Raw genomic sequence first — 144,179 nt, 5'->3', positions numbered from 1 at the left:
GTTGCTGCTCCCATTGCACTTGGAGAAGCAGCACAGCTGTGAGGCACAGTTCCCTGCTCCTCGGCTGAGCTGTCTCTGCCTTCCATTAACAAGATAACACACTAGCATCCCTCTTCTCTTTCAGATCCTGTGTGGAGAGGGGTCCTTTAACAATCTGAGTGTCTCACCGTTCCTGTGGATCCTTTAACCCTGCCCACGCCTCTTGTAAACAGTTCATTCATTAAAGCCTCTTATATCCCATGCTCTGAATATGCTATTATTTTACGCTAAAATCCTGGCAGACATAGGGGTTTATCCTAGAGAAAGAATGAAAAATACAGATGCAGATTTATGTGCAAGGATGTTCTTTGCAGCATCATTTACAATAGCAAAAGCACTGGAAGCAAGGGTCATGTTCAAAGACAGGGGAAATACGGAATGGGATGCCACTGTGAATCCCTAACTGCAAGACTATTCTGACGTGCTGGAGGAGCACTCATCATGTGATGTTTAAATGAAAATGAGTTATAAGACAATCCTTACAGAAGGTTCCCAACGTTGTAGTTATGCACGGATGTGCTTGTGTAAGGTTCAAAGGCGGGTAAAACTGGAAAGCACAAATAGTTCAATGACTACGTATAAACTCTATTGGAAGAGGATTTGATTTGCCGATACATTTGTATTTTTCTAATTGAACATTTTGGACCATAAATATAATATCAGTTTAGAGCATTTTCTCCTTTATCTCCAGCTGGTTTCAGTATCCATACCACCTTTAACATAAAATATAAATATGTTTAAATATTAAAAGATCAGAATGCCCTTTTACTGATGGAATTAATCCTCCGTGTCACAATTCTTTTCTATATAGCTTCTTTTTAACACATGGAATCAAAGTTATCCACAAATATTTACTGAGCACCTGCCCTAAAAAACAATTGACACTCCAGGAGGAAACATAAAACAGAAAGATGCAATGTGTGGCCAGGCACAGTGGCTCACGCCTGTGATCCCAGCACTCTGTCTGGGAGGCTAGTGGCCTGCTTGACCTCACAAGTTCAAGAGCAGCCTGAGAAAGAGTGAACCCTGCCTGTACTAAAAATAGAAAAACTAGCTGGGCATTGTGGCAGGTGCCTGTAGTCCCAACTGCTTGGGAAGCTGAGGCAAGAGGATCGCTCAAGCCCAAGAGTTTGAGGTTGCTGTGAGATACACTGAGGCCATAGCACTCTATCCAGGGGACAAAGTGAGACTCTGTCTCAAAAAAAAAAAACAACAAAAAAACAGAGCAGCGCCTGTGGCTCAGTGGGTAAGGCGCCGGCACCATATACTGAGGGTGGTGGGTTTTACCCACAAACTGCAAAAAAAATAGCCAGGTGTTGTGGTGGGCACCTGTAGTCCCAGCTACTCGGGAAGTTGAGGCAAGAAAATTGCCTAAGCCCAGGAGTTGGAAGTTGCTGTGAACTGTGACGCCATGGCACTCTGCTGAGGGCAATAAAGTGAGACTCTGTCTCTAAAAAAAAATTAAAACAAAAACAAAGACGCACTGTGGATGAGGGTAAAGAAGACAACTGGGAGTGGAAGCACCAGAGCTTTAGTCTGGGCTGTGTCACAGCTACAATTAAGCAATCCATTAAACCTTTTGCAGAGAATGGAGTAGAACATAAATTATAAGGCTCGATTATGTAATCAGGGAATCATAAAAAGCTTTTTCATTAGGGTCTACATGCTCTGCGGTGCATTTAGAATGTGTTTACCAAGTTGGAATTAACATTAGTCTGTCTTTTAATTCTTCTCTGGTTCAGAACAGACATACACATTGTTCTCATTGCATAGGCACAATCACAAATGTGTTGGCATTTTGGTTACATTGAGGATGAAGATTCAAAACCAGAGCTGATGCCTAAAACAGAGGAGGCATTATTCCCAGAGGGGAAAATGAGTATTTTGTCCCTGACCTTTAATTAGGGTAGGTTTCTATAAGAAAAACTGGAAAGGCTGCGTAGGAATCTGGGAATCTTATGGAAAGTTGCAATGCAACATTGATACGAGACAGAGGGAAAATGATAAGGAAAAATTACACAACAGGCTGGGTGCTGTGGCTCACACCTATAATCCTAGCACTCTGGGAGGCCAAGGCAGGGGGTTTGCTTGAGCTCACAGGTTCGAGACCAGCCTGGGCCAGACCAAGACTCCATCTGTAAAAATAGCCGGGCATTGTGGTGGGTGCCTGTAGTCTCAGCTACTCGGGAGGCTGAGGCAAGAGAATTGCTTAAGCCCAAGAGTTTGAGGTTGCTGTGAACAGTAATTCCATGGTACTCTACTGAGGGCAATGAAGTGAGACTCTGTCTAAATAAATAAATAAATAAATACATCAGAAAGATGATGAAATAACGAACTAAGGAAAGACATCAAAGTTATATTGACTGAAGAATTCAAATAAAATTTAAATGTCAAATAAAGCCGAAACATCAGACAGAAGCATGTGAGCAGCTAAAAGGCGATGAGGGTTCCAATTCCGACACGTTCCTCTCTGATCAAGGCATCCCGACATTCTAATTATTCTGTTCTTCCACTCCTACTGAAACTATTGCTTGTACAAATAATAAATTCCAATTCTTTACTTTTCCCTGTTCTGTAGGAATATCTACATGTTGCAAGCCACCTACCTACCTACCCAGTGCAGCTCTCCGCAGGTCTCCCCGGTGCTGCACTGGCGAGCACACGAGGCCGGCCTCCAGGCCTCCAGGCAGGATGTAGCCTGTCACACAGCCCATTTGCCAGATCTCAAGCATAGAAAAACTCTACTCATGTTTTTGCTCATACTCTGAAGCTGCCACACCCAGTGGTAGAATCACAGAACTAATCTCAACTTCTGCCTACAATGGCAGTAAAGAACTCAAGGAAAATTTTCTTCCAAATTCCCTTCAAATTAATGAGGAAAACGTATTAAATGAGGAAAATCTTCTGTGAACATAAAGTATAATCATAAATATAGTCAGATCCTATAAGATACAAAATAATCCTTCTTACTGACCTGTGAAGTAGGATGGAATTGTGACAACCTTGCTTCCTGTCATTACTCATTGCCACAGTGACCAGTAACTGAAGTCTTAGAGGTCCACTTGTTCTAGTTACCGAGGTCATTTGTTATCAAGTAAGGAAGCAACAGGACGACACTTTCAGGTATTCCCAGGACTCAGAAACCAGATTGTAATTCCGAATAAATATCCTGGCTAGGCATGATGTCTAACACCTGTCATCCCATCACTGTCAGAGGTTGAGGTGGGAGGATCACTTGAGGCCAGGAATTTGCCTGAGCAACATAATGAGATAACATCTCTAAGGAAAAGAAAAAAAAATTAGGGACCGGGCATGGTGGCTCAAGCCTGTAATCCCACCACTTGGGAGGTCGAGGCTGGTGGATTGCCTGAGCTCACGAATTCAAGACCAGTCTGAGCAAGAGTGAGACCCTGTCTCTAAAAAATAGCCAGGTGTTGGTAAGCGCCCGCAGCTCAGGGGCTAGGGCACCAGCCACATACACCAGAGCTGGCGGGTTCGAATCTAGCCCAGGCCTGCCAAACAACAATGCCAACTGCAACCAAAAAAAAAAAATAGTCAAAGCAGCATTGTGCAGGTGCCTGTAGTCCTAGCTACTTGGGAGGCTGAGGCAAGAGAATCACTTAAGCCCAAGAGTTTGAGGTTGCTGTGAGCTGTGATGTCACAGCACTCTACCTGGGGCAACAGCCTAAGATTCTGTCTCAAAAAATAAAAAAATAGCCAGGTGTTGTGGCAGGTGCCTATACTTACAGTTACTTGGGAAGCTGAGGCAACAGAATCACTTAAGTCCAAGAGTTTGAGGTTGCCATGAGCTATGACACCATGGTACTCCACCGAGAGTGAAAAGTGAGAAGCTATCTCAAAAAAATAAAAATAAAAAAATATATACATATATGGCTCAGTGCCGATAGCTCAGTGGCTAGAATGCCAGCCACATACACCAGAGCTGGCGGGTTCAAACTCAGCCCGAGCCTGCCAAACAACAATGACAACTATAACCAAAAAATAGCCGGGCGTTGTGATGGGCGCCTGTAGTCCCAACTGTTAGGGAGGCTGAGGCAAGAGAATCGCTTAAGCCCAAGAGTTTAAGGTTGCTGTGAGCTGTGACGTTACAGCACTCTACCAAGTGCAACATAGTGAGACTCTGTCTCAAAAAAAAAAAAAAATTGAGGGCAGTGCCTGTGGCTCAAAGGAGTAGGGTGGTGGCCCCATATACTGGAGGTGGCAGGTTCAAACCTGGCCCCGACCAAAAACTGGAAAAAAAAAGAAAAAAGATATTAGTTGGTCACTGTGGCACATGCCTATAGTCCCACCTATTTGGGAGGCTAAGAATGGGAAGATTGGTTGAGCCCAGGCATTCAAGGCTGGAGTGAGCTATGATTATGCTTCTGCACTCAACCCTGGTTTCAGAGTGAGACCCTGTCTCATAAAAAAAAAAAAAAAAGGTCCTGGGTGGCACCTGTCACTCAGTGAGTGGGGTGCCGGCCCCATATACCAAGGGTGGCAGGTTCAAACCCGGCCCCAGCCAAACTGCAACAAAAAAAAATAGCCAAGTGTTGTGGCAGGTACCTATAGTCCCAGCTGCTTGGGAGGCTGAGGTAAGAGAATCACCTAAGCCCAGGAGTTGGAGGTTGCCATGAGCTGTGTGATGCCACAGCACTGTACAGAGGGTGACAAAGTGAGACTCTGTCTCTAAAAAAAAAAAAATCCTTGCCAGGTGCAGTGGCTCACACCTATAATCCTAACATTCTGGGAGGCCGAGGAGGGTAGACTGCTTGAGTTCTCAAGTTTAAGACCAGCCTGAGTAAGAGCGAGACCTTGTCTCTACTAAAAATAGAAAAATTGAGACATGAGGATTGCTTGAGCCCAAGAGTTGGAGGTTGCTGTGAGCTATGATGAAGCCATGGCACTCTACCCAGGGTGACAGCTTGAGACCCTGTCTCAAAAAAAGAAAAATATTCTGAAGGCTCTCTTCAGAACTTCAAGATATTAATCAAAATTTAGATTCAAGGGTTGGGCACCATGGCTCATGCCTGTAATCCCAGCACTTGGGAGGCCAAGGTGGGTGGATTGCCGGAGCTCATAGGTTCAAGAACAGCCTGAGCCAGAGAGAGACCACATCTTTAAAAATAGTTGGGTGCCTGTAGCCCCAGCTACTTGAGAAGCTGAGGCAAGAGAATCACTTAAGCCCAGGAGTTGGAGGCTGCTGTGAGCTATGACGCCACCGCACTCTGCCCAGGGCAACAAAGTGAGACTGTGTCTCAAAGAAAAAAAAAAAAAAAGGATTGGCACTTACAGCTCAGTGGCTAGGACGCCAGCACATATACCATAGTTGGCGGTTCGAATCCAGCCCAGGCCTGCCAAACTACAATAACAAGAACAACCAAAAAATAGTTGGGCGTTGTAGTGGGCACCTGTAGTCCCAGCTACTTGGGAGGCTGAGGCAAGAGAAGCACGTAAGTCCAAGAGTTTGAGGTTGCTGTGAGCTGTGATGCCACAGGACTCTATCAAGGGCGATAAAGTAAGACTCTGTCTCTAAAAAAAAAAAAAAAAAAAAAAAAAAAAATTTAGATTCCAGGAGAAAAGAAGGGACCTCAAACCTGGTCAGTGTCCGTTCTCTTTTTCCCCTCTACCCCTCTACTAAAGTCTTTCCTTGTCCCTGGGCCTCCTCTCCTTTCATGCAGACTCTCACCCCGGTTCTATGCCAGAACCTCTCATCTTTGTGGTGGTTTTCTGGGAAATGAGGCAGTGAGACCAGTCATGGGACCACCACACACCCCTGCCACGGCCCTCCTGGCATCCCCCACTGCACACTATTCCCCAGGACTCCTCCTTCTCCAGGATCTCCCATTCTACTGCCATCTCTCTCCCAAAGTCGTAGTACTAGGACTGGGGGTCAGTGTCCCAATCTCCCCAACATCTTCCCTCAGGGACACCTAAGGAACAGGGTTAGGATTCTCCGGACTTTGTCCTGTCGGCTCCAGTGGTGACAAGGGACACCTGCCCCCCTGCTGGTGAGCCTGGGCCCCATTCCTTCCCCTCACCTCATAGGCCAGGGCAGTTATCATTCCCATCCCTCCCAAGAACCACAGCCTGGGTTTAAAAGGAGACGTCACATGGAAAGGATTCCTCCGCAGCACTGCCTGGCCCCAGCATACAGGGGCTATTAGGAAAGCAACACCCAGTGGTATTTAAACATTCACTGTGACCTTCAAAATCTCCTAACTCGCAACAGCAGGTGGGCCAGGACCCGTCTTCACACTTTTTTCTTCCTTCGGGGCCATCCTTTGCTCTGCTAAACCCTTCTCAATGAACAGCCGCTGCCTCGACCTTCCAACCGTGACTCAGACTTCAACCCGCTGACCATTCCGTCCCCCACCTTATGCCTCTCCACCTCCTGGACCTTCTGCTCCCACCTGGTCCCCAACTCCTACACCCCCAAGCTCTCCACCTGACCCCTTTTTCCTTTCTCTCTTTTCTCCTCCGTACAGCCTCTTGCAAACAGCCTCCAGAAGCCATTTTACCCTTTTGAGAAGGAGCAGAGCTGAGTCCAGGTCCCCTTTAACCTAGGAGGTCCACCCAAACTGAAAAACACCATAGGTCATTTTCAAATGACCCTACCCTGTCTTCCTATATTTAACCCAGTCCTGTGACCTCCGCGACAGGACATTCACACAGCGCTTTCCTCCACCACCCCTCCTGAGGAAACACCTGTATGTGGGCTGCAGCCTCAGCCTTCACAGACGCCTTAACCATCATAAAATATGCCAGCCTAGACCCCAAATCTGAGGCGGAAGGCTGCACCGAAACTCCTACTTTCTCTCTCAATCATCCTCAGATATAAGAAAGAAATCTTCAGAAACTTGAGGACAAAACACAGGCTCCCTGGAAGGACTTACTTAGTTAAGCTGGCCTTCAAGGTCTGTAACAAGAGAGAGGGGAGGTGGGAAAGCCAGGCTAGGTCCCAGATGCTGCCTCTGCCCTTCAGGGACAGGAGACGGGTTCTCACAGAAAACCTGCACGCCCGCTCCTTCTTCACAGCCTCCAGGTCCTTGCTACAGTGTAGCAAACAGGGACACTGGGCCGGCCATTGCCTTCATCCTTGAGCACCATTCAGACTCCACCCAGTCTGTGGGGTCTAAGGTCATGGGAAGGACAAGTTTCCCTGGGCGCAGGGCCTGGAGCCACCCTTCCAAGACAGTGACTGAGCCAGGGTTTGAACCACCAGAACTCCTAGGACCAGCCACCGAGACTGAAGGGGCCCAGGCTCTCAGGCCCCCACGTTACCATCCCACTGGCAGAGCCCTGGGGCTGTCTTCTGGCTGCTGGTGAGAATATTCTTCCTTCTGACATGGGGGCCACATTCTCAGTACTGCCTGATTTTCTTTCTTTTCTTTTTTTTTTTTTTGAGACAGAGTCTCACACTGTCGCCCTGGGTAGAGTGCCACTGTGTCATAGCTCACAGCAACCTCCAACTCTTGGGCTCGATCCATCCTCTTGCCTCAGTTTTTCTTTTTTTAGTAGAGACAGGATCTCACTTTTGCTTAGGCTGGTCTTGAACTTGTGAGTTCAAGCAACCCACTCGCCTCAGCCTCCCAGAGTGCCAGGATTACAGCCGTGAGCCTTTGCACCTGGCCTGTGCTGCCTGGTTTTTCAAGGCCACATTCTCCTCTTCTGTTTCTGTAGCTGAGACCAATGGAACCCACTCTACCGCATGTAAAACTCCACCTCTAACTTGTCAGTTATAACGCCCAACATTCTCCCTTTTTTTTGAGACACAGTCTTACTGTGTCACCCTTGGTAGAGTGCCGTGGCGTCACAGCTCACAGCAACCTCAGACTCTTGGGTTTAAGTGATTCTCTTGCCTCAGCCTCCCAAGGAGCTGGGCCTACAGGCACCCACCACAACACCCAGCTATTTTTTGGTTGCAACCGTCATTGTTGTTTGGCGGGCCCAGGCTGGAGTTGAACCTGCCAGCTCAGGTGTATGTGGTTGGCGCCTTAGCTGCTTGAGTCACAGGCGCCAAGCCTACAGAGTCTTTTTTACCTTTTCAGTAACTGGCTTGAAAAACTAAACTTTAAAAAAGTTAAGGTTTAGGGGGGCGCCTGTGGCGCAAAGGAGTAGAGCGCCGGCCCCATATGCCGGAGGTGGCAGGTTCAAACCCAGCCCCGGTCAAAAACTGCAAAAACAAACAAACAAAAAAGTTAAGGCTTATACCCATATAACCTCCTGTATTGCCTTTATTTAAAATCTTTTGAAATTCAGTCTTTTTTAACCTCAAACTACCTTTTTAAATATTGAGACTGGAAGACCGGGCGAGGTAGGTCTCACCTCTAATCCCAGCACTCTGGGAGGCCAAGCAGGTGGATTGCTTGAGCTCAGAAGGTCGAGACCAGCCTGAGCCAAAGGGAGACCCCGGCTCTACTAAAAATAGAAAAACTTAGGCAAGAGGATCGCTTGAGCCCAAGAGTTGGAGGTTGCTGTGAGATATGACACCACGGCACTCTACCCAGGGAGACAGCTTGAGACTCTGTCTCAAAAAAATAAATAGATATGTGCAGGGGCTGCAAACAGCAGCCTCCTCGGTAGTGTATGCAGCCTGTTGCTTGTATAGGTTGCTCTAAGGGACCTTGGAGACATTCCTTTCCAATACATGTTCATGTGTTAGACCTTGTGCTGTCCCCAATCTAGGCTCCAGACAGGTATGCGTGGTGCCTTTGGAAAGCCCCAGGGCACTGTGGCCAGGGTTCACATTGGCTAAGTCATCACGTCCATCTGCACCAAACTACAGAACAAGGAACATGTGATTGAGGCCCTTCGCAGGGCCAAGTTCAAGTTCCCTGGCCATCAGAAGATTCACATCTCCAAGAAATGGGGTTTTACGAAGTTTAACTCAGATGAATTTGAAGACATGGTGGCTGAGAAGCGACTCATCCCAGATGGCCATGGGGTCAAATACATCCCCAGTCGGGACCCCCTGGACAAGTGGCGGGCCCTGCACTCGTGAAGACTTAACACTGTGTTGCCTATCAATTGCACCTACCAATAATAAATCCTACTTCCTGTAAAAAAAAAAAAAAAATAGATAAATACTGAGAGCACTGAAATTCTAAAAGAGACACATTAGGCTTATTTGAAATGTTAAAATTGTATAGGAAATAAGAAATATTCCTGCCTACCAACCAACTGGACAGGCACCTGACTCTTGCCCATCTGTCTCCTAATATAAACATGATCCCTCCGGATCAACCTCTGCCTGTTTCTGTAAAACACTTCTCAGGCCCCAAACAGCTCACATCATAATCTCAGTCCTCACTGCCCTGGGGAGCTACAGGGATCAGGACAGGACTTGGAGGCAGGGCGTCTTCCCTACATTTTTTAACTACAAGTTGATTCCTTAGCATCCGTGACCCTCCAAATAGATGTGGTTTAGACCCTCTCACTGCAGAAAAGGGAGGCTTGTGTTTGTTCCTAGGTGAAGATGCTGCTAATGTGTCAACAATCTTAACTCGTCAGAAATGCCGCCGAGAAATGAGCTGGCTGAGCTGCCAACCCCTGAAGACAAAGAGGAAATGGCTGGAAATCTCGGTTTGACTCACAAAACCGGCTCTCAGGGGTCTGACCACTACACCTCCTTTCATTACCTTGTGTCTTCCTAGGTCCACTCCTTATACAAACTGCGATCTAGTTCATGCAGAACACCGTTCTCAGCTTACCCCAACAAGACGGCACCCAGGTCCTTCTTCTGAAAGAGGCTCACCAAGACAACACCAAAACCTTCCTAACCCAAATAATCCCCCAATACCCCTAAAAGAGGCAGCGCCCTCATCCACCAAGAAGCAGTTTTGAAAGATTTCTATGCCCCACATTCCTTAAAATAAAAAGTGGGGAGTTGTGGGAAAGGAATTCTCACAACAGGCTGACAGGAGTGCGGCCTTTTTAGAAAATCGGGGTAGAGGATCAGCGCCCGTGGCTCAAGCAGCTAAGGCGTCAGCCACATACACCTGAGCTGGAGGGTTCGAATCTAGTCTAGGCCCACCAAACAACAATCACAGCTGCAACCAAAAAAAATAGCCAGGAGTTGTGGCAGGTGCCTATAGTCCCAGCTACTTGGGAGGCAGAGGCAGAAGAATCGCTTGAGCCCATGAGTTTGAGGTTGCTGTGAGCTGCGATGCCACAGCACTCTACCCAGGGTGACAGCTTGAGGCTCTGTCTCAAAAAAAAAGAAAGAAAATCAGGGTGGAAACCAGCAATCCCCTCCCAGACACCTGGAATGCCTCACGGCCTGAGTTCGAGGAAACACCCTACCCACATCCTGGCCGGTAGTTAAGGATACACCCACAATCGCCACCCCCACCAGAGAAGAGCCCCAGGCAGCCCTCCTGGGAATCACTGCCCCATTCCAGCTGTACTGATAAGGCTAATAAAGACTTTTGCAACAGTGGGAGCTGAGCTGACACCTGGCTGTCTCCATTCTGCTTTCCCCTTTATTACAGTGTGTCCTTGTCCCTGGAAAAACAGAAATGTAGGCCAGGGGAGGTGGCTTACTCCTGTGATCCCAGCACCCTGGGAGGCTGAGGCGGGAAGATCCCTTGAGCTCAGGAGTTAGAGACCAGCCTGAGCATGAGCAAGGCCTCCCCACCCCACCCCAATCTCTACTAAATAGAAAAACTAGCCAGGTGTCTAGTGCAGCGCCTGTAGTCTGAGCGCCTCTGGAGGCTGAGGCGGGAGGATTGCTTAAAACCAGGAGTTTGAGGTTGCTGTGAGCTAGGCTGACACCATGGTACTCTACCCAGAGTGACAGAGTGAGACTGTGTCTTAACAACAAAAAATGTTGCAGCTGACTGGAATGGGGTGATCAATAAGACAAGTTAAATATGTAAACTGAACTTATACAAATAGTCTATAAATTTGAAATAAAGTTACTTGGAACATATAATTTATACTGTTTAATACAAACTATGATTCAGTTTATGACTACTTTTTTTTTTTGAGACATAGCCTCAAGCTGTAGCCCTGGGTAGAGTGCCGTGGCATCACATCTCACAGCAACCTCCAACTCCTGGGCTCAAGTGATTCTCCTGCCTCCGCCTCCCAAGTAGCTGGGACTACAGGTGCCTGCCACAATGCCCGGCTATTTTTTTGATTGCAGCTGTGATTGTTGTTTGGCAGGCCTGGGCTGGATTCGAACCTGCCAGCTCAGGTGTATATGGCTGGCGCCTTAGCCGCTTGAGTCACAGGCGCCGAGCCTATGACAACATTTTAAATGAAAAAGAAAAATGAAAACCAAAACCCAGGAGAGAAAGGACAAACTTTACCAGAAGAAGCCAAAGCCTCAGGTAGCACATCTATCATTAAGGGGAATAAAGTTCTTAGCTTGCTCCTGATTTTAATAATTAGATGGAGGCTGGGCACAGTGGCTCACGCCTGTCTCAAAAGAAAAAAAAAAGATTATTTGCAAATATGAACCAGATCTAGAAGGGAAATGTAATTCAAATCTGTAAGCATCAAATAGAAAAAAAGATTGTCTCGGTGTAGGTTAATAGCATGATCCACAGAAAGACACAGCGGGGCCGATGTAACTGCCTGAGAGCGTCTTCAGGGAACTTTTATGTTTCCATTCCACCATCCTCAGCCTGGGACTCTCATCTTTTGGTTACTAGATGGAAGCTCTAGCTTCAGGCTTCACTTCTGTGTTCCAGGCAGGAAAAAGAAGGGAGAACAGAAGCAGAAGGGATGGTGTCTGAACAAAGACAGAAGAACTTTCTAGGAATCTCTGGTACAACTGCACACAGTCATGTCTGGTTGCAAAGGAGCCCAACAATTTATAATCAGGGCACAATGACACCCCAAAATTATAATTATGTTACCCAAAAAAGGGGGGAAATGGAAATTAACTAAGGCAGCTGTAGTGACTGGCACGCCTGGGAACGGACGCAGACCGGCTGCTTTCACGTTCTCTATAAGCCTCTGTTTTTTAGGGGAAAGATTTTTCCTGAACATCCAAAGCAGAGCGATGTCTCTGCTCAGGAGGTTAGGAGAGAAACAGGCACACGAAGTTCACGCCTCTTCTCTCTGCAGGACACACACATTTTGTTCTGCTACCAAAAGGAGGCTGGCATTTGCAGGTGTGTTGTGAGGACGCCTCCGTCTTCCTGATTTGCCTGTACACTGGATGGGTGAGCATGCCTAGTTCTAGGTTTCAGGATGCCATACACACAAGCCGCTTCCTCCAGCCCAGCCTTTATCAATAATTAGCAGGATATTAAAAATTAGCTTGCCGGCTTGGCGCCTGTGGCTCAAGCAGCTAAGGTGCCAGCCACATACACCTGAGCTGGCAGGTTTGAATCCAGCCAGGACCTGCCAAACAACAATGACAGCTGCAACCAAAAAATAGCCAGGCATTGTGGCGGGTGCCTATAGTCCCAGCTACTTGGGAGATGGAGGCAGGAGAATTGCTTGAGCCCAGGAGTGGGAGGTTGCTGTGAGCTGTGACGCCGTGGCACTCTACCCAGGGCGATAGCTTGAGGCTCTGTCTCAAAATGAATAAATAAATAAATAAAATAAAAATTAGCTTGCCAAGTCGTATAGAGAAACGTTAGCATTTAGGGTTTTTGAGATGGGGTCTTGCTATGTAGTTCTGGTTAGATTCGAACTCCTGACCTCAAGCAATCCTCCTGCCTCAGCCTCTGGAGTAGCTGAGACTACAATCATACATTACCATGCCCAGCTTGAGGAATGTTAGGATTTTTATTGATTGCTCTGGTAAACCTTTGTTTAATTTGTTGAAGAACTGCCAAGTGGTTTCCCACAATGAAAACACAACTTTCTGGCTCATGCCTGTAGCACAGTAGTTACAGCATCAGCCACATACACCGAGGATGGCGGGTTTGAACCCAGCCTGGGCCAGCTAAACAACAATGACAATTGCAACAAAAAATAGCAGGGCATTGTGGCAGGTGCCTGTTCTCCCAACTACTTGGGAGGCTGAGGCCAGAGAATCTCTTAAACCCAAAAGTTAGAGGTTGCTGTGAGTTTTGATGCCCTGCACTCTATGCAGGGTGACAAAGTAAGACTCTGTCTCAAAAAAAAAAAAAGAAAAAGAAAATACTATTTTCCACTTCCATAAATGATGTATGTTTGTACATATGTGTGTATACACAATGTATACATATATGTGTATGTATGTACATATATTCTTTTTTATTTTCTGAGACAGTGTCTCACTTTATTGCCCTGGGTACAGTGCCGTGGTGTCACAGCTCACAGCAACCTCAAGGTCTTGGGCTTAAGCGATTCTATTGCCTCAGCCTCCCAAGTAGCTAGGACTACAGGTGCCAGCCACAACGCCAGCTATTTTTTGGTTGCAGTTGTCATTGTTGCTTGGTAGGCCTGGGCCAGGTTTGAACCCACCAGCTTGGGTGTATGTGGCTGACGCCCTAGCCACTGAGCTACAGGCCCTGAGCCTGTACATATATTCTGATTAGATACATAATTTGCAAATATTTTTTTCTCATCTTGTGAGTTGTCTTTTCACTTTCTTTCTTTTTTTTGAGACAGAGCCTCAAGCTGTCACCCTGGGTAGAGTGCCATGGCATTACAGCTCACAGCAACCTCCAACTCCTGGGCTCAAGTGATTCTCCTGCCTCCGCCTCCCAAGTAGCTGGGAGTACAGGTGCTATCTTTTGTTGTTGTTGTTGTTGTTGTTATTGTTGCAGCAGCCGTCATTGTTGTTTGGCGGGCCCTGGGCTGGATTTGAACCTGCCAGCTCAGCTGTATGTGGCTGGCGTCTTAGCTGCTTGAGCCACAGGCGCAGAGCCCATTTTCTTTTTTTCTACAGATTTTGGCTGGGTCTGGGTTTGAACCTGCCACCTCCGATATACGGGGCCGGGGTCCTACTCCTTTGAGCCACAGGCACCGCCCGTCTTTTCACTTTCTTGACAATATCCTTCAAAGAACAAATCTTCATTTTATATTGAGTTTCAGCTATTAATATTGTTTCTCTCTGTGCTTTTGATGTAATGTGCAAGAACACACATGTGTAATGAGGTCATGAAGATTTCACCATGGTTTCTTATAAGATTTTTTTATAGTCTTAGCTCTTACATTTAGGATTTTCTTTTCTTTTTTTTTTTTTTGAGACAAAGCCTCACTTTGTCACCCTATGTAGAGTGCTCTGGCATCACACAGCTCACAGCAACCTCAAACTGTTGGGCTCAAGTGATCCTCCTGCCTCAGCCTCCTAAGAAGCTGGGGACTACAGGCATGCATCCCCATGCCTGGCCTTTGCATTTAGATCTTTGATCCATTTGGAGTTAATTTTTTTTTTTTTTGAATATATTCTTAAATAGAGATCCAAATTCATTCTCTTGCACAAGGATATCCAGTTGTTCCAGCTCCGTTTGTTGAAGAGATCAATTTTTTCTCCCTTGAATAATCTAGCCCCTGAGTCTATCCTTACGCCAGGACCACGGTCTTGATTACTGTGCCTTTGTAGTGAGCTTTGAAACTGGGAAGCGTGGGTCCTCCAGTTTGTTCTATATTTTCAATAAACTTTCGCCTGTTCTGAGTCCCTTGCATTTCCACGTAAACTTTAGGATCAGCTTGTCAATTTCTGCAAAAAATTGCAAATCCTTGTCAAAATCCCAGCAGTATTTTGCAAAAATTGACAAGCTGATTGTAAAGTTCACGTGGAAATGCGAGAGACTCAGACAAGAGAATTTGTTATTTTATTTCTGGAAATGTTTTTTTACATTGTGTATTAATAATAAATTAGTCACAATTATAACTTTCAAATATTTTTATTGTAACAATCAGTTGCATAAAAACTGTTTGGCATGATGCCTGGTCCACACTAACCACTCAGCAGTGTCGCAGTGATGAGGAGGAGGAGGATTATCAACCTGCACCAAGCCTCCTCTCTCTCTACAAGATCTCGCCTTTACTTTCTTTCTTTTTTTTTTTTTTTGTATACAGTAGCTTTATTTTAAAAATCAAAAATTAGTTTTTATTTCAATAAACATACAGATCTTAGTGAACAACTTGATGAGTTCTAATATATATACAACTAACCCCCAGACCACGATAGAGAACATAGTTCTGTCACCTCAGAGAAGTCTCTCCCGTTATCTCCAGTCGCCCTACCTGACTAAAGGGATAATCATGCTTTTTATTTTCTTTTTTTTCTAAGTAATAAAGTATTTTTTTTTTTTATTGTTGGGGATTCATTGAGGGTACAATAAGCCAGTTACACTGATTGCAATTGTTAGGTAAAGTCCCTCTTGAAATCATGTCTTGCCCCCATAAAGTGTGACACACACCAAGGCCCCACCCACCTCCCTCCGTCCCTCTTTCTGTTCCCCCCCATAACCATAATTGTCATTAATTGTCCTCATATCAAAATTGAGTACATAGGATTCATGCTTCTCCATTCTTGTGATGCTTTACTAAGAATAATGTCTTCCACATCCATCCAGGTTAATACGAAGGATGTAAAGTCTCCATTTTTTTTAATGGCTGAATAGTATTCCATGGTATACATATACCACAGCTTGTTAATCCATTCCTGGGTTGGTGAGCATTTACGCTGTTTCCACATTTTGGCGATTGTAAATTGAGCTGCAATAAACAGTCTAGTACAAGTGTCCCTATGATAAAAGGATTTCTTTCCTTCTGGGTAGATGCCCAGTAATGGGATTGCAGGATCAAATGGGAGGTCTAGGTTGAGTGCTTTGAGGTTTCTCCATACTTCCTTCCAGAAAGGCTGTACTAGTTTGCAGTCCCACCAGCAGTGTAAAAGTGTTCCCTTCTCTCCACATCCACGCCAGCATCTGCAGTTTTGAGATTTTGTGATGTGGGCCATTCTCACTGGGGTTAGATGATATCTCAGGGTTGTTTTGATTTGCATTTCTCTAATATATAGAGATGATGAACATTTTTTCATGTATTTGTTAGCCATTCGTCTGTCGTCTTTAGAGCAAGTTCTATTCATGTCTCTTGCCCATTGATATAAGGGATTGTTGGCTTTTTTCATGTGGATTAATTTGAGTTCTCTATAGATCCTAGTTATCAAGCTTTTATCTGATTGAAAATATGCAAATATCCTTTCCCATTGTGTAGGTTGTCTCTTTGCTTTGGTTATTGTCTCCTTAGCTGTACAGAAGCTTTTCAGTTTAATGAAGTCCCATTTGTTTATTTTTGTTGTTGTTGCAATTGCCATGGCAGTCTTCTTCATGAAGTCTTTCCCCAGGCCAATATCTTCCAGTGTTTTTCCTATGCTTTCTTGGAGGATTTTTATTGTTTCATGCCTTAAGTTTAAGTCCTTTATCCATCTTGAATCAATTTTTGTGAGTGGGGAAAGGTGTGGGTCCAGTTTCAGTCTTTTACATGTAGACATCCAGTTCTCCCAACACCATTTATTGAATAGGGAGTCTTTCCCCCAAGGTATGTTCTTGTTTGGTTTATCAAAGATTAGGTAGTTGTAAAATGTTAGTTTCATTTCTTGGTTTTCAATTCGATTCCAAGTGTCTATGTCTCTGTTTTTGTGCCAGTACCATGCTGTCTTGACCACTATGGCTTTGTAGTACAGACTAAAATCTGGTATGCTGATGCCCCCAGCTTTATTTTTGTTACAGAGAACTGCCTTAGCTATACGGGTTTTTTTCCAGTTCCATACAAAACGCAGAATCATGTTTTCCAAATCTTGAAAGTACGATGTTGGTATTTTGATAGGAATGGCATTGAATAGGTAGATTGCTTTGGGAAGTATAGACATTTTAACAATGTTGATTCTTCCCATCCATGAGCATGGTATGTTCTGCCATTTGTTAATATCCTCTGCTATTTCCTTTCTGAGGATTTCATAGTTTTCTTTATAGAGGTCCTTCACCTCCTTCGTTAGGTATATTCCTAGGTATTTCATTTTCTTTGAGACTATGGTGAAGGGAGTTGTGTCCTTAATTAGCTTCTCATCTTGACTGTTATTGGTGTATACAAAGGCTACTGACTTGTGGACATTGATTTTATATCCTGAAACATTACTGTATTTTTTGATGACTTCTAGGAGTCTTGTGGTTGAGTCTTTGGGGTTCTCTAAGTATAAGATCATGTCATCAGCAAAGAGGGAGAGTTTGACCTCCTCTGCTCCCATTTGGATTCCCTTTATTTCCTTGTCTTGCCTAATTGTATTGGCTAGAACTTCCAGCACTATGTTGAATAGTACAGGTGACAGAGGACAACCTTGTCTGGTTCCAATTCTAAGAGGAAAAGCTTTCAGTTTTACTCCATTCAGTAAAATATTGGCTGTGGGTTTGTCATAGAGAGCTTCAATCAGATTTAGAAATGTGCCATCTATGCCTATACTCTTCAGTGTTCTAATTAGAAAAGGATGCTGGATTTTATCAAAAGCTTTTTCTGCATCTATTGAGAGGATCATGTGATCTTTATTTTTGCCTCTGTTAATATGGTGGATAACATTTATGGACTTGCGTATGTTAAACCAGCCTTGCATCCCTGGGATGAAGCCTACTTGATCATGATGAATGACTTTTTTGATGATAAGCTGTAATCTATTGGCTAGGATTTTGTTGAGAATTTTTGCGTCTATATTCATGAGTGAGATTGGTCTGAAATTCTCCTTTTTGTTTGGGTCTTTTCCTGGTTTTGGTATCAGGGTGATGTTTGCTTCATAGAATGTGTTGGGGAAGATTCCTTCTTCCTCAGTTTTTTGGAATAATTTCTGCAGTACAGGAATAAGCTCTTCCTTGAAGGTTTGATAGAATTCTGGAGTGAAGCCATCTGGACCAGGGCATTTTTTAGTTGGAAGCTTTTTTATTGTTTCTTTGATCTCAGTGCTTGAAATTGGTCTGTTCAGGAGCTCTATTTCTTCCTGGCTAAGTCTAGGGAGAGGGTGTGATTCCAAATATTGATCCATTTCCTTCACATTGTCAAATTTCTGGGCATAGAGTTTCTGGTAGTATTCAGAGATGATCTCTTGTATCTCTGTGGGATCAGTTGTTATTTCCCCTTTATCATTTCTGATTGAGGTTACTAGAGATTTTACTTTTCTATTCCTCGTTAGTCTGGCCAATGGTTTATCTATTTTATTTAGTTTTTCAAAAAACCAACTCCTTGTTTCATTAATTTTCTGTATGATTCTTTTGTTTTCAATTTCATTGATCTCTGATTTGATTTTGGAGATTTCTTTTCTTCTACTGAGTTTAGGCTTAGATTGTTCTTCTTTTTCCAATTCCATAAGATCTCTTGTGAGATTGTTGATGTGCTGTCTTTCTGTTTTTCGAATGTAGGCATCTAAAGTGATGAATTTTCCTCTCAAAACTGCTTTTGCAGTATCCCACAGGTTTTGGTAGCTTGTATCTTCATTGTTGTTATGCTCAAGGAAGTTAATGATTTCCTGTTTTATTTCTTCCTTCACCCATCTGTTATTCAACAGAAGATTGTTTAGTTTCCATGCCTTTGGGTGGGGTCGAGCATTTTTGTTAGAGTTGAGTTCCACCTTTAGTGCCTTATGGTCTGAGAAGATACAAGGTAAAATTTCAATTCTTTTGATTCTGTTGATATTTGTTTTGTGTCCCAGGATATGATCAATTTTGGAGAATGTTCCATGCAGTGATGAGAAGAATGTATATTCTTTATCTTTGGGATGGAGTGTTCTATATGCGTCTATCAAGCACAGTTGTTCTAGGGTCTCATTTAAGTCTCTTATATCCTTGTTTAATTTCTGTTTAGAGGATCTGTCCAGCTCTGTAAGAGGAGTGTGAAGGTCCCCTGTTATTATGGTATTATCAGATATCATATTGCTCAGACTGAGTAAGGTCTGTTTCAAGAATCTGGGAGCATTTAAATTGGGTGCATACATATTTAGAATTGAAATGTCTTCTTGTTGTATTTTTCCCTTGACCAATGTAAAGTGACCATCTTTGTCTTTTTTGACTTTAGTTGCTTTAAATCCACATGTATCTCAAAATAAGATTGCAACTCCTCTTTTCTTCTGAATTCCATTTGCCTGAAAAATTGTCTTCCAACCCTTGACTCGGAGCTTTAATTTGTCTTTTGAAGCCAGGTGTGTTTCTTGCAGACAGCAAATGGATGGCTTGTGTTTTTTAATCCAGTCAGCCAATCTATGTCTCTTCAGTGGGGAATTCAAGCCATTAACATTTATTGAGATAATTGATAAGTGTGGTAGTATTCTATTCGTCTTATTTTGTGAGAGGCCATTGCTTAGTTTTATCTTTTGCATCAGTGTGGAGGTTTGGTTCTGTCCTTTGATTTCTGAGTTCTTACTTTGCTGCTGATCCATTGTGGTGGTCAGTGTGCAGAACAGGTTGAAGTATTTCCTGTAGAGCTGGTCTTGTTGTGGCGAATTTCCTCAATGTTTGTATATCCGTAAATGATTTGATTTCTCCGTCAATTTTGAAGCTTGGCTTAGCAGGGTACAGAATTGTGGGCTGGAAATTGTTCTGTTTAAGTAGATTAAAGGTAGATGACCATTGTCTTCTTGCTTGAAAAGTTTCATTAGAGAAGTCTGCGGTCAATCTGATGGATTTGCCCCTGTAGGTCAACTGGTGCTTACTCCTGGCAGCTTGCAGAATCTTTTCTTTTGTCTTGACTTTGGACAGGTTCATCACAATGTGTCTTGGAGAAGCTCGGTTAGAGTTGAGGCGACCTGGGGTCCGATATCCCTCTGAAAGCAGTGTGTCAGAATCTTTGGTGATATTTGGGAAATTTTCTTTTATAATATTCTCTAGTATGGCTTCCATTCCTCTGGGGCATTCTTCTTCCCCTTCTGGAATTCCTATACTCATATGTTGGAACGCTTCATAAAGTCCCATAATTCTGACAGTGAACGTTCTGCTTTCTCTCTCTTCTTTTCTGCCTCTTTTACTATCTGAGTTATCTCAAGAACTTTGTCTTCTACCTCTGAAATTCTTTCTTCTGCATGGTCTAACCTGTTGCTGATACTTTCCATTGCATCTTTAAGTTCCCTGATTGACTGTTTCATTTCCTTCAGCTCTGCTATATCCTTTTTATATTCTTCATATCGTTCATCTCTGATTTGATTCTGTTTTTGGATTTCCTTTTGGTTATTTTCCACTTTATTAGCAGTTTCCTTCATTGTTTCCATCATTTCTTTCATTGTTTTCAACATGTGTATTCTAAATTCCTGTTCTGTCATTCCTAACATTTCTGTATAGGTGGACTCCTCTGCAGTAGCTACCTCATGGTCCCTTGGCGGGGTTGTTCTGGACTGGTTCTTCATGTTGCCTGGAGTTTTCTGCTGATTCTTCCTCATGGGTGATTTCTTTTATCTGTTTCCTTGCCCTAATTTTCCTTTCACTTCCTCTTGCTCTTTAAGTTCTCGTGCCTGTGGACTAAGGGTTACAGGACCAGATGAGTGAGAAGGTTTAAGAGCAAAAAAGGGATGAAAGAAAGGAGGACCGAGTGATAAGGAAAAAAAAAGAAAAATAGAGAAAGGAGAGGGGGTGGGTAAAAGGAATATTGACAAAAAGAAGAGAGGCACAGAAAGAGGGAGACAGAGCAATATAGGTGTACAGTAGGGTACTTTGATACAACCTTAAAAAAAAAACCACCTTCTGGGGGTGCCCAGTTGGGTGGTTCCCTTGAGGTCAGCAGCTCTTTGCTAACCTGATCAGACACAGTACCCCACCTCCACCAAGTAGAGAGGAAAGACAAAAATGCTATAAATCAAACCAAAACAAGCAAACAGAAAACTTTACGGGATAAAATTGGCTGGAAAAACCAAATAATAGTGGTAGAAATACTAACAAAAATGAAGTTCTAATTATTGAAATAGGCAGCAATGGGAAATTATAATTAAACTAGAAAAATTGAGAAAGAAAAAGGATCTGTATGGAAAAGGTTGAACTTAAAAAACAAAACAACAATCCACAACATCAAAATAAACAAAAAAAACAACCAAACCAAAAAAAAAACCACAACCAAAAACAAAGCAGTATGTATATGTTATTGAATATTGTCTGGGCAACACGTGGTCTTCTGGGGTATGAGATGTTAATCACAGTTCTGATACGACTGGAGGCTGCTAGTTTCTCAAACCCCAGCAGGTAGACACCCTAAATCTCTCTTCAGCCCACTTAAAAGGCACTTTGAACTTGTTCACTTACTGAGCAGAAGCTTTCTCAGGGAAGTGCTTGTCGCTGGAATCACTGCTGAAGTGGCTATCCACTTACCCTGTGTGCCAAAACTGGTCTCACTCTGCCCCTGAGTGTTAGGGCTGCAAGGCTGCTCAGACCCCGCCCTTAGGCTACTTGGTTGCTGGGTTATCAGCTCCCACCCAATTCCAGCTCTGTGACCCTGAGGGTGGAGCTTGCCGGGGCAGATCGCTCACAATGTCTGCCTGTGACCCAGAGCCAAACACTATTAGCTCCGTCTGGCTCAGCGGCTCAGACTGGGGCCCTAGACAAAGGCCAAAGTTCTCCGCACTCCTGCTCAGGCTCTCCCCAAGGCAGTTCAGCTGAGTGCCAAGTCCAAAGACACCAAAACAGTTCACAGGTAAGGCCTTTCTGGTTTGTAGTCTCGCTGCTACTGAACTTACAGTTGCGGGCGGGTTTAGACGGATTGAACACACGCGACCACTTGCCGGTTTTCCACTGTTTTAGTCCTCCTCTTGGGGTCCAGAAGTCTCTCGCTGACTCCCTGTATCCTCTCAGGGGTGATGATAGGCAGATCCCACCAGCCAGAGATGCCTGGAGTCCTATATCCCCAGACTCACGGTGCCCAGATGCAAGGAAGCTGTTACTCGGCTGCCATCTTTCTCCGCCGATCCTCTCCTTTACTTTCACTACTGCCTGGATGGTCGCCAGACCTGTATCACCTGTCTGGACACTGCTCCTAGCCTCGACACAATCAAATGGGACTATCTTCCCACTTTCCAATTTCTGTTAATGGAACAAGCATTCTCCTCTTTTCCTGATCTGGAAACGTTAGAGACGTCTTTCCTGCCCCTCCTAACTTGTCCTCAGCATGACAGTCAAGCCCAGTGCAGGAGGCGCAGAGGCGCTCAGTTAATGTTTGCTTCCTCCCCTTCTTCTTTAATTTTAATATATTGCAAAGTCACGTGAAGACTTTTAAAACGGGCTGCTTCTGTTCACCGTCCTCTTTTGACTGCCTCCTTTCAATGTATTATTATTATTATTTTTTTTATTAAATCATAGCTGTGTACATTAGTATGATCATGGGGCTCCATACACTTGGTTCATAGACCGTTTGACACATTTTCATCACACTAGTTAACATAGCTTTCGTGGCATTTTCTTAGTTATTTTGCTAAGACCTTTACATTCCACTTTTACTAGGATTCACATATACCCTTGTAAGATGCACCGCAGGTGTAATCCCATTAATCCTCCTCCCTCCACCTACCTCCCCCCTCCCTCCCCTCCCTTTCCCCCTTCTCCCTGTTCTTAGGTTGTAACTGGGTTATAGCTTTCATGTGGAGGTCCTACATTAGTTTCATAATAAGGGTGAGTACATTGGGTACTTTTTCTTCCATTCTTGAGACACTTTAATAAGAAGAATATGTTCCAGCTCCATCCATGTAAACATGTAAGAGGTAAAGTCTCCATCTTTTTTAAGGCTGCATAATATTCCATGGTATACATATACCACAATTTATTAATCCATTCGTGGATTGATGGGCACTTGGGCTTTTTCCATGACTTAGCAATTATGAATAGGGCTGCAATAAATATTCTGATACAAATATCTTTGTTATGATGTGATTTTTGGTCTTCTGGGTATATGCCCAGTAGAGGGATTACAGGATTGAATGGCAGATCTATTTTTAGATCTCTAAGTGTTCTCCATATCTCTTTCCAAAAGGAATGTATTAATTTGCATTCCCACCAGCAGTGCAAAAGTGTTAATGTATTATTTTTATCTAACATTGAATTAGACTCAGCTTCCCTCCTTATTTTCTGTTTCCTTCTCCCTTCTGCTATCCTTGTAGGTTAATTCTCCTCAATCATAGTGCCACTCACATATGTGTCATATTCTACATCACAGGCTCATTGCTTTGAATAGAAGCCCAGTGCCCTCAGCCTGCCCTCCAGGCTCCCCACTGACATGGACCCAGCCTGCATCACCAATCTCCCTTTATGGGCATTACGGACTAGTTACAATGGGACACTGGGTCCTCCCTGAAAAATTTTTCCTGAAGTCCTTTGATGTTTGTGCCAAGCTGTCTCATGAATCCCCCAGTATACGATGTTCTTTGTGGAGACTCATGTCCTCTCCCATTATCCTGCACACCTAACCCTGATCACATCACTTTCTGTACAATCATTTCATTATTATATCAGTCTAACTCTATTCCCATAATTCTAACTTCCCTAATGTTCACCACATACACACCACATCTGATTCGTCTCTTCCTTAATTCACTGTAGCATTTTTTTTTTTTTTTTGCATTTTTTGGCTAGGGCTGGGCTTGAACCCACCACCTCCGGCATATGGGGCCGGTGCCCCACTCCTTTGAGCCACAGGCGCTGCCCACACTATAGCATTTTGTATATCTCTTACAGAAATGAAATTATTTTTGCTTTACAATTACATATTTTCAGGGTTTATTAATCTTTTTCAAGATTATCAGATTTTTTTTTTTTTGAGACAGAGTCTCACTTCGTCACCTTTGGTAAGTGCCCTTGTATCACAGCTCACAGTAACTTCAAACTCTTGGGCTCAAGCAATTCTCCCACCTCATCCTCCCAAGTAGCTGGGACTATAGGAGCCCACCACAGTGCCTTGGTCTTTTTAGAGATGGAGGCTCACTCTTGCTTAGGCTGGTCTTGAACTCCTGAGCTCAAGCAACCCACCCATCTTGGCCTCCCAGAGTGGTAGGATTATAGACATGAGCCACCATGCCAGGCCCAAAATAATAAGATTTTTAAAAAGCTTTGCCCTGGGCGGCACCTGTGGCTCAGCGAGTAGGGCGCTGGCCCCACATACTGAGGGTGGCAGGTTCAAACCCGGCCCTGACCAAACTGCAAAAAACAAACAAAAAAAAATAGCCATGCATTGTGGCAGGGGGGCCTGTAGTCCCAGTTCCTGGGGAGGCTGAGGCAAGAAAATCACCTAAGCCCAAGAGCTGGAGGTTGCTGTGAGCTATGCCGCCACAGCACTCTACCCAGGGCGACAAAGTGAGACTCTGTCTCTAAAAAAAAAAGCTTTGCCCTATTCATATTTTAATTTTCTGTAGACCCACCATAGTATTGTATATTTCACAAAGTTAACACTCAGGGCTGGACATGGGAGCTCACACCTGTAATCAGTCCTAGCGCTCTGGGAGGCCAAGGCAAGTGGGTTGCCTGAGCTTAGGAATTCAAGACCAGCCTGAATAAGCTCAGCAGTTTGAGACCAGACTGAATAAGAAGACTCAGACTCTTAAAAAAAATAATAGGCCGGGCAAGGTGGCTCAGGCTTGTAATTCTAACACTTTGGGAGGCTGAGGCAGGTGGATTGCTTGAGCTCAGGAGTTCAAGATCAGCTTGAGCAAAAGCGGGACTCTGTCTCTACCAAAAATAGAAAAACTGGGGCGGGCGGCGCCTGTGGCTCAGTCGGTAGGGCGCCGGCCCCATATACCGAGGGTCTCGCGTTCAAACCCGGCCCCGGCCAAACTGCAACCAAAAAATAGCCGGGCGTTGTGGCGGGCGCCTGTAGTCCCAGCTACTCGGGAGGCTGAGGCAGGAGAATCGCTTAAGCCCAGGAGTTGAAGGTTGCTGTGAGCTGGGTGAGGCCACGGCACTCTACCGAGGGCCACAAAGTGAGACTCTGCCTCTACAAAAAAAAAAAAAAAAAATAGAAAAACTGAGGCAAAAAGATCACTTGAGCCCAAGAGTTGGAGGTTGCTGTGAGCTATCATGACACCATGGCACTCTACCCAGGGTGACAGCTTGAGACTCTGTCCCAAAAAAGAAAAAAAAAAAGGAAGGAAATCCTGCTATTTATTTATTTTTTTTTTGAGACAGAGTCTTACTATGTTGCCCTTGGTGGAATACCATGACATCACCGCTGACAGCAACCTCAAACTCTGGGCTTAAGTGATTCTCTTGCCTCAGCTTCCCAAGTAGCTGGGACTACAGGCGCCCACCACAACACCTAGCTAGTGTTTTTTTTTGTTGTCGTTATTGTTCAGCAGGCCTGGGTTGGGCTCAAACCCGCCAGCCCCATGCATGTGGCCAGCACCCTAACAACTGGGCTACGGGTGCCGAGCCTAAAATTCTGCTATTTTAGACAACATAGATAAATCTAGAGGACATTGTGCTAAGTGAAATAAGCCAGCCGCAGAAAGACCAATACCGCACGATCTAGCAGACATGTGAAATATTAAAAAATTAGATTGATTAAAGAGTGGTTACCAGGGATTGGAGAGTGGAAAAATGGGGCGATGTTGGTCAAAGGGTACAAACTTTCAGTTATGTAAGATAAATAAGTTTACAGGTCTTATGTGACCCGAGAAGTTTGCTAAGAGGGTAGGACTTAAGTGTTCTCAACCCACAGGGAAAAAAGGAAAAGAAAATGGTAACTGTGGGAGGTAATGAAAACATTAATTTGCTTGATCGTAGTGAGCATTTCACAATGTGTGTACCTCTATCTAGATAGCAAACATCAAGTTGTATACCTTAAATATATACAATTTTTTCTGGTCAGTCATACCTTGATGAATCTGAAAAAGAGATGATTGTGAAAGAATAAGGCTTGAAACAGACTATGTAAAATAAAGACTCGTTTAAGTACAGAAGAGCTATTTTCTATAAATGAATCTTTGGAGAATAGACTAGCTAAATATGCCTCTGCATAACACAAGAGCAGGCTCACGTCATTTTTTGTGGTGGTAGAGCCAAAGGAAACATGTACTTTGCAAGGAAACCAGACCACAGAAGTAGCTGTGGCATATGAATAGAAGTCTTTCTCAGTATTTGAGGAAGTGCCAGAAGTTGCCTGTTGCATACAGTTATTTAGAAAACTCGGATGTCTGTGTTGCCTTTGTAGATATAGAGATAATAATACTAACAACAGCTTTCCACCACCACACTACTTTCTGAGTCGATACAGGAAAATAACGGAATATAGGCCTAGGCCTCCACTTCGGCAGCTCCACTTCGGCAGCTTGAATCTTGTACAGTACTGGCTCCCTTCTCTCTCCTCATCAAAGTTCTAGGAACTAGTCTGGGCTCCTCCTTTGCTCTGACATCATGCTCACTTACAGACCGATGCCAAGCCCTTCCTAACAGTCCCTGCATCCACATCCCCCTCCTTTCCGTTACGTCTGCCACTTCAGTTCATTTGACCTCTTCTGACTTGATTATAACTAGATCAGCTGAGTCCTCACTTCTAGGTTCTCTTTCCAATCCATCCTTCTCCCAGCTGCGAAGTGTGTCTCTAGGATGGTGCTCATAGGATCAAAAATAACAAACAAAAAATTTATAATGGGCTTCTTACTGTAATCCCAAACTGTAATACGAGAGCGAGAGACCCTGGAGAAGCTGGACAGGTGATTCCCTTTATTCCTGTGGAAACAGGTTTTCTTCTTACTTCTTTCATCGTTCCTTGTTAATGTCACTTTCCCTTCCTTCATTTGCTCCAATGGAAGTTAGTACTTCAGGCTCCGCACCGTAGCTCATTGAGTAGGGCGCCAGCTACATTCACTGAGGCTGGAGGGTTCAAGCCCAGCCTGGGCCAGCTAAACAACGATGACAATTGCAACCAAAAAATAGCCAGGCGTTGTGGTGGGCACCTGTAGTCCCAGCTACTCAGGCAGCTGAGGCAAGACAATCGCTTAAACCCAAGAGTTAGAGGTTGCTGTTAGCTGTGACGCCAAGACACTCTACTGCCCACAGCACCCTACCCAGGGCAACAGACTCTGTCTCAAAATAAAAATGTTAGTACTTCAGACAATTTACTACTATCTAGGCAATGAAAGCCAATTAGGTACCTCTTTTTGCATAGCAAATGGAAGAATATTTTTAAAGGATTAATCTTCTCAGTGTTATAGGTATAACAAAAGATAAGGTTACATGAGTAACCATATTCTCCATGAGTGGAGAATGACCGGTCTTTCCCCCTGAGACATTTATTGAATGGTTTTTTGTTTGTTTTGTTTTGTTTTGAGACAGAGTCTAACTATGTTGCCTTCAGTAGAGTGCTATGGCATCACAGCTCACAGCAACCTCAAACTCTTGGGCGTAAGTGATTCTCTTGCCTCAGCCCCCAAGTAGCTGGGACTACAGGCACCTGCCACAATGCCTGGCTATTTTTTTGTTGCAGTTGTCATTGTTGTTTAGCTGGCCCAGGCTGGGTTCGAACCCACCAGCCTCAGGGTATGTGGCCAGCACTGTAACCACTATGCTACAGGTGCCAAGCCCCCCCGCCCCCACCGAGACATTTTAAACAAAAACAGAGGATATGGTTACATGCTCCTTCGAGGAGTATAAATTGGGAATTAGTTCCATGATGACAGGCACATGTACCATATATAGTTTGCATTTTTTTTTTGTAGAGACAGAGTATCACTTTATTGCCCTGGGTAGAGTGCTGTGGCGTCACAGCTCACAGCAACCTCCAACTCCTGGGCTTAGGCGATTCTCTTGCCTCAAGTCTCCCAAGTAGCTGGGACTATAGGCGCCCACCACAACACCTGGCTATTTTTGTTGTTGCAGTTTGGCCGGGGCCGGGTTTGAACCCACCACCCTCTGTATATGGGGCCGGCACCCTACTCACTGAGCCACAGGCGCCACCCCTATAGTTTGCATTTTTACAGTTTAATTTAACTTCATTAGGGTATAATTTCCTTGATCAAATATATCCACTGAAGTGTACCCTTAGGTGATTTTTGACAAATGTATACCTTATGTAACCACTCCCCCAATCAAGACAAAATTTTCTTTTCTTTTTTTTATTGTTGGGGATTCATTGAGGGCACAAAGAACCAGGTACCCTGATTGTACTTGTTAGGTAACTTCCCTCTCATAACTGTGTCCCACCCCTAAGAGTTGTGTCACACACCGTGATCCCCCAACTCCAGAAAAGAACATTCTCATCTCCTCGAAAGTTCACCTGTGCCCTGTCGTCAATTCTTCTCTGTCCTTCACCAAAGGTGCACATTATTCTGCCTTTGTCACAATGGATTTTTCCTTTTTCAAAATTGTACATAAATAGGATCATTTAATGGTGTGAACTCTTTTGTGTCCGCTTCCTTAACAAACAAGAAAAAGTTTTTGGGATGTATCCAAACTGGTGTGTGTCAGCAGCTCGCTCGTTATTATTACTCAGTAGTTCAAATGTGGGTCCGATTTTAGCAGTACCACTAAAATTGTTGATCCTGTTGATAGACACTGTTTCCGATGTTTGCCTATAGTGAATAAAATTGTATTAACATTCCTGTGTAAGTCTTCGTGTGGGTATATAGCTTCATTTCTCTTGGACACATACTCAGGAGTAGAATTGCTAGGTGGTATGGTAAGTGTACGTTTAACTTTAAAGGAACTTCCAAACATTATTCAAAGTGGATATACCGTTTTGCATCGTCCCCAGCAATACACGAGAGTACTGAGTGTTACACACCCTTGCTAACACTTGATGGGGTCACTTCTTCTCCTTCTCCTTTTTTTTTTTTTTTTGAAACAGAGTCTCACTGTGTCCCCTTCAGTAAAGTGCTGTGATGTCACAACTCACAACAACCTCCAACTCTTAGACTTAAGCAATTCTCTTGCCTCAGCCTCCCATGTAGCTGGGACTACAGGCACTGGCTACAATGCCCAGCTATTTTTTAGAGACAGAGTCTCGCTCTTGCTCAGGCTGGTCTTGAGCTCCTGTGCTCAGGCAGTCCACCCACCTCAGCCTCCCAAGTGCTGGGATTACAGATGTGAGCCACCTCACCCGGACTTCAGTGCAAATGTCTTTATGGTAAAATTATGATTTTGTCTTCTAGGTACGTGCCTAGTAATGGGATTATGTGATCAAATGGAAGGTCTACGTTTAGTTCTTTGAGGATTCTTTATACTTCTTTCCAAAGAGGCTGTATTAGTTTGCAGATGGGCATCTTATTAATACTATTAACAGGTCTTCCAATTCATGAACATGATATACTCTCCATTTAATTAGATCCTCTTTCAATTCTCTCAACAATGTTTTATAGTTTTCAGTGTAAAGGTATTACACGTTTTCTTAAATATATCCCTAAGTATTTCACTTTTTTAAAATGCTACTGTAAACAGCATTTTAAAAATTTGAATTTCCAGCTGGGTTCAGTGGCTTACTCCTGTAATCCCAGCACTCTGGGAGGCCAAGGCAGGCAGATGGCTGAGCTCACTGGTTCCAGACAAGCCTGAGCAAGGGCAAGATCTTGTCTCTAAAAATAGCCGGGCGTTGTGGTGACCTGTAGTCATCTACTTGGGAGGCTGAGGCAAGAGGATTGCTTGAGCCCAAGAGTTTGAGGTTGTTGTGAGCTATGACACCACGGCACTCTACTGAAAGTGACATAGTGAGACTCTGTCTCAACAACAAAAAAAAAAGAATTTGAATTTCCAATTGTTCATTGCCCATATCAAAATAACCAATTGAATATTTTATCTTGGCCTTATATCACCTTGCTATATTTACTTTCTTTTTTTTTAGACCAAGTCTCAAGCTGTCTGCCTGGGTAGAGAGCTACGTGATACTGTGGCATCACAGCTCACAGAAACCTCCAACTCAGTCTCTTGCCTCGGTTTTTCTATTTTTATTTTTATTTTATGACTAATTTTTGTGAGATAGAGTCTCACTATGTTACCCTTGGTAGAGTGCTGTGGCGTCACAGCTCACAACAACCTCAAACACTTGGGCTTAAGCAACTCTCTTGCCTCAGCCTCCCAAGTAGCTGGGACTACAGGCACCCCGCCATAACACCGAGCTATTTTTTGATTGTAGTTTGTCATTGTTGTTTGGCAGGCCTGGGCTGGTTTCAAACCTGCCAGCTCTGGTGTATTTGACTGGTACCCTAGCCACTGAGCTACAAGTGCCAAGCCAGTTTTTCTATTTTTAGTAGAGATGGGGAGTCTTGATTTTGCTCAGACTGGTCTAGAACTTGTGAGCTCAAGAAATCCACCTGGTTGGCCTCCCAGAGTGCGAAGATTACAGGTGTGAACTACTGTGCCTGGCTACTGTATTTACTTTTAAGAAAGTATTTATTGGGTGGCGCCTGTGGCTCAGTGAGTAGGGCACTGGCCCCATATACTGAGGGCGGTGGGTTCGAACCCAGCCTCGGCTGAACCGCAACAAAAAAATAGCTGGGTAAGGTGGCAGGCGCCTGCAGTCCCAGCTACTCGGGAGGCTGAGGCAAGAGAATCGCCTAAGCTGAAGAGTTGGAGGTTGCTGTGAGCTGTAATGCCATGGCACTCTACCCAGGGCGATAAAGTGAGACTCTGTCTCTACAAAAAAAGAAAGTATTTATTGCTCTTCTGGGGACGCTGTCTGGAAGCATGCAAAATGGTGCAGCGTTTGACATACCGTCATAGGCTTTCCTGCAGTACCACCTCTAACAAAACCAGGCTGTCCTGAACCCCTGGTAATAGAACTGTTTACCTTTATACCAAGAAGGTTGGGAAAGCACCAAAGTCTGCATGTGGCACGTGCCCAGGCAGACTTCGAAGGGTTCGTGCTGTGAGACCTAAAGTTCTTATGAGGTTGTCTAAAACACAAAAACGTCAGCAGGGCCTGGGGTGGTTCCACAAGTGCTAAATGTGTTCGTGACAGGATCAAGCGTGCTTTCCTTATCGAGGAGCAGACAATCGTTGTGAAAGTGTTGAGGTACAAGCACAGAGTCAGAAAGCTAAATAAGAAAATGAAGCATTTTTTGGTAACAAAAATTAAGACTGAAAAGAAGAAAGAATTTATTTACTTTTTTTTTTTTTTTTGAGTCTCACTATGTCATCCTGGGTAGAATGCTATGGCGTCACAGCTCACAGCAACCGCCAACTCTTGGGCTTAAGCGATTCTCTTGCCTCAGCCTCCCAAGTAGCTGCAACCACAGGTGCCCACCACAACGCCGGCTATTTTTTTGTGTTATAGTTGTCATTGTTGTTTGGCAGACCCAGGCCGGGTTCAAATCCCCAGCTCCAGTGTACGTAGCTGGCTCCCTAGCTGCTGAGCTACAGGTGCTAAGCCCAACCTCAAACTTTTGGGCTTAAGGGATCCTCTTGCCTCAGCCTCCCAAGTAGCTGGGACTACAGGCACCTGCCACAATGCCCAGCTGTTTTTCATTGCAGTTGTCATTGTTGTTTAGCTGGCCCAGGCCAGGTTCAAAGCTTCCAGTCTCGGTGTATGAGGCTGGCACTGTAACCACTGTGCTATGGGTGCCGAGCCTATTTACTTTTTTTTTTTTTCAAACAGAGTCTCAAGCTGTCGCCCTGGGTAGACTGCTGTGGTGTCACAGCTCACAGCAACCTCAAACACTTGGGCTTAAGCCATTCTCTTGTCTCAGCCTCCCAAGTAGCTGGGACTACAGGCACATGCCACAACATCTGGCTATTTTTCTTGGTTGCAGTTGTTATTGTTGTTTAGCAGGCACGAGTCAGGTTCGAACCTGCCAGCCTCGGTATATGTGGCCGGTGCCCTATCAACTGAGCTATGGGCATCGGCACCTATTTACTTATGATTTTTTTTTTTTTTTTTGTAGAGACAGAGTTTCACTTTATTGCCCTTGGTAGAGTGCCATGGCATCACACAGCTCACAGCAACCTCCAACTCCTGGCTAAGGCTATTCTCTTGCCTCAGCCTCCTGAGTAGCTGGGACTATAGGCGTCCGCCACAACAACTGTCTATTTTTTGTTGCAGTTTGGCTGGGGCCGGGTTTGAATCTGCCACCCTCAGTATATGGGGCCCACACCCTACCCACTGAGCCACTGGCGCTGCCCCTATTTACTTATTTTTAAAGATAGAGTCTTACTCTGTCACCCAGGGTAGAGTCCAGTGGAATGGTCATAGTTCACTGCAACCTTAAATTCCTGGGCTCAAGCCATCATCCTACCTCAGCCTCCTGAGTAGCTGGGAGTATAAGCTTATGCCTTCATGCCTGGCTAATTTTCTTTTCTTTTTTAAATTTTTGTAGAGACAGAGGTCTCACTGTTACCCTGGCTGGTCTCAAACTCCTGACTCGAGCCATCCTTACACCTGAGCCTCCCAAAATTCTGGGATTACAGGTGTGAGCCAACATGCCCAGGCAGCTAAATTTACTTAATAGTCTCTTTTGTTTGTTTGTTTTTTTAAAGATTCTTGATAGGGCTCAGCACCCATAGCTCAGTGGTTACGGTGCTGGCCACACGCACTGAGGCTGGCGGGTTTGAACCTGGCCCAGGCCTGCTAAACAACAATGACAACTACAACAAACAAATAGCCAGGAGTTTTGGCAAATGCCTGTAGTTCCAGCTACTTGGGAGGCTGAGGGAAGAGAATCACTTAAACCCAAGAGTTTGAGGGTGCTGTGAGCTGTGATGTGACGGCACTCCACCGAGGGCAACATAGTGAGACTGTTTCCAAAAAAAAGAATCTTGATAATATTCCATATATAAAATTATGTTACTTCTTTTCTGACTGTATGCCTTTTATTTATTTTTCTTGCTATAGCACACTGGCTAGGATTTACAGTGCGAAGACGATGTGTGAGATGTGACATGTGACTTTGATTCCCACTTTGTTCTGGTCCGAGTTTCTGTTCCGAAGTAGATGAAAAGCTGAACACTAAATTTCCCAGACCTCCTTGCAACCGGAGTTTCACATTTTATTTTATTTTATTTTATTTGTTTTTATTGTTAAGTCATAGCTGTGAACATTAGTGCAATCAAGGGGTACAATGTGCGGGTTTCATATACAATCTGAAATATTCTCATCAAACTGTTCAACGTAGCCTTCATGGCATTTTCTTAGTTATTGTATGTAGGCATTTGTATTCTGCCTTTAGTAGGTTTCGCCTGTACCCATTCTAAGATGCACTGTAGGTGTGGCCCCACCCATTACCCTCCTTCCACCAAAACCTCCCCCCTCCCTTCCCCTTCCTTGGCCCTTTCCCCATAGTCTTGTGCCATAGTTGGGTTATAGCCTTCATGTGAAAAGTATAATTTAGCTTCATAGTAGAGCTGAGTACATTGGATACTTTTTCTTCCACTCCTGAGATACTTTGCTAAGAAGAATATGTTCCAGCTCCATCCATGTAAACATGAAAGAGGTAAAGTCTCCATCTTTCTTTAAGGCTGCATAATATTCCACGGTATACATGTACCACAATTTGCTAGTCCATTCGTGGGTCAATAGACACTTGGGCTTCTTCCATGACTTCGCGATTATGAATTGGGCTGCAATAAACATTCTGGTACAGATATCTTTGTTATATTGTGAGTTTTGGTCTTCTGGGTATAAACCTAGTAAAGGAATTATAGGATCAAATGGCAGGTCTATTTTTAGGTCTCTAAGTATTCTCCAAACATCCTTCCAGAAGGAATGTATTAGTGTGCATTCCCACCAGCAGTGTAGAAGTGTGCCCTTTTCTCCACATCCACGCCAACATCTCTGGTTTTGGGATTTTGTTATGTGGGCTACTCTTACTGGGGTTAGGTGATATCTCAAAGTAGTTTTTTTTTTTAGAAAACAAAAATGGAACATTTATTCGTAACTCAAAAAAAAAAAAAAAGAAAAAAAAACTACTAAGCAGGTAGGGTAAGAGATTAAATAGAAACACAGCCAGTTCCATCCCAGCCTTATTTCTCTAAGGTTGCATGGTCAAATGGAATCTTATAGAGATCAAAGTAGTTTTGATTTGTATTTCTCTGATGATTAAGGATGATGAGCTTTATTCATGTGTTTGTAGATCATGCGTCTGTCTTCTTTAGAGAAGTTTCTCTTCAAGTCCCTTTCCCACACTGAGATGGGATCACGTGTTCTTTTCTTGCTAATATGTTTGAGTTCTCTGTGGATTCTGGTTATTAGACCTTTATCGGAGGTATAACCTGCAAATATTTTCTCCCATTCTGAGGGCTGTCTGCTTGCTTTACTTACTATGTTCTTGGCCGTGCAGAAGCTTTTTAGTTTGATCAGGTCCCAGTAGTGTATTTTTGATACTGCTTCAATTGCCTGGGGAGTCCTCCTCATAAAATATTCACCCAGGCCGATACCTTCAGGGGTTTCACATTTTATTAGATCCCACCAATTAGAGGCCTCTGCACACCTTTGGGAAGGTGGTGCTGAACTGGAGGACACTTACCTGCTTTTAACTGTTTGCTGATGGCAGAGGTGGCCAGAGAAACGCGGAGCTGTCTGCAGTGTCTAGTCTCTGGCTCCCTGGCTACCAGGAGGCAGTGGCAGTGACAGCAGTGTTGGCTTTCTGACTTCTAAATTGCAGCTGCAGGGGGTTCTCTTAGTTTTTCACATTAATACTGGCAGTGGCACCTTCGTGAGTCCTGCCTTCCAGTTGGTGGCAGAGGAGGCATCTCCCCTGAGAGGTCCGTTTCATGGTGTTCAGAGACTCATTCCTGGATCTTAGCTCAAAACCCACTTTTGGCCCTTCCAGCGATTTTATATACATATTACATACATGTACATATATGTAGGTATATATGTATGTGTGTGTATATTTATATATTTATATATATTGTGTGTATTTATATATTTATATATTTAGAGACAGATTTACACTCTGTCACCCTGGTAGAGTGCTGTGGCTTCACAGCTCACAGCAACCTCAAATTCTTGGGCTCAAGCAATCCTCTTGCCTCAGCTTCCCCAGTAGCTGGGACTACAGGCACCTATCACAATGCCCAGCTATTTTTAGATTCGGCTCCCATTCTTGCTCAGGCTGGTCTCAAACTCCTGAGCTTAGGCAATCCACCCTCCTCAGCCTCCCAGAGTGCTGGGATGACAGGCAAGAGCCACGAGTCCGGCCTCCTTGGATGGTTTTTGTTTAAAATACTTCAAAGCGTTTATCCTTCTGACATTGAACCCAGCCTGATATACATGGTCGGGACAGACATTCAACCAAGGCCTAAGTAGCCAGTAACCAACAGAGATAAACAGTTCAGGAATAAGAAGGTAAATCCTTGGGAAACAGGAGGGCCAGAGTCTCTGTTACAAGGAAAGAAGGTGCTATCCTAGTTCTCGGGGAAGCAGAACGTCAACCTGCCGTGAGTTGACTTGCGGAGCCTCTCTCTGCCCTGTGCTCTTGGGACTCCTCTTGTTCCTCTTGTTGGGAACAACTTTGCTCCCACAGCACAGGACAAGATTATACCTTTCACTGAGGGCGAAGTCACTGCAGCAATGTCAATTAGAAGGATTAGGGCCAGGGAAATAATCAGGGGAGCTTAAAGTTTAAAAGAATAATTTGAAGGCAAATTGTGGGCAGTGCCTGTGGCTCAGTGGGTAGGGCACCGGCCCCATATACGGAGGGTGGTGGGTTCAAACCCGGCCCCTGACAAACTGCAATAAAAAAATAGCCAGGAGCTGTGGTGGGCGCCTGTAGTCCCAGCTACTCAGGAGGCTGAGGCAAAAGAATAGCCTAAGCCTAGGAGTTGGAGGTTGCTGTGAGCTATGATGCCACAGCACTCTACCAAGGGTGATAAAGTAAGACTCTGTCTCCACAAAAAAAAAAAAAAGCAAAATTGCTTTGTTAAGTACATATCTAGTACCCATTACCCCAAGATGTGAAACAGATACTTATCTTTAAATGTACATTTCTTCATATATGTATATGTGTGTGTGTGTCTATATATATATATGTAGCCAGACAAGTCACCTGGCCCATTTGTCGTCCAATTTAGAAATCCCCTCAATATCATTTATTAATGGCTATCTAACTCTTGCTTGAACAGCTACAATGACAAGGAGTTTGTTATTACGCAAATTCAGTAATTCCATTTCTCTGATCATCAGAAAATTATTTTTTGATAAATATCAATTTATTTCTCTGCAATTTTCTTTTTTTGAGACGGTCTCACTATGTCACCCTGGGTAGAGTGCTGTGGTGTCACAGCTCACAGCACCCTCAAACTCTTGGGCTTAAGTGATTCTCTTCCCTCAGCCTCCCAAGTAGCTGGGACTATGGGCACCCGCCACAATGACCAGCTATTTTTTGTTGTTGTTGCAGTTGTCATTGTTGTTTTAATTGGCCAGGGCCGGGCTCCAACCCGCCAGCCTTGGTGTATGTGGCCGGCGCTGTAACTGTACTATGGACCCCGCCTCTCTTTCTCTGCAAGTTTTTGCATCTGAGGATAAGCATGCAATCTCTCGCTACTTATCTCTGCTTCAAAGTATCTCTGACAAGTATTCCCATTCACAAAATGTCCCAGTTTCCTTCTAGAAAATTACAGCACCATCATGTAAGGGGTTTCAGAGGAAACCCGTATGGCTGCCTCCCACAAGGAAGCAAAGAGCAAAATCCTTCCTTTTGCTGCCCTCACAAAACCAGGCACAGGTGCATGACCTAGCTTTGGCCAGTTGTACATTTCTCTCAAGGTTTTTAATCAGCGTGGCACAAATAGAAAGGATAGTTGACTATCCTATCCTGTGGCTTAGTGGGTAGGGCGCAGTCCCCATATACCAAGGGTGGCGGGTTCAAACTGGCCCCAGACAAACTGCAACAAAAAAAAAAGCCAGGCATTGTGGGGGGCGCCTGTAGTCCCAGCTACTCGGGAGGCTGAGGCAGGAGAATCGCCTAAGATGTGCTCACTTTGGCAGCACATCTGCTACAATTGGAACGAGAATCACCTAAGCCCAGGCGTTGGAGGTTGCTGTGAGCTGTGACACCGCAGCACTCTGCCGGGGGTAATAAAGTGAGACTCTGTCTCTGAAAAAAACAAGAAAAGAAAGAAAGGCTAGTTGTAGGTCTCTCAGCACAGAGGTCATGTGCAAACTACACATTCCGGACATGAGAGAGTGGCTGTACTTTCTGCTTCCGAATCAATCTATGTTACCTTGATTACTGCCTATATCATGAACCTAGTCCCCTACTCTCAATTCTAATTGCCCCAAATAGTCTTCCCAGGGTGTAAGCATCTTAGAGTTTGCTGCTGTTTCTTGTGATCCAAACCTCGAACCAAAACATTATTTATAAATGAGTGGGTAGCTATTTTTCTTTCTTTCTTTTTTTTTTTTCCAAGACAGAGTCTCATTATGTCACCCTCAGTAGAGTGCCATGGAGTCACAGCTCACAGCAACCTCAAACTCTTGGGCTTAAGCAATTCTCTTGCCTCAGCCTCCAAAGTAGCTGGGACTATAGATGCCCACCACAACGCCTGGCTAAAAGAAAAAAATTTGCTGTCTGATCAAGTGGTAGATTGTCTGGCTTTGGGGCAGGGTATTCAGTTTCGGGAAATAAACTAGGGAACAAGGAGGGACACGTTAATTGTATATCATATGTCTCACCTGGAGAACCAGGTCAGGCAGATCAAGGTAGACGGTAAAGGTGGGTGTACTGGCAAGGTAACCCATTGGTGCAGTATGTTCTTGAAGGGTAAATGTTCCCTGTAAGGACAAACAATATGAAAAATTGTAAGCTTGGAATTAATAATTATTCTCTTTTAAGAATCACTCATAAGGGTGGCACCTGTGGCTCAAAGGAGTAGGGCGCTGGCCCCATATACCGGAGGTGACAGGTTCAAACCCAGCCCTGGCCAAAAACTGCAAAAAATAAAAAAATTTAAAAAATCACTCATAATTTCCCTATTCACCAAGAATAATGTTTCTCAGCTGACGGAATCTGTTTGCAGGTGGTCATACTGATGTTTCCTACCAGCTGTCACTCCCAGAGCCACTTTCCTCAGTGGCTTTCTGTGCCCTTCCAGTGGGGTAGAGTACCGTGACATCACAGCTCACTGCTGGGCTCAAGAGATTCTCCTGCCTCCCCCTCCCAAGTAGCTGGGACTATAGGCACCTGCCACAACGCCCAGGTAGTTTTTGGTTGCAGCCGTCATTGTTGTTTGGCGGGCCTGGGTTGGATTCAAACCCGCCAGCTCAGGTGTATGTGGCTGGCGCCTTAGCTGCTTGAGCCACAGGCACTGAGCCACCCAAACACCATGTTTATAAGAGGAAGGGCTTTATTCCAGCTGGGGGAGCACACAGCATAGAAGAATTCAAACTGGCCACACTCCCCAGCTGGCTCGGTCTGCTCCTTTTTGTCCCCAGTCAAAAAGTTCCAGCCCACAGGTACTTTTCTTATTGGTCAGTTTGAATCAAGCTGGAGAAGCGGGCTCCAGCTATTACAGAATCTTGGACTTTCACTGAAGCAGAAGCAAGCATCAGCCTCTAAGTCCCCAGGACATTAAGTTTTTACAAATTTCTAAGAGCTGAGTCACCATGGGAAGGACCTCACAGCTGTACTCTTGGGGTCTCCTTGAGAAGACTTCTGTTCTCCTAGACCTTGCCCTTCCCAGGTATCCTCCTTCCTTCCTTTCTTTTTTTTCTTTTGTGACAGAGTCTCACTCAGTCACCCTGGGTAGAGTGCTATGGTGTCGTAGCTCACAGCAACCTCAAACTCCTGGGCTCAATACATCCTCTTGCCTCAGCCTCCCAAGTGGCTGAGACTATAGACAGCTACCACAATGCCTGGCTAGTTTTTACATCTATCTATTTATTTATTTTTATTTTTATTTTTTGAGACAGAGTCTTACTTTGTCACCCTGGGTAGAGTGCCGTAGCATCATAGCTCCCAGCAACCTTATACTCTTGGGCTCAAGCGATTCTCTTGCCTCAGCTTCCCAAGTATCTGGGACTACAGGAACCCATCACAATGCCTGGCTGTTTTTAGAGATGGAGTCTTGCTCTTGCTGAGGCTGGTCTCAAACTCCTGAGCTCAAACAATCCACCCACCTCAGCCTCCCAGAGTGCTGGGATTATAGATGTGAGCTACCACGACTGGCCTGATTTTTCTTTTTCTCTTTCTTTCTGTTTTTTTTTCCTATTGTGACAGAGTCTCACTTTGTCAGCCTCGGTAGAGTGCTATGGCATCACAGCTCACAGCAACCTCTAACTCTTGGGCGCAAGCAATTTTCTTGCCTCAGTCTCCCAAGTAGATGGGACTATAGGAGCCCACCACAATGCCCAGCTATTTTTGTTTGTTTTTTTAGCAGGCCCTGGCCCAGATGGAACCCACCAGCCCTGGAGAATGCGGCCAGCACCCTAACTACCAAGCTATGGGTGACCAATCCTGGCCTCGTTTTTCTATTAATTACTTCTCTTTTTTTTGTTTTGAGACAGAGTTTCACTTTGTCCCCCACAGTAGAGTGCTGTGGTGTCACAGCTCACAGCAACCTCAAACTCCTGGGCTCAAATGATTCTCTGGTTTCAGCCTCCCAAGTAGCTGGGACTACAGGTGCTTGTCACAATGCCCGGCTATTTTTTTTTTTTTTTTTTTTTTGCAGTTTTTGGCCGGGGCTGGGTTTGAACCCACCACCTCCGGCATATGGGGCTGGCGCCCTACCCCTTTGAGCCACAGGCGCCGCCCCGCCCGCCTATTTTAAGAGACAGGGTCTTGCTCTTGCTCAGGCTCATCTCCGACTCTTGAGCTCAAGCAATCCGCCCATCTCAGCCTCCCACAGTGCTGGGATTACAGGCTGAGCCACTGCACCTGGCTTCCTATTAATTACTTCTATTATGTTTCATAGCTGTTAAATGAAAAAAAATCATTATAAAATGAACGGCCATGTCCAGTAGTGGTGATCTTGCAAGTAACTTTGGAACAATAATTCTAAGTCCTCAAGAAGGGCTGTTAGTCCCTGTTTTCCTTTGCTACTTAGTAAAAATTTGTTGTTTTCACACTACTGTAGGAAAAAACATGCCCAGTGGTTAGGGCACCAACCACATACACCAAGGCAGGCAGGTTCAAACACAGCCCGGGCCTGCTAAACAACAATGACCACTGCAACAACAAAAATAAATAGCCGGGCATTGTGGTGGGTTCCTGTAGTCCCAGCTACTTGGGAAGCTGAGGTAAGAGATTCACTTAAGCCTAAGAGTTTGAGGTTGCTGTGAGCTGTGACACCATGGCACTCTACCCAGGGCAACAGCTTGAGACTCTGTCTCAAAAAAAAAAAAAAAAAAGGGCAGTGCTGATGGCTCAAAGGAGTAGGGCACTGGCCCCATATGCCAGAGGTGGCAGGTTCATATCCAGCATATCCAGCCCTGGCCAAAAACTGCAAAAAAAAAAGAAAAGAAAAGAAAAGAAAAAACAATAGCAGTTTTAGGTCTTGAAATTTATATTGCTAATATCATGAACTTTTTGAAATTCTATATTTCTGTCAGTTATGAACCTTTCCCCCTATAACACTGAGTTAAAATGTTATGATGTCAGCTCAGCACCCATAGCACAGTGGTTAGGGTGCCAGCCACATACACCGAAGGTGGTGGGTTCGAACCTGACCTGGGCCAGCTAAACAACTGCAACACAAAAATAAAAAATAAAAATAGCCAGGTGTTATGGAGGGTGCCTGTAGTCCTACTTACTTGGGAGGCTGAGGCAAAGAGAATTGCTTAAACCCAATTGTTTGAGGTTGCTGTGAGCTGTGGCAGCACAGCATCTACTGAGTACTAAGGGCGACATAGTGAGACTCCGTCTCAAAAAAAAAAAAACAGTTACGATGTCAGAGAGAGGCAATCCAGCTCTGTCCTTCCCTCATTCACAGGGTGATAACTTTCCTCTTCCCTCTGCCATTGAAAGGTGACCAACTGTGGGGTGGTGCCTGTGGCTCAGTGAGTAGGGCGCCAGCCCCATATACCAAGGGTGGTGGGTTCAAACCTGGCCCCGGCCAAACTGCAACAAAAAAATAGCCGGGCGTTGTGGCCGGCGCCTGTAGTCCCAGCAACTCCGGAGGCTGAGGCAAGAGAATCACCTAAGCCCAAGAGCTGGAGGTTGCTGTGAGCTGTGATGCCACAGGACTCTACCAAGGGTGACAAAGTGAGACTCTGTCTCTAAAAAAAAAAAAAAGAAAGGTGACCAACTGTGTCATGTTCCCATGTCCCAGGCCTATTTCCTCTCCTAGCACCATCCAGGGGTCCTGTGCTGTCCTCTGGTGCCACAGATATTTAGGTTAAGCTTAACCTATTTTTTCTATTAAGCAAGTCTGCCCTTCACTTACATGAAATATATCCCAAATTCAAACTATATCCAAAAATCCAGACATTTGCCTTTTTCTACATGGCTGTAACCTATTGCTGGCTGGATTTGTTCCCACACTTCCACCCTTCCCCTGTCCCCCATAGCCTATTCTCAGCAAAACTGCCAGAAAGATGATGCTTAGTCTGTGTATTGGAAGCAGCCCCCTTCTATCTGGAATCCTCCCCACAGACTCCAGCTCACTCCAGTACAGGCCACAGTCATTACAGTCACCTATAAGGTCCTGCCTACTCTAACATGTAGTAAACTCAACATATGTTTCTTGAGAGAATGAATAAGATTAAAGAACCATTCATTCAGCTCAGCGCCTGTGGCTCAAGTGGCTAAGGCCCCAGCCATATACACCCGAGGTGGCGGGTTCAAATCCAGCCTGCGCCCACCAAACAATGACGGCTGCAACCAAAAAATAGCCAGGCGTTGTGGTGGGTGCCTGTAGTCCCAGCTACTTGGGAGGCGGAGGCAAGAGAACCACTTGAGCCCAGGAGTCAGAGGTTGCTGAGGCTCTGTCTCAAAAAAAAACAAACAAAACCAAACCATTCATTCTCCTCATTTTAAAATTGATACTCTAAGTTCTCAAAGCATCCTCTGAGGAAACGGCTTTCAACTTCCATGCTAGTCAAAAATTTTAGTTTTGTTGTTGTCCTTACAATGTGGTGACAACATGTGAACACAGGCTCCAACTTGGTATAGCTGGTGAGATTCAGTCCACACAGCTCTGCAGCCTCAGACTGAGTTAGCTTTTCTGGCAGCTGGGTCATAATATTAGATCACGTTCCGTTTACAAAAAATCTTCACCCAGAAATTGATGTTAATTAAAATCTACTCACCCTCACTCTTGGGAAGTCAGTATTTTGAAAGTATGTAGGGACTGACCAAAAATTATCTTCTTTCATAGAATTTGATTTTTTTGAACCTGTCACCTCCAGTATATGGGGCTGGTGCCTTACTCCTTTGAGCCACAGGTGCTGCCCAGAATTTGATTATTTTTTGTTCAAAGAAATGTGCATCTATGTTTCTAATACCTCAGTTTTACTACTATGGCAATACTGTTAGCTGTTACTATTTTTTCAGCCATTACAGGTCCCATTAGCATGTCCCCTTTAAGATGATAGTTTTTTGCTGTTATTCTGTTTTTTTAGCCAAACTTCTTTTGATAGATCATTTAAAATTTCTCATAATATGACTAGTTGTGGTAAAGGAGAATACCCGGGAAAAGTAAGGTCTAAAAGAACAGAGATTTTCTCCAGGAGACCCCAAGAGTCCACCTGCCAGGTCCTCTCCATGGTGACTCAGCTTTTAGGAATTTGCAGACTTCCTAGGACATGAAAACTACCTTTTTCTTTTTTTAATTTCAAGACCGAGTCTCACTTTATTGCTCTTGGTAGAATGCCGTGGCGTCCTATTTCACACTAACCTCTAACTCTTGAGCTTAAGCAAATCTCTTGTCTCAGCCTCCCAAGTAGCTGGGACGCCCACCATGACACCTGGCTAATTTTTTGAGACAGAGCCTCAAGCTGTTGCCCTGGGTAGAGTGCTGTGGCATTATAGCTCACATAATCTCCAACCCCTGGGCTCTAGCAAGTCTCCTGCCTCTGCCTCCCAAGTAGCTGGGACTATAGGTGCCCGCCACAACACCCGACTGTGTTTTGGTTGCAGCCATCATTGTTTGGCGGGCCCTGGGCTGGATTCGAACCTGCCACCTCAGGTGTACGTGGCTGGCGCCTTAGCCACTTGAGCCACAGGCACCAAGCCAAACACTTGGCTATTTTTAGAGACATGTGTGTGTGCGTGTCGTTCTGGCTTAGGTTGTGAACTCAGGCAATCCACCCACCTCAGCCTCCCAAGTGCTGGGATTACAGATGGTAACCACTGTGCCCGGCCTGAAAACTGACTCTTGGTTCGGTTTCTGTAAAAGCCCGAGGTTCTGTAAGAGCTGGGGCCCACTTCTCCCACTTGATTCAAACTGACCAATGAGAAAGGTACCCATGGGCTGGAACTTTTTGACTAGAAGTAAAAAGGGAAAGATCAAGCCAGTCAGGGAGCAAGGCCATTTTTAATTCTTCTATGGTGTTTGCTCCACTAGCTGAATAAGAGCTCTCTTCCTGTTAAATACGGTGTTTGGATGTTCATTCTCTCCATTGGGCCTGTTTCCCCCACAACATTTCAAAGAAAAGTTAAGTAGGATTCAGAAGGCCTGTGTAGTAAGTAGCACATCTACTAGCTTTGTGATCTTGCAAAGTAAATTAAACTCTATTTCTTAATTTCATTACCTGAGAATGAGGATATCTTGCATCTACTATTCAACAGAGTTAATTTAAAGTTCACTAAGATCATGAAAGTACCAAAGATCTGATGGAAAACAAGAAAAATGTCCAGAGACTCTGAATCAAGTTACAATCAGACAGCAGGGTGTGGTGGCTCACACCTGGAATCCCAGCACTCTGGAGGCCAAGGCAGGAGGATCGCTTATGTTCAAGAGTTGGAGACCAGGCTCGCTGCCTGTAGCTCAGCGGCTAGGGCGCCAGGCACATACACTGGAGCTGGCGGGTTCGAACCCGGCTGGGCCTGCCAAATAACAATGACAACTGCAACAACAACAACAAAATAGCCGGGCGTTGTGGCGGGTGCTGCTTGAGAGGCTGAAGCAATAGAATCCCTTGAACCCAAAAGTTGGAGGTTGCTGTGAGAGTAATATGATGCCATAACACTCTCCCAAGGGTGACAAAGTGACACTCTAGCTAAAAAAAAAAAAAAAAAATCCACCTGCCTCGGCGTCCCAGACTGCTGGGATTATAGGCATGAGCCACTCGGCTGGTCCCATTCTTACTGTTTTGTAAATTTAGCTCCCACCCTAAAGATGCCAATCTTGAGTAGTTTAGATGAATTGATTTAGGAAATTAACTTTTGAATTGGAATGTTGTGGTACCTCACTGATCTTTATTTGGAATAGAGGTTGGTATGGTCTTTGCTTTGAACTTTTATGTATAAAACTGTAATTTTGGGACTCAGCACCTGTAACCCAGGCGACTAGGGTGCCAGTCACATACACCAGAGCTGGCAGGTTCAAATTCAGCCCGGGCCAAAACATAGCTGGGCATTGTGGGGGGTGCCTGTAGTGCCAGCTACTTGGGAGGCTGAGGCAAGAAAATCGCTTGGGCCCAGGAGTTTGAGGTTGCTGTGAGCTGTGACACCATAGCACTCCACCCAGGGTGACAGCTTGAGACTCTGTCTCAGAAAAAAATATATATATATACTGTAATTTTGGAAACGGAAGAAAAGAATTTTTTTTTTTTTTTGAGACAGAGTCTCACTTTGTAGCCCTTGGTAGAGTGCTGTGGTGTCATAGCTCACAGCAACCTCAAACTCTTGGGCTCAAGTGATTCTCTTGCCTCAGCCTCCCAAGTAGCTGGGAGTACAGGTACCTGCATGAAGCCTGGCTATTTTTAGAGATGGGGGTCTTGCTTTTGCTCTTGAACCTGTGAGCTCAGGTGATCCACCCAGAGTGCTGGGATTACAGGTGTGAGTCACCGCACCCAGCCTGAAAAAAATAGTCTTAGAGAGGCTGCAGTCACTGTTCTCCAGAATCCTGGCCTTCTCATAAATAAATTTTGGTGGACCTATCCTGGTCTCTACATATTGATTGATAGTAATAGGTGGCCAGACCCTCTTTATCCAGTAACATATGTAAAACTTGATATCATTCACATAAAATTTCTAAATAATTAAAATGTGTTGGCCAGGCACAGTGGCTCACACATGTAATCCCAGAATTCTGGGAGGCCAAGGTGGACAGATTGCTTGAGCTCATGTGCTCAAGACCAGCCAGAGCAAGAGGAAGACCCCATCTCTAAAACTAGTCAGGCGTGGTGGCAGGTGCCTATAGTTCAAACTACTGGGAGGCTGAGGCAGGAGGATACCTTGAGCCCAAGAGTTTGAAGTTGCTGTGAGCTATGACACTACTGAGGTTGACAGAGTGAGACTATCTAAAAAAAAAAAAAAAAACCCAAAAAAAACAAATTAAAACATGTTTTATGTACATGCTGGGCATGAGGGAGAGGCAGAGTGAGAGAAAGAGAGAGAGAACAAGGAGATGATCCATGGGGTGACTGGTTGGTACCTGAGAGGGTGGTGATGGGCAGATACTCAAGATAGTACTCTAGGGTGGCACTTGTGGGTCAGTGGGTGGGGTGCCGGCCCCATATACTGAGGGTGGTGGGTTCAAACCTGGCCCTGGCCAAACTGCAACCAAAAAAAAAAAAAAAAAGAGGGCAGTGCCTGTAGCTCAGTGAATAGGGCGCAGGCCCCATATACTGAGGGTGGCGGGTTCAAACCCAGCCCCAGCCAAACTCCAACAAAAAAAAAAAAAAAAAAAAGAGGGCAGTGCCTGTAGCTCAGTGAATAGGGTGCAGGCCCCATATACTGAGGGTGGCGGGTTCAAACCCAGCCCCAGCCAAACTGCAACAACAAAAAAATAGCTGGGTGTTGTGGCGGGCTCCTGTGGTCCCAGCTACTCAGGAGGCTGAGGCAAGAGAATCGCCTAAGCCCAAGAGGTGGAGGTTGCTGTGAGCTGTGACGCGACAGCACTCTACTAAGGGTGACAAAGTGAGACTCTATCTCTAAAAAAAAAAGATATTACTCTGATTTTTTTTTTGTTAAAATAAAAAAACATATTATGCAGACTTTACTGAAGAGGTCTTAGAGAATCAAAGGAGAGAATTTACATCTCATAATCTAACTGAATAGGGCAGTGCCTGTGGCTCAGTGGGTAGGGCGCAGGCCCCATATACCAAGGGTGGTAGGTTTGAACGTGGCCCTGGCTAAACTGCAACAAAAAATAGCTGGGTGTTGTGGTGGGCACCTGTAGTCCCAGCTACTCGGGAGGCTGACGCAAGAGAATCACTTAAGCCCAGGAAATGGAGGTTGCTGTGAGCTGTGATGGCACAACACTCTACCAAGGGCAACAGAGTGAGACTCTGTCCCAATAAAGAAAGAAAGAAAGAAAGAAAATAACTGAATAAAATTCTCATTGCATACCACTGTTTTCCTTGAAAAACCTTTTGCACTACCAAGCATCTGGCCTGTAGCTTTTTTTTTTTTTTAACTTCTTATTTGGGGAAATTTCAAACATGTAATAAAAGCAGAGAGATTATTATTTTAAACCTCCATGTACTGGGAATTTTGCTTCCTGTCAAAATGGAATAACAGGGATTGGATTCACTCTTTAACCTGAAAAGAGTTTCAAGAAGATGAGCAACAAAGAACAGTGATTCCTGAGAGGAGAGCCTGAGGCTGCCCCAGCTGAAGGCTCAGGAGAGGAGGTTGGGCTGTGCAGCAGGGAGCAGGCCTCATAGAGCATTGCTGTGCCTTGTGAACCTGTTCTCCAGGGGCCAGAGGAACAACGGAAGGACACATGACCTTCAGAAACGTTCCTTCTGGGCGGCGCCTGTGGCTCAGTGAGTAGGGCGCCGGCCCCATATGCCGAGGGTGGTGGGTTCAAACCCAGCCCCGGCCGAACTGCAACAAAAAAATAGCCGGGCATTGTGGTGGGCACCTGTAGTCCCAGCTGCTCGGGAGGCTGAGGCAAGAGAATCGCTTAAGCCCAAGAGTTAGAGGTTGATGTGAGCCGTGTGACGCCACGGCACTCTACCCGAGGGCGGTACAGTGAGACTCTGTCTCTACAAAAAAAAAAAAAAGAAAGAAAGAAACGTTCCTTCTGTGTGGAATGATAGAAATGCTCTCATTCAGGCTCGGCGCCTGTAGCTCAGTGTTTAGTGCACCGGCCACATACACCGGGGCTGGCAGGTTCAAACCCGGCCTGGGCCTGCTAAACAACAGTGACAACTACAACAAAAAAAATAGCCAGGCATTGTGGCGGGCACCCGTAGTCCCAGCTACTTGGGAGGCTGAGGCAGAAGAATCACTTAAGCCCCGGAGTTAGGGGTTGCTGTGAGCTGTGACTCCACCACACTCTACTGAGGGCAACATAGTGATGCTCTGTCTCAAAAAAAAAAAAAAAAGGGGAGGGGGATGGCTCCTGTGGCTCAATGAGTAGGGCAGTGGCCCCATATACCGAGGGTGGCGGGTTCAAACTCAGCCCCGGCCAAATTGCAACAAAAAAATAGCTGGGTATTGTGGCGGGCACCTGTAGTCCCAGCTGCTCGGGAGGCTGAGGCAAGAGAATCATCTAAGCCCAAAAGCTGGAGGCTGCTGTGAGCTGTGATGCTACAGCACTCTACCGAGGGTGACAAGGTGAGACTCTGTCTCTAAAAAAAAAAGAAAGAAAGAAAATGCTGTCATTTAGAGGCAAGCAGCAGAGGTCAGGAGCAGGTCTGGATCAGCACGATGAAAGAGGAAGCTTTCTATCCCACCAACAAAAAAAGGAGCAGTAGCCCTCCCTTCTCCCTGGCCATCCTCCCTGTCCTAAACCAATGTTCAAACATACTATAAAACTCAAACCTGGTGATTCTTGGGCAGCTCCTGTGGCTCAGTGGGTAAGGTGGCAGGTTTGAACCCGTCCCTGGGCAAACTGTAACAAAAAAATAGACAGGCGTTGTGGCAGGCACCTGTAGTCCCAGCTGCTCGGGAGGCTGAGGCAAGAGAATCACCTAAGCCCAAGAGCTGGAGGTTGCTGTGAGCTGTGACACCATAGTACTCTACCGAGGGCGATAAAGTAAGATTCTGTCTCTACAAAAAACAAACAAACAAAAACCTGGTGATTCTTTTTTTTTTTTTTTTTTTGAGACAGAGTCTCACTGGGTCACTGGCATCACAGCTCACAGCAATCTCAAAGTCCTGGGCTCAAGTGATTGTCATGCCTTAGCCTCCCAAGCAGCTGGGACTACAGGTACCCACCACAACACCAGCTATTTTCTGTTGCAGTTGTTACTGTTGGTTAGCTGGCCAGGGCTGGGCTAGAGCCTGCCAAACTTGGTGCCTGTGGCTGGTGCCACAACCACTGTGCTATGGGTGCTGAGTCTCTTTTCCTTGAGACAGAGTCTCACTATGTCACCCTGGGTAGAGTGCTGTGGTGTCACAGCTCACAGCAACCTCCAACTCTTGGGCTCAAGCGATTCTCTTGCCTCAGCCTCCCAAGTAGCTGGGACTACAGGTGTTCCCCACAATGCCGGCTATAAATCTGGTGATTCTTGAGGCCTGATTCACATTAAATTCTCTTACCATAAATAAAATGATTCTTTTTTTTTGCAGTTTTTTGGTTGGGGCTGGGTTTGAACCCACCACCTCCAGCATATGGGGCCAGTGCCCTACCCCTTTGAGCTACAGGCGCCACCCAAATAAAATGATATTTAAAGAAAGGATCTCACTGAAAAGGAAGGACAAGCATAAACTGAGGTGTTCAGACATCTTCGTTTACAGCACTGCCTATATGAGGTGGGACAGGAAAACATTAGCATTAAGTCTTTTGCTGCTTAAAGAAAGAAAACTTCTAGAAAAGTCTGAGCCACAATCCTCTTTGCATACAGATACCTTGAACTTCACTGCTCAAATTGTAGACTCATGTTTCTCTCTTATTTCTAGCTACTCCTACAGGAGGTCTACACCTAATTTATTTCTTTGTGCATCACCTCAACATCTTCCCTTTTTTTTGAGACAGAGTCTCACTATGTCGCTCTGGGTAGAGTGCTGTAGCATCACTGCTCACAGCAACCTCAAACTCTTGGGCTCAAGCAATTCTCTTGCCTCAGCCTCCCAGGTAACTGGGGCTAGAGGCACCCTCCACAATGCCCAGATATTTTCTTGTTGCAGTTGTCAGTGTTGTTCAGCAGGCCCCGGCTGAGTTCGAACCCACCAGCCTCGGTGTATGTGGCCGGCACCCTACTCTCTGAGCTATTAGCACCAAGCCCTTTTTTTTTTTTTTCTTTTTTTTTTTTATCGTTGGGGATTCATTGAGGGTACAATAAGCCAGGTTACACTGATTGCATTTGGTAGGTAAAGTCCCTCTTGCAATCATGTCTTGCCCCCATAAAGTGTGACACACACCAAGGCCCCACACCCCTCCCTCCTTCCCTCTTTCTGCTTCCCCCCCATAACCATAATTGTCATTAATTGTCCTCATATCAAAATTGAGTACATAGGATTCATGCTTCTCCATTCTTGTGATGCTTTACTAAGAATAATGTCTTCCACATCCATCCAGGTTAATACGAAGGATGTAAAGTCTCCATTTTTTTTAATGGCTGAATAGTATTCCATGGTATACATATACCACAGCTTGTTAATCCATTCCTGGGTTGGTGGGCATTTAGGCTGTTTCCACATTTTGGCGATTGTAAATTGAGCTGCAATAAACAGTCTAGTATAAGTGTCCTTATGATAAAAGGATTTTTTCCCTTCTGGGTAGATAGATGCCCAGTAATGGGATTGCAGGATCAAATGGGAGGTCTGGCTTGAGTGCTTTGAGGTTTCTCCATACTTCCTTCCAGAAAGGTTGTACTAGTTTGCAGTCCCACCAGCAGTGTAAAAGTGTTCCCTTCTCTCCACATCCACGCCAGCATCTGTAGTTTTGAGATTTTGTGATGTGGGCCATTCTCACTGGGGTTAGATGATATCTCAGGGTTGTTTTGATTTGCATTTCTCTAATATATAGAGATGATGAACATTTTTTCATGTGTTTGTTAGCCATTCATCTGTGATCTGTAGAGAAAGTTCTATTCATGTCTCTTGCCCATTGATATATGGGATTGTTGGCTTTTTTCATGTGGATTAATTTGAGTTCTCTATAGATCCTAGTTATCAAGCTTTTGTCTGATTGAAAATATGCAAATATCCTTTCCCATTGTGTAGGTTGTCTCTTTGCTTTGGTTATTGTCTCCTTAGCTGTACAGAAGCTTTTCAGTTTAATGAAGTCCCATTTGTTTATTTTTGTTGTTGTTGCAATTGCCATGGCAGTCTTCTTCATGAAGTCTTTCCCCAGGCCAATATCTTCCAGTGTTTTTCCCATGCTTTCTTGGAGGATTTTTATTGTTTCATGCCTTAAATTTAAGTCCTTTATCCATCTTGAATCAATTTTTGTGAGTGGGGAAAGGTGTGGGTCCAGTTTCAGTCTTTTACATGTAGACATCCAATTCTCCCAACACCATTTATTGAATAGGGAGTCTTTCCCCCAAGGTATGTTCTTGTTTGGTTTATCGAAGATTAGGTGGTTGTAAGATGTTAGTTTCATTTCTTGGTGTTCAATTCGATTCCAAGTGTCTATGTCTCTGTTTTTGTGCCAGTACCATGCTGCCTTGACCACTATGGCTTTGTAGTACAGACTAAAATCTGGTATGCTGATGCCCCCAGCTTTATTTTTGTTACAGAGAACTGCCTTAGCTATACGGGGTTTTTTCCGGTTCCATACAAAACGCAGAATCATGTTTTCCAAATCTTGAAAGTACGATGTTGGTATTTTGATAGGAATGGCATTGAATAGGTAGATTGCTTTGGGAAGTATAGACATTTTAACAATGTTGATTCTTCCCATCCATGAGCATGGTATGTTCTTCCATTTGTTAATATCCTCTGCTATTTCCTTTCTGAGGATTTCATAGTTTTCTTTATAGAGGTCCTTCACCTCCTTCGTTAGGTATATTCCTAGGTATTTCATTTTCTTTGAAACTATGGTGAAGGGAGTTGTGTCCTTAATTAGCTTCTCATCTTGACTGTTGTTGGTGTACACAAAGGCTACTGACTTGTGGACATTGATTTTATATCCTGAAACATTACTGTATTTTTTGATGACTTCTAGGAGTCTTGTGGTTGAGTCTTTGGGGTTTTCTAAGTATAAGATCATGTCGTCAGCAAAGAGGGAGAGTTTTACCTCCTCTGCTCCCATTTGGATTCCCTTTATTTCCTTGTCTTGCCGAATTGTATTGGCTAGAACTTCCAGCACTACGTTGAATAGTACAGGTGACAGAGGACAACCTTGTCTGGTTCCAGTTCTAAGAGGAAAAGCTTCCAGTTTTACTCCATTCAGTAAAATATTGGCTGTGGGTTTGTCATAGAGAGCTTCAATCAGTTTTAGAAATGTGCCACCTATGCCTATACTCTTCAGTGTTCTAATTAGAAAAGGATGCTGGATTTTATCAAATGCTTTTTCTGCATCTATTGAGAGGATCATGTGATCTTTATTTTTGCCTCTGTTAATATGGTGGATAACGTTTATAGACTTGCGTATGTTAAACCAGCCTTGCATCCCTGGGATGAAGCCTACTTGATCATGATGAATGACTTTTTTGATGATAAGCTGTAATCTATTGGCTAGGATTTTGTTGAGAATTTTTGCGTCTATATTCATGAGTGAGATTGGTCTGAAATTCTCCTTTTTGTTTGGGTCTTTTCCTGGTTTTGGTATCAGGGTGATGTTTGCTTCATAGAATGTGTTGGGGAGGATTCCTTCTTCCTCAATTTTTTGGAATAATTTCTGCAGTACAGGAATAAGCTGTTCCTTGAAGGTTTGATAGAATTCTGGAGTGAAGCCATCTGGACCAGGGCATTTTTTGGTTGGAAGATTTTTTATTGTTTCTTTGATCTCAGTGCTTGAAATTGGTCTGTTCAGGAGCTCTATTTCTTCCTGGCTGAGTCTAGGGAGAGGGTGTGATTCCAAATATTGATCCATTTCCTTCACATTGTCAAATTTCTGGGCATAGAGTTTCTGTAGTGTTCAGAGATAATCTCTTGTATCTCTGCGGGATCAGTTGTTATTTCCCCTTTATCATTTCTGATTGAGGTTACTAGAGATTTTACTTTTCTATTCCTCGTTAGTCTGGCCAATGGTTTATCTATTTTATTTATTTTTTCAAAAGACCAACTCCTTGTTTCATTAATTTTCTGAATGATTCTTTTGTTTTCAATTTCATTGATCTCTGATTTGATTTTGGATATTTCTTTTCTTCTACTGAGTTTAGGCTTAGATTGTTCTTCTTTTTCCAATTCCGTAAGATCTCTTGTGAGATTGTTGATGTGCTCTCTTTCTGTTTTTCAAATGTAGGCATCTAAAGTGATGAATTTTCCTCTCAAAACTGCTTTTGCAGTATCCCACAGGTTTTGGTAGCTTGTGTCTTCATTGTTGTTATGCTCAAGGAAGTTAATGATTTCCTGTTTTATTTCTTCCTGCACCCATCTGTTATTCAACAGGAGATTGTTTAATTTCCAAGCCTTTGGGTGGGGTCCAGCATTTTTGTTAGAGTTGAGTTCCACCTTTAGTGCCTTATGGTCTGAGAAGATACAAGGTAAAATTTCAATTCTTTTGATTCTGTTGATATTTGTTTTGTGTCCCAGGATATGATCAATTTTGGAGAATGTTCCATGGGGTGATGAGAAGAATGTATATTCTTTATCTTTGGGATGGAGTGTTCTATATGCGTCTATCAAGCACAGTTGTTGTAGGGTCTCATTTAAATCTCTTATATCCTTGTTTAATTTCTGTTTAGAGGATCTGTCCAGCTCTGTAAGAGGAGTGTTAACGTCCCCTGTTATTATGGTATTATCAGATATCATATTGCTCAGAGTGAGTAAGGCCTGTTTCAAGAATCTGGGAGCATTTAAATTGGGTGCATAAATATTTAGAATTGAAATGTCTTCTTGTTGTATTTTTCCCTTGACCAATATAAAGTGACCATCTTTGTCTTTTTTGACTTTAGTTGCTTTAAATCCACATGTATCTGAAAATAAGATTGCAACTCCTCTTTTCTTCTGAATTCCATTAGCCTGAAAAATTCTCTTCCAACCCTTGACTCGGAGCCTTAATTTGTCTTTTGAAGCCAGGTGTGTTTCTTGCAGACAGCAAATGGATGCCAAGCCCTTTTTTTTTGGAGATGGGGTCTTGCTCTTGCTTAGGCTGCAGGCTAGTCTCGAATTCATGAGCTCATGCCATCCTCCCCTTCCCACCTTGGCCTCCCAGAATGCTAGCTCAACATCTTCCTAGTGCCATTTTTTGATATGTGGTATCTCTTTACTATTCATTCAACATATTCGTGTGTATTGAGTACCTACTGTGTACAAAACAGTGAGGTAGAAGATTGGGGTGTGTGTGCAAATTTCAGAAAGACACAGATCCTTATCTCAAGGAACATAGCGCCTATGGAGAGAAATAAGGCAACTGTATAAACAACTACAATAAAAAGTACCGGCTGGGCATGGTGGCTCATGCCTGTAATCCCAGCATTCTGGGAGGCCGAAGTGGGTAAATTGTGAGCTCATGAATTCCAGACCAGAATGAGCCAGAGCAAGACCTTGTCTAAAAATAGCCAGGCATTGTGGCAGACGCCTGTAGTCCCAGCTACTGGGAAGCTGAGGTAAGACAACTGCTTGAGCCCAAGAGTTTGAGGTTGTGGTGAGCTAGGACATTATGACACTCTATCAAGGGTGACAAAAAAAAATATATATATATACAATAGTATGTATTATAAGAAAGTGCTCTCAGAAAGTTCTGATTTGGAAGGGAGCTTAATTGCCAGCTAGCTTTTCTTACTCATTTTAGAGTGAAACTGAAAGACAAAAGTTAAATGGCTCACTCATAGGCAGTGCAGTCTACTCATGGAGACAGTGTGGGGTGAGAAATGACAGGGAACTCAGGGTTCAATAAGCCAGGAGTGGCGGCACCTGTGGCTTAGTGAGTAGGGCGCCGGCCCCATATGCCGAGGGTGGCGGGTTCAAACCCAGCCCCGGCCAAACTGCAACAAAAAAATAGCCGGGTGTTGTGGCGGGCACCTGTGGTCCCAGATGCTTGGGAGGCTTAGGCAAGAGAATCGCGTAAGCCCAAGAGTTAGAGGTTGCTGTGAGCCGTGTGACATCATGGCACTCTACCCGAGGGCAGAACAGTGAGACTCTGTCTCTACCAAAAAAAAAAAAAAAAAAGCCAGGAGTGCCTGAATTCAAGCCTTGACTAGCTCTCACAAAGGACAAAAATAGAACCTTCTTGAACCTTAGTTTTCTTGTCCATAGAACTCAAATAATTATAGCTACCTGTCAGTGTAGGTATAAAGATCAAGTGAGATAATGAAAATGTTCTGCGGAGTATTTGGCAATATAAAATATTGCTACAATTGATTAATGGCAGACTCGAGACTAGATTCTTGTCCATCATGTTTAATGTGAAATGTTTTCCATGATTTTTAGTTTATAATTTAGGCAATTCGCTCACTGGCACAGAGTAGAATGTAATTATCGATCATGTTTACTGGAATCCTATGACTATTCCTCACCTGTTTGAATTATATATAGAAAAATAAAACAGATGCTCGCACTACAAAAGTTTCTTGGCTAATTCTTGTTGTAACACAGGATAGGAATTTTGTCCAACATTTCTCAATACGGTGTTTTGTCTTCAGCCTGTTGATTCTGGCTTGCTAGTGTGAATAGAAGTTGAGCAATTACAAAGGAAAATAAACATCAGTAACTTTGTAGATCAAAACTAGTGAACACATCCTTGAGGCACTTTAAAAGAAGTTAAAGGATAATATCAATATAATATTGTGTTACTTCTTTGATCTCCTAAAACATCAAGTGATATAATCAGTTTTATATTGCGGAGTTTTCTTTCCAGTTGCTGCATGCAGCAAAAAAGCTAAGAACAGGTTAACTCAAAGCTTTAGTCCTTTTTCTCACTCCCCTCCCCCCACAACTCCTTCCTTTTTAGGGTGGGCGGGAAAACAAGGAACTAAATTTATTTTTACACATAGTACTGTATGATTCCAGGAATATATTCAAGTATTGGTATTGTGTGATGGAAAGAACATGGAATTTAGGCTCAGAAGTCCTGGGTTTCAGTTTCTCATTTGACTACTGTGAGATTTGAGTCAAGTAATTTTTTCCAGCTCATCTATAGAAGATGATGACTAATAAAACCGACCTTTTGAGTTATCAGATGAATTATATGGTATTCCCCCAATTCAGTAGAACCTCCATAGCTGACCACTTCTCTACATTGACCAACTTTTTAAGTTGACCCAATTTTCTGTATTTTTTTTATAGAGACAGAGTCTCACTTTGTTACCCTCAGTAGAGTGCTATGGCGTCACAGCTCACAGCAACCTCCAGCTCTTGGGCTTATGTGATTGTCTTGCCTCAGCCTCCCGAGTACCTGGGACTATAGGCGCCCGCCAGAACACCTGGCTAATAATTTTCATAGACTGGACGTGCACCCCATGTACTCAACGGCTCGTCCTTATGTTGACCAGTTTGTTACAGTCCCTTAGATACTTAACTTACAGAGGTTCTACTGTAATTTAAAGCAGCTAAAAAGATGTATATCATATTCAGAAGATAACATAAGAAATGTTAAATGTTTTATTTTTTATTATTTTATTTTATTTGGAGACAGAGTCTCAAGCTATTGCCCTGGGTAGAGTGCTATGATGTCATAGTACACAGTAACCTCCAAATTGGACTCAAGCCATCCTCTTGCCTAAGTTTTTCTATTTTTAGTAGAGACAGGGTCTCGCTTTTGCTCAGGCTGGTCTCAAACTTGTGAGCTCAAGCAATCCATTCGCCTCAGCATCTCAGAGAGCTAGGATTATAGGCATATGAACATTTTCTTTTCTTTCTTTTTTTTTTGTGAGACAGAGTCTCACTATGTGGCCCTCAGTAGAGTGCTGTGGCGTCACAGTTCACAGCAACCTCAAACTCTTGGGCTTAAGCGATTCTCTTGCCTCAGCCTCCTAAGTAGCTGGGACTACAGACACCCGCCACAACACCCAGCTATTTTGTTGTTGTTGTTGCAGTTATTTTAGCTGGCCCAGGCCGGGTTTGAACCCGCCACCTTTGGTGTATGTGGCTGGCACCGTAACCACTGTGCTCTGGGGGCTGAGCCTTAACATTTGGCAGCGCCTGTGGCTCAAAGGAGTAGGGCGCCAGCCCCATATGCCAGAGGTGGTGGGTTCAAACCCAGCTCTAGCCAAAACCTGCAAAAAATAAAAATAAAAAAAATAAAAAATAAAGTGAGGTTCTGGGAGCCTAAAATTTTCCTTACATCACATAACTTGGGGATTGGAAACCTTAGATTCCTAGGTCATTCCAAACTTTGCTGCCTCCAAATAAAGGATTATGTAATGCCTTGGCCAAAGTTTGACCATTTCTATTTTTATCCGTGCAGTAGCATTTTAATGGTGTTACATGTGATTTTCAGGAGGCATGCTACCAAAATGGATGCAAACCGTGCTTAACTTTACTTTATCGACTAAAATTTATTGGGTGCACACCGTGAATTTGGTAGGGTGCTGAGCGTTATGCAGAAAAAAATCTCATTTAGGGCGGTGCCTGTGGCTCAGTGAGTAGGGCGCCGGCCCCATATGCCGAGGGTGGCGGGTTCAAACCCAGCCCCGGCCAAACTGCAACCCCCCCAAAAAAATAGCCGGGCGTTGTGGCAGGCGCCTGTAGTCCCAGCTGCTTGGGAGGCTGAGGCAAGAGAATCGCGTAAGCCCAAGAGTTAGAGGTTGCTGTGAGCTGTGTGACGCCACGGCACTCCTACCCGAGGGCGGTACAGTGAGACTCTGTCTCTACAAAAAAAAAAGAAAAATCTCATTTAATCTGTAAAACAGCCTTCTAAGGAAGGCTCATCATCCCTCTTTTATGTATTCAGAAACTAAGGCTAAAGAAGTTAGGCAACTTGCCCAAAGTCAACAGGCAAAATATGAATGGTCCAACATCCTTCCAGGAGGACATATAAATATTCATGAAAATCAAAGGCTGAACAAACAGCTCTCTCTGATTCCTACCTGAAGGGCCAGTAGGGTATGAAACAAATGTCAAACTACAAATAAAAGTGAGAGACAAGGCTGTGTCCATAGCCACTTCTGTTAACTCCAGAGCTCACAGCTTAACCACTCTGTTACACTGAGACACAAGTCTGGTAAGTTTGTAATAATCTGAGTCTCACCCAAATAATTATGGCAATAAATTTTGGGTCATCATCATCATAGACACTATAATTTACTGTGCTAAATGCTCTTATAAATCCATAATAGTCATAGGTTCAGGAACACTTGTAAATGTCAAAGTCTTTATGACAGACAAAGGGCAAGGAAATACCCTCCATGTAAAGGCTATTTTGAAGGGGATGATAAGCTTTTGCTAGAAAGAGTAAAAAATGAAAGTTACTAAGTATTATTCTGTTGTTGGAATTAGGATGTTAAAAAGCTAGTATCTATGCTTTCGACTGACGTTTTCCTGTTCAGATGTGTGTCATGTAATAGGTAAGTTAACTTACTCAGCAACATATACTATTGCAGTGTGTCAGGCACTGTACTAGCTGCTGCCCTGTGGCTTCTAGAACTGACATACCTGGGAAGTATCTGCTCTGCCAGTTTGGGGAGATGGAAGGAGAGAGAACTTTACTAAACTAGGCAGATTTCACCTCCCTGGGATTCATTTCCTAAGGGAGGGTTGGATTTCCAGGTCTTTTTTTTTTTGAGACAGTCTCAAGCTGTCACCCTGGGTAGAGTGCTGTGGCATCACAGCTCACAGCAACCTTCAACTCCTGGGGTCAAGCCATTCTCCTGCTTCCGCCTCCCAAGTAGCTGGGACCACAGGTTCCTGCCACAACACCCAGCTATTTTTTGGTTGCAGCCATCATTGTTGTTTGGTGGGCCCAGGCTGGATTTGAACCCGCCAGCTCAGGTGTATGTGGCTCATGCCTTAGCTGCTTGAACCACAGGCGCTGAACCAGATTTCCAGGTCTTTTATTTTTCAACTTTGTGTGAAGGTTTCTCTGTCTTACCTGGTACTGTTTTCACATCAAAAAACCCATCTCATACTAAGATGGCTTCGCAATTCATTAATTCATTCAACAAATGTTCACTGAGCTTCTGCTGTGTCCTGAATAATAGGCAAGGTTCCTCTGTGCATGGAGGGTACAGTTCTAAGGGATAACACAATAAAGAAAATAATTTCTAAAGTAAGTACAATTATTAATAATTAAATAACTGATTGGCAAGGCGCTAAGAAGGAAATAAATAGGATGGTGTGTTATGTCTTTCAGTCTTCAAATGTAGCAGATAATAGGCTCTTCCAACTTTTTTTTTTTTTGAGACAGTGTCACTATGTCACCCTGATGGAATGCTGTGGCGTCCCAGCTCACAGCAATCTGAAACTCTTGGGCTTAAACGATTCTCTCTCTCTCTTTTTTTTTTTTTTTGGTCGAGGCAGAGTTCTACCCTATGCCCTGAGCAGAGGGCAGTGGCATCGGAGCTCACTGCAACCTCGGACTCCGGCTGTGGGCACCCTGCTGCCTCAGCCTCTGGGGCTGCTGGGACTACAGGAGCTCGCCCGCCGCTGCGCCTGGCTGGGTTTTTCCATTTTTTTCACGAGTTGGGGTCTCACTCTCGCTCAGATAAGCCTCGAACTCCTGAGCTCAAGCAATCCTCCCGCCTCAGCCTCCCACAGTGCTGGGATTACAGGTGTGAGCCACCGCGCCCGGCTTAAACGATTCTCTTGCCTCAGCCTCCCAAGTGGCTGGGACTGCTGGTGCCTTTCACGAAGCCCGGCTAGTTTTTTTCTTGCAGTTGTTTAGCTGGCCTGGGCCGTGTTCGAACCTGCCACCCTTGGTGTATGTGGCTGGCCCTATACCACTCTGCTACGGGAGCTGAGCTAGGCTCTTCCACTTTTGGAAATGACCTGGCAAAGTCATCAGATTTCAAAAAAGGGAAAAATTAATAATGCCTTACAATCAACTGATGAATGCATAGCCACCCCTGTTGAAGAAAACTGTATCTGGACCGCGTATTCCAAATTTCCCTTTGGAAGGGGAGAGGTTTGTCAAACAGAGCGGTGAGAAAGTCACTTTGGTGGCGGGGGTGGGGTGGGGATGCTAAGTCAAGCGTAAAGACAAGCTGAAAAGACATAACCTGAAGTCACATCTAAGTCTGGCCATTAGGATGTCTTTTAGTCTCTTCTAAGCTCCCTGGGCAGCAAGAATCTGGATGGAAAGAAAACCAATGCAGTGAACTTCAAGGTAGATTTCCTTCCGATTATTACTCCTGACCAGTGGCAGGAACCTGGGAGAAAGAGGTCAAGGTGTGTTTTAATGAAAGACAGCTCCCGGGAATGGCACTGGCAAGTGCAGGACAGAGGACAGCGGGAGAAGGCGCAGGACTCAAGGTGAGCCTCCAGAAACCGTCTCGGCGGGGGCCGCGCGCAGCTCAGGTGGCCTTTCCCGCTCAGGTGAGCTCCTCCCGCGCCTCCCATTGGCCCGGCCGCCGCGGCGCGGGGGGAGGGGCGACGCAGCCCGGTCTAGTTCAGGGTCTCGGGCGGCGCGTCACTTCCGGGAGCGCGGAGCTTGTAAAACACCCTGGAGAGAAGATGGCGGCGGCGGCGGCTTCGGCGGCTCAGCAGCTCTCGGATGAGGAGCTTTTCTCTCAGCTCCGTCGCTATGGCCTGTCCCCGGGCCCGGTGACCGAGAGCACCCGCCCCGTCTACCTCAAAAAGCTGAAGAAGCTTCGAGAGGAGGAGCAGCAGCAGTACCGGCCGGGGGGCCGCGGCAGCAAGACGCGGAACAGCAATAACAATAACACGGCGGCCGCGGCGGTGGCGGCGGCGGGCACGGGGGTCCGGCCGGCCTCGGGCGACCTGCCCTGCCTGCGGGCCCCCGGGAGTCTGGGCCGGGTGTCGGCCGCGGGCCCCGAGAGCTTCCTGGGCGGGCCCGGGGCCGTCCCCGCGGCCGGCAGCAAAGTGCTGCTGGGCTTCAGCTCGGACGAGTCGGACGCCGAGGCCGGTCCCGGGGCCCAGGCCGGCGGCGGCGGAGGCGGCAGCAGGAGAGACCGGGCGCCCCTGCAGGGCCGCGGGCTCCGAGCGCCGCCGGCCGCCGGCGAGGCGCCCCCCGGCGCGGCGGCGGAGCGGAGGAAGCCGCACGCGTGGTGGGGGGCGCGGAGGCCGGCGGGCCCCGAGCCGCAGAGCCCGGCGGGGAGAGACGCGGCCGGCGGCGATGAGGACGGGCGGGCGGAGGACGGCGCGGACCGGGACCCCGAGGCCGAGGAGCCGCTGTGGGCGAGCCGCGCCGTGAACGGCAGCCGGCTGGGGGCCTACAGCTGCCGGGAGAACTACTCCGACTCTGAGGAGGAGGCGGCCGAGGACGCGGCCTCCGCCAGGCAGGTGTTGAAGGACGACCCGGTCCCGCGGCACCGGCCCAGACGGACCTACGGGAAGCCGCCTGCCCCGCTGGCCACGAAGGCTGCCGGCGGCCGGCTGGAGCCCGCGGCCCCGATGAATGACAGGGCGGCGGCCGCCGGGAGTCTAGACAGGAGCCGGAGCCTCGACGAGGCGGCGGCGGAGCAGGGAGGAGGCTGCGATCCGGGGGACTCGAGCCCGCTTCCCAGATTCCGCGCCAACGCCAAGAAACTGACCCCTGTCCTGCCCTCGCCGCTCACTGACGTGGACTCAGCCCTGGATGCTTCAGCAGGCTCCCTTCTCAAAACCAACAATCACATCGGTGGAGGGGCCTTGGCCGTGGACCCCCCCAGGATCTACTCCAACAGCCTCCCTCCCACTGCGGCCGTGGCCGCCGCCGGCTCACTCAGGATCAATCACGCCAATCACACGGGCTCCAATCACACCTACCTGAAAAACACGTACAGCAAACCCAAGCTCTCCGAACCCGAAGAGGAACTTCTCCAGCAATTTAAACGGGAAGAGGCGTCCCCAACTGGGAGTTTCAGCGCCCATTATTTGTCCATGTTTCTCTTAACTGCTGCCTGCTTGTTTTTCCTAATACTGGGACTGACTTACCTAGGAATGAGGGGGACTGGAGTGTCTGAGGATGGAGGACTAAACAGTAAGTATTAAATCCAGTGGGTGAGGTGACAAAGGGAATGCTACTAGAGGTCTGCTTTAGCTGCACTTAGGGTTCTACGTGAAGTGGCTTTTACCCGCTAGGACATGGTTTAACTGCAGAAAGCAACGGAGTGCGTGTGTCATCTTTAAGAAAGAACACCACTATGAGAACGATGTCCTACGTCTGGTGTTAAAAAGTTTCTGCGTTAGTACATAATGCTGACATAATGCTAGGGCATGGTTTAACTGCAGAAGACAACCGTGAGTGCATGTGTCATCTTTAAGAAAACACCATTATGAGAACGATGTCCCATGGCTGGTTTTACAAAGTTTGTGTACCATGTTTTGTGAAATTCAGAGCAACTTACAGAGGGACAAAATATTACCAGACTGTTAGTAAAGTGCGTTTGTTTATGTGACTTTGCTTTTAGCCTTACGTAATAATTTGTGCATGTGCCACTCAATAGTTTTGAAGTATTATGATTGTTAATGGACATCATAATGAAGTATTTTTTCAAATTGACTTGTGATTCTAAAAGGCAATGTAATAGCTCTTGAAATTTAGGTTAAATATTTTGTAGTAATATGTGTGTAGGTAGTTTTGTAAAGTTCTTCCAAATTTCTTCCAAATTGAATGTAAGAGATCAGGAAGGCACGCCTCTTAATTGATTTTTCAGCCCAAAGCAGCTCCCTGCCCAACTGTGAAAAAAGTAGTATTAGGGCATGTAGTGGAGGAGCTTGTAAGTAATTTTTGCTTGAACTGGTTTGCAGGCCCTGCTCTTTACTCAATGACTGTAGGCTGGTGTGCTCATTCATCCTTTAAAACACTATCTTCAGGCCCAGTGCAATAGTTCATGCCTGTAATCCTAGCACTCTGGGAGGCCGAGGCGGGTAGATTGCTTGAGCTCAGGAGTTTGAGACCAGCCTGAGCAAAATGTAGACCCCATCTCTACTAAAAATAGAAAAACAGAGGCAGGAAGATTGCTTGAGCCCAAGAGTTGGAGGTTGCTGTGAGCTATGACGCAATGGCACTCTACTCAGGAGGACAGCTTGAGATACTGTCGCAAAAAAAAAAAAAAAAAAAAAAAAAAAACAAAAAAAAAAAAAACAGCATCTTCCTCTATGGTGACCAACCAGGGTAGAGCAGTAATAAGTCAAAGTATCCCTACTCTTAAACACAAAAATATAAGCACAGATGATTTTGTGTTCCGAAGGAAAGAAGGATAGAGACATTGGTGTGAACTACTATTTATTTATTTATTTATTTTTTTTTTGAGACAGAGCCTCAAGCTGTTGCCCTGGGTAGAGTGCTGTGGCATCACAGCTCACAGCAACTTCTACCTCCTGGGCTTAAGCAATTCTTCTGCCTCCGCCTCCCAAGTAGCTGGGACTATAGGCACCCGCCACAATGCCTGGCTATTTTTTGGTTGCAGTCCTTGTTTTTGTTTGGTGGCCTGGGCTGGATTTGAACCCGCCAGCTCAGGTGTATGTGGCTGGTGCCTTAGCCCCTTGAGCCACAGGCGCTGAACCGGTGTGAACTACTTTTGAGTGAATAGTCAAAGGAGATAGTTCTGAAGTGAGACCTGAAGCAGAAGATGGCCTTGTGGAGAGACAGGAGAGCATTCCCCAGGCAGAGATTGTAAGAGGATTGAGGTGAGCGCTTTCCTGTAAGTTAGAGTGGTTTGAGCACCTGGAACATGGAGAAGAGAGCAAGGGTTAGAACTTCATTTTCCTAATCTATGAAGTGATGCTAATATTGACTAGAGAATGATAGCTGTGAAGTTTAAAGGAGAAAGTAAATTAATACATAATGCTGAATACACGATTTCTTAGTGTTAGATCCCTCTGTCCAGTCCCCTGGAAGACTTCCCACTTTTTTCACCCAACATTAATTTTCTGATCATGGTTTGTATTTATAAAATTGTCGTAGTATATTGGGTTTATTTCAAAATGTTGTGAAAGATAAGAGTTAGCTGACTCAGATTAAGAGTAGGAATCAAAATAGTATAAGCTTTGCTTTCAATGTAACCAGTGCCAAGATAGTTAAATAATAATTACTATTTTGCTTAATTAACAGAGGTTGGAAGAGGAGTAAAATCCAACTTTCACTTTAAGTGGATCCCTGAGAGCAAGGGTGAGGTATTGTGTTCTGCCCTAAATGTTTCGCAGAAAAAAATAAGGTTACACTGGAAGTTAAACTAGTAACTAAATTGACTAAACTCAATGACATCACCTGTCAGCAGTACCTGTTGGCATTTGTTTGTTTCCCTAACAGCTACTGTAAGACCTGGCTAGCCCTTTTCTAGAAGCTAAGGGCTTTCTACATTTACCATCCCAGCAACTCACAGACGGGGGTGGTATTATCCTCAGTTTATGAAAGAGCATGATGAGACTAAAGTAATTTAAGAACTGTATGCAGAGTTGACCAAGTTAGTGAGTGGCTGGTTTTAGAGCTGGGCATAGTGGTGCATGTCTGTAGTCCCAGCTACTGGGGAGGCTGAAGCAGAATTGCTTGAGCCCAAGAGCTTGAGGTTGCTATGAGATGTGATGACACCAGGGCACTCTACTCAGGGCAATAGAACAAGACTCAGACTCTCCAAAAAAAGAAAAAAGAAGGTTTGATTTCAGACTTTTTTTCCCAACTATAAAGTTATTTCTTTTCTTTTTTTTTTTTTTTTTTTGGTAGAGACAGAGCCTCGGTCGAGTGCTGTGGTGTCACAGCAACCTCCAGCTCTTGGGCTTAGGCGATTCTTTTGCCTCAGCCTCCCAAGTAGCTGGGATGACAGGCGCCTGCCACCAATGCCTGGCCATTTTTTTGTTGCAGTTTGGCCAGGGCCGGGTTGTAACCTGCCACCCTCGGTATATGCCCCCCCACCCCCCTTTTTTTTTTTTGAGACAGAGCCTCAAACTGTCACCCTGGCTAGAGTGTCCTGGCATCACAGCTCACAGCAACCTCCAACTCCTGGGCTCAAGAGATTCTCCTGCCTCTGCCTCCTAAGTAGCTGGGACTACAGGCACCCCCTACAACGCCCGGCTATTTTTTTTGTTGTTGTTTAGGTGGGCCCAAGCTGGATTCGAACCCACCAGTTCAGGTTATGTGACTGGTGCCTTAGCCACTTGAGCCACAGGCACCAAGCCTGGTCCTTTATTTTATGATTAAGAAAATAATTGAATATTTGGTAGCATTCAGAATTACTGATAAGCACAGTTCTCAATCAAGGTGACTTTTCTGTAGGACCTTCACATGAAAGCTATAACCCAGTTATAGCTAAGAAGAGGGAGAAGGGGGAAAGGGAAGGGAGGGAGGGAGGAGGTAGGTGGAGGGAGGGGGATTAATGGGATTACACCTGCGGTGCATCTTACAAGGGTATATGTGAATCCTAGTAAATGTGGAATGTAAAGGTCTTAGCAAAATAACTAAGAAAATACCACGAAAGCTATGTTAACTAGTGTGATGAAAATGTGTCAAACGGTCTATGAACCAAGTGTATGGTGTCTCGTGATCATACTAATGTACACAGCTATGATTTAATAAAAAATAAAAAAAAATTAAGGTGACTTTTCATCTTGGCACCTGTAGCTCAGTGAGTAGAGCGCTGGCCACATACACCGGGGCTGGTGGGTTCGAGCCAGGCTGGATCTAAACAACAATGGCAACTGCAACCAAAAACTGGCCGGGTGTTGTGCCGGGCGCCTGTTGTCCCAGCTACTCAGGAAGCTGAGGCAAGAGAATCACTTAAGCCCAAGTGTATGAGGTTGCTGTGACCTGTGATGCCAGGGAACCTACCAAAGGCAACATAGTGAGACTCTGTCTCAAAAAAAAAAAAAAAAAAGGCTTGGCTCGGTGCCTGTGGCTCAAGTGGATAAGGCCCCAGCCACATACACCTGAGCTGGTGGGTTGGAATCCAGCCCGGGCCTGCCAAACAACAATGATGGCTGCAACCAAAAAAATAGCTGGGTGTTGTGGCAGGCACCTGTGGTTCCAGCTACTCAGGAGGCTGAGACAAGAGAATCACTTGAGCCCAAGAGTTTGAGGTTGCTCTGAGCTGTGATGCTACAGCACTCTACCGAGGGGGACATGGTGAAACTCTGTCTCAAAAGAAAAAAAAGTGATTTGTCTCATCACCAGTAAGATGAATGACTAATATACTAAAATTTCAGATAGAATAGTATAGGAATGCTAGTATTTTGGTACTCTTCCTCACTTCCACTGATATGGAAGGAAATTATAAAGTGTTTTGCATTATAGTAAATAATAAATGAATTAGCCTGAGTGATAGAACAGTGGCTAAGAGGTAGAGAGAGGATCTAGGTCCTAGGATGTCTGAATGACCTTTGTCAAACTCCTTAACCTCAGAGTCTGATTGTTATGTATATGCTAGATGGGAGTAATAGTATCTACTGTTTATAGGGTTTTTGCAGTGGTCAAATGAAGTAGTTTGTTAAACAAATGTTAGGTGGTATTTATTCAGAAGTTTAGACAAAATTGGTTGTATTCTTGGTAAACTATATGTAAAGAGAAATATAGTTAAATCCTTTCCGTAAATTATATTTAGTAGTGCATTTCTTATGTATTTAACACTTAAATTGTATTAATTCCATTAGATACACATGGTAGAAATTGATAGAAAAATTTTGACTGGAATTATAATGAATCCTTAAATGTATGATATGCTTGACATCGTTCAGTTAGTCTGCACACCTAACGGTGTCACAGTTTCAAGAGTGAATAATTTTCACTCCCTATACTTATGTATTCCAAATCCTTTGTCATGTTATGATGCTTAACCATAAGGTTCATTGGTCAAATAGTATGCTTAAGGAAATAGTTTTACCTTGAGTAATAATTTCACCAGAAGATTGTAGGTTATATGTGCGAGTAAGCTTTAGTAGGCTTTTATTAGTTACTTAAATTATGTATAACATATAATATTATTTTAAATAGCTCTTCATCATTTGGTGTTTGACAATTTTTTGTCAATACTCTGTTTTTTTATTAATTACTCTTGAGTCTGTTCCTCGTCTGTAAAGTTAGGGGGACTGATCACTAAATTATTTTCAGCTCCAAGGTTTAAGATGCTCCCTTTGAACTGACCTACCCGAACAACCCAAGGATGGGCCTGCAATCAGATGACTCTCTTGTTCCACTGATTTAGATCATTACAGCCCACCAAAAGACATAGAGAAGCATAACAAATTGAGTATCTTAACTCCTGTGATCATTATATTTACACGATCACAGTTACAGAAGACATGATACTTTGGAGAAAGTTTAGATAGAGATGAAGCAAAAAAAGCCTGGTTATTGCCTAGGAGTCTCATGCTCATTCTTGGTATAAACAAGTTTAAGTATTAGATCCTTTCAGAACTTCCTTAATATTTTTCATGTCAATACATCTGTGTGTATGTCCACTCATTCAACAAGAGTGTCTCCTGTGTGCCAAGCACTATTTTATTAAACAGCTGGGATATGTGGTAAACAATACGTGGATATGTGGAAGATGAAATCTCTCCCCTCAAAGCTTACATTGTGGATAAGTAAACATAGGAATTTTAGATATGGCAGTTGGTAACACAAGGTAATGCTAGTAACTTTTGTGGGCTGAGATGAAGGCCAATGCGATGTTACAGGTCACATTCTCTGAGGAGGGACGTTTGAACTGAGAGCTGAGTGATTTGAAGGAACTAGCCGTTGACAAGGAGAAGGAGAATATTCTTAGGGAAGGAACAGCAAGTGCGAGAATAACCTCTGAAGGCTCAGCGCCTGTAGCTCAAAAGGCCAAGGCGCCGGCCATACACACCAGAGCTGGCGGGTTCGAATCCAGCCCGGGCCTGCCAAACAAGAATGACAACTACATCCAAAAGATAACCAGATGTGGTGGTGGGCGCCTGTAGTCCCAGCTACTTGGGAGGCTGAGGCAAGAGAATCGCTCAGGCCCAAGAGTTGGAGGTTGCTGTGAGCTGTGATGCCATAGCACTCTACTGAGGGGGACGTAGTGAGAATTTTGTCTCAAAAAAAAGAAAAAAAAAAGATGGGCCAGTGTTGCTGGGACATGAATGAGGGAGAGAATGGTGTATGAGGAGGTCAGAGGTAGTGGGCAAGGTTGTGAAGGACCTAGAGGCCTGAGGATCATCAAAAGGAAACCAAATTTTTATTTTATTTATTTATTTTGTTTGAGGCGGTCTTAAGCCGTCACCCTCAGTAGAGTACTATGGCATAATAGCTCACAGCAACCTCAAACTCTTGGGCTTAAGTGATTGATTCTCTTGCCTCAGCCTCCCAAGTAGCTGGGACTACAGGTGCCCGCCACAACAGGCTATTTTTTGGTTGTAGTTGTCATTGTTTGGCAGGCCCGGGCTGGATTCAAACCCACCAGCTCTGGTGTATGTGGCTGGTGCTTTAGTCTCTTCAGCTACAGGCACCGAGCCCTTCATAGCTTTTTTTTTTTTTTTTTTTTTTTTTTTTTTTTTTTTTTGAGACAGAGTCTCACTTTGTTGCCCTCAGTAGAGTACTGTGGCTGTGGCGTCATATCTCACAGCATCCTCAATCTTTGGGCTCAAGTGATTCTCTTGCCTCAGCCTCCTGAGTAGCTGGGACTACAGGCGCCTGCCACAATGCCCGGCTTTTTGTTGTTGTTGTTGTTGCAGTTGTCATTGTTTTTTCATCTGGCCTGGGCTGGGTTCGAACCCGCCAGCCCCGGTGTGTGTGGCCGGTGCCCTACCCAGTGAGCTATGGTGCCGCCCTAAATGTTTCTTTCAGTGTGTTTTCTCTTAAAGCCAAGACCAAGTTAAAGAGATGCCATAGGTGTTTTTTGTTATTTATTTATTTATTTATTTTTTTGGTGTTTTTTGGCCGGGGCTGGGTTTGAACCCACCACCTCCGGCATATGGGACCAGCGCCCCACTCTTTGAGCCACAGGCTCTTTTGTTATTTTTTTAATAAATATTTTAAATTTTAAAGTAATTGTAATTACCAAAAGGTGCAGAACTTTTTTTATCTAAAATGAGCATAGGGATAAGGATTTTGAAAAACCCGTTGTTGCTCTTGTTCTGAAACATGAAAGCTTAGTGTTACGTTTGAAGTTTTTCGAAGCTGACTAGTTGGGAGGAAAAAATAATTCCCAGTTCTCTTAAAAATATTCCTGTGAACCCCAGGGGGTATGAGTATACCAGTTTGATTTCAGAAATTAAAGTTGGCTCGGCACCTGTGGCTCAAGCGTCTAAGGCACCAGCCACATACACCTGAGCTGGCGGGTTCAAATCCAGCCTGGGCCTGCCAAACAACAATGACGGCTGCAACCAAAAAATAGCCGGGTGTTGTGGCGGGCGCCTGTAGTCCCAGCTACTTGGGAGGCAGAGACAGGAGACTTGCTTGAGCCCAGGAGTTGGAGGTTGCTGTGAGCTGTGATGCCATTGCACTCTACCCAGGGCGACAGCTTGAGGCTCTGTCTCAAGAAAAAAAGAAATTAAAGTCTACTCTATGAAAATGTCTTTCTTTTGAAAAATATCTCTAGGATAATTTAAAATTTGAAATCATCAGCCGGCAAACTTGGGAATCCCCATAAGGATTACCATTGACCTCGTTTGGGTTTGAATATTGGCCCTTCCACTTGGTTGCTTTTTTACTAAAGGCGAGTTTCTTTTTTTGTGTGTGTGTAGAGACAGAGTCTCACTGTACCGCCCTCGGGTAGAGTGCCGTGGCGTCACACGGCTCACAGCAACCTCTAACTCTTGGGCTTACACGATTCTCTTGCTTCAGCCTCCTGAGCAGCTGGGACTACAGGCGCCCGCCACAACTGACCCGGCTATTTTTTTGTTGCAGTTTGGCCGGGGCTGGGTCTGAACCTGCCACCCTCGGCATATGGGGCCAGTGCCCTACTCACTGAGCCACAGGCGTCGCCCCAAAGGCGAGTTTCTTAATCGCTAGAAACCTTTGTATCCTCCTCCGTAAAATAAGGAAGAATTAATGGAATAGTGCATGTGAAGTAAAGCTGAGTACGCGGTACACAGTAACAATTAACTGCTGTGCAGGCAGCTGGGCAGTGCGAAGGAAGTATTTGAACTCAGATTTTGGCTTTTTTTTCTTTCTTTTCTTTTCTTTTTTTTTTTTTTTTTTTTAAGACAGAGTATCACTTTGTCACCCTTGTAGGAGTGCCTGTAATCCTAGTACTCTGGGAGGCCGAGGCGGGTGGATTGCCTGAGCTTACAGGTTTGAGACCAGTCTGAGCAAGAGTGAGAACCATCATTAAAAAATAGCCAGGCATTGTGCTGGGCCCCTGTAGTCCTAGCTACTTGGTAGGCTGAGGCAAGAGAATCACCTGAGCCTAAGAGTTTGTGGTTTCTGTGAGCTATGATGCCATGGGACTCTACCCCAGAGCGACAAAGTGAGACTCTGTTGCAAAAAAAAAATAAATACCGCTTAAATTTGTATTACTAATGATATATCTTTATTCTAATCCCATATTAATTTATTACACACTAAAAATAGCTGCCATTTTATTTGGGAACACATCACAATACTAATTGTGGAAATTGTTATAAAAATATTTTGTTGGCTCAGTGCCTGTGGCTAAAGTGGCTAAGGCGCCAGCCACATACACCTGAGCTGGCGGGTTAGAATCCATCCTGGGCCCGCCAAACAACGATGGCTACAACCAAAAAATAAAAAAATCCCGGCGTTGTGGTGGGCACCTGTAGTCCCAGCTACTTGGGAGGCAGAGGCAGGAGAATCTTCCTGAATCCAGGAGTTGGATGTTGCTGTGAGCTGTGATGGCACGGCACTCTACCCAGGGCAACAGCTTGAGGCTCTGTCTCAAAAAAAAAATTTTTTTTTTTTTTTTGCTTATAACTTTAGATTTTGACTTTCATATTTAGAATTTATTTTTAACATGGATTTTAAAGTGAACCAGTTATCTTTGAGCAGTATATTATAGCGTATTTTTTATGTTTATTTTTTTAGTTTTTTTTTTTTTTTTTTTTTTAGAGACAGTCGCATTTTATTGCACTTGGTAGAATTCTGTGGCATCACAGATCACAGCAACCTTCAACTCCTGGGCTTAGGCGATTCTCTGCCTCAGCCTCCCAAGTGTCTGGGACTATTGGTGCCTGCCACAACACCCAGCTATTTTTTTGTCACCGTTTGGCCGGGGCCGGGTTTCAACCCGCCACCCTTGGTATATGGCGCCCTATCCACTGAGCCACAAGTGCTGCCCTATTATAGTGTATTATTTGAGCAGTAACCTTTGGATTTTGCTGCATAATCCAAACTTTAAACTGAATCGTAAGTGGCATTAAAAAAAAACAAACAACTTTATATATATATATATATATATATATTTTTTTTTTTTTTTTGGTAGAGACATAGTGTCACTGTACCGCCCTCGGGTAGAGTGCCGTGGCGTCACACAGCTCACAGCAACCTTTAACTCCTGGGCTTACGTGATTCTCTTGCCTCAGCCTCCCGAGCAGCTGGGACTACAGGCGCCCGCCACAACGCCCGGCTATTTTTTTGTTGCAGTTTGGCCGGGGCTGGGTTTGAACCCACCACCCTCGGCATATGGGGCCGGCGCCCTACTCACTGAGCCACAGGCACCGCCCTATTTTTTTTTTTTTTTGTAGCGACAGAGTCTCACCGTACCGCCCTCGGGTAGAGTGCCATGGCGTCACACGGCTCACAGCAACCTCTAACTCTTGGGCTTACGCGATTCTCTTGCCTCAGCCTCCCAAGCAGCTGGGACTACAGGCGCCCGCCACAATTGGCCGGGGCTGGGTTTGAACCCGCCACCCTCGGCATATGGGGCCGGTGCCCTACTCACTGAGCCACAGGCGCCGCCCAATATTTTTTATTAATAATGATGTCAAAATAATTTTTAAACAGTTGACCAAGAAGAAAATTGGTTAGGTTTTAATATTTATCTCACATTACACAGTTAAATTTTACATATTTGACATTGCTATTTTAAAAATGTATTTCTAAGGAAATTACTTGTAAAAATGAGTATGAAAAGTTATACTCAGGTAATAGTGTCTGAAAATAGAATAATACTTATATCATATGGAATTACTTTTTGTTTGTTTTAATTTTCTTTTTTTCCCTAGGGGAATAGTTTAAAATTACACCATTTCTTTGGATAGCAGACTTACTGCACTATGCTTTCTTACAGTTTTTTGCTTAAGATGTTTTTGCAGAGGGACTTCTGAATCTTTGGTTACAGCTATGTTGCTATCAAATAGCAAGCTGAAGTTTAGAAACAGGATTGGGTGCAAGTTATGCAGGAGTTTAGTTCAGTTGTGCTGAACTAATTGGCGGCTAAGTGTGCACCGGCCAGTTGCTCCCCTGCCCCACAGGTGACATGAACAGAAAACAATTCTTTAGGAGCAAATAGACATTTTAGCATATAGCAGGAAATTAATTTTGTTTTGCAGTTAGAGAGCAAGTGTGTGTGTGTGCATATACTGTATATATGGAATTTGCTGACCGTGACTAATTCCTGAAAGCACATTGTACTTAAAAAGGAAACTTTTGCTTTGCTGGAATTTACCTAGGTACAATTTTCAAAACTTGAGTGAGGAGAGGACCATTGAAATTAGGCAGGGAGAAATCTTTTTTTTTTTTTTTTATTTTGGCCAGGGCTAGGTTTGAACCTGCCATGTCTGGCATATGGGACCGGCGCCCTACTCCTTGAGCCACAGGTGCCGCGAGAAATCCTTTTTTTTTTTTAGAGACAGAGTCTCACTTTGTCACCCTTAGTAGAGTGCTCTGGCGTCATAGCTCACAGCAACCTCCAGCTCTTGGGCTTAGCCAATTTTCTTGCCTCAGCCTCCCGAGTAGCTGGGACTACAGGCGCCTGCCACAACACCGGGCTATTTTTTTGTTGCAGTTTGGCCGAGGCTGGGTTCAAACCTGCCACCCTTGGTATATGGTGCTGGCGCCCTACTCAACTGAGCCACAGGTGCTGCCCACACAGGGAGAAATCTTACAATATCTTTATCCTTTTGTGAGGGCTTGAAACCCTGGTCTGTTTTCTTCTCTTCTCTTTTCTTTTTTTTTTTTTGAGACAGTCTCATTATGTTGCCTTCAGTAGAGTGCCATGGTGTCACAGCTCATAGCAACCTCAAACTCTTGGGCTTAGGTGATTCTCTTGCCTCAGCCTCCTAAGTAGCTGGGACTACAGGCAGCCGCCATAACACCCAGCTATTTTTGTTGCAGTTGTCATTGTCGTTTAGCAGGCCTGGGCTGGGCTCGAACCCGTCACCCTTGGTGCATGTGGCTGGTGCCGTAACCACTGAGCTACGGGCGCCGAGCCAGCTTGGTCTGTTTTCTTAATGGTTTCTTAGGTTTACAAGGGTACCTCCCTTGGGATCACAGACTCTTTCTTGTTTGATTTAGTTCATTTGAGGAAATAATTAAGTTACTCCTGTTTGTTCATTCACTTGGGTATTTATTGATCACCTACTATGTACCAAGTAATGTCAGAGAATGAGTATATAGTTTTATGTAATAGATGACTTTTTTCTCCCTAAATATTTATATACCAGCTAGCCCTCAGATTTGGAATTTGGTTACTATGCAACACTGTTTCAGATTTATCTATTGTGGCTCAGGGAACATAACTTTAAGAATTAGTTTCTGCAGATTTGATTATGCCTTCTGCTAAAGCTTACCACAGTGTATATTGTGCATACACAAACGAAATAGTTGAATCATGTAAATGGTAGTGCATGTTGATTATTCCTTTCACCTTTTCTGCATTATAGTTTTCTCATTTGGAAAATTTCTCATCTTTAAAACCAAACAATTTAAATAAATATAGGTTTCATTTCTCATAGTTTTCTTTTTTTTTGAGACAGAGTCTCAAGCCGTCACCCTGGGAAGAGTTCTGTAGCATCATAGCTCACAGCAGCCTATTCTCTTGCTTCAGGTTTTTTCTATGTTTAGTAGAGATGAGGGTCTCACTTTTGCTCAGCTTGGTCTCGAAATTGTGAGCTCAAGCAATCCACTCGACTCGGCCTCCCAGAGTGCTAGGTAGGATTACAGGTGTAAGCCACCGCGCCTGGCCCATTTCTCATAGATTTATTAAAGTAATTTTTTTTATTTTCAGAGACAGTCTCACTTTGTCACCCTCGGTAGAATGCTGTGGCGTCATAGCTCACAGCAACTTCCAGCTCTTGGTGTTAGGCGATTCTCTTGCCTCAGCCTGCAGAGTAGCTGGGACTACAGGTACCCACCATAACACCTGGCTATTTTTTTTTTTTATTGTTGGGGATTCATTGAGGATACAGTAAGCCAGGTTACACTGATTGCATTTGGTAGGTAAAGTCCCTCTTGCAATCATGTCTTGCCCCCAGAAGGTGTGGCATACACCAAGGCCCCGCCCCCCTCCCGCCGTCCCTCTCTGCTTTTCCTCCCCCCCATAACCTTAATTGTCATTAATTGTCCTCATATCAAAATTGAGTACATAGGATTCCTGCTTCTCCATTCTTGTGATGCTTTACTAAGAATAATGTCTTCCACTTCCATCCAGGTTAATACGAAGGATGTAAAGTCTTCATTTTTTTTAAATAGCTGAATAGTATTCAATGTTATACATATACCACAGCTTGTTAATCCATTCCTGGGTTGGTGGGCATTTAGGCTGTTTCCACATTTTGGCGATTGTAAATTGAGCTGCAATAAACAGTCTAGTGCAAGTGTCCTTATGATAAAAGGATTTTTTTCCTTCTGGGTAGATGCCCAGTAATGGGATTGCAGGATCAAATGGGAGGTCTAGCTTGAGTGCTTTGAGGTTTCTCCATACTTCCTTCCAGAAAGGTTGTAGTAGTTTGCAGTCCCACCAGCAGTGTAAAAGTGTTCCCTTCTCTCCACATCCACGCCAGCATCTGCAGTTTTGAGATTTTGTGATGTGGGCCATTCTCACTGGGGTTAGTTGGTATCTCAGGGTTGTTTTGATTTGCATTTCTGTAATATATAGAGATGATGAACATTTTTTCATATGTTAGCCATTCGTCTGTCTTCTTTAGAGAAGGTTCTATTCATGTCTCTTGCCCGTTGATATATGGGATTGTTGGCTTTTTTCATGTGGATTAATTTAAGTTCTCTATAGATCCTAGTTATCAAGCTTTTGTCTGATTGAAAATATGCAAATATTCTTGTGTAGGTTGTCTCTTTGCTTTGGTTGTTGTCTCCTTAGCTGTACAGAAGCTTTTCAGTTTAATGAAGTCCCATTTGTTTATTTTTGTTGTTGTTGCAATTGCCATGGCAGTCTTCTTCATGAAGTCTTTCCCCAGGCCAATATCTTCCAGTGTTTTTCCTATGCTTTCTTGGAGGATTTTTATTGTTTCATGCCTTAAATTTAAGTCCTTTATCCATCTTGAATCAATTTTTGTGAGTGGGGAAAGGTGTGGGTCCAGTTTCAGCCTTTTACATGTAGATATCCAGTTCTCCCAACACCATTTATTGAATAGGGACTCTTTCCTCCAAGTTATGTTCTTGTTTGGTTTATCGAAGATTAGGTAGTTGTAAGATGTTAGTTTCATTTCTGGTTTTCTATTTGATTCCAAGTGTCTATGTCTCTATTTTTGTGCCAGTACCATGCTGTCTTGACCACTATGGCTTTGTAGTATAGACTAAAATATGGTATGCTGATGCCCCCAGATTTATTTTTATTACTAAGAACTGCCTTAGCTATATGGGTTATTTCTGGTTCCATACAAAACGCGGAATCATTTTTTCCAAATCTTGAAAGTACGATGTTGGTATTTTGATAGGAATGGCATTGAATAGATAGATTGCTTTGGGAAGTATAGACATTTTGACAATGTTGATTCTTCCCATCCATGAGCATGGTGTGTTCTTCCATTTGTTAATATCCTCTGCTATTTCCTTTCTGAGGATTTCATAGTTTTCTTTTCTTTTTTTTTTTTTTTTTTGTGGTTTTTGGCCGGGGCTGGGTTTGAACCCGCCACCTCCGGCATATGGGACCAGTGCCCTACTCCTTGAGCCACAGGCGCTGCCCATAATTTTCTTTATAGAGGTCCTTCACCTCCTTTGTTAGGTATATTCCTAGGTATTTCATTTTCTTTTTTTTTTTTTTTTTTTTTTGTAGAGACAGAGTTTCACTTTATGTAGAGTGCCATGGCATCATACAGCTCACAGCAACCTCCAACTCCTGGGCTTAAGCTATTCTCTTGCCTCAGCCTCCTGAGTAGCTGGGACTATAGGCGCCTGCCACAACGCCCAGCTATTTTTTTTGGTTGCAGTTCAGCCAGGGCTGGGTTTGAACCCACCACCCTCGGTATATGGGGCCAGCACCTTACCGACTGAGCCACAGGCGCCACCCCGGTATTTCATTTTCTTTGAAACTATGGTGAAGGAAGTTGTATCCTTAATTAGCTTCTCATCTTGACTGTTATTGGCATATACAAAGGCACTGACTTGTGGACATTGATTTTATATCCTGAAGCATTACTGTATTTTTTGATGACTTCTAGGAGTCTTGTGGTGAGTCTTTGGGATTCTCTAAGTATAGGATCATGTCGTCAGCAAAGAGGGAGAGTTTGACCTCCTCTGCTCCCATTTGGATTCCCTTTATTTCCTTGTCTTGCCGAATTGTATTGGCTAGAACTTCCAGCACTGCGTTGAATAGTAAAGGTGACAGAGGACAACCTTGTCTGGTTCCAGTTCTAAGAGGAAAAGCTTTCAGTTTTACTCCATTCAGTAAAATATTGGCTGTGGGTTTGTCATAGAGAGCTTCAATCAGTTTTAGAAATGTGCCACCTATGCCTATACTCTTCAGTGTTCTAATTAGAAAAGGATGCTGGATTTTATCAAATGCTTTTTCTGCATCTATTGAGAGGATCATGTGATCTTTATTTTTGCCTCTGTTAATATGGTGGATAATGTTTATAGACTTGCGTATTTTAAACCAGCCTTGCATCCCTGGGATGAAGCCTACTTGATCATGATGAATGACTTTTTTGATGATAAGCTGTAATCTATTGGCTAGGATTTTGTTGAGAATTTTTGCATCTATATTCATGAGTGAGATTGGTCTGAAATTCTCCTTTTTGTTTGGGTCTTTTCCTGGTTTTGGTATCAGGGTGATGTTAGCTTCATAGAATGTGTTGAGGAAGATTCCTTCTTCCTCGATTTTTTTTGGAATAATTTCTTCAGCACAGGAATAAGCTCTTCCTTGAAGGTTTGATAGAATTCTGGTGTGAAGCCATCTGGACCAGGGCATTTTTTGGTTGGAAGCTTTTTTATTGTTTCTTTAATCTCAGTGCTTGAAATTGGTCTGTTCAAGAGCTCTGTTTCTTCCTGGCTAAGTCTAGGGAGAGGGTGTGATTCCAAATATTAATCCATTTCCTTCACATTGTCAAATTTCTGGGCATAGAGTTTCTGGTAGTATTCAGAGATGATCTCTTGTATCTCTGTGGGATCAGTTGTTATTTCCCCTGTATCATTTCTGATTGAGGTTACTAGAGATTTTACTTTTCTATTTCTCATTAGTCTGGCCAATGGTTTATCTATTTTATTTATTTTTTCAAAAAGCCAACTCCTTGTTTCATTAATTTTCTGAATGATTCTTTTGTTTTCAATTTCATTGATCTCTGATTTGATTTTGGATATTTCTTTTCTTCTACTGTGTTTAGGCTTAGATTGTTCTTCTTTTTCCAATTCCATAAGATCTCTTGTGAGATTGTTGATGTGCTGTCTTTCTGTTTTTCGAATGTAGGCATCTAAAGCGATAAATTTTCCTCTAAAAACTGCTTTTGCAGTATCCTGCAGGTTTTGGTAGCTTGTGTTTTCTTTTTTTTTTTTTATTGTTGGGGATTCATTGAGGGTACAATAAGCCAGGTTACACTGATTGCAATTCTTAGGTAAAGTCCCTCTTGCAATCATGTCTTGCCCCCATAAAGTGTAACACACACCAAGGCCCCACCCACCTCCCTCCTTCCCTCTTTCTGTTCCCCCCCATAACCATAATTGTCATTAATTGCCCTCATATCAAAATTGAGTACATAGGATTCATGCTTCTCCATTCTTGTGATGCTTTACTAAGAATAATGTCTTCCACGTCCATCCAGGTAGCTTGCGTTTTCATTGTTGTTATGCTCAAGGAAGTTAATGATTTCCTGTTTTATTTCTTCCTGCACCCATCTATTATTCAACAGAAGATTGTTTAATTTCCATGCCTTTGTGTGGGGTCGAACATTTTTGTTAGAGTTGAGTTCCACCTTTAGTGCCTTATGGTCTGAGAAGATACAAGGTAAAATTTCAATTCTTTTTATTCTCTTGATAATTGTTTTGTGTCCCCGGATATGATCAATTTCGGAGAATGTTCCATGGGGTGATGAGAAGAATGTATATTCTTTATCTTTGGGGTGGAGTGTTCTATATGCGTCTATCAAGCACAGTTGTTCTAGGGTCTCATTTAAATCTCTTATATCTTTGTTTAATTTCTGTTTAGAGGATCTGTCCAGCTCTGTAAGAGGAGTGTTAAGGTCCCCTGTCGTTATGGTATTATCCGATATCATATTGCTCAGACTGAGTAAGGTCTGTTTCAAGACTGGGAGCATTTAAATTGGGTGCATAAATATTTAGAATTGAAACGTCTTCTTGTATTTTTCCCTTGACCAATATAAAGTGACCATCTTTGTCTTTTTTGACTTTAGTTGCTTTAAATCCACATGTATCTCAAAATAAGATTGCAACTCTTCTTTTCTTCTGAATTCCATTTGCCTGAAAAATTGTCTTCCAACTCTTGACTCGGAGCTTTAATTTGTCTTTTGAAGCCAGGTGTGTTTCTTGCAGACAGAAAATGGATGGCTTGTGTTTTTTAATCCAATCAGCCAATCTGTGTCTCTTCAGTGGGAAATTCAAGCCATTAACATTTATTAAGATAATTGATAAGTGTGGTAGTATTCTATTCGTCTTATTTGGTGAGAGTCCATTGCTTAGTTTTATCTTTTGCGTCAGTGTGGAGGTTAGGTTCTGTCCTTTAATTTCTGAGTTCTGACTTTGCTGCTGATCCATTGTGGTGGTCTGTGTGTAGAACAGGTTGAAGTATTTCCTGTAGAGCTGGTCTTGTTGTGGCGAATTTCTTCAATGTTTGTATATGCGTAAATGATTCGATTTCTCTGTCAATTTCAAAGCTTTGCTTAGCAGGGTACAAAATTCTGGGCTGGAAATTGTTCTGTTTAAGTAGATTAAAGGTAGATGAGCATTGTCTTCTTGCTTGGAAAATTTCATTAAAGAAGTCTGCAGTCACTCTGATGGATTTGCCCGTGTTGCTCAACTGGCACTTACTTCTGGCAGCTTGCAGAATCTTTTCTTTTGTCTTGACTTTGGACAGGTTCATCACAATGTGTCTTGGAGAAGCTCGGTTAGAGTTGAGGCGACCATGGGTCCGATATCCCTTTGAAAGCAGTGTGTCAGAATCTTTGGTGGTATTTGGGAAATTTTCTTTTATTATATTCTCTAGTATGGCTTCCATTCCTCTGGGGCATTCTTTTTTTTTTTTTTTTTGTAGAGACAGTCTCACTTTATGGCCCTTGGTAGAGTGCCGTGGCCTCACACAGCTCACAGCAACCTCCAACTCCTGGGCTTAAGTGATTCTCTTGCCTCATCCTCCCGAGTAGCTGGGACTACAGGCGCCCGCCACAGCACCCGGCTATTTTTTGGTTGCAGTTTGGCCAGCGCCGGGTTTGAACCCGCCACCCTCGGTATATGGGGCTGGCGCCCTACCCACTGAGCCACAGGCGCCGCCCCCCTCTGGGGCATTCTTCTTCCCCTTCTGGGATTCCTGTAACACGTATGTTGGAACGCTTCATAAATTCCCATAATTCTGACTGTGAACATTGTGCTTTCTCTCTGTTCTTTTCTGCCTCTTTTAGTATCTGAGTTATCTTTGTCTTCTACCTCTGAAATTCTTTCTTCTGCATGGTCTAACCTGTTGCTGATACTTTCCATTGCATCTTTAAGTTCCGTAATTGACTGCTTCAGTTCCTTCAGCTCTGCTATATCCTTTCTATATTCTTCATATTGTTCATCTCTTATTTGATTCTGTTTTTGGATTTCCTTTTGGTTATTTTCCACTTTATTAGCAGTTTCCTTCATTGTTTTCATCATGTGTATTCTAAATTCCCTTCTGTCATTCCTAACATTTCTTTATTGGTGGAATCCTCTGCAGTAGCTACCTCATGGTTCCTTGGTGGGGTTGTTCTGGACTGGTCCTTCATGTTGCCTAGAGTTTTCTGCTGATTCTTCCTCATGAGTGATTTCTTTTATCTGTTTCCTTGCCCTCATTTTCCTTTCACTTCCTCTTGTTCTTTAAGTTCCCGTGCCTGTGGACTAAGGTTTCGATGAGTCCTTTTGGAATAGGACCAGAAGGACGAGAAGGTTGAAAAGCAAGAAGGGATGAAAGAAAGAAGGGAAGAACGAAAAGAAAATAGTGAAAGGAGAGGGGGTGGGTAAAAGGAATATTGACAAAAAGAAGAGAGGCACAGAAAGAGGGAGACGGAGCAACATAGGTGTACTGTAGGGTACTTTGACACAACCTTAAAAATCCCCATCCTCTGGAGGTGCCCGGTTAGGTGGTTCCCTTGAGGTCAGCAGCTCTTTGCTAACCTGAGCAGACACAGTACCCCACCTCCACCAAGTAGAGAGGAAAGACAAAAATGCTATAAATCAAACCAAAATAAGCAAACAGAAAACTTTACAGGATATAATTGGGTGAAAAAGCAAATAATAAGGGTAGAAACACTAGCAAAAATGAAGTTCTAGTTATTGAAAAAGGCAGCAATGGGAAATCATATTTAAACTAGAAAAATTGAGAAAGAAAACATCTGTACCGAAATTGTTGAAATTAAAAAACAAAACAACATCAAAATAAACAAAAAATAAACAAAAAGAAAAAAAACAAAGCAGTATAAATATCTTTTTGAATATTGTCTGAGCAACAGGTGGTCTTCTGGGGTATGAGATGTTAATCACAGTGCTGATACGACTGGAGGCCTCCGCTGATTTCTCAAACCCCACAGGGTAGACACCCTAAATCTCTCTTCAGCCCTCTTAAAAAGCACTTTAAAATTCTAAACTTGCTAAGCAGAAGCTTTCCCAGGAAAGTGCTTGTCTCTGGAATCATTGCTGAAGTGGCTATCCACTTACCCAGTGTGCCAAAACCGGTCTCACTCTGCCCCTGAGGGTTAGGGCTGTAAGGCGGCTCAGTCCCTGCCTTTAGGCTGCTCAGTCACTAGGTTACTAGGTCCCACCCCATCCTTGCTCTGCAACCCTGAGGGCAGACCTTGCTGGGGCAGTTCTCTCACAATGGCTCCCTGTGGCCCACAGCCAAACACTGTTAGCTCCGTATGGCTCAGCGGCTCAGTCTGGGGCCCTAGACAATGCCCAGAGTTCTCTGCATTCCTGCTCAAGCTCTCCCCAAGGCAGTTCAACTGAGTGCCAAGTCCAAAAACACCAAAACAGTTCACAGGTAAGGCCCTTCCGGTTTGCAGTCTTGCTGCTACTGTACTTACAGCTGTTGGGGGGATTAGGCCGATTGAACACACGTGACCACTTGCCAGTTTTCCACTGTTTTTGTCCTTCTCTTGGGGTCCAGAAGTCTCTCGCTGACTCCCTGTATCCTCAAAGGGATGATTATAGGCAGATCCCACCCGTCAGAGATACCTGGAGTCTTATCTCCCCAGACTCACGGTGCCCAGATACAAGGAAGCTGTTAATCGGCCGCCATCTTGCTCTCTCTCCTCCTGGCTAATTTTTTTTTTTTGCAGTTTGACCAGAGCTGGGTCTGAACCCACCACCCTTTGTATATGGAGCCAGCGCCCTACTCACTGAGCCATAGGTGCTGCCCTAAAAGTTCTTTTCTTTTTAAAATGAAGGGATATGAAGAATTAATTTGCTAAAAAAGAAAATGTTAAACCTAAACTTTTATGATTATGGTTCAAGATGTTCTAGAAATATTCTTATGCTTTTGACAAAAGTCTTGTTTGTTTTTTTTTAATGTCATCTCCATAAGGCAAGGCGTGGTGGCTCATGCCTGTAGCACTTTGGGAGGCCCAAGTGGGTGGATCACCTGAGCTCATGAGTTTGAGACCAGCCTGAGCAACAGTGAGACCCCATCTGTAAAATTTAGCCAGGCGCTGTGGTCCGCACCTATAGTCCCAGCTACTTGGGAGGCTGAGGCAAGAGAATTGTTTGAGCCCAAGAGTTTGAGGTTGCTGTGAACTGTGATCCCATGGCACTCTACCAATGGCAACAAAGTGAGACTCTCTCTCTCTTAAAAAAAAAAAAAGAAATGTTTTGGTCCCTGAAATTCAGTTGCTACATTTGAGGTTAAAACAATGTATCTCATCTCTGACTTTCCTGTCAGCAAATCTACTTTCTGGTGGTTAGCAAGGATACAATCTAGTTTCAAGTTGAGCTTCATCACCTGTTTCATTAATGTAGCTGCAAAAAGAAAAACACTTTTTTTCCCCTAGAGATAAGGAAGATGCTAATTAAGTAATGTGAAAAGATAACTCTTTTTTTGTTGTTGTTTATTTTTTTTGCAGTTTTTGGCCAGGGCTGGGTTTGAACCTGCCACCTCTGGCATATGGGCCGGCACCCTACTCCTTTGAGCCACAGGTGCCACTCCCAAAGATAACTCCTTTTTATCTACTCAGACAGCTCTTGAGAGAAAGTCTTTAAACTACTGATAAGGACTACAAATTGAACCAACTCTTCTGTTACTTATTAATATCACTGATGAGACATGTCACAGTGCTGGATACGGACTGCCATCACTGCTGCAACTGAGAAACCCTAACTTGCGGTATCTAAAGTGTAGTTAGATAGCACTCCAAAATTCTCCAAAACATTTCTATTGAGATCATCACATTAGTTCCCTACAAAAATCACTGGCTGGAAGTAGCTAGTTTTATTATTACATCCTCATCTAAACGATGCAAAAACCAAGGCCAAGATGTTAGGGGTAACTTACCTGCCCAAATAAAGTTAGTAACTGAGAATAAAGCATAAAATATTGCTGCGCCCGGTGGGTTAGACTGTGAACTCTAAAGTCAGGTCTTGGGTTCAAATGCTGGCTCCAACATTTAGTAGCTGTGTTGGGACCTTGAGAAAACCACCTACAACCTTATTCCTTTCCTGTTTCAATTTTCTTACTAACATAACCTTAGTAGTCACCCACATGAAAGTTAAAGTGCTTACACAAAGAATTCTCTTATTATTTAAGGCTTTAGAATCTGAAAGAAGGGACATCTGGAGATGACATTTTAAGTTTCTTTCTTTTTTTTTTTTTTTTTGAGACAGTCTTTCTTGCCCTTGATTTAGAGTGCCACAGCAACTTCAAACTCTCAGGGGCTGGGATTATAGGCATGAGCCACTGTGCCCAGCCTCAAAACATTTCTTAAGAATGGGCGGGGGAAGATCTTACAGTAAGCTTCTGTTTATATTAACCTAAAGAACAGAGTGCATGCAAGTGGCAGAACAGTGTGGGTTGTCACACACTGTTCTTCAGCTAATTTATAAGGTATCATGAGTAGTAGTATTACCAAAGTGGGAGGTAACAATGTGTCCCTCTGAATAGGCAATAGATGTATTAAAATTATACTACTTAAAATAGATGGAATTTAAAGTGCATAAGTATCTTCAGTCTTAAAGATAATTTAGTAGATAAATCACACAAAGCATATAATGAACTTTTCACCCCATTTTGCATTTGAAACTATGCATTATATTGTTTAGAACTGTCCAATAGGATTATAACATAAGTCACATATGCAATTTTAGTTTTTCTAATAGCCATATTAAAACATAAAAAAATGAAATCTACTTTAGTAATACATTTTATTTAATGTAACTGTGATATTATTTTGATATATAATCAATATAAAAGTTATTGATGATCTAGGTTATCTTTTTTTTTTTTTTCATCTCAAAGCCTCAAAATCCAGTGTGTATTTTATACTCACAGAATATCTCTGTTCAGGCCAAATTCCAGGTGTCAGTGGCCCCGGTGGCTAGTGGTTTGGTGGAATCTAATCACTGCTGACTTTTGAATGCTTCCTAGGTGCTATGCATTGTGTTCTCTGTAATAATTTCAACTAATCTTCATAAGAGCTCCACTGTATGAGGTTTACTATCATTTTACAGATAGAGATGGTGAGGTATGAAGATGTTAAACAGGTGGTCTGTAGAGGAGCAGAAATTAAAACTAAGTCTGATCTAACGCCTTGTCTCCTTCCCTGTGTTGCCCTCCTTCAACACACTAACTGCCATGTGAGTTCTGTTTAACTCAGTGCCAGTTTTGAGCCCAGGGCATCGTGAAGCATCTATATAACTTACATGTCTCTTGACCTGTCTTGATCTAATAAGACATTGTGACCCTAAGGGGAAACATTTTTTTTTTTTTTGGCCGGGCCTGGGTTTGAACCCGCCACCTTCGGCATATGGGACCGGCGCTCTACCCCTTTGAGCCACAGGCGCCACCCAAGGGGAAACATTTTTTTTCTGGTGTGGCAGTCAGTATGTTAATGGACCTCCACATTGGGGTAGGGCGTGGCGGTCAGTGTGTTAGTGGACCTCCATGTAGGGGTAGGGCGTGGCAGTGTGTTAGTGGACCTCCATGTAGGGGTAGGGCGTGGCGGTCAGTGTGTTAGTGGACCTCCATGTAGGGGTAGGGCACGTAGGGGAGCAAGATTTAGGTCTGCCACTGGTCAGCTGGGATTTTTTTTTTTTGAGATAGAGGATCCTTTCTCAACCTTCCTAATGCTGCAGAGTACTTTCATTGTTAAAAAGGGGTTGTGACCCACAGGTTGAGAACCGTTGCGATAGTCTTACTTTGGACACCCTCACTGGAGTGCCATGGCGTCATGGCTACCTTGACCTCTGTGGGCTTAAGTGATCCTGCTGCTTTAGGTTCCTAAGTAGCTGGGACTACAGGCGTCCACCACAACACCCAGCTATGTTTACAGACAGGATCTCAGGCTGATCTGGAACTCCTGAGCTCAAACAGTCCACCTGCCTTGGCCTCCCAGAGTGCTAGGATTACAGGTGTGAGCCACCGTGCCCAGCCTTGATTCACTCCAGTGATTTACATGTTTACTACTTATTTGAAGGAAGTGAAAGTGGTACTCCTTATGTCTTCACTCATAATTTCTTATTAGGAATTCCTTCCATTTAAACTGCTTTCTGCAGCTCTTTAAATGTGTGGAAGGGACAGAAATGGCTCTTTGAGTCTGGCACATGTCTATGGCAAGAGGTAAGGGAATAATCAGCTCTCGCTGGGAAAAGTGAAAACTAATGATTAGTAGAACTCTTTTGAAGGTAAAGGAAATTTCTAGGGGTTTCTATCTCAAAAAAAAAAAAGTAGTGATGCGGGGAATTTGAAAATCATGATATAAATGAAGAAGTCCTTTTACTTAAAAAGTAGAGAATTATTGTGTAAATCATATTACAAAGACATTATATGTCAACTATACTTGTCATAGTTTAGAATTTGTTCTCAAGACATTCATTCTGAATGTCAGAGAATAAGTCACAATGTTGAAGTGACTAGCTTATCACCTGGTAAAAAGTCCTTGAAGTTTCTCAGAGGTGAATGTGTAAGATCTTTATTAACTTAATTTTTTTTTGAGACAGAGCTTTGCTTTGTCGCCCTCGGTACAGTGCTGTGGTGTCACAGCTCACAGCAACCTCAAACTCTTGGGCTCAAGTGATTCTCTTGTCTGAGCCTTCTGAGTAGCTGGGACTACAGATGCCTGCTACAACGCCTGGCTATTTTTAGAGATGGGATCTGGCTCTGGCTCAGGCTGGTCTCGATCACATGAGCTCAGGCAATCCACCCACCTCGGCCTCCCACAGTACTAGGATTACAGGCGTGAGCCACTGTCCCTGGTCTTATTAACTTAGATTCTATCTCTGATAAAATTTGGGGCAGTAAATGAAAAATTCAGGTGTTATACAGGACTCAGGCTGGAGGCTTGGAGTCTTCCCTTTCTTTTTTTTTTTTTTTTTGTAGAGACAGAGTCTCACTGTACCACCCTCAGGTAAAGTGCCGTGGCGTCACAGGGCTCACAGCAACCTCTAACTCTTGGGCTTACGCAATTCTCTTGCCTCAGCCTCCAGAGCAGCTGGGACTACAGGCGCCCGCCACAATGCCCGGCTATTTTTTTGTTGCAGTTTGGCCGGGACTGGGTTTGAACCCGCCACCCTCGGCATATGGGGCCGGTGCCCTACTCACTGAGCCACAGGCGCCGCCCCGAGTCTTCCCTTTCTCTACAAACTGTCATTTCCTTCCCTGGCTCTGTGGTAGAGATGAATGAAGGATGGTATTGCAGTGTGTTGTGTGATTTTGTAAACTGAGTGCTATTTGCTATTTTTTGTTTCATATTAGAATAGGGACAAGAAGAAAAAGCTAGGATTTATTAGTCTCCCTCCCTCCATGTTGCTGGACACAGTCACAAAACATCCCACTTTACCTGAGTAATTAGAGACCCAGATGTGGTAACTTGCCTGTGATCCTAGAGTAAGGATTCATTGCTTCAGAGATTTTTTTTTTCCATTTTGTCCTATTGATTTTAGTTGGAAGAGATACTTTTCATTCCTCTAAATGATATAACTTGAGGAGCAAGCAATGCTTAAAAGAAAATTTATGTCAGATGCTCGAGAGAGCACCATTCACCAGGGAGATTACAGAGAGGACTGTTGGGATGACAGGATAGTGTCCTCCCTTGTCCACGGGGGATGTGTTCCAAGACCCCCAGTGGGTGCCTGAAACTGCACATGGTACCAGACCCTGGATATACTGTGTCTTTTCTTGTGCATCCCTAAGTTTAATTTATAAGTAGGGAATAGTAAGAGAGCACTAACAGTAAAAAATAGAAGCATTATGACAGCGTCCTTACTACAAGTTACGTGGAGAACGTGGTCTCTCACAAAGTGTCTTATTGTACCGTAGTCACCTCCTTTTGGAGCAGCTGACCGTGGGTTGGCAACTGAAACCGCAGTGAGGGAAGGACGTCTTTTACCAGAAGACTGGCCCCTGGAGTGTGCTCTCAGCCAAGGCCCCCATGACAGAAACAAGTAAAACAAACAAAGGAAAAAAAGGTTAATGGCCAGAACAAACTAAGTTCAACTTCTGTGTCCAGAGGGTAGTTGAGAAGTTTTTTGTTTTTTTTTTAAGAATACATATTTTTTATTGTTAAATCATAGCTGTGTACATTAGTGCAATCAAGGGGTACAATGTGCTGGTTTCATATACAATCTGAAATATTCTCATCAAACTGTTCAACGTAGACTTCATGGCATTTTCTTAGTTATTGTATGTAGACATTTGTATTCTGCCTTTAGTAGGTTTCGCTTGTACCCATTCTAAGATGCACCATAGATGTGGCCCCACACATTACCCTCCCTCCACCCTAACCTCCCCCCTCCCTTCCCCTTCCTTGGCCCTTTCCCCATAGTCTTGTGCTATAGTTGGGTTATAGCCTTCATGTGAAAGCTATAATTTAGCTTCATAGTAGGGCTGAGTACATTGGATACTTTTTCTTCCATTCCTGAGATACTTTGCTAAGAAGAATATGTTCCAGCTCCATCCATGTAAACATGAAAGAGGTAAAGTCTCCATCTTTCTTTAAGGCTGCATAATATTCCATGGTATACATGTACCACAACTTGCCAGTCCATTCGTGGGTCGATGGGCACTTGGACTTCTTCCATGACTTAGCAATTATGAATTGGGCTGCAATAAACATTCTGGTACAGATGTCTTTGTTATATTGTGATTTTTGGTCTTCTGGGTATAAACCTAGTAAAGGAATTATAGGATTGAATGGCAAGTCTATTTTTAGGTCTCTAAATATTCTCCAAACATCCTTCCAGAAGGAATGTATTAGTGTGCATTCCCACTAGCAGTGTAGAAGTGTGCCCTTTTCTCCACATCCACGCCAACATCTCTGGTTTGGGGTAGTTGAGAAGTTTTATTTATTTATTTATTTTTAAACAAGAGTCTCATTATGTTGCCCTCAGTACAGTGCCAGGGCATCATAGGTCACAGCAACCTCAAACTCCTGAGTTTAAGTGATTCTCTTGTGTCACTCAGCCTCCCAAGTAGCTGGGATTACAGGTGCCTGCCACAAAGCCCGGCTATTTTTTTTTTTTTTTTTTTTTTTTTTTGAGACAGAGTCTTACTTTGTCGCCTTAGGTAGAGTGCCGTGGCGTCACAGCAACCTCCAACTCTTGGGCTTAGGTGGTTCTCTTGCCTCAGCCTCCCGAGTAGCTGGGACTACAGGCACCTGCCACAATGCCCAGCTATTTTTTGTTGCAGTTTGGCCGGGGTCGAGTTTGAACCCACCACCCTTGGTATATGGGGCCTGTGCCCTACCCACTGTGCCACAGGCACCACCTGCCTGGCTGTTTTTTGGTTGCCCTTGACCCTTACCAGGTTCAAACCCACCAGCTTCCATGTATGTGGCTGGTGCTGTAACCCCTGTGTTACTGGGTGCTGAGTCAGTTGAGAAGTTTTAGATGGGAGGTTTGTTTGCAGTTTAAGTGTCTGGCCTGAGTGGCTGTGCATCTGCAGGGGTGAGAGCTATCCAGGTCCAGGCTATTGGACCTAAGAAACAGCAGTTCACAGATAACAAAATGTCAAGGACAATGAACAAGACAAGAATCTGATATCCATGAGGATGTACAGTAGTTTTCTATTGAAACATAAATTGTTCATCTGTAGCTGCTCTAGTTTCCATCTATCAAAGATAATGACAGTAAGACTCATTTATTTGCAAAATAGGTCTGGTCTCATTAAACTTGGCCTGATTATTTACGTAAGTGCAGCAAGAATAGGGATTGACCATATAGGCTCTTTTAAAGTCTGCTTTTCTGGACCTTAAGCTTCTCCTGTGGCTCAGTGGGTAGGGCACTGGCCCCATATACCGAGGGTGGCGGGTTCAAACCCAGCCCTGGCCAAACCGCAACAAAAAAATGGCCAGGCACTGTGGCGGGTGCCTGTAGTCCCAGGTACTCGGGAGGCTGAGGCAAGAGAATCACTTAAGCCCAGGAGTTGGAGGTTGCTGTGAGCTGTGACACCACAGCACTCTACCAAGGGCGATAAAGTAAGACTCTAGCTCTAAAAAAAAATAATTTTTCTCCATCAGTTAGTTCATTGTGTCTCGTGTTACTCTTGTGTTTGATGTCAGGTTAGCAGTTCTCTGTTGGAGTTGTGGAAATTCTTACCTAGACCAATGGTATAAACTTAGTTATCAGAAACCTGTACTTGCCGGAATCTTTCCCATGAATAACTTTGAATGTGAAACACTTGAGGTTTATAGTTGTTTTCCATAGCTTTCAGGAAAATATCAGAGTAAAACAACTGTCTATATATGACAAGACTCAGAGTGGCCACAGTGAAAGGCTGATCAGAGTTTATTATTAAATGTAGTGCAGTTGACCAGAAAGTTGAATTTTTGTGACATATAATAGCTGAAATTGTGACTGCTAACATTATACCAGGACATAACAGATTTCTAGGATTATCATACAATTTCTAAAACATTCATATATCAGTAGCATAGCCATACAGATATAACTTAAGGAAGATTAAACATCATTGCCTGCTTGATACTGATTCCCATGTAAATTTAACATACTGATTTAGTCAAATTAGTTTAGCATCTCTTTTTACGAGGAGAGAACACCTCCCCTCCCCACAGATTCTCTCACTCTGTCCCCCAGGCTAGAGTGCCATGGCCTCAGTCTAGCTCACAGCAGCCTCAAACTCTTGGGTTCAAGCAATCCTCCTGCCTCAGCCTCCTGAGTAGGTAGGATTACAGTCGCTGGCCACTACACCCAGCTAATTTTTCTGTTTTTAGTGGGGACAGGGTCTCGCTTTGCTCAGGCTGGTCTTTAACTCTTGAGTTCAAGGAATCCTCTTGCCTTAGCCTCCCAGAGTGCTGGGACTGCAGATGTGAGGCACTGCCCCTTGCCTAAAACCAATCTTTTGTTTAGTGCTAACTCTGCTAAGGTGTCATCTCCTCAGTAGGTTGGGTTCAGGCATTGTCTGTGTTTCTGTGTTGTTCTTGGTGTGCTCTTGGCTGAAGACATCCCAAAGTCAGGCAAGTGTAAAACAAAGTTTATTGAGGAAGAAAAAGGTTTGCAAAGCAAGACCAAGATACAGATTTACAAAAGGCCCTCTGTGACAAAAAAATAAAAAATGGCCTTGGTTATGGTTGTGCCTGGGATTCTGCTTTACACTGTCTGGATGGGTCCACCTTGTGGTTCAGAGGTCACCTTAGAACCTCTGAGTCTTAAAAACACATGCAAGTCTCCCAGGAGACTCCGAAAGCCCAGTGGGGTTGTGAGCAGCCATGTAGATTTAAGCTAATGACACGATTTTAGCCTTAAGATTGTTCCAGGTCACCCCCAGACTGTTGTACCTGTTGCTTGACTTGTGGGCTAGAGAGTCCTCTGCATTCTTTTGCAGTTGGCAGGCTAAGCTCTGATTGGTAGATTGGTTGGCAGGCTAAGCTCTGATTGGTAGATTGGTTGGCAGGCTAAGCTCTGATGGGTAGATTGGAGTTGGTAGGGCCTTCCCTCCTCCCCAGAGGGAGGCAGCACCAAGACTTTGGTTTTGGGGCGAGCCCCCTTTGTCCTCTTCCCTAGGTGGGGCAATCGCTGGAGGCAGCACCGAGGACAAGCACCCAGTTTGTCGCTTAGGAGAGTCTCTTACTGTCTACCTAATAACTGTACTTAATTTATATAAGCATTTATTTTTCTTTAAGTCAATTAAAGAGATGTCTTTTATAAATTATCTTTGGCAATATCATCCAGAAGTAGAAAAATATCAGACGTATATAACATACATACGTAGATGTTCATAAACATATAGGTAGATGCAAACAGATCATATAGTTATTATTTTAAAATTTTAGCCATGTCCAGATACAAAATTCACTAGTTTATGGAAGAATGACTAGATTGAAATTGTGTCTCTGATAGGTGTGACTATTACCAGCCCAGATGGCTAACCTTCTTACTAATATTTGTGGAAAGACTTTTTTTTTTTTTTTTTTTTTTTTTTGAGACAGAGCATCAAGCTGTCACCCCGGGCAGAGTGCCATGGCTTCACAGCTTACAGCAACCTCCAACTCTTGGGCTCAAGCGATTCTCCTGCCTCCGCCTCCCAAGTAGCTGGGACTACAGGTGCCTGCCACAACGCCTGGCTATTTTTGGTTGCAGCCGTCTTTTTTTGTTGTTTGGTGGGCCCGGGCTGGATTCGAACCCGACAGCTCAGGTGTATGTGGCTGGCGCCTTAGCCACTTGAGCCACAGGCGCCGAGCTGACTTTTTTTTCTTTCTTTTTTTTTTTTTTTTTTGAGACAGAACCTCAAGCTGTCACCCTGGGTAGAGTGCTATGGCATCACAGCTCACAGCAACCTCCAACTCCTGGGCTCAAGTGATTCTCTTGCCTCCACCTCTCAAGTAGCTGGGACTACAGGTGCCTGGCACAGTGCCTGGCTATTTTTTTGATTGTAGCCGTCATTGTTGTTTGACGATCCCGGGCTGGATTCAAACCCTCCAGCTCAGGTGTATGTGGTTGGCGCCTTAGCCTCTTGAGCCACAGGCACCGAGCCTGTGGAAAGACTTTTAAGATTTTCCATTTACTAGTTTCCAAATAGTGCCCCTCACTTTTTTTCATCGTCTTTTGAATCACTTCTGAATTAGAATTTCTTCTTTTTTTTTGTTTGAGACAGAGTCTCATTATGTCGCCCTTGGTAGAGTGCTATGGTGTCACAGCTCACAGCAACCTCAAACTCTTGGGCTTAAGTGATTTTCTTGCCTCAGCCTCCCTATCAGGGACTATAGGTGCCTCCCAGTGCCTGGCTATGTAGCTGTTGTTTAGCTGGCCTGGGCCGGGTTCAAACTTGCCACCCTCAGTACATGTGGTCGGCGCCCTAACCACTGGGCTATGGGCGCTGAGCCCTAAGCCCTAAATTAGAATTTCTTAAGGAATAGCTCCTAGGTTAAGTTAGGCAAGGTAGAACGTTTACATCTTAAAGACATAGGGCATGGACTTAAGGCTTAAATACCTTGTTCACTGAAAGATGGAAAATAGGGTTTAGGTAAAGGCCCAGTTAAGACAGGATGGCTTAGGAAAGGCATCTTCAACAGGCCTATAACTAGCACACTGGGAGGCTGAGGTGGTTGGATTGCCTGAGCTCACAGGTTTGAGACCAGCCTGAGGAAGAAGGAGACCCTGTCTCTAAAAATAGCTGGGCATTGTAGTGGGCACCTGTAGTCCCAGCTACCTCAAGTCCCAGAGGCTTGAGGCAAGAGAATCGTTTAAGCCCAAGAGTTTGTGATTTCTGTGAGCTATGATGCCACAGCACTCTGCCAAGGGTGACAAAGTGAGAGTCTGTCTCAAAAAGAAAAGAAAAGAAAGGCATGTAAACAAAGGAAAGGCTTTTAATGCAGATTTAAGCCAAAGCCTTCTCCATTGTGAGACTTGCTAGTCATTTAGTCCTTTTCCTAGTGCAGAGAGGGAGGCAAATGGAGATTTCTTTTATAGATGTAAATTTCTTTTACAAAACAGTCTAAAAATAACTGACTGAAAATAGTCCTTAGGCCAGAATGGCATATTTTGGAGACCGATTTGGCTAGAAAGATTAAGGGTTCCTGGATCATGTGCCCCAATGAGGATTCTAAATCTGCAGCAATTTCTGGGGGCGGGGTTCTTCATTTGGGACAGGGAAACCTTTCCCTTGATCTGAGTTCAAGATTTTGACCAAGGTATGAAGGTGGTTAAAGTAGCAGACCTGGTTGATGTGAGGATGACCTTTGCAAGGCATTTGTCTAGCTTTTCTTTCATCTTTGGGGTGGGAAAGTACTGAGCTTAAAGCTTGGTTAGAAAGAACAGTGGAGAGGAGTTAAGTCAGTCAACATGTAATTTTTTAAAAATCAATTAGTTGCTTAAGCTTTTCTTTCTTTTTTTTTTTTTTTGTAGAGACAGAGTCTCACTTTAACACCTTCAGTAGAGTGCCATGATGTCACAAGACTCACAGCAACCTTTAGCTCTTGGGCTTCAGCGATTCTCTTGCCTCAGCCTCCCGAGCAGCGGGGACTACAGGCGCCCGCCACAACACCCAGCTGTTTTTTTATTGCAGTTCAGCCGGGGCTGGGTTTGAACCCGCCACCCTCGGTGGTGCCTATGGCTTAAGCTTTTCAATTGCCTTTTGTAAGGAGTCTGAGAGAGGCAGTTTTTGATTCAGGCTTTTGTGGCACTGAGGCAAGCCAAGAAAAAAAATCCTTTTGTGTCTGAGGCATCACAGCTCACAGCAACCTCAAACTCTTGGGCTTAAGGGATTCTCTTGCATCAGCTTCCCAAGTAGCTGGAACTACAGGCGCCCGTCACAGCACCCAGCATTTTGATGTTGTTGAAGTTGTCGTTGTTTAGCAGGCCCATGCCGGGCTCAAACTCGCCAGCCTTGGTGTATGTGGCCGGCGTCATAACCCCTGAACTGCGAGCGCTGAGCCAAGAAAGATATGACTTTTAAGCCCATTTCTCATAAAGCCACTGAAGGGGGTTTCTTACCTTCAGGTTTAGCCGCCGTGTTTGTCCTGTATGCACAGTGCACACAGTGCTCTTTTCCTTTTCGTCAGAACTGTGTTCCTTATCCCCGTTTGACGAATGGGATGTAAACTACTACTTAATTTTTTTTTTTTTTTTTTAGCCTTATTCACCTCTTCATTCCTCTGGAAGTTTTCTGTCTCCAGTTTTCTTATTTGCATATTGTCGTTGTGCTACACAGAACTAAACTGGTGATAATCGTTTATGATGTTAAACATGCAATTTTGAATGTTTCTACTGTACTTAATTTTTTGGAAAATTCATGTCAGGTTATTACATTTTTCTGGACATAGACTACACAGTGTGCCACAGTTCCCTTTTGGATATCTCAATACTTAGCAATCTTCTTTCAGGATCAGCTTTGTCCTAGGGTTTCACTTGTACCTTGTAATGTAAACCTTGTGAAAGTTACAGTCAGTTTTTAGTGTGTAACAGTTAAGGTTTAAAATCTTAGTGCACTGAGGTGTCACCATGTTCAGTAACTTACAGCATTTCATTAGCATAAATTACTTTGGGTACCAAGTTACTTATTGTACAGATGCTTGTTATTATTTATAGGTTCGAATCTAACCTTAATACTTTGACTTCCTTTTCTTTTTTTTTTTTTTGGTGTTTTTGGCCAGGGCTGGGTTTGAACCCGCCACCTCTGGCATATGGGACCGGCGCCCTACTCCTTGAGCCACAGGCACTGCCCCTTCCTTTTATTTTTCTATTCACTTGTAACCATGCAGTAACATAACAGTATTCTTCTGTTAAATGTACAAAAGCAGTTTTCAAGAAGAGCTCTGTTAAAAGTACTGAAAAGTAGATCACTCAAACTTTGGGACCTTGAACAGTATATTAAGATTGAGCTGCCATAATATAAGTAGACATACTGAAATTGCTTTTGTCTACATTTGAATGTGTTCCTTGTACAGTAGTCACTTGTTACCCATGGTGTATGACTCCAGGACCCTTGTGGATACCAGAATCAATCCATGGATGCTCAAGTCCCTTATATTAATATAAAATGGCATAGGGTTTGCATATAGCCTGTGTACATTTTTCCATATATTAAATCATCTCTAGATTATAATACCTAATACAGTGTAATTGCTATGTAAATAGTTATGCTATTTAAATTTTTTTTTATTTTTTATTGTTGTACTATTAGTTCATATTGGTTCATCCCCTGCTCCTCCTCCAAATATTTTTTTATATGAAATCGATTGAATCCTTGAATGTGGAACTGATGGATACAGAGGGCTGTATTTGTACTACTTTCTTCCTAACATCGGAGTACAAACATTACAAGGGTATCTGCCAAAGTTACATGGTGGCAACTGCCTAATTGTTTCCCATTGGAGTTTGTAGACACTAAGACATACCTCTTTGGTGGGTAATTCATCATTAACTGTATAGTTTACCTTCGAGTAAATTATTGATATTTAATTAAAGTTTAAAAATCTTCTTTTAGGCTCGGTGCCCATAGCTCAGTGGTTATGGGCACCGGCCACATACACCGAGGCTGGCGGGTTTGAACCCAGCCTGGGCCTGCTAAACAACAATGACAACTACAACAAAACATAGCCGAGCATTGTGGCAGGCGCCTGTAGTTCCAGCTAAGCTACTCGGGAGGCTGAGGCAAGAGAATCACTTAAGCCCAAGAGTTGGAGGTTGCTGTGAGCTGTGACATCATGGCACTCTACCGAGGGCAACATAGTAAGACTCTATCTCAAAAAAACCCAACAGGTTTGGTGCCTGTAGCTCAAACGGCTAAGGCGCCAGCCACAGACACCAGAGTTGTCTGGGTTCGAACCCAGCCTGGGCCTGCCAAACAACAATGACAACTACAACCAAAAAATAGCCAGGTGTTGTGGCGGGTGCCTGTAGTCCCAGCTACTTGAGAGGCTGAGGCAAGAGACTCTCTTAAGTCCAGGAATTGGAGGTTGCTGTGAGCTGTGATGTCACATTACTCTACCCAGGGCAACAGCTTGAGGCTCTGTTTCAAAAAAGAAAAAAAAAACCAACTAACTTCTTTTAAACTTTTTTTTTTTTTTTAAATAATGGGACCTTAAATTTTAGTTAATTGTCAGTCAGGAAATCTATTAACTATTCTTTTTTGAGTTGTTGATGCTTTAGTAAGATCAAATTCACTTTTGGAAGGAATAGGTTGTTGTTATAGTCTTAAGTGTGTAATATTTTGGTGTTTTCTTGATTCGCTAATGATTTAATATTCTATTTTAGTAGTATTTTATTTAGATAAGTGAAACTAGTCTTATGAAATCATTGGTAAATGAATCACTTCCCACTTAATAGATTAAGAATTTTATAAAATTTATGAATATTTGCAGACATTTACTTTTTAAAAATTATTAGATACAAGGCCTTATATTTTTTACTATTCTCCAATATACTTAGTTTCTGATATTGTTCTAGTAAAAAAGAACTTAAGATCTTATTTGTAATTTAAATTATATGAATTTCTTTTGTTTTTTTCCTTTCTTTCTTTCTTTTTTTTTTTTGAGACGGAATTGCAAGTTGTTGCCCTGGGTAGAGTGCTGTGCCATAGAGTAGAGTGTCATAGCTCACAGCAACCTTAAACTTGGGCTCAAGTGATGCTATTTTTTTTTTTTTTTGAGACAGAGTCTCACTCTGTCGCCCTCTGTAGAGTGCTGTAATGTCACAGCTCACAGTAACCTCCAACTCTTGGGCATAAGCAATTCTCTTGTCTCAGCCTCCCAAGTAGCTGGGACTACAGGCACCCACCACAATGCCCGGGTATTTTTTTTTTGGTTATAGTTGTCTTGTTGTTTAGCTGGCCCCAGCTGGGCTGCGCCCAAACCCACCAGCCTTAGTGTATGTGGCTGGCACTGCAACCACTGTGCTACAGGCACTGAGCCTGCCTCAGTTTTTACGTTTTTGGTAGAGACGGGGTCTCGCTTTTGCTCAGGCTGGTCCCGAACTCATGAGCTCAAGCAATCCACCTGCCTCTGCCTCCCAGACTGCTAGGACTACAGTTGTGAGCCACTGGGCTCAGCTTATATGGATTTTTAAAAGTAAGTGTCTCTCTAAAACCGAGCAAAAAAACTCCTTACGTCACAATAACTCTTCTGAGTCTTTGCAAAAGAAGAATTTTTCTTCTTTGGTTTTAATTATAAGTAATGCTGCTATAAATATCCCTGTGCAGGTTTTTGTGTGGACAAAGTTTTACCTCCTTTGGGTAAATAGTAAGGAGTGCGCGATTGCTAGGTTACGTAGCAAAGTATGTTCAGTTTTCTAAACTGTCTTCCAAACGGCTGTACTGTTTTGTGTTCCCACTAGCAGGGACTGAGGGCTTCTGTCGCTCCACTCCCTCACCGGCATGTGGTGACGCCACTGTTTTGGATTTGGACCATGCTGATAGCTGTGTAGTGGCATCTCATTATTTTAATTTGCATCTCCCTGATGGCATATGATGTGGAGTATCTTTTTGTATACCTTCTTCAGTGAAGTTCTTAGGTCCATTTTTTAATAAGGTTGTTGGTTTTCTTATTGTGAGTGTAAAGTTCCTTGTATATTTTGGATAATAGTTCTTTACCAGATGTGCCTTTTGCAAATATTTCTGATAGTCTGTGGCTTTTCTTCTTGTTCTCTCTCTCTTTTTCTTTTTTTTTTTTTTAGAGACAGAGTCTCACTTTATTGCCCTCCGTAGAGTGCTCTGGCATCACAGCTCACAGCAACCTCCAACTCCCGGGCTTAGGTGATTCCCTTGCCTCAGCCTCCCGAGTAGCTGTGACTACAGGCTCCCGCCACAACGCCTGGCTATTTTTTTGTTGCAGTTTAGCTGGGGCCGGGTTTGAACCCACCACCCTCGGTATATGGGGCCGGTGCCCTACTCACAGAGCCACAGGTGCTGCCCCCTCTTCTTATTCTCTTGACAGTATTTTTTGCTCAGTAGAAATTTTTAATTTGAATGATGTTCCATTTATTAATTCTTTCACGGACTATGCCTTTATGCTATATCTAAAAAGTCATTGACAAACTCTGGGTCATCTGGATTTTCTGTTATCTTCTACCTTTATAGTTTTGTATTTTACATTTAGACCTGTGATTCATTTTGAGTTAATTTGTATGAAGGTTGTAAGGTCTGTGTGCAGATGAAATTTTTTGTAATGGGTATTCATTCTTTGTAGCACCATTTGTTGAAAAGACTATCTTTGCCATTTTACATTCCCGTTGCTCCTTTGTCAAAGACCAGTTGACTATAGATTATATGGATCTATTTCTGGGCTCTCTGTTCTGTTCCATTGATCTCTTTGATCTTTCACCAGTTCCACACCATCTTGGTTACTGTAGCTTTAGAATCTTGAAGTTGTATACTGTCAGTCCTCCACCTTTGTTGGGATTCTGGGTCTACTGCCTTCCATGAAAACTTCATTTATGAATGAATGACAGAGTGTCACTTTGTCATCCTTGGTAGAGTGGTGTCATAGCTCACACCAACCTCAAACTCTTGGGCTTAAGTGATTCTATTGCTTCAGCCTCCCTAGTAGCTGGGCCTACAGGCGCCTGCCACAATGCCCAGCTATTTTTAGAGACAAGGTCTTGCTCTGGCTCAGGCTGGTCTCGTGAGGTCAGGCAATCCACCCGCCTCAGCCTCCCAGAGTGCTGGGATTACAGGTGTGAGCCACCCTGCCTGGCTCCCAAAACGTTATTTATTTGTTTATTTTTATTTATTTATTTTTTTTGAGACAGAGCCTCAAGCTGTTGCCCTAGAGTGCTGTGGCATCACAGCAACTTCCAACTCCTGGGCTCAAGCAATTCTCCTGCCCCCACCTCCCAAGTAGCTGGGAGTACAGGCGCCTGCCACAATGCCTGGCTATTTTTTAGTTGCAGCCATCATTGTTTGGCAGGCCTGGGCTGGATTTTAACCTGCCCAGGGTGCATGTGGCTGGTGCCTTAGCTGCTTGAGCTATAGGTGCAGAGCTCTGTGTGTGTGTATATATATTTTGCAGTCTTAATTTTCTTCTCTTTTTAATTTTAGAAGTCTCATTAAGATATCATAAAGCTCAAAGTCCTATCTACTCTACCAAGAACCCCAACTAAGGCAGTTTATTTCAGATAACAGTGTTTCTGATCTCTAGCATTTCTTTTTGGTTCTGTCTTGGAATTTCCATCTCTCTGGTTATTGTACCCGTCTGTTCTTGCATGAAGCCTTAAACATACCAATTGCAGTTGTCTTAAATTTTTAGTCCTGCCATATATAAGTCCAGTTTTGATATTTGCTTTGTCTCTTCAAAATGTTTTTTTTTTTTTTGCATTAGTGTTTCTTAAAATTTTTTCTTGATAACCAGACAAGTAAATGTTATTTTTAAGCCATTAGTGATAATGATAATGTATTTGTGTTGGGTGTGGAGAGTGTTTTCTACAAGTTCAGACAATTAAGTCCCCAAACTCATCCTAGAAGAAGTGCTGTAGACCTCATGGTTGAATATCAGTGCACTCAGCAGATGGCCCAGGGTTACTTCAGAGGTGACTGTAGCGATACTGAGCAATGAGGTAGATAGCACTTTTTCTAGGATGAGTTCACGAACTTGATTGTTGGACCTTGTAGTCCTGTAGTCAGTCTTTCAGTGAGCCAGTGAACTTCAGAGAAACTCTCGTCACCTCCCCACTCCTAATCCTACCCTTTGGTGGGATAGGATACCCAGAGGAGGCTGGAATAGGGCATTTCTCTTCCCCAGGTCAGTTAGACTCTGGTTGTGCAGTTTCTCTAAACCTCCAGCAGTTTGTTGGTTTTGGCTCAGGAGTCCCTGCCCGGCACTCGTTCCCTCAGACATAGCTGCTTGTGGGTTTCTGTTCAGGGAAGTAGTGATTCTCTTTACTTACCTGTTAATTTCTTGGTTTTGGGAGTACTAGTAATAGGCTTGTGACCTTCTGTTAATGGATCTAACAAGAGTTGTTGATTTTTCAGTTCAGTATTCTACTTGTTGGGATAGAGTGGCGACTTCTAAGTTACTCACACACCCAGTTGGAGTCTGGGCTTCTGATAGGATTTTAGTACCACCAGACATTTCTTATTTATTTTACTTTTCCTTCCCTAACCTTTTTTTTTTTTTTTTTGTAGAGACAGAGTCTCACTTTATGGCCCTCGGCGGAGTGCCGTGGCCTCGCACAGCTCACAGCAACCTCCAACTCCTGGGCTTAAGCGATTCTCTTGCCTCAGCCTCCCAAGTAGCTGGGACTACAGGCGCCCACCACAGTGCCCAGCTATTTTTTGGTTGGAGTTGTTTGGCAGGCCCAGGTTGGATTCGAACCCACCAGGTCTGGTGTATGTAACTGGTGCCGTAGCCACTTGAGCTACAGGTGCCAAGCCCCTAACCTTTTTTTAATGCAAAATTTCAAACAAGAAGCTGAAAAAAATTATCTTGTCAATACTTCTGTACCTTGCATAGATTCTACAATTGGTTTTTTCTTTTCGTTTTTCTTTTTTAGTCAGAGTTTCACTCTCTCTTGGTAGAGTGTTGTAGCGTCACAGCTCACAGCAACCTCAAACTCTTGGGCTTAAGTGATTGTTTTGCCTCAGCCTCACATGTAGCTGGGACCACAGGCACCCACCACAACACCTAGCCATTTTTTGTTGCAGTTATCGTTGTTTAGCTGGCCAGGCCTGGATTTGAACCTGCCATCCTCGGTGTCTGTGACCAACGCTGTAACCACTGTGCTACGGGCGCCCAGCCTACAATTGGCTTTTCTATATTTGCTTTATGGATGTTATCCTTCATTTGTTCTATCACCATTTTGTTCTTTTAAAAAATTATTTCAGGCTCAGTGCCTGTAGCAGGTGGTTAAGGTGCCAACCACATGCACTGAGGGTGGCAGGTTCGAACCTGGCCAGTCCAGCTAAACAACAATGACAACTGCAACCAAAAAAAAAAAAAATAGCCGGGCATTGTGGTGGGCATCTGTAATCCCAGCCACTTAGGAGGCTGAGGCAAGAGAATCACTTAAGCCCAAGAGTTTGAGGTTGCTGTGAGCTGTGACACCACAGCACTCTACCCAGGGTGACAGCTTGAGACTGTCTCAAGAAAAAAATTTATTTCAAAGTAAGTTGAAGACATTAGGTTACTTTCACTTTATGAATTTCATGTGTAATATTAACAAGAGGGTTTTTAAGGTAAAATTTGCATATAGTGTAATGTCCTGATCTTTAATGTACTCTCAGATGAGTTTTGACAAACTCACGCGGCTGTAGAACTTAAGTCCCCACGATATAGAACATCAACCTTCACCTCTGAAAGTTCCCTCATCCCTGTCAGTGTTTCATCACCGTGGTGTGCAGTTCTGCTCTCCCTGCTCAGCACACACTTGGTGCCAGGGAGCGCAGGGCCTTGGGACAGGCATGGTTTGTCCTCTTGTTGGGGGTGGGAGGACGCCACGCACTTAAATCATAGAACACAGAAGGTAGTAAAGAGACGGGCGCAAATCATTGGATTCCAACAAGAGGAAGGGGTAAGCTGCAGCAGTTGGGGTTCTTTGTGGTTACAACATAGCTGCAAACTGAACCAGGAAGGCAGAATGGAGGAGAAGAGAAATACAGGTGACCACCCAGGGGACTGCACCAAACTGGTCGCAGATGGACTAGGCCTGCGGTACAGGTACAAACATTTAGGTGAACTTGAGGTGGTGAGTGTAGGTCAGTACTTCTTAAAGAAGACCGGAAAAGATCAAAGGCTCAGAGTCTTTCTGAGGGAATGTTTCTCTGTGTTGTAATTAACAGTAATTTCAAGTCGACACAATAGAAAAATGTTCCCCAGACTGAAGCTGGCTGTGTGGATGCCGAGGAAGCTGAAGGCAGCACCCTGAGTGGACTAGTGCTTGTTTTGTTAGGTCACAAATAGCATATACTCTCATTCCCTGAGGTTTCTCCCTTAGAGTAAAATATAGATGCCCTCCACAGCCCGCCTTACCGACTGCGCAGAATCTGGCTCCGTTTGCTGCTTGCTGTCCTCTCCCCACTCTGCTCTGGCTGCGCCGGCTCTTGCCCTTCCCAGGAGGTCTCTGCCAGCCTCTCTGCCTGGCACGGCCTCTGTGCTGCCCGCTGTCCGTCCTTCTGGGAACCCCTTCCTCAGGGGTCACATGGCTTGCTCCCTCTGCTCCCTCCGCTTGCTGTGCGAATGCATCTTAGTGGTTCTTTCTCTGACCATCTGATTTAAAACTGTTTTCTCTCTCACACATCAAGTCCCATCCTGCTGCGTTCCTCCAAAGCACGTAGACCCATCGGATGTGCTGTGTGTTTTTAGGGTTTACTGTTCATTGTCTCTTCTAACCCCTCTAGAACATAAAGTCCAGGGAAGCAGAGATATTTCTTGTTTTATTCAGTGCTTAGCACAAAATACTCAGTATTTTATTTGCTCTTTATAAGAACGGCTTTGGTTACCACAGGCTTTACTTCCCTTCACTGGCCCTGCATAAACAAAATGGAGCCTTTCTATGGGAGGTCATCCGTTTATTTGGTTTTCCATAAGTATATTCTTTGAAGTTAAGCCACCTGTAGATATGTTCACAATTTTTCCCTTTTTATCTGAGAATTCATAATGGTTGATGCCTTTGATTTCAGGCTAAGGGAATAGAGAAACATTGACATTTCACTAACGGATCGGTAAAATTAGTAACATTTTTGGAATTAGGAGAATCATCATGTGTCTTATAAGTAACATGAGATAAGAGTTTTTTCTTCAATCAAAATGTGATGGGAAACAATTGAAAGATTTTGAAAGACCAAATTAAATAGTTTAGGAATTGACTTTTCTTTGGTAGGATAGCTTAAAGAGAAGTCAAGTCACATTATGGACATTTGGAAGGAAAAATTTGGCATATTGAGGTTTGAAATAATCTGAGTAAAAATATTGAAGAAGAAATGGCCAAATTAGGAGAATTTGAGAAAAAGCAGTAATGAGAAGCTGTTGGGGGGAGGGTATGAAGGATGGTAATAAGTCCTAGGTGACTTCAAGGGCTGGAAGAGTGAATTGGGAAGGACTGTCTTGAAGTTAGTTAGCTTTGCTTTGCTTTGCTTTAGGGTAAGGGGTAAGAGCGGTCATTTATTCTCAGTTCCCTTCCTGGACATTTGACTGAATAGTAAATGAAGTGGCACATTTTTTGGTGTGAAATGCTTTTGAAATAAGTATTCTCTACAACAGCCTATTGGGAAGAGGGAGTGTTGTACATAGTGTATTTTTATTAGGGGCGGTAACATTGTGTATTTCCTTTAAAGACTAGGTAATTTGGATGAAATAGAAGATATTGTTGTGTTTTTAGAAATACTGAAATGATTTGGGGAAAGGAAAGATGTTTAGAGATACTTTCAGAAGTTTGGTGACATTTAGTTTGTTAAGAGTTGTGGGTTTTGGATGGAGTGAATTGTCTTCTAAAACTTAACCTCAAGGCTAAGGGTGTATCTGTTAATTGAATGGATGACAATTATAGGCATTTGGGGAAATTTTTAAATAGGTTTGTAGGGCAGAAAGCACATCCTCTTGGATTTTTATTTTTTATTTTTATTTTATTTTATTTATTTATTTTTAGAGAGTTCTATTTTGTCACCCTAGGTAGGGTGCCATGGCTTCACAGCTCACAGCAACTTCAAACTCTCAGGCTCAAGTGATTCTCTTGCCTAGCCCCGCGAGTAGCTGGGATTACAGGTGCCCGCCACAATACTCGGCTATTTTTAGAGATAAGATCTGGAACCCATGAACACAGGCAATTCACCCGCCTTGGCCTCCCAGAATGGTAGGATTACAGGTGCTAGCCACCATGCCTGGCCTACTCTTGGCTTTTTTACTTTTATTTTTTTGAGATAGTCTCAAGCTGTTGCCCTGGGTAGAGTGCTGTGGCGTCACAGTTCATAGCAACCTCAAACTCCTGGGCTTAAGTGATTCTCTTGCCTCAGCCTCCCAAGTAGCTGGGATTACAGGCGCCTGCCACAACACCCAGATATTTTTGTTATTGTTGTTGCAATTGTCATAGTTGTTTTAGCTGGCCCTGGGCCAGGTTCGAACCCACCAGCCTCCGTGTATGTGGCCAGTGCCCTACCCACTGAGGTATGGGCACCGCGTCTCTTGGCTTTTTAATACAGTAGAACGTCCATAGTTGATTTCCCTATGCTGACCACCTCCTAAGTTGACCTAATTTTCAAGGCTGGACAAGCACCACATGTACACATCAGTACAGGAGGCCTAGTTTCTTATGTTGACCACAGTTTATTGATGGGTTTGTTACAGTCTCTTGGGTGGTCAACTTACAGAGGTTCTGCTGTATGTTAATTTCAGGTATTTTATCCCACTAGGCCAGATACGGAAACCTAGAAGGACACAAAGGGCAGAGCAGTGTTTTATCAGAATTGTTTTTATCTTCTTTAGCTTTCTCTTACCTACCCCCTGCCTTCCCAGTAGCTCACAACTGCGTATTCCTCCAGCTTCCTGCAGAATTTAACACTTTTGCTGTAGTGTTAACATACAAAGTAAAATAAAGAAGCATGCCTAGATGGCATGGCCAGCACTCTTGAGGCTGGTGTGTGTGCAGTACTGGGCTTGGCTCCAGGCACGCAGGCATGAAAGACGCATGCTCCCTATGTGAGGACCCCACGGCAGGCGGTCTGCTGGGAGGGCTCCCATGGCTCCTTGAAGAGTTCATTTTCGACTTGATAGTCTGGAGAACAAGCAAGTAATTTTTCATACATAATTACAAAAGTAATGCTCACACCTGTAATCCCAGCACTCTGGGAGACCGAGGGGGGTGGATTGCACAAACTCCGGAGTTTGAGACCAGACTGAGCAAGAGTGAGACCCTGTCTCTAAAAATAGCCGGGCGTTGTGGCAGGTGCCTACAGTCCCAGTTACTGGGGAGGCTGAGGCAAGAGCATCACTTGAGCCCAGGAGTTTGAGGTTGCTGCACTCTACTGAGGGCGACAAAGTTAGACTGTCCCAAATAAAAAATAAAGTGTTCAAATTTTTAATATGGAAATTAATGTTAATAAAAATATCTTAACTAGTCTTTGAGTTCTGATTCTTAACATTTTATTTAATCTTGAAGCCACACATTATTTCTTCTATTCCTTTTTTCAGTGCTTTTGGTGTTTTCTTTCCCAACATTAAAACCCTTTTGTTATAGAGAAATAGTGTCTAAAAAAATGTATTAGCAACATCCTTATGATGATAACAGGATGCATTTTTTTCCTTGCTTTTTTATTGTACCTTGTTAAATAGGTCTCACATGAACTTTCTTAGAATCAGGCAGTTCCTGGTTCCTATGGGACTTCCTGTTTTCTCATATAAAAATAGAAAAGTATCTCAGAAAGGAAACCTGGTCAGTGTGAACTACTTTGTAAGATCAGTTAGTCTGAGTTGTGACCTGGATTGTGCATATACATCATCTGTATAAACTATGTAGACGTTTTCAGGTGTCTGAAAGCTTGGAGTATTGTTGGGTGTAATATTAAATGAGATGACAAGGAGAAAGTTCTGACTAATAACTGTGAGAAATGCTACATTTCAGCCATAAACTTATTTGTATCTTTTCTAACGGGTGTAAAAGTAGGGAGGTTGGGTGGAAATAACTCTTTTCCTTATAATGTAATATTTTATTAGAAATTTGGAGATGTTTAATACTGAGACTTAACTCTTGGCTGCTTTAGTCTGTTTGTTTTTTTTCTTGCCACTTTTATCAAGATAGATTTTTCTTTTTTTAAATCATTAGCAATCAGAATTCTAACTGAATTATTCAGTTTTAAAGCATCTGTTAAATTTCCTCAAATAGATTGACTGCTTTTAATGTACATTTTGAAAAGAAACCAAGTTAACGTAGAAACAAATGGCAGCCATCTGTAGTGGTAGCCGTGGGCGGGAAGTTCCAGTGCACCGTGCAGGACACTCTGAGCCCTTGTTTCTTTATCTCACTTAATCCTGACAACTGCTGTAGAAGGTAGCTATCATCGTTATCCCTCCTTTAAAGAGCCACAGTTTAGAGTGGCTAAGTAGATGTTAGCTCAAGGAGACGTTGCTAGTAAGTGGTGAAGCAGGGACTTGAACTCAGCTTCTCTGACCTCAGAACACCTGATCTCAGTGATTATGGAGAAAACCACAAATTCAAAGTGAGAATGGTAAGTATAGTAATTCTGAAAAATTACTTTCCCATTTGTTATCGTCAGTTTCTTTACATTTTGTTTGCATGTTTATGTTTATTTTTAGCAAAGTACATGTCGGCATTTTGGAGGGCTTCTTTGGGGGTTTTAATTCTTAGTCTTTGGTAATGCTAATAGTTCTCTTTTTTTCTTTCCTTGATAGTAGAAAACCCCTTTGGTGAAACATTTGGAAAAATACAAGTAAGTAAAAGATCATAATAACTGGTATTTTATGTCATATTTTAAATGACAGAAGTATTAGGATGACTATCAAATAAAAAGTAATAATTTTGAGGTTATTTTGGTATAACACAATATATTTCCTTAATTTGAGTATTCCTTAACTATAGTTAATTAAATTTGACACAGGCTTTCCCCTAAGAGCTGAACTATTTATCACTGTAACTTAAAAGCCAACTGCCAAGTGTGTGGGCAGTGGCACGCCCTCTGTGGATCTGCCCTGTCCTCACAAGTGTCCCGTTGTCTGTGGTCTGCCCTCCTTGACCTTGTCTTGCCCCTCAGCATCATTCATTGCCCACTGACGTGTCCCTTCAGTCACCAGGAGGCATCACTTTGGAAAGTTGCTTTAGTATTAATTTTAACCTAAATTTACTTAAGGAAAATACTTTTTCCTTATCTCTTGTTAGAGGCACTTTGAAGGTTAAGATATTTAAGCATATGATATGTAAGTCGTCATTTGTTCTAAGAACTAATGACTAAATAGATTTGTGTAGAAAATATCATTTGTTGTACTAAAAGCTGTGTAATAATGTGTAATTAGAGCCACAGCATGTTACTTTAAATTGTTATAGTGGAACTTTAAAATGATTATATTTAGTAATTCTGTTGTGGTAATATTTATTTAAAACAAAGTTGACTTTAGCAGTTGCATTAAGTGTAATACTATTATAACATCGTAATTTAAATTTAGTACCATATACTCTCTGAACATTGGAAATACAAGATTATTTTCTTCCGCATAATTTTCAGAACTGAAGTTCTGAATAATAGTAATAATTATAATGAAGATAATGGCAGTTCACTTATATTAAATGCTTATTTTGTGCAGGGCATGATGTTAAGTATTTAAAATCTATTATCATTATAATGGTTAAAAATCTCATTGAGGAGAAAACTGGCTGAGGATAGAAGAGGGAGATACTTAAAGGTGACAATTATGAGAAAACTTGGTAGAATTGTTCTATAGTTTTTCCCCCTAAGAATGGAAATTTTGCTTTACAGGATGACAGGCTTTGGTAAATGATATAATCTGGACCCTGATAAAACAGATGATCAGAATGTATCAAACTCAGATTGTAAAATTGTTTAATGAAAGGTTACTTGAAAGCTTACTCTAAATATGTATGTATTTGTGGATCTTTAGTTTGCTGGGCCATGAGGGAAGCCAAAAGTTACACATACTTTAAGCTAAAATGTTAGGAGACAACTTAAAGAGCAATCAGAATGTGGTAAGAGTGTAACCAAACTGAGACGATAAGGGCGTAACTTCCGTGTGCGTTTCAGGTTGCCGCTGGGGCTAAAGGTAATGGGACCAGGGCCTTTCTGTTTCTCTCTAAAAATGGATTTGTTTACTATATCGTAATTTACTTGGTCATTTGGATGGCATCGAGACCCTTGTAATACAGATGTTCGTTGTGAATAAGTTTTCATTGGAAAAATAATTTTTTTGTTTTTTTGGTAGACAGTCTCACTTTGTCACCCTTGGTAGAGTGCCATGGCGTTCACAGCGCAAAGCAACCTCAAACTCTTGGGCTCAAGCGATTCTCTTGCCTCAGCCTCCCAAGTAGTTGGGACCACAGGTGCCCGTCACAGCGCCCGGCTAGTTGCCTTTTGTTGTTGCAGTTGTCCTTGTTTAGCTGGCCCAGGCTGGGTTCAAACCCGCCAGCCTTGGTGTATGTGACCAGTGCCATACCACTGTGCTTCAGGTGCCAAGCCAGGAAAAATAATTCTTGAAAAAAATTATTGTTGAACTTGTGGGAGCTTGAATTCTTTGCTTGAGAATGTAACAGTGTGTATGTCATCCTCTGTGGCAGCCAGTTCCCTTATCTAGTCCAAAACACAAAGTTTATTCCTAGGTCTTATCCGTTAATTGCAGATGTTATAGAGGACCGTACCAAATGTTCAAATTTTGTTTTTGTAAGGGGACTGGAGAAGGGTATGATTAGGACATAGAAAGGAATTAGCCTCTCTACAGACTTCAAAAATTTTAGCTATTTTAATCCCAACACTTAATTAGATTCACTTTAGTTTTATGTATCAAGTCCATAAACTATACTGTCATTGGAATTCCTGCTCATCTTGTTATGTTTAATGTATCTATTAGAAGTGGTTTTGTGTGGCTGGGTGCAGTGGCTCATGCCTTTAATCCTTGCACGCTGGGAAGCTGACACAGGTGGATTTGCTTGAGCTCCTGAGGTTGAGACCAGCCTGAGCAGGAGTGAGACCCTATCTCTACTAAATGGATTTTCTACAAATAGAAAAACTAGCATTGGGCAGGCACCTGTAGTCCCAGCTACTTGGGAGGCTGAGGCAAGAGAATCACTTGAGCATAAGAGTTTGAGATTGCTGTGAGGTCTGGTGCCACGGCGCTGTATCAAGGGCAATATAATGAGACTCTGTCTGAAAACAAACAAAAAAAAGATTTTGTGGCTTAATATATCATAAACACATGGCTTTCGAAACCCTGAGTTTCAGCTTTTACTCTTTATTTATTACTTATTTATTTTTTTTTTTGTAGATACAGAGTCTCACTTTACTGCCCTCGGTAGAGTGCCGTGGCGTCACACGGCTCATAGCAACCTCCAGCTCTTAGGCTTATGAGATTCTCTTGCCTCAGCCTCCCGAGTAGCTGGGACTACAGGTGCCCGCCACAACGCCCGGCTATTTTTTTGTTGCAGTTTGGCTGGGGCTGGGTTTGAACCCGCCACCCTCGGCATATGGGGCCAGTGCCCTATTCACTGAGCCACAGGCGCCGCCCAGCTTTTACTCTTTAATGCCTGATTTTTTGAGTTTGGATTTTTAGTTTGTGTTTACTTATTTTTTTTTTGAGACAGAGTCTCAAGCTGTTGCCCTGGATAGAGTGCTATGGGGTCACAGCTCACAGCACCTCAGACTCTTGGGCTTAAGTGATTGTCTTGCCTCAGCCTCCCAAGTAGCTGGGACTACAGGCAGCCACCACAATGCCTGGCTGTTTTTTTTTTGTGGTTGTCATAGTTGTTTAGCTGGCCCGGGGCGGGTTCGAACTACCAGCCTGGGTGTACGTGGCCAGTGCCCTACCCACTGAGCTATGGGTGCCACCCTGGAGTTTGGATTTTTAATCTTATGCAAAGGTTAAGGACTGGCTTGATTCAGAATTTGATTGCAATAAAGTTGAGCCCTCCCTCAAAGCAAAAGTGTTGGAAGATAGCTAATGAACTAAAGGAATAAATAACTTAGTCAACCCTCCGACGTAAAACCAGGGACTCTGTGGTAGGATGTTGGGGGCTCTGATGTGTTTTGCTCTTCGTGTCACCGAGTAAAGCGAGGTTGATGAAAGCATGCCACCTACAGTGTGCAAACTTAGTTTCTTCTGTCTCTGAACATACACCATGAAAATAAATGGCTGAGGTTGCATGCCTTTAGATATATGAATGTTAATATTTTAGCCTTTTATATCCTGCCTGAATTTGCTCCATAGTTGTATTCACCTAGTAGTCCTGTTTCGTTAGACACTCCAGGACGAAAGGACATAATGAAGATATAGACCCTTGCTGAATCGTGAATTCATTTCAGATGGAATGATAAGCTGTCACCCCCTCTCTGACTCACTCTTTCATCACCCTTATTGGTCACACTTAATTGTGGTTGCTCCTAAATCGAGAGTCTTACTGCAGTGGAGTACTTGTTAGGGCGCTTACGTTGTTTGCGGTAGTCTCCTCTCTGGACTCTTCAGTTATTTCTGCCTCCAGGCCGTCCTGTACATTCTGAGAGACAAGTCTGTTTTCCTTTCTTCCTTCTAAGTTTTCAGAATGAAGCCAAATTCTTTGTCTTCGTGTCCAGGGCTCTTGGGCAATTAATTCCAAACTATTTTTCCAGTACGTAGACTGTTGGTTGTGTAAGAAGTGTAACTATGGGTGTCATGGAGGCTGCTCAGGCTGTCCTTCTGCCTCAAGTGCTGACCTCTTCTTTTTTACTTTGGAATCTAACTCAGATATACTCTGTTTTATAGATGGCTCTACCCTTCCTTCCCTCTTCCGTATTTACGTCATACTTTGCATCTGTCATGTATAGTACCTTTTTTGCCCTTTAGAACAGGAACCATGTTGTTCACTGGGTCTCTCACATTGCTAAGAGAGTTGTTCTTAACTCCAACTAGATAGTCATTGAGTATTTGTTTTACTTTAATCATAAGTTCATACAGGGCCACCTTGGGATCCTAGGAAAGGATGAGGTTCAATCTGTGCCAACACTCATTCTCTTAGTTTTGTGTGGTTCAGTGAGATTAAAACCAAATGTGAAGGGGCTGTCTTGAGTGGGTGTGGTGGCTCACACCTGTAAACTCAGCACGCTGGAACGCTGAGATGGAAGGATCACTCGAGGTCAAGAGTATAAGACCAGCCTGAATAAAGCAAGATCCCATCGCTACAAAAATAGAACAAACAGAAAAAAACTTATTTTTATTTATTTTTTTATTTTTTAGAGAGAGTCTCACTGTGTCGCCCTTGGTAGAGTGCCGTAGCATCACAGCTCACAGCAACCTCTAACTCTTAGACTTAAGTGATTCTCTTGCCTCAGTCTCCCAAGCAGCTGGGACTACAGGTGCTCGCCACAACACCCAGCTATATTTTTGTTGCAGTTGTCATTGTTTAGCAGGCCCGGGCCAGGTTTGAACCCGCCTGCCTTGGGGTATGTGACCGGCGCCTTAACCACTGAGCTACAGGTGCTGAGCCACAAATAGAAAAATTAACCAGGTTTGGTGGTATGCACCTGTAGTCCCAGCTACCCAGGAGGCTGAGGCAGGAGGATCACTTGAGCCCAGGAGTTTGAGTTTGCTCTAAGTTAGGCTGAGGCCATGGCACACTAGTCAACATAGAACAAGACTCTCAATAAATACACACAGAAAAAGAACCACGAATGGCAGGCAGTCTTAATGAAAAACTGTCCTTAGAACACTGCGCATAGGCCTGCATTGTATAGACAAGGGCCGGGAGCACTGCTTTTGTGGGGAGTGTTTATTGTTTTATGAGACCTTTTTTTGTACAAACTGTAGGGCCAATGTTTTGATCATTCTCAAGAAAGTAAAATATTTAATCATTTAAATTCTTAGATTAATGTTCCTTAAAATATTGTGGCCATTATTTAAAGGTGAATTTTTGTCTTTCAGATTATGTAGCTTCTATTATTTTAAATTAATTTACTGTTTTTTTCCTTTTGAATAACAATTATTTGGCACATATTTTTTCTTAGAATTGGATATTTTGTAATAATTTCTTCTAATTTTAGGAAAGTGAAAAAAATCTTATGATGAGCACATTGTACAAGCTCCATGATCGATTGGCACAGCTTGCAGGTAATTGCATTGACATTTATTATCTGAAGTTGTTTTGAAAAATTGATGCACGTATGTAGCATGTTGTATCAGTAGGAATAGTTTTTCTCAAGTTTGGTGTTATATTTGTAACATATTTGTAGAATATTTTCCTTTAGAACTTTTATCTATAAACTGTGATTTGTTTTTAGTAGATATGTGGAGTCCAAGACTTCTTCCTGCCTGCCGCCTGTGTTGGGGTGTGTGTATGTGTATTGTACTATGCAGTGTAATTTTAAGTCATATTTCTGTATTGCATTAATAGTAACACAACTTCTGAAAGCTAAAATATTAATTGAGTTGGATAAGCAATGAGTTAACTATTCAGTAAAATCTTGGATTAAATGTAAATGCAGATTTTTATTTTGATAGCTATATAGGTGTCATTCCCCTGGATAAAGTAAATACAGTAGGAACTCTGTAGGTTCTATAGCTGAAATACCTCCCTACATGGACCACCTCCTTATGTTGACCCAGCTTTCAGAGACCAGACGTGCACCCCATGTACATATCAGTATTGACCGCCTGTATGTGGACCAGTTTGTTACAGTCCCTTGGCTGGTTGCCTTACACAGATTCTACTTTATATTCTCCTGGAATTTTCTTTCCTGATTCAATGCATTTCTTCATATTTTGCTCTTTGAGAGCTCTCAGATATTTAACACATCTGCAATTAGAATAAGTTAACATGTTTTAGATGAATTAATATCAAATTTATCATATAAGCTACATTAGGAGCTTATCTTAAGTATCTTTAAAGTTAACTATTAACTTTTTTTAGTTATTCTTATTGTATACATAATCTCAAGAAAAGACTTTGGATTCTCTTCTTATAAGCAGTTACAAGAAAAGAAAAATACTGGTTTTCTAACTTGTGTGTATAGCAGTTTCTTCTGTGGTGCCAGACGGTGGGTGGAATTCTGGCAGGTGAATGACACCTTCTGTGGTAGATCCTGATGGTTTCCTGTCCTCTCACCTGTTCTTGTTTTTTCTTTGGATCCTTGATTCTGGTCAGCTTTTTATGTTTATAATTTTTTTTTTTGCTACTGAAAGGCTTCTTTGCGTCATCTAACTGTCATATTCATGTGTTACAAGCTACTGACGTTTATTTAGTATGCCATGGCACCCAAAAGTTTAAGTATTAATATACAGTCTAGCTAGGAGTTCCTGATGCTGCTAACACAGACGTCTACAGCACTGGCTCTCAAATCTTCCTAATGCTGCGCCCCTTTAATACAGTTCCTGTGGGTTGCGACACAGGTATCTCTCTAACGCTGGCTTGTAGCTCTTGGCCTGCTAGATCAGCACAGTCTGGTATACTTTTAAAGACACAGATTCTTGCTAGAGCAAGGGTCAGCAAGTTTTTTTCTGTGAAGGGTCAGATAGTGAATATTTTAGGCTTTCACAGGCTAGACTGCCTCTGTCACAACTTCTCTCTTCTGTTGTCACAACAAGAAAGCAGCCATACTTAGTGCATTAATGAATGAGTCTAGCTGTGTTCCATATAAACTGAATGTAGAAAAGCCGTCAGCAGGCCAGATTTGGCCTGTGGGCTCCCGTCTGCTGACCTCTGTTCTAAATCTGTGACAGTCTGAATCTGGGTGCATTTCAAAATGTGTTCATCTAATACATACTACTACTTTTTTATGACTACTGCCATTAAAACCTGGCTACTTGAATAAACTGGTAAATAAGAACATAGTATTTGAGAAAATTTTGCCAAGGATTTTACTTTAATTTTACTTCCATGTTAAAAAATTTTTTTAAAACTATTTGAAAGAAGCAGTATAGGGAGCATCTGACATTTAAGTCTGGTATGAGGATAATGTATCTCTAATGACCTCTTAGAGCCTAAAGAAAAGGCATTGACTTCACTTCTATCAACAGTTAAAAGAAAAGAAAATGTGGTTTCCTAAAGATTTATATGGAGCATATCTGTTTGTAGAAACAAATCGTAGGCAGAGACTTCTACCTAATTTCCCTGTTCATCTGTTACAAAAAATTTTAAGGTATGCACACTGCTTCCTAAAGATAGGTTTAATTGTACTCTGAAAATGCATGTGTATGTGTTTTTTTTTCCAAGACAGAGTCTCACTATGTCCCCTTCGGTAGAGTGCTGTGTGTTACAGCTCATAGCAACCTCCATATCTTGGTCTTAAGCGATTCTCTTGCCTCATCCTCCCAAGAAGCTGGCACTACAGGTGCCCGTCACAACGCCTGGCTATTTTTTGGTTATAGTTGTGTGGCTGGAGCCCTAGCCGCTGAGCATAGGCGCTGAGCCAGAAAATGCTTGTTTTTAAATTCAGTAATAAATTCAAACTTATTTGAACCCTTACTTTATTAGCTTTAGGAGTAGGCATGTAAGTTAGTACAATGAATTTGCTGAATGTTTCCCCTTTAGAAATAGTGCATATCTATGACCCCTCACCCCCACAGTGTGCCAAGGTCAGGGGATAATTATTAGTCTGATATAGCTCCTACTCTGGCTTACAATTTAATTAGGAATATAAGAGGAAAATATGTCTGTACTTATCTAGGCTGAAATGCATTTAAATACAGTGCTTTTCCTAGTACTCTGGGAGGCTGAGGCGGGTGAATTACATGAGCTCACGGGTTTGAGACCAGCCTGAGCCAGAGTGAGAACCCATCTCTAAAAATAGCCGGGCGTTGTGGTGGGCACCTGTAGTCCTAGCTACTTGGGAGGCTGAGGCAAAAGAGTTGCTTGAGCCCAAGAGTTTGAGCTTGCTGTGAGCTATGATGCTACAGCACTCTACCAAGAGTGACAAAGTGAGACTCTGTCTCTAAAAAAAAAGAAAAGATGTTATGGTTTATGCAAAGGTAGTATTAGTTATTGGAATTTCTTATTGAAAGTAAAAATAACATATTCTTTCCTTACTAATTATAATATAACCTATAATGTATAATTTATAAAACATTTTGAATTAAATATTTTTCTTTTGTTTAACTTGGTACTGATTCAAAATTAATAATATGCTAATCTTTCCAGGAGATCATGAATGTGGCAGTTCTAGTCAAAGAACTCTTTCTGTCCAAGAGGCAGCTGCATATTTAAAAGTAAGCAGTGAAATTACAATTTCAATATCTGTATTCTTAAAATGTCTATAGAAATACCATGGATTTGATTAATTATACTGTTGAAAGCTTGGTTCTGCTGTTTGGTATAATGCAAGCTGATAAGAGAAAGTGAAATTGCTCCAGCAGTTTTTGTTTGAGCTTGTTTTAGAACATTTTCTATGTGAGAATACATATTAATTTGGAAAAGGTACAAAAAAATTGGTAAGAGAGAAATTGAAATTTGTGAGTAGCATGGAAGAAGACTAGTGAGCATCTAAGCGTTTCTTCCAAATCTTCTATCCCAGATCAGTTTTATTTTAGGATACTAAGAGAACTTACAGTTAAATTTTCTACAGTACCGAAAATAATCTTTGGAACATCCTGGATGAAAGGAGAGGTACTAGAGGGTTAAAGATGGACGAGTCATTCTGATTTCTAAAAGGGGGAAAGTGGCGTTTGAAAACCACATAGGGAAGCTTAATGTCAGTCTAATTCCGTACAGATGATTACGTGAAGACGTCCTACAGGGGGAAAGGTGGATCTCCTGAAGGTGACTGTGACTGCAGTGAGTTCAGTGTGAACGAGTCAAGTCATGCAAACTGCACGTCCCTCCCCCTTTAGAAAATTATGGTAAAAAATCACAGAACATGAAATCTACTCAATTAAAAAATAACATTGTTGAAGAATACAGTACAGTATGGTTACCTGCATGTGCATTGTCGTACAGTAGATCTCTAGAGCTCCTTCACACCCGCTGCACAGCAGGTCTCCACTTCTGCCTCCCCCAAGGCCCCGGCAGCCATCATTTTACTCGTTGCTTCTGTCGGTTTGGCTGATGGACACTTAATATCACTGGAATCCTTCTGCGATTCGCTTATTCCCTCAGCATAAAGCTTCATGGTTCATCCAAATTGTAACAAGCCAGTGCCGCCTCCTCCTCCTTTAAGGCTAATAGTCCATTGTGTGTACCTGCGTATTTTCTTTATTCAGTCACCTGGTGATGAGCTTTAAGTCGTTCACACGTCTTGGCTATTATGTATAATGCTTCAGTGACTATGAGAATGCAGGTATCTTTGAGATTCTTTTAGTTCTTTTGGGCAAATGGCTGGAAGTGAGATTGCTGGGTGATCTGGTGGTTCAGTTTTTCATTTTCTGAGAAATCTCCATCCTGTGTTCTGTATTGGCTGCAGCATTTTACATTCCTGCCAACAGCGGGCAGGGGTTCCAGTTTCTCTACATCCTCAGTACTTGTTATTTTGTGGGTTTTCTTTACCCCAGGTTCAAAGCGATACCTTTCTTTTCTGTTTGAGACAGTCTCAAGCTGTTGCTCTGGGAGGAGTGCCGTGGTGTCACACCTCCTATCAACCTCAAACTCCTGGGCTTAAGTGATTCTCTTGCCTCAGCCTCCCAAACAGCTGGGACTACTGGTGCCCGCCACAATGCCCGGCTATTTTTTGAGACAGGGTCTTGCTCTGGCTCAGGCTGGTCTTGAATCTAGCTCAGGCAATTCACCTGCCTCGGCCTCCCAAAGTGCTGGGATTATAGGCGTGAGCCACTGGCCTGGCCTCTGATGTGCCTTTCCCTAATGATTAATGCTATTGAGAATCTTTATGTATCATACCTGTCGTCTCTTGCCCATTTGAATGTCATCTTTGAACAAGTACTGTTTAAGTCCTTACCCAATTTTTAATTGGTCTATTTATTTTGTTAAAGTTGTAGGAATTTCTCATGTATTTTGTATTTTAATCCCTTATCAAATACATGATTTGCAAATGTTTATCCCATTCTGTAGGTTCCTTTCTCACTCTGTTCATGTTTCACTGCCTTTATAATTTTTAATTTGATACAGTCCTACTTCCCTATTTTTGCTTTGTGTGTCGTATCCAATAAATCATTGCCTATACCAACATCATTTTTTATGTTTTCATCAAAGAATTTTATAGTTGCAAGTATTACACTTAAGCCTTTATTTAGTTGATTTTTGTGTATGGTGTACAATAAGGTACTAATTTCATTCTTTTTCGAGTAGAAATCCAGTTTTCCTGGTGCTATTTCTTGAGGAGATGCCCTTGATAAACAGCATCTTTTCTTTTCTTTTTTTTTTTTTTTTTTGAGACAGAGTCTCACTATGTCACCCTGGGTAGAGTGCTGTGGTGTCGCAGCTCACAGCAACCTCAAAACTAGTAGCATCCCCCCTACCCCCAGGCAGACAATGGGATGTTCCAGTCTTTTCTTTTCCTACTCAGGGAAAAGGTGGGAGCTGGAAAGCTTCCTCCCTGTTACATTGCCCTGTTAGGTGGTAGGAGAATCTGTCAAGTGAGTGCCATGAAATTATCTAAAAACATTGATGCAGGTGGTTTTGTGCTTGTCTGGGCGTAGGAACCCCCTAACTGATTTCTGGATTTTTCCGTTGATGGAAATGGTCCATGCATTTTTTGTTTGTTTGTTTTTGAGACAAAGTCTCAAGCTGTTGCCCTTGGTAAAGTGCTGTGGCATCACAGCTCACAACAACCTCAAACTCTTAGACTTAAGCGATTCTCTTGCCTCAGCCTCCCAAGTTGCTGGGACTACAGTTGCCTGCCACAACATCTGGCAGTTTTTTTGTTGCAATTGTCATTGTTGCTTTAACTGGCCCGAGCCAGGTTCAAACCCACCAGCCTCGATGTATATGGTTGGCGCTCTACCCACTGAGCTATGGACGCCGCCTGGTCTGTGCATTTTTGTTGAATCATTGTCTCCATGTAGGGTGGGCCATCTTGCTAATGTCACTCCTCCCTTTTATAAAATAATGAGGTAGTGTAATGCTTTCGGCAAGGTTTTGGTGACAGTCTTAGGATATACTTGTCAACAAAGAGAAATATGGACTGAGGTTTTAACTTAGTTCATGACTTATGTGTAGATAGCAAAAAGATGCTAAGCCAATGTGATAGGATGGAGATTAGATGTGAGTTTAGATTTTAGCACTGGCACATAGAAGCTGTCACATCTTGGTTAAGTCCCTTTTCTGAACCTGTTTCTGTTTGTGGAAGTTGAACTGTTGTTAATACTTGTCAAAGTTGTCCAGGGGCTTAAGTGAGCTTTGAAAGCCCATTGCTCGGTGCTTGATGATTATAGTAGCTTCCCTGTAAATTTTATGTCTTCCTGTGTTTTCTAGTTAAATAATCGCCACTCTGGAGGCCACTGGTAAAACACCATAGGGTTTGTCTCTGAGTTTCACTGTCTTCATTTTTAACTTTGCCCTAGGTAAAAACAGTGATGAATTTGTGGACAGTGTGATAGCAAATAGATTGGATAGCTGAGGAATTGGAAAAGATCTCAACTCAGAGGGGTTCAGTGTTAAGGGATAGGAGAATTGTAGGGTGCCTGCAAAAAGGGGATTGGATTGAGGAGGCTAAAAGGAATAAAATATTTTAGGAAGAAGGGCTTAGCATATGGGAATCCAGAGCAAGCAAATGGTTCCTTGTGAAATGATTGAATGTGATTTACTTCTAATAGTAGGGAAATCTGATCCCATCCAGTGCTTTTTTCCTGCTTTTTTAAAATACTCAGTTGAATCACTTAGATTTAATCTCTGAAAGGTACTGACACAGATATGTTTTATAGTTGGTCATAAATACCTAGGGCAGATCCATTTACTTTTCAGAACAACCCTGAGACTCTTAAAATTTACTAAACATAATTGTCCCTAATTCTAGGATCCCTTGTGGATACTAAGATCACAGATGCCCAAGCCCCGTACCTACTCAAGGGGTGTGGAGGTGGTGTAGTATTCGCATATAGCTGTCTGCATCCTCCTGTTTACTATAAATCATCTCTACATTACCTGTAGTATCTTTTTATTTATTAATTTTTTTGGAGACACTTTTTGCTCTCGATAGAGTGCTGTGAGATCATAGCTCACAGCCACCTCAAACTCTTGGGCTCTAGTGATTCTCTTTCCTGAGCCTCCCAAGTAGCTGGGACTACAGGCACCCATCACAATGCCTGGCTATTTTTTTGTTGTAGTTGTAGTTGTAGTTGTTTAGCAGGCCCCGGCTGGGTTCGAACCTGCCAGCCCCAGTGTATGTGGCTGGTGCCCTAACCACTGAGCTATGGGCGCCAAGCCTGCCTGCCTATCTATCTATCTATCATCTATCTATCTATCTATCTATCTATCTATCTATCTATCTATCTATCTATCTATCTATCTATTTTGCTCTTGAGTTAAAAGTTTGAGTTCCTTGTATATTGCAGGTGTTAATCCCTGTTGGATGAATAGTTTGCAGGATTTCCTTCCATGTTGCTGGTTGTCTCTTGTTTATTGTTTACTTTGCTCTGCAGAAGCTTTTTAGTTTGATATAATCTTATTTGTCTATTTTGGCTTTTGTGTCTTTTCTATGAAAAGCTTTGCCTGGACCAGTGTCCTGAAGCATTTCTCCCATGTTTTCTTCTAGTATTTTCATATTTTGGGGTCTTACATTTAAGGCTTCAGCTCATTCTGAGTTGATTTTTGTATATGTTGAGAGATGAGGGGTCTTGCTTCATTGTTCTGCATTTAGAAATGCAGGTTTCACAGCTCCATTTATTGAGGAGACTGTTGTCTCCCAGTGAGCGTTCTTGGTGCCTTTGTGAAAAATCAGTGGGCTGTAGGTCCGCAGATTTAGGCCTGGCTCTCTGTTCTGTCTGAGTCTGTGCCCGTATCATGCTGTTCCGTCACCGTAGCTTTGTGTAGTATACTTTGAAGTCAGGGAGTGTGATTCCTCAAGCTTTGTTCTTTTTGCCCAGGATTGCTTTGGCTCTTCCCAGTTCCATATGACTTCTAGAATTGTTTTTTCTGTTTCTGTGAAGAATGTCAGTGGTATTTGATAGAGATTGCACTGAATCTGCAGAGTGGTTTTGGTGGTATAATCACTTTCACAGTACATTTTTGATTCTCCTTCCATTTGTGTCTCTTCAATTTCTTTCCTCGGTGTTCTATAGTCTTCTTTGTGGAAGTCTTTTACCTCCTTTGATTCCTAAGTAGTATTTTATTCTTTTTTCTCTGGCAGCTATCGTATCTGTGATCACTTTCTTCTTTTTTCAGTAGTTCATTGTTGGTGTACAGAAAGCTGCTGAGTTTGAATGTTCATTTTGCAACTTTAGTGAATTAGTTATTCTAAGAGTCTGTTGATGCAGCTTAAGATAGTGTCAGACAAGGACAATTTGACTTCCTTCTAATTTGGATGCCTGGTATTTCTTTTCTTTTTCTTTCTTTCTTTTTTTTTTTTTTTTTTTTTTTTAACATACGTGGCCTGTGCCCTTAACCATTAAGCACTGGGCACCGAGCCAGGATGCCCATCATTTCTTTTTCTTGCCAGATTTCTTGCTAGGACTTTGGATACTATGTTGAATAAGAGCGGTAGCTGCCAGTGGACATCCTTCTCCAGTTCCATTTCTTGGAGGAAAAGGTATTCGGCTTTTTGCCATTCGTACGATGTTAGGTGGGTTTGTCATATTTGGCCTTTAATGTACTGAATCATGGCCTTCTATACCTAGTTTGTTGAGAGTTTTTATGGTGAAGGGATGTGAAATTGTATCAGAAGCTTTCTGTGTTAGATTCTCTAGACAGTGGAAGGTTTTTATGTCTTGAATTATTTTATATTTTAGATTAGATTATGTTGCATTTAATTTAATAGAATTTTTATTGTATATTTTAATAGAAGACTGGATTAATTTAATTCAGTTTCTTAGTTAAGTGATTTTTATGTAGAATGTTAATACCCACTGTATACATTTAGCTTTTAGTGTGTGAAACCTTTCTTTTTTTGGAATCCTGTTTTCAGGTTTTTCAGATGCTGTGAAACTTGCTGTGGCTTGTCATTACTATAGATGCATTTGGACTGCCACACATAAAAAAGCTTTAAATGGCATTTCCCCAAAAAAACATAAAGTTTTAAGCTCTATATAAAAGTTTTAAATAGTATTTTTAATAATGCTTATTTGTTCAATATAATATAATACTCATGAATTAATTCATATGGAAAATAAAAATTTATCACCTAAGGATAACCACCAATAGAACTTTGGTCCATTTTTCTCTAGTCTTTTTAAATACTTTCCCCCCCAAATTAGTATTACTTGAAATATTATAGACATTCATGTGTCTTCCCCTTGTACATCTCCCCCTATCATTGAGCAGTTTTTTGAAAGCTTTTTATTACTGGATATTTCATTATATGATTTTATTTTATTGGTTTGTGGTTTTTCAGTATTATGAAAGCACTCTAGTCTTTGAATACAGTATTTTATTTTCTAATATTTCCTTTGGAAATAATCCTAGGAAGGAAATTATCTGTCAAAAGAGCATGAACTTATTAAAATGCTTTTGATGTATGTTGCCGAATTACTTCCTAATTTGGAGCAATTGTTTTGACACAATCTAGCCAAAGTTGGCTATTTAATTTTATTTTACCCATGTTTTAATATAAATATGGAAGAACCCCACCACAAAGCTGGTATCAAACGATGTTGTTTCATGTATTGTGGACATTGTGCTCAGAGAGGGGGATCTAGTGCACATTTTCATGTATTTGTATTGTGGTTTTAGCAACAACACTGAAGTTTTGGATTGAGGAGTAAATAAGTCAAAGAATGTGCACAGATCCTGCAAGGATAAGCAGATTCCCCCAACTTCTGTTGTATCGTATGCACAGTAAATGTAGTGAATGTTTGATGGAATAAAATGAGCAAATGAGCCTCAGGTGTATTTGTTTTCTTGAATATGATTTTTTGCAGTTGTTCTCATTTTGTTTATCTCACTTTATCCTTCACAGGAAATTTAAGTAAAGTTAATAGTAATTTAAATAATTTAAACACTGTTTTCTTAACTCCAGAGCTTAACTTGATTTTTTTTTTTTTATTGGTTTTGATACTGGAAGCTTATTTTGATTTGTGAAAAGAGTTCCCTCTGGTGGAACGTGTAAGAAATACATGGCATTATATTTTCATGAGCATACATGATTGGTTTTTAAGTTAAATGATGGAAGGATCATATGATAACTTTCCTGTGGAATGATGTGGTTGAGTTCATCGGTCTCTTTCAAAATCAGTTTAACCTTTAACACAGTGAAGATTTATGAAGAAAACAGGAAAGTAGGTAGCTAGAAATGTGCCATATTGTTTATCAAGTACAATTTTGTGCTTTCTTTTATGCCTATTTCATAATGATCCACAAGGTAGGTGGTATCAGACCCATTTTTTGAAGAAACTAAAGTTAAAAGCGATGTAATAACTAGATCATTCAGCTAGTGTACTGTGGAACTGGGAATAGAAGCAAAGTGCGTGTTCTTCTCTCTCTGTTCTGCCTCTTGGACAGATAGACTGGGTTCATGACCCAGTGTTCTACGTGTTGAGTGGACAAGAGGCTATGATGTGGAGAAGTGGTTAGAGGTGCAGCTGCATAGGTGACGTGTTTTCTCTTGTTCCCCAATTCAGGTTGTTCATATGCCAGTCAGCTGGCATCTCATCCTGGGCGCACTTGCCTACTTGTTCTTTTTTCCTATTTATTGTTAATTTGTATATATTCATGGGGCACAAATGCAGTTTTGATATTGATACATTGCATTGTGAGGAAGTCTGTACCTTCATATTATCTGTCAGTGGAGTGACTCACCTTCCACCTACCAGGCCACCTCCCATCCTCGGCCCCCTACCCCCTTCTGGTCCTCTCAGCTGAAGACAAGGTTTTTCCATTATTCCCGGATGTGAAAGATCATCAGGTTCCTACCGATGATTCATTAAGAGTTACCGAATCATTAAGAGTTACATTGCATTCAGCATTGTTGGTCGCTGTTATATTTTAATAATTTTAAAATGTGCCTTCTGCTGTATAGAATAGATCATAATTAGCCAGAACATTCCACCAGCTGGAAGGCCATATAGCCACCACTGTATAAATTGTCCACTTCATAAACTGCGTTTGTAGTACTGGCTGGACTTTTCCCTGTACTTACACTCTCTTACTCCTCTTACTAAAGCTTAAAGTTTGTTTTTTTTTTTTGTTTGTTTGTTTGTTTTTAACAAAGTCTCACTTGGTCACCCTTGGTAAAGTACCGTGGCATCTTAGCTCACGGCAACCTCTAACTCTTGTGCTCAAGCAATCCTCTTGCCTCCAGTTTTCTATTTTTGGTAGAGACAGTTTCTCACTTTTGCTCAGGCTGATCTCAACTCCTGAGCTCAAGCAATCCATCCACCTTGGCCTCCTAGAGTGCTGGGATTACAGGCATGAGCCACTGTGCCCGGCCTTTTGAGCAAGTATTTTGAAAATAAGGTACATGTGTGTGGGGGGGAATCATGGGGATGTGTGTATATACACACAATGTTTTACATTAGATTTAAAATTTAGAAATGTACTGTGAATTTGGAAAGATTTATATGAAGTAATCAGGGCGTATACTCCCTGTAAGTTAATAGTAACAAGTAATATAATACGCTTAGTTTTCTCCTGGTTTTTGTCATCCGTTTTGGAAAGTGTTTTGTGCTGCTGCAGTGCCTTCCCTCAGGGTTGGAAAACTATGGTGTATGGGCCAAATCTACCCTGTTTTTTAATGGTTGTAAGCTGTGGCTGTTTAATAATATATATATATTATTGAGACAAAGTCTCACTTTGTCACTCTCAGTAGAGTGCTGTAGCAACCTCAAACTCTTGGGCTCAAGTGATTCTCTTGCCTTCTTCTCCCTAATAGCTGGGACTATAGGCGCCTGCCACAATGCCCAGCTATTTTTTGTTTGCTTGTTTGTTTAGCAGGCCCTGGCTGGGTTCGAACCCACCAGCCCCAGACCATGTGGCTGGTGTACTTTGTCACCCTTGGTAGAGTGCTGTGGCGTCATAGCTCATGGCAACCTCAAACTCTTGGGCTCAAGTGATTCTCTTGCCTTCTTCTCCCCAGTAGCTGGAACTATAGGCACCCGCCACAACGCCCAGCTATTTTCTGTTACAGTTGTCGTTCTTTAGCAGGCCCATGCTGGGCTCGACCCCACCAGCTTTGGTGTATGTGGCTGGTGCCGTAACCACTGTGCTACAGGCACTGAGCCTCCAAATTTTATAAAAATCACTTTCTCTACAAATTTAAAAGAAGTCTATGGGGTGGCGCCTGTGGCTCAGTGAGTAGGGCACCAGCCCCATATACCGAGGGTGGCGGGTTCAAACCCAGCCCCGGCCGAACTGCAACCAAAAAATAGCCGGGCGCTGTGGCAGGCGCCTATAATCCCAGCTGCTTGGGAGGCTGAGGCAAGAGAATCGCGTAAGCCCAAGAGTTAGAGGTTGCTGTGAGCCGTGTGACGCCACGGCACTCTACCCGAGGGCAGTACAGTGAGACTCTGTCTCTACAAAAAAAAAAAAAAAAAAAAAGAAGTCTAAGGAAGCAACCCGTGTTTAATATTTTTTAAAATGGTTATGTTTTTAAAAAAAGAAAGAAAAATAGCCAGGCATGGTGGTTCACACCTATAATCCTAGCACTCTGGGATTATAAGTCAGGTGGATTGCCTGAGCTCACAGGTTCTGAGACCAGCCTGAGCCTCAGCAAGACTCCATCTCTAAAAATAGCCAGGTGTTGTGGCAGGCTCCTGTAGTTCCAGCTACTTGGGAGGCTGAGGCAAGAGAATTGCTTGAGCCCAACCAAGAGTTTGAGGTTGCTGTCAGGTATGATTTTACAGCACTCTACTGAGGGCTACAAAGTGAGACTCTGTCTCAACAAAGAAAAACAAAACAAAAAAACGAAATGTGTATGGTTCAAAACCTGAAGTATTTACGCTTTGGACCTTCCTTGACCTTTACAGGAAAAGAAAGTTGACCTAACCCCTGCTTTACCTACATATTTTCAGGTAGCTACAAAAAGTGACTAATAAAACAGTTTAAACTCATAAAATCAGGTAGATGGTATTTATGTATCACTAGGAAATATTTAATTGGCATAAGCAAAAAATGAATGCAAGTTTTACTTCTACAAGAATTTCTATTTATAAGTCTTGGCACCCATAGCTCAGTCGTTAGGGTGCTGGCCACATACACCCAGGCTGGAGGGTTTGAACCCAGCCCAGGCCTGCTAAACAACCTTGACAGTTACAACAAAAAAATAGCCGGCCGCCTATAGTCCCAGCTACTTGGGAGGCCGAAGCAAGGGAATCACTTAAGCCCAAGAGTTTGAGGTTGCCGTGAGCTGTGACGTCACTGCACCCTACCAAGGGTGACGTAGGAAGACTCTGTCTTAAAAACAAAAAAAAAAACAAAAAACAAACAAAACAAGAAAACTTCCGTTTATAATATTACAGAACTCAATACCCATTGAACTCTTCATGAGATTTTAAATGAATTATAAATTTTTTTGAGAATGTTTATCCAGAAAGTGAAGATTTCATGTTGAATTCCAGCTGGTGAGTTGATGTCAAGTGATATTAACATGGCACTGGAAAATAGAAAATGGAAAAACACCACTCTTTTCTTACCTTTTATTTTGTTTTGTTTTGGAGATAACGTCTCACTCTGTCACCCAGGCTGGAGTCCAGTGGCATCAGTCATCACACACTGTAACCTGGAACTTCTGGGCTCAACCCGTCCTTCTGCCTTAGCCTTCCCCGTAGGGCTACAGGTGCCTGGCTGATTTGTTTTGTTTTGTTTTGTTTTGTGGAGATGGGGTTTCTCTGTGTTGCCCGGGCTAGTCTCAGACTCCTGGCCTTAGGCAGTCCTTCAGCCTCAGGCTCCCAGAGTGCTAGGGTCACATATGTAAGCCGTTACACCCGACCACCCCTAGGATTTGTAACCAGACGTTTTAAGTTTTGTTTCTCTTCATGCGTAGCTTTTTGGAGTGGCAGGTGTTCATGTTAATTTGAACCATGTATAAATTTTTATAAAGGTTAATTAGTGAGGACAGTGACGCTATGTATAATGTCTTCAGCTTCCTAAAATTTTCATATTTAAATTTACAACTAATAAATTTGAGGATTTAATTTTATACTGTCTGAAGCTTATGTTTATAGTTATCTTCAAAGACTAGAAGATACTAGTCTCATAGAATATATAGTCATGCAAAGCATGTTATATTTTGCAAATCATAATAATGTAAGCTGAAAGGTGTATAGGAACACAAGAAAATGCAGCGTATTTATACCATTGATTTTTTTTTTTTTTTTGAGACAGTTTCATTATGTCATCCTTGGTAGAGTACCATGGTGTCACAGCTCACAGCAACCTCAAAGTCTTGGGCTTAAGCGATTCTCTTGCCTCAGCCTCCCGAGTAGCTGGGACTACAGGCGCCCGCCACTATACCTGGCGATTTTTCAGTTGTTGTTGTTTGGCAGGCCTGGGCTGGATTTGAACCTGTCAGCTCCCATATACATGGCTGGCGCCCTAGCCGCTTGAGCTACAGGCCCCAAGCCAATCACACTTGTTTTTAAAAAAATTAATAGATGGTCCATGGTTATCTTTTTAAAAATCTGTCTTAAAATTTCCTGTAGTAGTTTCCTGAGTTATGATGATGCCTATCAAGATTAGTTCTGTTCTGTAAAACGTTTATTTTTACATTTGTAAATTTGACATATTAAAGTAACTTACCAGTTACATATTAGGAAGTAAGCAGGTCAAATGAAAACCTTATAATGCTATTGGAGAATCAATAAAATGCGGTAGCCATTTCTTATAAAATTCTTTTTATACTTTAAAAAATTCATTCTTTATACTTCAAAACATACGTAAAGACGTAACTTTCTAGTAGATGGTAAGTTCTGTGAGGACAGGGAGTTCTGACTGTTTTGTGCTGCACCTCTGGTGTCTAGAATAGTGCCGGGCACTTATTCACCCTCGGCAAGTATGTGTTTGAACAAGTACATTTTGAGGATGTGTATAGTAGTAGTAGTATGCTTGGTATATTGGTATTAGTAAGTTGATGTATTCTAAATGTTCCTTAAAGGGGTTTGCCTGAAGGCTGTAGGACAGCCACATAGTGGGTACCATTCTGCTGTAAAGAGAGGGGTTTCCACATCTGTTAATAAGCACAACACTTCATTACATGAAAAAAGGGAATAGAACAATAGTATATATAAATACCACTTCTATTTTTCAAATTTTAGTTTAAAAAATACATGCCTACTTATACAGAGAAGTCCTCAAACTTTTTAGTTTTCTGTTATTACTGAAGACCTTAAATGGCTTTGTATGTGGGAAATGTACATATTAATGTGTGTATTTATATTTTAAACACATTTCTTTAATGTAAATATATGTTATAAATACAAGTTTGGACAATTAAGTTCAGAAACTAATCCTAGAAAAAGTGCACACCTCACTGCTGACCATCACCGCAGTCATCCTCAGTGCTCCTCACCGCACACCTCACTGCTGACCGTCACCGCAGTCACCCTCAGTGCTCCTCGCCGCACACCTCACTGCTGACCGTCACCGCAGTCACCCTCAGTGCTCCTCGCCGCACACCTCACTGCTGACCGTCACCGCAGTCACCCTCAGTGCTCCTCACCGCACACCTCACTGCTGACCATCACCGCAGTCACCCTCAGTGCTCCTCTTTTGAAGCCGTGCACCACACCAGCGCCTAGTCCACCTTTCTAAGCCATTTTTCTGGGACAAGTTTGTGGACTTAATTGTCAGACTTCCTACAAGGACAGCTCTGATGCTTATTCCAGAAAAAGTCTTCTAAAATTATTTGGAGGGGTAGACTAAGCGCTGATGGTATGTTATGTTCGCTTCCCAAGGGGAGTACTTTGTTTTTTTCTCACTTAATTGCCCTGGGTAGAGTGCCGTGGCGTCACAGCTTATAGCAACCTGCAGCTCTTGGGCTCAAACTACGGCCCGCGGGTTTCATGAGACAGTGTGATTGTATTTGTTCTGTGCAGTGTGCATAGGAATTTGTTCATAGTTTTTTTTTTAAACTACAGTCCGGCCCTCCAACGGTCTGAGGGACAGTGAACTGGCCCCGTTTAAAAAGTTTGAGGACCCCTGGCTTGCCTTAGCCTCCTGAGTAACTAGGACTACAGGTGCCCGCCACCATGCCCGGCTATTTTTTTGTTGCAGTTTGGGAAGGCTGGATTCGAACCTGCCACCCTTGGTAAATGTGGCCCTACTCACATTTACTCACTGAGCCACAGGCACCTCCCCCAAGGGGATTACTTTGAAGGTGACCGTAGTGATATGTCAGAATTGAGGTTTGTTGTACATTTTTTAGGATGAGTTCACAAACTTGATTGGCTGACCTAGTATGTATTTATGTTAGAGGTTAAAACTGAAAAATGTTTAATTTACTTATTAATTTAAAATAAGAATGTTGAACCCATAATATGTTAGCATAAATAATGTATTTTTATGAAAAAAACTATTTTCCATAATGAAAACTTTTAATGAGAAGAGTGGCTTTGTTTTAAATTTTGCAAATCTCTTTAATAAAGTCTCCCTTCACAAAAGACAGCTGGATTTTCCTTCTGTATTCAGCCTGTTGGGATAGTGTTTTGATTGAAGTACGTGAAGAAAATTCAGCCTTATACCAATATGTAGTCACAATGGGAAAGTTTATAATCGTCTTTTCAGATCATTGTAAATGTTCCAAAACTCTACCAGTTATTAGTTTCCTAAAGGTTATTTGCAGTATGGAAGGTGTAACCACAGTAGTGAACTTTTTGTATTCTGTCTCACGAAGTCCTTTGTTCTGTTTTGCACTTTGAATGGGTCTTTACCTACGTGTGTTTTTATAACGTTATGCATTGGTCCTTTGAAGAATTTTGGTCTGCCGACTTACTGCAGATTTTCCAATTGTTGCACGTAATCGTGCCATGTGAAAAAGTCACATTTGTTAATATCCCAGAAATCTCACCAGAAAGGTCTTCCGAGTATTATGAAGCTGTCAAGATTACACAGATAAATGCAGGCTTTTCAGAATTCTCCTTTTCAGTTGAATGCTTGAATTTTATCATTGGTAACAGGTTATGAGTTTATATGCATTCATATATTGAGAAAATATCTGTTAAACACCCATATCTGAATAGTTTGTCTTTTGTTCATCTGGAAAAAGATGTGATTAAAAAGATTTGATTAGTTCACGATGGCACTTAAAAACTATTAAGTAAAAAGAACCCCCAAATCTATAAATATATATTAGTAAAAAAAAACAAAAAGAAAACATAGCAAAATATTAACAGTGGTAATACTGCCAGGTATGGGGGCTCACGCCTATAATCCCCCCTATAATAAGAGGTGGGCAGATTGCCTGAGCCAGAGTGAGACCTGGTCTCTAAAAAAACAATAGCCGAGCGTTGTGGCGGTTGCCTGTAGCCCCAGCTACTAGGGAGGCCGAGGTAAGAAAATCGCTTGAGCCCAAGAGTTTGAGGTTGCTGTGAGCTATAATGCACAGCACTCTACCCGGGACAACCAGAAGAGACTCTGCCTCAAAAAAACAAAACAAAAAAGCAGTGATGATATAGAGTATGGGAAAATGCTGACTTTTCTCACTTTCTTCGATTTTTCTGTAATGAATAATATATTTTTATTATGTTTGCTACATAGTTAAAATTGAGATGTTATAGTGTGTTATTTATGGGACATCTTACAAAGAGTCAAGTGAAAGTGAATTATTAAGAATAATTAGGAGGCCAGGTATGGTGGCTCATACCTGCATTCCCAGCACATTGGGAGGCTGACACAGGAGAGGATCATTTGAGACCAGCTTGGGCAACATAGTGAGACCCCATCTCTACAGAAAATATTTCAAAATTAGCTGAGTGTAGTGGCATTTGCCTATTGTCTTAGCTACTGGGGAGGCAGAGATGGGAAGATTGCATGAGCCCAGGAGTTTGAGATCACACTGAGCTATGATTCTACCAACATGCTCCAGCCTGGGTGACAGAGTGAGATTCTGTTTCCAAAGCACATGGACATACATACATAAAAATAGTTATTTTCTCTCTTTTTCTTACTAGGATCTGGGTCCCGAATATGAGAATGTATTTAACACCTCATTGCAGTGGATCTTTGAGAATGGGAAAGATGTTGGAATAAGGTAAAGGATTTGACTTCTACCTTGACCACTTTGTTCTGTGAGAAATGATTTTGACTTTAAAGTTTACCTTCGTTGTTTTTAAATAGGTGTGTTGGTTTTGGCCCTGAGGAAGAATTGACAAATATAACTGATGTGCAGTTTTTGCAGTCCACAAGGCCACAGATGTCTTTCTGGTGTCGTTTCCGACGTGCTTTTATTACTGTAACCCACAGGTTATTGTTGTTATGCTTAGGTAAGTCGAGACGATAGTGGAGATAAATTGCAGTCTAGAACTTTTCTGTTTACCTATTTCACTAACTGCAGGAATTGAGAATTCACTTTTGTGATTGTGGGTATGTAAATTGCATACAGAAATCTTCACTAAATATAATAAAGTTGCTTTCAGTCTAAGGGCTTAGAAGACAGTAATAGGTGTATAAGAAGAGGTGGGAGTAAAACTTTATTATATGTGAGTTAATGTTTTCATTGAGGACACTGTACAATAGGGGTTTTTTTTTTGATCAATAATAGGAATTTAGGAAGTATTCATTCCTTTTTTCTTTCCTAGTCCTTTCATTTACTTAAAGTAACATTTAATATGTTTAGTCTCACAAGGCACACTTTTCTAGTAGTTTAGCTATCAAGGAAAATAGTTTGTGAAACAGTTATATTTTGTTTAAAAGTAGTAAATAGTTAGAATTTAAATGTTCAATTGTCAACATTTTAATGGAAGAAAGATTTTTTTCCTAGAGAGAACTGAAACTCTGGAAAATGTTTAGTATTAAATTTTTCTTACATAGTTTTTATTATATAGCTAATTCAACCTTTTAAAGGGTCATAGCATTATTTTATTATGACAATTAAAATAATCACTGTAGGAACTGCAGTATTATTGAATGTTATCAACCACACTTTTTAAAACAAAGTAATGAACGTTGCAGGTGTAGTGATGGTTTGTGTTGTTCTGCGTTACATGAAATATCGCTGGACTAAGGAGGAGGAGGAGACGAGGCAGATGTACGACCTGGTGGTGAAGATCATAGGTACGGTGTTCCCACAACGGTCGCCGTGTGGTAAACCGCAGCATGATCTCCAGAGAGCACTCATTCATTAACCTGGTTTCTTTTCAGATGTTTTACGAAGTCATAATGAAGCTTGCCAGGAAAATAAAGATTTGCAGCCTTACATGCCCATCCCACATGTGCGCGATTCCCTAATACAGCCTCATGACAGGTGTGTTCAAAGCGTCATGACTTGGAGTAAATCAGAATGTAGGTGTCTTCTGCAGTATTGAAAATTACACTGAGGGTTATGACTCTCCTTCCTTAGACCCGCTTTACTGTACAGGCTGTTTTTGGTGTTACACTGCATACTCTCTTTTCTCCCCAAGTTCTCTGTAGTTAGCCTCCTGACTGTTTGGCATAATAACTGAATTTCTGAGTCATTCCGATTGTTAGACTTTCTTTGCTATTTCTTGTTAGTCTCCATCTCATTTCCTTTCCTTTCATGTTATTAAAGAGACAGAGACAGTAGCCGTTTTTTACTAACGTTTTTAAGTACTGCTTTGCTATCAATGAAGCTTTAAAATAAACAGTTAAAAATAACATGATGAAAGTAAAAGATGATGCCATGTCCTGAAGTAGTGTTCTTAGCCCCCAGCAACCACATCACACTCACGGACCACATCGTAATTTTTTGTCGAGGGGAAGGTGAAGAGAATACACATGCTCATGTTCTACCTCTGGCACCTAAATCTTTTTTGAACAAACTCAAATAGTGATAAGAATAGCTAGACTTAATAATAACCATCATTTTTAGTTGCTAGTATTTCAAAAAGATGACAGGCCAGGATGATAGTAAATTTGTCACTTTGTTCACTTGATAGGAAAAAAATGAACAAAGTCTGGGACAGAGCTGTCGACTTCCTCGCCGCTAACGAGTCTAGAGTTCGTACAGAAACGCGGAGGGTAGGCGGGGCTGACTTCCTGGTTTGGCGGTGGATCCAGCCCTCTGCATCTTGTGACAAGATATTAGTCATACCTTCTAAAGTATGGCAAGGTCAAGGTATGATTTTTTTTTTTTTATGAGACAGTCTTACTATGTTGCCCTTGGTAGAGTGCCCTGGCGTCACAGCTCACAACCTCCAACTCCTGTGCTTAGGTGATTCTCTTGGCTCAGTCTCCCAAGTAGCTGGGACTACAGGCACCTGCCACAACGCCCGGCTATTTTTTGGTTGTAGTTGTCATTGTTTGGCAGGCCCCAGGCTGGATTCAAACCCGCCAGCTCTGGTGTATGTGGCTGGCACCCTAGCTGGTGAGCCAAGATATGTATTTTTAAACAAAAGTAATTTAATTTTCTTCTGATTATTCAAAAAGCCAAAAGTCATATATATTTAATCAAATGAAACAGTACAGTTCAAAAGTGTATGGTGTCCAAGCTCCTTTCCAGGCCCCTCCCCTCCACTAAAGGAGTCAGTGTCCTCCATGTCCTCCTGTGCTTCTGTCTCTGCTAATGCAAATGTGAATGCCTTGTCTCTCCTCTGATAAAAATTAGCATTCCTTGGATCTTGCCCTTTTTGCTTAATGCCACTTAGTATTATAGATCCTGACTGCATTTTTTTAAATCTAATTTCTTTAAATAAGTCATATAATTTGTTGTATGTACACAACATAAATATAAAATAAATTACTTATATAAATAGGATCATAACTTTTAAACTACCTTTTCCCAATTTTTAATAGTTTCCTCCTCTCTCTTGCCAAGACCCCTCCCCTTGCATGTTCTTTCTGCCAAGTAACTTGTGTAGGTATCTTTCCAAGGTTTTCTTAATGGCCTGCATGGTTTTAAAACATATAGGCATATGTACAGGGCTTTGGAGACTGGCTGCCTCATGTACCCAAACCTTTACCACTTAGGAAAGCAGAAAATATAGAAAATTGTAAACAGTAACTTCTTTTTTCTACAAAAGGATGTTTATTGTGAAAGAGTTAAGTAAATTGTTTTGGAATTGCAATTTAAAAATTCAATCCTTTTTTTCTCCAATTAATTTTCATTTTCAAAAAGCTTGCATAATAGCCTTCTTTAATCCTGATGTAAAAATAATGGAAAGATTATACTAACAATTCCCTCTACACGATAGAGGACCTGTGAAACTCAAAACTGAATTCCTCATTTTACTTACCTCTTAGCAACGTTTGACAGTTGAGCCCTCCTTCAAACTTTCTTCGTTTGGATTTGGAGATGCCACTTTCTTGTGGTTTTTCTCCTACTTCTGACCTTTTTTCAATCTTCTTTTCTACATTTTTCCTCTATTTTCTGGACCTCTAGGTATTAGAGTTTCTCTCAAGTCCATCTTTTTTTCTCATTCTACTTTCTCTCCCTAGGTGATCTAATGCTGTGACTTAATTTAACATACAGTAGAACCTCTGTAAGTTGACCACCCAAGGGATGGTAACAAGCTGGTCACCATAAGGAACTAGGCCTCCTGTATTGACACATACATGTGGTGCATGTCCGGTCTGTGACAATTAGGTCCATGTGAGGAGGCCAGCTATGGAGGTTTGCATATGTGTCGATAACTTCTGTTTTTGTTTCCAGATTTTTGTACCCCACTGTATACTTGTCTTCTCTCTGGGGAGATTGGTACCATAGAATCGACATGTATGCAAATTCAATGTGTTTTCTTTGCAAACTGACTTCTGTAGTGTTCCTAGTCTGGTTGGTGATGCCCTTCTGCAGTTGGTTTTGCCATGAACGCAGGAGTCTTTCTTACTCTCTCCTGCATACTCCACTGTCAAGTCTGTTCATAATACGTCCTGATTCTGTTCACTGTGCGTCTGCACCCGTGCACGGGCTCCCCCACATCACCGTTGTCGTCTTAGACGCCCATAGTAACCTTCTGACTGGTCTTTCATTCCCATTTGCTTCTACCTAACTGAGTTTCCATATAACAATCTATTTAAAATATTTTTAGTTTTAAAAGGCATATCTCATCATATTATTCTGTTCCTTAAAATACTTGAGTGGCTTTCTATTACTGTTATGATAATGTCCAGATACTTTCATGTGGCTCACATTGTGCTAAATAATCTGACATCTTTCTATTCTTGCCCCTCCGTCCACACTGGCTGTCTTGTGGTTACCTGAATATTCCAACCTCCCCCTTGCTGAGGAGCTGTGTACGAGCCGTCTCTACTTGAATTGTTCTTTGTACTCCTCTTTGCCTTGCTAATAATTTTTATGCTTCATTTACAGCATAAATTTCACTTTTTTAGGGAAGTCTTATTTCATGTGATCATGTTGGGTTTTTATAGCTTCCTGTACTCAAGTTTCTTAGGACTTGCACTATTTTAATCTCGTGGGTGGCACTGTTCTCATCATTCATTTCTCCCTCTAAACTGTGAACTCTGTGATAGCAATGAGTGTGTCTTCTTCACCTTAACCCCTGACACTAAGAGTCTGGGTCATAGGAACAGCACATGGTGAATAATTTTTAATTGAAGTGAATGACTGAATACCTTTCAGCAAAATGAAACAATGGCAAATAGTAAAGCTCATTTGTTTTTTGTAGCATTTCATTTAGACAGAAGAAATTCACCGCCAAATAGTTTGACACCGTGTCTAAAGATTCGAAATATGTTTGATCCAGTTATGTAAGTATTATGACCAGGGTGTATGTGATTCTTATTTGGAATATTTGGCTGAAAAAAGCATGATAATTTCGTAATGCTGTGTTTGTAATTGAAGATCACTTTTCCTTCTGAATCTTTAACTACAGGAATGTTAGGTTTTTTCTTCTCTTTTGTTAAATTTTAAATGAAGATTTCACCAAAAGATAACCAATGGATAAAGTTTTGTAAGATTTTCATTTAAAAAAAAAATACTTCCCATAAATGTTTATATTCACTATGAATCCTTATACCAGATACATGCTTGAGACAGTGCCCTTCATTAAGTCATCTTATGCATAACTGCCAGCATTTTTATATCAGTGGGCAATATAGATACAAATATCTGCTCCTTAAACATTTCTATTCTCTCATTATATAGAATTCCCCACAAAGTTGTACACACTTCTCTGTAAGTTGTGCCTGCTAGTCAGTGTAACAGTTGAGGAACTTTTCTCACTATCTTATTACAGCAGCACACACATTCAGAGAATAAATAGTACACTCAAAAGTTACTGCCTTAGAATCCTTAATATTTCACATACAAACTGCAATAATTTTTAGAATTAACCTCCTAGAACCCATTGCTTATCTATCCAATTGTGTTACAGATCAAATCCTGGTTTGTTTGTTTGTTTATGTATTTATTTATTTTTTGAGGCAGAGTCTCTCTTGACTCCTTTGGTAGAGTGCCACAGCATCACAGCTCACAGCAACCTCAAACTCCTGGGCTCAAGTGATCCTCCTGCCTCAGCCTCCCAAGTAGCTGAGACTACAGGCCCCTGCCACAATGCCCGGCTGTTTTTTAGAGACAGCTCTTGCTCTTTTAGAGATTTGCTTTTGCTCAGGCTGGCTTCTGAATTCCTGAGCTCAGGCAATCTCCCTGTCTCCACCTCCCAGTGTGCTGGGATTACAGGTGTGAGCCACCATACCCTGCAAGTTCTGTTTTTTGTATTTTTTTTTTTTATTATTTTTAATTTCAGCTTTCTCATTCATTCTTCTTCGTTTGAAGTATTCTTTTTTTGGGGGAGGGTTCATTTTCTTTCTTCTTTTTTTCAATGCTGCTTCTGGCGATGCTCTGTCCTATTGCCTCCCCAGTAGCTGGGATTACAGATGCCCACCACAATGTCTGGCTGTTTTTGATGTTAGTAGAGACGAGGTCTTACTCTGGCTCACTGCTGCTCATACTGGTCTCAAACCTCTGAGCTCAAGCAATACACCAGCTTTGGCCTTCCACAGCGCTGGGACTACAGGCGTGAGCCACCATGCCCGGCCTGTTTTTTTTTTTTTTTTTTTAAAGGAAAATCCTGAAAGTAAAAATCGCATTACGTATGAAATATTCCTATGTCCCATTTAATGACTCATTCATTTAAAAAAGTTTTGATATGAGATTCCAGATAAATGATTATAAGCAAATTGGAAATTTAGGGGAGCACTGTCAGTACACACCCCTCTAATTTGCAGAGATAGAAACAATTCGTAGTATGAGGGTTCGTTTCTTTATTGGGAATCTTACCTCATGCATCAGGAGTCAGCAAATAAATGTCATCCCAGTGTTCTATGACCTAAGGTAAAGACTGACAGCCTAAAGTAAGGCTGCATCCGTAACCTCTGCCCCACCATCTGCCTCACACATCAGATAAATGTGCATGACTATCGCAGAAAATCTTAAAGCTGACATTATAGTAAAGTGACAGCCAAAATGTTTGTCCTATGTCATTATTTTGGAAAAGGGAATTTCAGAATATGGTGTTTACAAAGAATTTAAGTTCAAGAATACAAAAATGTCATTAAAATCAAAGAAAATAATATTTAACTTTATATTTAACTAATATTTAACTTTAATGAAAGTGTTTATTAACGCTAGAAAGAAAAGCAAGTTAGTGCAAGTACATAGAATTTTAAGCATCAGAGTGACTTAACCTTTTCTTCTGTGCTGGGCTGGTCCTCCAGGCCTTGGCCATCTGCCCTCTCACAGAAGGACAGAAGGTGAGAGAGGGAAGGGCTGACACTTCTGAACTCTGGGATTTTTTTTTTTTAATCCACATGCTACTGGTTAACAAGAGTTATTTACTGCTAATTTTAATGATAAGTGGTTCTTAAACTATCCTTATTTTAGTAGGATATTGTTGTTGTGATGGAAGAGATAATGAAGACGTTTTACTGAGCAGGAATATGGGTATTGATTTTTGTTTTTGTTAATTTTTAGGGAAATAGGTGATCAGTGGCATTTGGCAATCCAAGAAGCAATTCTAGAAAAATGCAGTGATAATGATGGCATTGTTCATATTGCGGTAGACAAAAATTCACGTGAGGTAAAGTAACTTTTAGTATTGAATTCCATGTTTTCGATTTGTTGCTATTAAACTAAGACTATTTCTTTTCTTTTTAAATGTCACAGGGTTGTGTATATGTTAAATGTCTGTCCCCAGAATATGCTGGAAAAGCTTTTAAGGCATTGCATGGCTCTTGGTTTGATGGTAAGGAATTTGAGTATTACAGACATTTGGTAAAGATTATTATGGTTTAGTGTTAAACTATGCTAGATTTTGTATTAATAAATTTTAGGTTAGCATTTTTTGAGTACTAATTTTAAATGATTTTGTGTTTTCTGTTCATGTGTCTTTTACCACAGTTAATTTTCTGTAAATATTAAACACATTTTTATAGATCTAAAATATTATTTTTATCTTACAACAGGGAAATTGGTAACAGTAAAATATTTACGACTAGATAGATACCACCATCGCTTTCCACAGGCGCTTTCTTGCAACACTCCCTTGAAGCCGTCAAATAAGCACATGAGCTCCCTGTCTCACCTCCGCCTGCGGACCGGCCCCGCCACTTCTCAAGGAGGTTCCTGAGAAGATGTTCTTCCTCTCCTAAGACTGTTATTTACAATAGGAAAATTCCTGGTTGGCTTTTTGTCTTCCTTTTAAAATGCTTTTTGTATGTAATATTTTTATTGATGAAATACAGCTTTGAACATGTTCCAGAAATCTTAAGGTTCAAAGGGATTTAGCAGTGAAGCCCCAATGCTGAGTAGGTAGAATAGTTGTTTCATTCAGTTTTTGGAGCTCAGTTAAACCAATGCATTTAAAGTTTTGCATGAGGAACACTGACTTTATTAAGCATTTTCAGATACGGTGGTTGTATTTTTGCACCAAGAAGTGTTTGGATAACCACACAAAAGCATGGTGAAGAGGCTTCTTGTATTTCCATGATTTCTTGTGAACTGATGTTGTGAATTTTTGTATGCAGTCACCTGCATTGTTCTTACCCTAATGTGGTAAAACTGTTCATTTCTCCATTTAACCCTAGGTTTCTTTTGCCTGTAAGAAATTCATTTGCTACAGTTGGAAATATGGGAAAATTAATAATTTGGGTTTAGTGGTCACATTGCGTGTCAGTGAATGAACATGTACTAAACTGGCTTCTGTATATATGTATAAATGCTGGTGGTGGTGAAAGCAGTCTTGTGAGGATGTCTGCATTAAAGCAGTAAAATAAGCTTTCTATTTTATTCATAATCTAATGTGTGTGTATATATGTCTCTGTGTGTGTGTACATATGTATACAGCTCACACGTATACATGTGGCTGCACTATCACATAGATTACACAGCCGAACACCTGGAAGTATTAGATACAAGCTTAAAGTATCTTTTATAGGTTTTATATAAAAAAAGTCTCAGTATGATTTTGTGTGAATGTTGTGATGCCAGTTGTAATGGATTTAAATTCATGTGAGCAATAAAGAAGAAATTGGCAGATGTTGGAAAAATATTTTGTGAAAAGCTGTATTTATTATAAATACTGGGGCTCTTGACATAGTACTGTTGGGATTAAGTAATTTCCCTGGTCTATTTATAATTTAATGAAATGTTAGAGCCCTTGTTAGCGATCAGAGTCCTCGCAGGCACATTGTTGCAGCAAAACATGTATTTGACAAATTATACTTGCAATTTGGGTCATAAAAGTTTGCAATATAGTAAAGGCACAAGTGACTGTTACTTTGTGCCTCAGTATTTAATTTGTTTTAGTAAAGTTACTTTATTATTGTTTATGATTTCAGATTAAAATAGTTGCTGAGCAAAATTGACTAGTAATCTAGCAGTTGGCTTTTAAAAAATTAACTTGATTGTTGGGCCAAATGAATATGTGAAACAACTGGGGTTGAACCAATTTTTATTTTGTTTAAAGTTCAGTTTTCCTTTTAGTTTGTGGTAAATGTGTGGGGTTTGCAGCATGAACTTGCACAGATAATGCACGTTTCTGGCTAAGCAAACACGATGCGCACTGTTCTGTAGCAGGAAGCCCGGCCGTGCCTTACCCATGTGCTTTTGTGGGCACCGTGTTTATGAAGAATAAAAAAATGGTTTGTTATCTGAAGAGAATAAATTTAAAATTCTCAGTTTATGTCTCAGATGCTAATGTGTGAAAATATAAATATATATAATATATGAAGTAACCCACCTTTCTGTATTTTATGTGCGTCCTAGTGATTTCTCTGAGCTCAGTGGCCACATCTTGTAACCTGTTGCAAGAGTGAATGTAAAAACCAGTCGTGGCATTTTACGAGGCCGCCTTTTGACGCAAATGCGTCTTCCTTGCTTCTTCCTTGCTTCTGAAACCTATTTCATGTAAACATTGTACATTTATTATTGTAATATATACTATTATGCAGCTTATTTTACCTGAAACTGTTAAGCTGACCAAGATCCCTTCCTGCAAGACAGATGGGAATGTGTATAATAACCAGGCATTTGAGAAGTTCTGACGTTTGATGTAATCTGTTACTTGTCCTGTTTCAAAAAGGAAAAAAAATTCTGATTAAAAATTTCTTAGGTTTTTTTTAATGCGTCTTGGCTTTTAAAAACTTTTTAAGTGTACTGTGTCTTCATTTGTTTTTTACCAGTGAAAACAGGTCCCTGTATTGTCAATCTCTTTATTTGGTTGTCTGTGAATGAATATTTGTGTGTTACAAAGACAGATGAAGACCTAAAGTTAATTTTAGCCATCCATGCCTCAGTATTTTACTTACCTCTGTGAAAAAGTCTTCATCTGACTGTCAAGTGTTCAGATCAAAGCAGGACAAGAATGTAAATCAGCTGCATCACTAAGCATTGTTTGGTCCATTTAGCTGGACACTGTCAGAACAAGACTTTCTCAAAAAAGGAGGAATTTCGTTTATACATTCTGGCTTAAACTATCTCATCATCATCCTACTTTTCTTTCTTTCTTTTTTTTTTTGAGACAGTCTCACTATGTCATCCTGGGTAGAGTGCAATGGCATCACAGCTCACAGCAACTTCCAACCTTTGGGCTTAAGTCCCAGCCTGCCAAGTAGCTGGGACTAGGTGCCTGCCACAATGCCTGGCTATTTTTTTTTGTTGCAGTTGTCACTGTTAGTCTAGCAGGCCCGGGCGAGTTTTGAACCCGCCAGCCTCCGTGTACGTGGCTGGCGCCATAACCACTGTGCTACATGGAACCCATAAACTTAACTTTAAATAGCATTGATTTAGATTTAGGGTTTTAATCAACAAAGAGGACTAGATTAGTCAGGTGTGTGGTAGACTTGCTGATTGCTAACAAGTGCCAGGCACTGTTATGTGTTAGGGACGCAAACATGAAAAAACACACAACCGGGCGGCACCTGTGGCTCAGTGAGTAGGGCGCCAGCCCCATATGCCAAGGGTGGCGGGTTCAAACCCAGCCCCAGCCAAAACTGCAACAACAACAAAAACATAGCCGGGCGATGTGGCGGGCGCCTATAGTCCCAGCTGCTCGGGAGGCTGAGGCAAGAGAATTGTGTAAGCCCAAGAGTTAGAGGTTGCTGTGAGCCGTGTGATGCCACGGCACTCTACCCGAGGGCGGTACAGTGAGACTCTGTCTCTACAAAAAAAAAAACAACCCAGTCCTCAAGTTGAGGGCCATGTTTTTCAGCCTTTTTTATGTCACGGCACTTGAACCTATAGTTAAACTTCCATGGCACACTTAAGTTATGTTCATTCCCTCTCCCTGTGTTTCCCATATTCTCAGGGAGAGAGACGTAGGCAGAGGGAATGCTGGGAAGGTGGAGATGTGTCCTAATGTATGGGGAAGACATCAGGGCAAGTGGGATAATAGCTAAGCCACATAATTCAGTTTAACACGAAGTACCTCTTAATTAGTACTTAGATAAAATGGTAGAAGTCTTTCTCTTGAGCTCTCACAGGAGCTTCTAGTCTCATGATGAGCTCACACAAATTAACGTGTGGAACCTGTGTATTTCACACGCATTGGCCTGGAGCTTCCTAGATGCCTGGTGACATGGAAGCCTAACTCTAGACGACTTCATTACACGTTTTCAACTTGTATTCAATTTGATTGACCAGTTATGATTTCCAAGTCAACAATGTTCTGATCTGTCACGTGCCCAAAACATTTCCTTTAATAAGATTTGCCTTGCATTTCTCACTCTTGGCTTCCATTGACATAGCGTTATTGCAGAGCCCTACATGCCTTTTTTCACCCTTTTTTCCTAGACTTATCTTGAGAAATCACTTCCTCCAGATGACTCATCATCAGAGGGTGCTAAATCGAGCAGAATTTTGGCAGCCTCCCTTTTGGGAAGGAGGCTCAAGAACACATGTAAGAACTAAGAATAATTAGGAACCAGAAGTGTGGTTTAAAGATGCTAATTCCCTTTTCCTGTTGGGGAAATTTTAAGGTTGGAAATGCATCAGGATGGTAGGTTTCTGGGATGGTAGTTGCCTGGGAACTTCTCCATGGGGCAATGGATAGACTCATTTGTTGATTGTTAGATTTTAAAAGCAGTAGAATCTGTGTGCTTAAGATTTACCAGTACTTTTTTGTTCCTGGGTATGGACTGGAGGCCTGCACTTGCTCCCAATATTCAAAAGAGGGCGCTAGAGGTATAGAGAGCCCATGAATAAATTCCCTGTAGGCCGCACACTATGAAGATTGAATATTGGCTCTGAAAGGGGGTTCAAGTGGCAAATGGATTAGGAGGATTTGTTGGCAGGAAGAATAGAGGATTTGAAGAAGATAAAATGGGAAAGATTTGATAATTATAGTAGATACCGAGATAGAAATTGACATCCAGTTTTCTAGTGTGGGTAATCTAAAATCCCAACATTTGGGAACAGAGTGGAGAGGAAAGATGATAAATTGGGGGTTTGGATATTTTGAATTTGAAATTACTATAGAACATTTATTTAGGGGGGTGTTTCTAGTAGGTGAGTGGATATACAATTCTGAGATATTTTGAGAACTGAGGTGGAGGTACCGTTGGGGTGTTAAAACTATGGAAGTGGGTTCCAGAGAGAGTCCAGAGTCATGTAAAGATAGGAAATTGGGTCAATCATAGTACTGCCATACTTAACCTATGTGGTTGTTAGGTGGGGACCATTAGGAGGGTGAGGTAGAAAGGAAAATTTGAAATAAGATGGAGTCTGAAAAGATTTTTGAGTGGCATGAAATTAAAGTGGAACTCTAATGTAACTATCACATTCCTGATTTGGGCTGCTGGTTGGATAGTGATGACATTCCCCAAATAATAGACTACAGCCATCCCTCGGTCTCTGTGGGAGATGCTTCCAGTCCCCATGGACGCTCGAGACCCTTATGTAAAATGGTGTAATATTTGCATATAACCTCATACTGTATAATTTAAATCATCTTAATTTATAATACCAAATGTAAATGTTTTATGAGCAGTCATACTGTGTTTCATTTGTACTTTTATTGCTACTAATTTGTTTTTTCTACATACTGTCCCATCTGCAGTTGGTTCAATCCACACTTAAGGAGCTCGTGAATGTGGAGGGCCAGTTTGCACTTGAGGGGAGCAACTATACCGTGCTAGGTAAGATTTCTTAGAATGGAGAACATTAAGCAGAATAATCCTTCTGATTTCTCTCTCTACAGAGAATGTTGTGGGACATTGCTGAAGAAAGGCAAGAAGGGACTGGCTTTGAGAATCTGCCCTTCAAAAAATACAGTTGTTAACTTGATGTTCTGGTATTGTCTGTGATTCTTTGACATCAATCAGAAATTTTCCTGGTTTGTAGGAAAATAAGATGTGTAGGTCTCAAAACCTGTGACTGTTAAAAGAAGGAATATATACAAAAGTTGACTTTTATTAACTTTTGGACTGTTTTTAAGTGGTTTGCCATAAACATGAAACTAGAATCTTGCCTGAGAGTCTGTATTACACAGTTGGTATAACTGGTCAAGTCTTTTGGTCTGAAAGTTCCCCCACCCCCTTTTTGTGACCTCATTTCTGCTCTGCTTTGTTGAGGTATTTTGAAATTATAACTTTTATTTTTTTAACTTTATTCAAATTAATGAGGGTTCATTGTTCTTACCTCCAGGGTGAAGTTCCATTTCCCCAGGGGGCGTGTTACCCGCCCTCAAATTGTGCACAGTGGGTGAGGTCCCGCCCCGCGCCCTCCTTCCTTCTGCCGTGTGTCCTCTCCGGCCCCTTCCTGCCTCCCTCCTCCCACTTCTCTCCACCCCTGAACTGGACTATAATAGTGTTTTATTATTCTTAGCAACATGTAATTGTTTATATATTGATTTCATAGTAGTGTGGAGTACATTGGATATTTAGTTTTACATTTTTGCGATACTTTACTAAGAAGAACGTATTTCAGCTCCATCCAGGTAAATGTAAAAGATGTAACGTCTCCATCTTTTTTAATGGCTGCATAATATTCCATGATCTACATATACCACAGTTGATCCACTCATGGGTTGATGGGCACTTAGGTTGTTTCCACAACTTGGAAATTATGAATTGAGCTGCAATAAATATTCTAGTGCACGTCTTTGTGGTAAAATGATTTTCGTTCTTCTGGGTAGATACCTAGTAATGGGATTGCAGGGTCAAATGGAAGGTCTACTTTTACATCTTTGAGGATTCCCCATACTTCTCTCCAAAAGGGTTGTATTTGCAATCCCACCAGCAGTGTAGAAGTGTTCCCTTCTCTCCACATCCATGCCAGCATCTGGTGTTTTGGGACTTTGTGATGTGGGCTAATCTTGCGGGGGTTAGGTGATATCTTAGAGTGGTTTCAATTTGCATTTCTCTGATGATTAAAGACGATGAGCATTTTTTCATATGTTTGTTGGCCATTCGTCTGTTGTCCTCAGAAAAGTTTCTGTTCAAATCTCTTGTCCACTTTAGAGAGGGTTGTTTGCACTTTTCTTATTGTTTGATTTGAGTTCTCTGTAAATCTAGTTATCAGGCCTTTGTCAGATTCTGAGGACTGTCTGTTTGTGGTACTCTTAGCTGTGCAAAAGCTTTTTAGCTTGATCAAGTCCCAGTTATTTATTTTTGGTGTAGCTGTAATTACTAGGGAGGTCTTCTTCATAAAGTTCTTTCCCAGCCCAATATCTTCAAGTGTTTTTCCCACACTGTTTTCTTTTTTTTTTTTTTTGACAGTCTCATTGTGTAACCTTCAGTAGAGTGCTATGGCATCACTGCTCACAGCAACCTCAAACTCTTGGGCTTAAGCAATTCGCTTGCCTTTGCCTCCCAGGTAGCTGGGACTACAGGCGCCCACCACAATACCAGCTATTTTTTTTTTATTGTACCTGTCATTGTTGTTTAACAGGCCTAGGCCGGGTTCAAACCCACCAGCTCCAGTGTATGTGGCTGGTGCCCTAACCACTGAGCTGTGGACCCTGAGTCAACACATTCTCTTCTAGAATTTTTATTGTGAAACTATGACTTTTAAAAAAGGGCCAGGCATAGTGGCTCATGTCTGTAATCCTAGCACTCTGAGAGGCCAAGGTGGGTGGATCACTTGAGCTCAGGAGTTTGAGACCAGCCTAAGAAAGAACAAGACATCGTATCTAACTATATAGCTGGGCATTGTGGCAGGAACCTTTCATTCCAGGTACTTGAGAGCCTTAGTCAAGAGGATCGCATAAGCTCAAGAGTTTGAGGTTGGGCTTGACACCCTGTCACTCTACTGAGGGTGACAAAGTAAGAATCTTTTGTCTCGAAAGAAAGAAATATAAGACTGTTCTTTAAACTTTTTTTTTTTTTTTTTTTTTTTGAGACCGAGTCTCACTATGTTAGCCTGGGTAGAATGCTGTGGCATCACAGCTCACAGCAACTTCAAACTCTCAGGCTTAAGAGATTCTCTTGCCTCAGCCTCCCAAGTAGCTGGGACTACTGGCACCTGCCACAATGCCTGGCTATTTTTTTTTTGGTTGTAGTTGTCATTGTTGTTTGGCAGGCCCTGGCTGAATTTGAACCCACCAGCTCTGGTGTATGTAGCTGGCCCCCTAGCTGCTGAGCTATAGGCACCAAGCCAGAATAGTCTTATATTTCTAAATGTTGCAATTCTTCCCTTCCCTCTCCCGTACCCCTCCCCAACATTACCTACTACTAATGTGGATGTGTTGAGACTTCAGTGGCTCTTTTATTTCCTGCTCAATAGTAGCCAAATTCAGGTTGGAGTTCAAGGCCTTTATACAAGTGCTATTCAATAGAAATACGTTAACCATGTGTTATTGAAAATTTTTCTAATGGTCATATTTAAAAAAGTAAAAAATGTGTAACGTTAATTTTAATTATGTCTGGTTAATTTTATTTAACCAGACATATTCAGAACATTATCTCAAGATATAATCAAAATCTATATTCACAAACTCTTACGGAGGCAGAGCAAGATGGCAGACTAGAAACATGTCCCTACTAGTCCTGTCCCAGCAAGGTAGGATATAAAAAATGCCCAATTATCTCTGGAATAGGTAACCTATCTGGAGTCATCACTCTGGGGGCACACTGAGGCAGTGGTAGACTACAGGAGGCAACGAGGAGGTCAGGAGCTGAGGACAGCCAGCAATGGAAGGGGGAGTGTATGGGAATGGATGCTGCCAGCCAACCAGCCCTCACACAGAAGACTGGAGACAGGAAGGGGCTATCCTGCAGGTTTTTGATCTTGGGCCGCCCTGCATTGGATCTGCCATGGAGGCTATAGACGAGTGGATGGACTTAGTGTTCAGTGGCCAGGTTTGAATATGTCATCGGGTGGATCTCCCACCAGTTTGGCTGCTAGCTGGGCTGCCATGGTAGGAA

The 144,179-nt window shown here is 42.5% G+C and overlaps 1 protein-coding gene and 1 pseudogene across 1 annotated transcript; both read left to right on the top strand.

Annotated features, from left to right (window-relative positions):
• Positions 1–8,569: 8,569 nt before the first annotated feature.
• On the top strand, positions 8,570–8,678 carry LOC128562973 (uncharacterized; annotated as a pseudogene).
• A 50,818-nt stretch (positions 8,679–59,496) lies between these two features.
• On the top strand, positions 59,497–137,935 carry LEMD3 (LEM domain containing 3). The gene is made up of 13 exons (XM_053555594.1): positions 59,497–60,983; positions 104,924–104,961; positions 110,263–110,329; positions 113,355–113,422; positions 128,357–128,436; positions 128,523–128,668; positions 129,357–129,458; positions 129,546–129,648; positions 130,301–130,479; positions 132,986–133,067; positions 135,292–135,397; positions 135,484–135,562; positions 135,783–137,935. Exons 1-13 carry the CDS (start codon positions 59,516–59,518, stop codon positions 135,944–135,946), a joined length of 2,682 nt encoding a protein of 893 aa, XP_053411569.1. The 5' UTR covers positions 59,497–59,515; the 3' UTR covers positions 135,947–137,935.
• Positions 137,936–144,179: the final 6,244 nt, after the last annotated feature.

This window comes from Nycticebus coucang, chromosome 12 (genome assembly GCF_027406575.1).
Source record: "Nycticebus coucang isolate mNycCou1 chromosome 12, mNycCou1.pri, whole genome shotgun sequence".
NCBI lineage: Eukaryota > Metazoa > Chordata > Mammalia > Primates > Lorisidae > Nycticebus > Nycticebus coucang.
This window is presented reverse-complemented; position numbering and strand designations above follow the sequence as displayed.

What these genes read in the sequence shown, in the direction of transcription:
- LEMD3 (XM_053555594.1), top strand. Translation starts at nt 59,516, where the DNA reads ATGGCGGCGGCGGCGGCTTCGGCGGCTCAGCAGCTCTCGGATGAGGAG. An exon ending in GTTATTGTTGTTATGCTTAG is followed by an intron (nt 128,669 to 129,356) that starts GTAAGTCGAGAC and finishes TGAACGTTGCAG; the next exon opens with GTGTAGTGATGGTTTGTGTT. An exon ending in TAGACAAAAATTCACGTGAG is followed by an intron (nt 135,398 to 135,483) that starts GTAAAGTAACTT and finishes TAAATGTCACAG; the next exon opens with GGTTGTGTATATGTTAAATG.